The sequence below is a fragment of the Panthera pardus genome, unplaced genomic scaffold (genome assembly GCF_024362965.1).
Source record: "Panthera pardus isolate Hobbes unplaced genomic scaffold, ASM2436296v1 HiC_scaffold_15, whole genome shotgun sequence".
Taxonomy (NCBI): Eukaryota; Metazoa; Chordata; class Mammalia; order Carnivora; family Felidae; genus Panthera; species Panthera pardus.
The window spans coordinates 150,890-274,909 of record NW_026526710.1 but is presented as its reverse complement, the minus strand read 5'-3'; the positions used below and the strand labels follow the sequence as shown (position 1 = coordinate 274,909).

The 124,020-nt window shown below is 57.8% G+C and overlaps 1 protein-coding gene and 1 long non-coding RNA gene across 7 annotated transcripts; one reads left to right on the top strand and one right to left on the bottom strand.

Annotated features, from left to right (window-relative positions):
• Positions 1–35,215: 35,215 nt before the first annotated feature.
• Positions 35,216–117,151, bottom strand: SCARB1 (scavenger receptor class B member 1). 6 transcript variants are annotated; one of them, XM_019467700.2, is made up of 13 exons: positions 116,800–117,148; positions 83,111–83,268; positions 81,300–81,441; positions 78,901–79,104; positions 77,226–77,321; positions 75,663–75,778; positions 73,197–73,363; positions 67,871–67,989; positions 64,932–65,005; positions 61,817–61,868; positions 60,534–60,680; positions 57,728–57,856; positions 53,757–53,894 (listed from the first exon to the last, which is right to left on the bottom strand). In XM_019467700.2, the coding sequence occupies exons 1-12, from the start codon at positions 116,923–116,925 to the stop codon at positions 57,728–57,730; spliced, it is 1,530 nt and encodes a 509-aa protein (XP_019323245.2). In that variant the 5' UTR covers positions 116,926–117,148; the 3' UTR covers positions 53,757–53,894. The 6 variants fall into 6 exon arrangements, with proteins under 6 accessions (XP_053757898.1, XP_053757899.1, XP_019323245.2 ...); XM_053901921.1 differs by having other exon boundaries at positions 53,757–53,886; positions 57,732–57,856; XM_053901923.1 differs by lacking the exons at positions 53,757–53,894; positions 57,728–57,856 and adding an exon at positions 35,216–35,254 and having other exon boundaries at positions 116,800–117,147.
• Positions 111,630–113,284, top strand: LOC109277771 (uncharacterized). The gene is made up of 2 exons (XR_008422091.1): positions 111,630–112,150; positions 112,272–113,284. It is a non-coding gene; the product is annotated as an uncharacterized LOC109277771 (long non-coding RNA).
• Positions 117,152–124,020: the final 6,869 nt, after the last annotated feature.

Sequence of the window (124,020 nt, the reverse complement as noted above, 5' to 3'; positions counted from 1 at the left end):
TCCAAAAATATTTCCATCTGTCCCTTTACAGGAAAAGTTTGTCAGCCTCTGCTCTTAACTCGCTAAGTTACGCTGCCTTCTGGGCGGGGGGGGGGGGGTTGGAGCCTTCAAAGCCTCGCTCAGGAATCATTATTATTCTTTTCTGCTTTGACGACCTGAAGAGCCACGCTCTAATGTGGGGCTGCAAAACCACGTGCCTAGCCTGGACCCAGCAGGTGCCAGATCAGTCACTCAACAAAGATTACTGAGCGCTTGACTCTGTGTCAGGCACGGATCCAGGCTCCCCTCCTGGAGCTGACAGTCTCACGAGAGACACTGAGTGTCCAGCCACAGCGACGGGAGATCCACAGGGCACGGTGGGGGCTGCGGAGCACTGGAGGACTCAGGCTCTGGCTCCAGACTCCTGGGCCACAGAAAGTTCTTACCGTCTGAGGATGCCGGGAGGAGGGGGCAGGAGGGGCGCTGGCTGCTGGAGAAGCAACCCCCAGCCCGCTTCTGCTTACCTCTCACGAGCCGGAAGTGAGCCCCGCGGCCACGATTGCTGCCCGGAGGTCTGGAAAGGTGAACTTTTAGCTTTCCAGCTCTTGATAGGGGAAAGCAAGAGAGAGAGGATTGGAATGGGTTGTGCAAAGAGATAACAGCGGGCCGGTGTTGGAGATCTGTCCGGGAAAAATCTCCCGAGTCCCCAGCGCATCCTCCTGGCCACCCCCTGGGCACACCCCACTTTGGTAACCGGGGCTATAAGGGCTCCCAAAGCTCCAGAAAGTGACTCGGAGGCTGTCCCTGCCATATGCCTTCCCTGAGGCAAAAGGCTTAAATGAGAGTCTGATAGAGTAAGGAAGGGGGAGAAGACCAGAGGACTGTCCCCGGGACCCCACCAAACCAAGAGACAGCCGCCAGCTGGGACAGACGGCAGTCATTTCCAGCAGAGCTGCAGGGGAGGTGGGGGGGGTGGCCTGGGTGGCTCAGTCAGTTGAGCGTCCGACTTGGGCTCCGGTCACGATCTCTCGGTTTGTGAATCTGGGCCCCGTATCGTTGGGCTCGCTGCTGAGCCGGCTTCCGATTCCCTGTCCCCCTCTCGCTGTCCCTCCCCGGCTCACGCGTGCGCGCGCGCGCTCTCCGTCTCTCAAAAATACATATCGTTTGAAAAAGATAAATCAATAAATACATTTAATTAAATAAAAAACGAGGTTTCAAGGAGGCAGCAAAGCTCTTATGTGACACCGCTAAACGAAGAAACCAAATAAAACGCATAATACACCGTATGATTATAACCAGGCTAAAAAGAAACGTCTCAATTAGAGAGAGAAGTCTAGAAGGAAAAGTCCCCACGGGTTACCACATGTTAAGGGTACTGATTGCCTCTGGATGGTGAAACTTGGGGTAAAGCTTTTACATTTCCACGTTTCAATTTTCTCCTTTCTGTTTAATATAATGAATACCTACTATTGTGATGCAGGTGTAAAATAAAAAAATTTTTCTTTTGTTTCTATTGGATAATCCCTGGATCAGCTCCATCCGCCCGGGGTCACCGAGCAAAACCCAACCGAAGGACTTAGCAAAGAACCGTGTGGCGGGCAAGGCAGGGTCGCCACGATGGCACTCTGTGGCTACGGCCCCCAGGTCCTCACCTGAGCTCCAGGGGTGGAGGAAGCAGTGACAGGGCCTCGGGCCCGGACCTTTCCTCCACCCCCCACAGCCCCGTGGCAAAGACTTCTTGAGTTGTTCCCCCATACCTGATGGCCCCTGTTCCTCAGTAACAGAAACCCTGATTTTTAGCTGGGTACACAGCTGGCGAGAATGGGTGACATTTTCCAGGCTCCCTTGCAGACAGGTGTGGCCAAACCACGCGGCACTGGCCACTGTAAATGGAAGTCGTTTATTCCTCCTTTCTGCTGGTCGGAATGCAGATGAGATGGCCGGAGCCCCGGCAGCCTCTTAGACCACAAGATGAAAGCCAGGAGTCCCTCCTCACTTTGTTTACCTCTGAGAAGTCAACCTTTGGTTTTTTTAACCCCCATTACTGGGGTTCTCTGTCAAATATTTTCCTAACTCCTAACGGCAGTAAAGGGCCTGAGTAGTCACAGGTTTCCAAGGGAGGTTGGGAGAGCCTCCAGGTGGCCTTGTTTTGGTTGAGAGGAGGTGATCTTTTTTGACACTGTTCCCGAGGCCTTAGCGCTGGTCACAGAGGTGACAGACAGAGCCCACTACGCTTGTACGGTATATTTTGAACTCACGCGTACAGACGACGTGATTCAGACCCTTCTAACATGTCCAGCATGCCCCGCGGGGGGAAACATATTTCAAATAACAAACCAGACTCCCACGGTTATTACACCATCGCCGTTCCAAACTCACTTTCTCAATATCTCGAAAACCGCAAACGATTTCAAACAATCAAAGGGTAAAGTTAATAATGTAACAGATTGTGTATCCAACCGGCTCGGGTGACACACGTACTCACATTTTGCTAAATGTGCGTCAGATCTCTCTTTTTACAGAAATAAAAGGTGGCAGATCCAGCTAAAATCCTCCTTCTCCCACTGGTCCTCCCTCCCCTCTCAGCCTCCGAACCTTGGGGGGGGGGGGGAAGGGGAGGTTGGTGGTGAGTGTCTTAACACTTCTCTTACACAGAAGGTCTCCATAAACAAGACGCAGTCATAAAAACCACTTTCGTATTCTAACTAAATTCATTCCTCTGAATATTTGCTCGTGCGGAGCTGAAGCCATCACGCGACAAGAATTCATGTATGACTGCTGGACCCACGGGGAGTATGCAGGTCTCTGGGGACACTTTTTTCCCACCACGATTGCCCAAAGACATAGCTGCTATTTTATTTTTCCCGAGTACACATTACGATACACGTGTAACTATTCAAAAAAAAAAAAAAAAAATCTTTTTTTTTTTCAAAAAGCTGAACTGTGTCCCAGCCAAAATCGTGCTGTGTTTGCCTAAAGGTGTGCTACCAGTTGGGAACCCGCTCTGACACAGTCCCACGAGGACCGGGCTCTGTGACCCCCTGCTCTCCTCGAAGGCCCGCCAAACCACAGTGTTCCAGACGCTTCTGATCGTACCCCGTGACAACGAAAATAAGTTTTGAGCACCAGACCCCATGATGCGTTCCAGACGCTTCTGGAAGACAATAAAAATAAGTTTTGAGCACCAGACCCCATGATATGAATAGTTCCTAGCTTGTAAATTCTGCACATGCCCTTCCCTATTACTCAGCTGTCTTCTCGCGGCTCCCCCGCACTCATGTTACTAGAATTATCTTCCGCCTGCCATTTCTCTGCAGGAAGACTGTTAAGCCACTTGTCCGTTTGGTGAGGGTTCCTTCGGTTAATACCAAATGTCCTCATCCTTAAAACTGCAGGCCTGGGCTCACGCAGAATGCGCTCGTGAGACTGGGAGCACCAACCCCAGGTGCTCCTGAAAGAAATGCAAACAAGCATTTATTGAGCGTTTACTGAGCGCCCGGCAGCGCCCCAGAGTCAGGGGCTCCGCAGGTGCCTGCTCCTTCCGGCCCTGGTGTGGAAACCTTATTTGCTGGGCTGTCCAATCAGCGGGCTTCCACCCAGGGCCAGCCAATGGGAGGTGCCGGTTGGAACCCGAGGGTGGGAGGGAGGGAGCTCCCGGGGTATTTCCCCAGCTCTTTCTCCTGAGGTCTTTTCTCTGTGTCTCTGACTCTCCTGCATCTGCGGCTTCCGCTGAAACACTCTGCTGAGGCTCAGGGAACCCTCACCTCTCGTTCTGGTACCACGGCCTCCTCCATTTGTCCCTCCAGCCTAGCGGTGGCAGTGACTTCCTGCCTTTGCAGGTCACTGGGCTGACTCCTGGCTTCTCAGCTCCTCCCTCTCCTGTGCAACCAATTCCCTGCATTAAGTCCCTTTCGTTGGAACACCTACAGTGGCTTCTGTTTTCCTGATTGGACCCGGATGGATACACATTTTAACCGTGTTTCAGTACCATGTGACATCAAAAATATGTAATGGGGCGCCTGGGTGGCTCAGTCGGTTAAGCACCTGACCCTCGATCTCAGCTCAGGTTTTGATCTCAGGCTCGTGAGTTCAAGCCCCGCATTGGGCTCTGCGCTGGGCATGAAGCCTACTTAAAAATAAATAAAATGAAGTATAAAATAAAAAAATAAAATAAAATAAAATAAAAATAAAATAAAATAAAATAAAAATAAATAGATGGGCACAAGGGAAATCAGCACCAACTACGGAAACCGCAGAAGTAGGTCTGCCCCTCAGCCCCACTCGTTACGCGAGATGGCCTGGCCGTTGAAATTTCTCTCTCCAGCTGCACAGCAGAATTAGCAGGAACGAGCACACGTTGACGAGTCCGCTCCATAACGTAAAGGGACCAAGTGTCTCAGCAAGCACTGGGGAGTGTGGCAGCCCTGGATTCATGTCCCCGCTCTGCCCCCTTCATAAGCCTTGTGACCGTGGGGCATTCACTGCACATCCCCGGACTCAGTGTGCCCTTCTGTGAAATAGGTATAATCGCCGACTTAGGGCAAGAATTCTGGGAGATCGCGTGCAGAACGTGCACACTCCTGGGCTCCTGACACTCACTTTCTAGGGGGAGAGCCAGACAACAAGGTAGTGAGTGTGTTACTGCCGATATCAGGGTGGTGAGTCCTTGAGAGGCCAAAGAGGCAGATGAGGGGTGGGAGGTGCAGGGGACACCCTTGGCGCCCCATCCCCGGGTCCCGTTCCCGGCCGGGGCTCCCTTTCCCCGGCTGCCGTGAGCATTGTCTGTGAGGGGCTCAGCCGCGACCTTTTCCGGGGACTGGCCTTCACCCTGGCTGCTCACTCGGGTGTCCCCCGCCCTTCAGGGGCCCATAACTGACCGATGTGGTGGATGGGGGAGGGGGCAAAAGCCTGGGCCCCCTAACCCGGGACATGCACAGATACCTGCACGCCTCTGTTCATGGCACCACCATCCACAGCAGCCAAAAGGCTAGAGCAACCCGTGTCCATCAGGGGAACAACGGATGAACGAGACATGGCTTCTATATACAGTAGACTACTGTTTGGCCATAGAAAGGAGTGCAGGTGCTGTGAACCTAAAACTAAAAATTCAAGTCTATTTAAAATATATAGGAAGGGGGGCGCCTGGGAGGCTCAGTGGGTGAAGCACCCAACTCTCGGTTTCGGCTCAGGTCGTGAGCTCACGTTCATGAGTTCGAGCCCCGCGTAGGGCTCTGGGCTGACGGCTCGGAGCCTGGAGCTGCTTCGGATCCTGTGTCTCCCTCTCTCTCTGCCCCTCCCCCACTCATGCTCTGTCACTCTCTCCCTCTCTCTCTCTCAAGAAAAAACATTAAAAAAATACTAAACAAAAGATTTAAAAAAAAACATGGCTGAGTAAGCCAGACGCAAAAGGACAAATATGGTGTAATTCCAACATATGGGTTTTGCAGGGGAAACAGTCTACGGCATGTATATGTTACCACAATAAAAAATAAAGCAAAAAGCCCAGTATCGCACCCAGACACACACACACACACACACACACAAACACACACACACACACTGACCCATTGGTTGAAGACGGTGGGCCCCTGGTGTAGCATCTCCCTCCCGAGTCCAGGGCCTGTGTGTCCCCGGGCTGAGGCTGGTCATCAGCCGAGAGCACTGGCTTACTTGACTTTTCCTGGGCTCAATCCTGCCTCTTCTTCCCCAACAAATCATCCCTCTCAGGATCCCTGTCTCAGCCGCTGCTTCTGGGAAAGTTGATCTAAGTCAGGAGGGCTGCAATTAAAAAAAAAAAAAATGTTTTCAACGCTTATTTATTTTTGAGAGAGAGAGAAAATGGGGGAGGGGGAGACACAGAGTCGGAAGCAGGCTCCAGGCTCCCAGCTGCCAGCACAGGGCCCCACGCGGGGCTCGAACCCGCGACCCGTGAGATCACGACCTGAGCCGGAGTCGGACGCCCAACCGACTGGGCCACCCAGGCATCGCTGCGACTTGAAAATAAACTGATCGGAAGGCCTCGCTGCGAGGTGAGCCCTGGACGGGAGCCCGTGGGCACCAGCAGCTTTGACGAGCAGAGATCGTCAAAGATCTCTTCTTCAGAGAGACCTCTTCTTTCAGAGGAGCCGGAACTCGGTGCGCAAGGGCCGAGGTTACCCCCGAGGGAGGAGGGCACAGGGGGCCCCCACGGGGGGGCCCAGACCCACAGCTCGTGGCATCCTGCCTGGCCTAGCCGGCTAGGTGAGAGGTGAGGCTGCCAGCAGTGCTTCAGAAGCTTCTGGAAAATCTGGTTTGACAGCAATGGCCAGGAAACAGGAGGTGGCCCCTCACCTCCGGCCCAGCTCGCAGGAAGCCCGTGTCTCGCTGAATCCATCGTTATGCGTGCCTGACCCAGACTCTGACCTGCGAGCCCTGGAAGCCACCGGGCTCAGCCGGAAGCGGGACAGGAGCAAAGGGCCCGGCTTCGTGGGACCACTTCTCCGTGGCAAAGGCTGAGCAGACGCGGCCCAGGTTTCTTCTCCGCCCTCTGCTGAAACAGTCACTGTACACAAACGTGGACTACTGGGTCCCCGGACAGATTAATTGTGTCTTCAGGTGACAGGGAATTGCACGCAGATAATTATGGTTTTTGCGCGTGAGAGGGGAGGGGGGAGGGGGGCAGATCTCATTTGACTATTTACAGTACATAGCAGGAGCCAAGTCAGACGGGGAGAACATTCCAGATTTCCACATTTGGAGCCCCGTGGGGCTGTGGAGCGGCTTCCTCCCCTCCGGAGCCACGCTTCTTCACCCCGGGGACAGGAGGCTCTGCCATAGCAGGTTGTGAGAAGCGACAGGCCCCGTTTGGCCAAAGGCAGCCGTGGGGTGGCGGCTGGGTCCGGGGTGACCCGTCATGAGAGTCCGCCGTGGCCTGTGTGAAGGTTGCCGAGCCGACCCGATATGGGCCTCCGGGACCCACCACTGTTGCGAGGAAGAAGCAGGGAGAAGGGAACAGCATGCATGGAACACCCATAGGGAGAAGGGAACAGCATGCACGGAACACCCGCAGGAAGAAGGGAACAGCATGACCGAACACCTTCTGTGTGACAGACACGGCGCCGAGTGCTTTATTCCGATGCCTGTCATCTCTCTCTGGCTGTGTGTTCACTCAACCAATATTCATTCGTTGAGCACCTACTATAAGCTTCTTAACAAACAGCCACAGCAGCCCCGGGCGTCAAGGACAAGCTCCGCGTCAGCCCGTGTGTCTGCAAGGTGGCGGGACCAGCCGCGTGGGCTGGCTCGGCCGGCAGGCTCTGTGGACACCACCTGGCCGGGCCTGGGGAGCTGCAGCTTGGCTGGGGGGTGGGGGTGGCGGGGTGGGGGTGGCGGTGGGGGGGCCGCGGCTCGGCCTCACGCCTCCGTCTTCCTCCCTCTGGGACCAGCCGCAGCTCGGCGGCCCTCCTCGTGGCCGCGGACGAGCACCGAACCTCGAGCCGGGTCTCCGGGGACCACGGCAGGCCTGGCACCGGGTCAAAGCCCAAGTCGAAGGGCAGGGAAGCAGCCCCGCCCCCGCGAGTGGGGGGGAGCCGGGAAGGCGTGAAGACGGGGAGGGTGAAGGCCGGAGCTGATCTGGCGCTGCCGGCGCCAGACGGTGCTATTTGCTTCAAGAAGCCATTGTTTACTAGACAGCGAGTGTGGGCTGCTTGCTCGTACATTCCGCAAATATTTACTGAGTGCCTGCCAGCCGGCGCTGTGCAACCGCACAGTGCGCGCTGCAGAAACAATCGGGAACAAAGGCGGAGAAGTCGCCGCCCCCGTAGACGGCGCGGGGCGTGGAGGGTGGAGGGCGCGAAACGAGGCACTGCGCGCGAATGTCAGCCGTGATTCGTGTTCCAAGCCAGAGGCGCTTTGCTGCGGGGGTCCCCCCCCCAGTCATAAGGGAGCTGATCTAGCCTGGGGGGGGGGGGGGCGGTGAGGAAGGCTCCCCGCGGGCAAAGAATGTTGGAGCTGAAATGTGACGGATGGCAGTAATCGCGTCCTGGCGAAGAGGGAAGGGAAAAGCATCTTGGGAGGAGGGCTCAGCAGGTGCAAAGCCCTTACAACGAAGGTGGGGACTGCTTGCCCAAGGGGAGAGGCCTGGGGAGGCTGGCGGGGGAGGCACGGGGTCGGGGAGAGGCAGGGGGAGACGGAGGGGGGCCGGGCAGGCGGCTCGCGGGACCCCAGCCTCCGGGTCCGGGCCGCAGCGAGCCCCGCGGGCCTGGCCGTCAGCGCCTGCCGGCTGCAAGGGCCGGTGCCGACGTCTGAGGCCTTCAAAGCGGCCTGTGCTGCCTCCGAGGTAGAGAAGCCGGTGGTAAGAATCGAGGCGAAGAGCTGTCGACTTGGATCCCGGCAGAAGCCAAAAACGTACGGCCTGGTTAACCAGTCAACTGCCGCTCGGAGCGACTCTTAGGGGTTCCCGCTTTCACGCGTGACAACGGCGGGGACCGCTGCCTCCGGAAAGGTGGAGGGGATGCACCTCGCCTTCTTCCTCGCACCAGTTCAGCGGAACGAGGTGACGCTGAACGCTTACCTCCCCTCGACCAGGTGAGGAAACAGAGGCCCTGGTCACGTGGGTTAGAACACTGGGGACCCATCTGCCTTCTCCCGACTCCATCACTGGCCGGTGCGCACCAGGCTGCCTTTCGGCTGTGACCCCAGAGAGCCCACAGTAAATGCTGAACTGCCCTTTGGATGCACACACGCGGAAAAAGTTTAGTGAGCACCTACTATGTACCGGGAGCTCTTCTAGGTGGAAGGGATACAGCTGTGAGCCGGATGGAAGGAATCCCCTTCCTATAGATGCCCGCATTCGAGTAGCAGGGGGAGGCGGGCAATTTCAACAATATATCTATATACCTATATGTGACGGACGATCTATATCATTAGCACACCGGTAAGTGCTAAGGACAGAAAATAAACCAGGGCAGGGACACGGAATGCCAGGGGGTACAAGTTTCCAAAAGAGGCGAGAGTGGGGCGCCTGGGTGGCCCCGTCGGTTGAGCGTCCGACTTCGGCTCAGGTCACGATCTCACGGCTGGTGAGTTCGAGCCCCGCGTCGGGCTCTGGGCTGACGGCTCGGAGCCCGGAGCCTGCTTCGGACTCTGTGACCCCCCCCCTCTGCCCCTCCCCCACTCGTGCTCTGTCTCTCAAAAATAAATAAATGTAAAAAAAATTTTTTTTTTTTTAACTAAAAGAGGTGAGAGAGTGAGCCACAAGAATCCGAGGGAGGAGGGCACAGCCCGTGCCAAGGCCAGGAGGCTGGCTGGCATGTATCCGACGCATGTCAGGAACAGTAAGGAGGCCGGTGTGTCTGATGCTGAGTGAGCAGAGAGGGCGACCCTGGGAGGTGAGGGCAGAAAGGGAAGGGGGGTAGGGCACGCGGGCCCCTGGGGCCACAGTGAGGACTTTCGTTCTTATCCTGAGGGAAGTGGGAGCCATGAGAGGCTTTTGAGCACAGGAGTGGCCAGCCGTGACTAGGGTTTTCATAGGACCCCTCTGGCTGCCACGTGGGCATTAGACTCGGTGGGGCCGAGGTATCTGCCAGGATTCCGGGAAGGAGGCTACTGCACCAGTCCAAGCAAGAGAGGACGGTGGGCGGGGGCGGGGGGGGGGGGGTAGCGGTGGAGGCCATGAAAGTGATCAGACTCTGGATCTGTTTTGAAGATGGAAACAACACGGTGTCCCAGTGAAATGGCTATAGCGGCCGCGAGGACGAGAGGGGTCAGGGACGACTCCGAGGTTGCCGGGCTGGCGGCTAGCGTTCCCGGAGATGGGGAGATGGCTGGAGGGACAGGTCTGAGGTCGATTTTAAACGCGGTCGGCTCGGGATGTGCCCGTGAACCGTCTGCGGCCCCGCCAGGTTTTTCTCTAAGGACACAGCCGCAGGAAAATGTAACGCACTGTCTGGGTTGAGCTTCTGAAAATCTTCCCTTCTCAGGTTTGTTCCCCTCTGGGGATAAAACAAACCGACCAGATCCTTCTCTGCCGCCTCCCCTGAGCGCGGCGAGCCTCCAACTGGGTTGGCCTCAACTGGCGGGGAAGCTGGCGCCATAAATCACCGAGCGATGATACCGGGGCCCTCAGAGGATGTCTCCCCGTATGAGGCTCAGACAATAGACGGGGATTCGGATGAGCTCATACAGCGGCGGGCACATTAGATTTGCCATAAATTATTACAAAGTAACAGGAAATCGCAGTGATCTCAGCTGAGCTGCGGAGGGGAACAGGGGGACACTGGAAGGGCCCTCGCGCAGCCCGGCATGCTCCAAACCACCGCCCACAGCACAGCCTGTGTGTGTGTGTGTGTGTGTGTGTGTGTGTCCCCGAGTAGCCCCTGAGCAGACCTGGAATGAGTGAGAAATGTGGCGGTTTTATCAAGGCCACGGGATGATGTCCTTGCTCAGCTGCTTAAAGCTGTGTGTCCTTGAGCGAGTTGCCTCATGTCTCTGAGCCTCAATCTTCCCATCTGAAAAAGGGGGCTACAAATAACAGCTGTGGAGGGTGCAGGACAGTGATTAGCTGGCTCCCTAAGCCAGCGGCCGGCTTTCCGGTTCTGGCCCCGGGCACACAGTGGGGTTGCAGTTCCCACCCCCGTGGCACTCAGTGGAAGTGACATGTGTCCCTCTAAGAGCCCGTGCCTCACGCACCACCATTCGCTACATTTGCTTCCCTTCAAATGCTGACTGCTTCCCCAGGGTGCTGTTCTCTGCTCTGACCTACCGGGCGGCGGTCATGGTGAAGCTGGGATTTAGGGGTCATTTGTTACTGCTAGGACTCAAAAACGTTAAAAAAAATTAAAAAAAATAAAATAAAATAAAATAAAACTGGAGGTCCGGTCTTCTTGCAAACTGGGACGGTCAGCACCAGTCCGCGCGGGCTGTCGATCGTGACAAGTACCACAGACTAGGGAGGCTTAAGTAAACCGTAAACGTTATTTCTCCGTTCTGGAGGCTGAAGGTCCACGATCGAGGCGATGGCAGGGTTAGTTTGTCCCGGGGCCTCTCACCTTGGCGTGGAGACGGCCGTCTTCTCCTCTGTCCTCACGGGCCTTTCCTCTGTGCGTGTCTGTGTCCTGATCTCCTCTTCTTGTAGGGACACCCCGCCCTATGGGCTTAGCGCCCACCCTAGTGGCCTCATTTTAACCGAATCCCCTCTTCAAAGACCCCGTGTCCGATTCCAGTCCCCTTCCGTGGTATCGAGGGTTACGACTCGAACGTATGAATTTGGGGGGGGGGGGGGACGCAATCCTGCCCGTAAACTATTGGTTACGCTCTTCGGCAGGTTACAACGACCTGAATCGTGCCAAGGACCACGTGAGTGCGCGAGCAGACCCGTCCCCAGTCGGGCATCCAGATGAGCCAGCGCCCAGCCAAGCCACATCCACACTCCCGAGCCGCTGAAACCTGGTGTGTCAGTTTAGGCTGCTCATTTGGTGGTACTTTGTTGCACAACAACGGCTAACTGATCCGTCGAGTCGGCAGGCAGGCTTGTCCGACTCCGCGGCTTTCCAGCACAGAACGCTCTGTCCCCAAATTCTCTGGATGTTCTTCTAGAAGAGCTTCAAGTTCCCCTTCTGCTTCACCTGATGACTCATTCTGCACTAGGCGGTATAGAGTCTCGTCTTGGCAAAGTGTTTTCACGTGCTTCGTTAGCCGTGCCACTCGCTTGCTTGCTGAGTCTTTACCTTCCTTCCAGCCACACGAGACGGCTGTTCTCTCCTAACTGCAGCTTGAGGGTGAGGGTCAGAGAGGTGACGTAATGAGTGCAATAGACCCCATCCTGCGAATGCCTTCACGGCCCTCATCTTGAACCCAGAGTGAAGCAGACTCACTGAAGCACAGAGACGCCTCTGAGAAAGGGATTTCACGGAAAACTGCGTGTTCTCATCCCTGCTTAGAGAAGCACACTGGGCATATTAAAGCACTGATAAGTCCTGCATTGGGGGCAGGGGGCGGGGGATGGAGAAACCACCTTGCTGTCTCTTGAGGAACGTTGTTCTGATGCACACGCTAATGCTACAGGGTAAGTAAAATTATGTCCATTTTCCAGATGAGGATGTCGAGGCTTGTTCTCACGCCTTGCCAAGGACACCCAGTCTGACCCAGCCAGCCTGGGATTCAGACCAGGCTGGGGGACACCAAAGCCTGGAACGTCACTGACCCATATGACCTCTCAAACCCAGCGAGGAAGTGAGTGAGATTTTGTTGGGTCTCAAGGGGCCGGTTAATGTCGAGAAGTCGCTAGAACGAGGGCAGGGGCCGACACCGGGGGCCTCGTTGATGTCGTTCTGCTACAAACACGGGACATTCCAGCACCTCCTTTCTCCTTTGAGAACCACAGGTGCAGATACATTTTAATGTGCCGTTTTCTGTAAAATTATGGCACGAGGTGAAGGAACCGGCTGTCTGGGCCCCGGTGCCTCCTGGAACAGCATGAGCCCCGGCGTTTCTTCCCCTGAGATCTCGCTGGGGGTGGTGACACTGTTATTGAAAATGGCTCAGCGCCTTGCGTCCCTATGGACGCGCGGGGTGCACGCTGTGCTCAGCACGGCCTCGAGAAGCCTGGCGGGGGGCCCTGCTCACGCTCCACTCTGCCAGTGAGGAACCCGGGACAGTCACAGCTTGACCAGGTAACGCTGGGCCAGAAGCAGGAGCCAAATGGTCTTCAGATACGTCGGGAGGGATTCCGGGAGATGCTGTAGAGACTTGCCAAGCGTGTGAGAGGGGGATCACCGACAGTGCCAGCAGGAACACCAGGTTTTTGTGCGCCCTGCGCTCTCCCAACGGCTGCGTCTAAACGCGACCCGCTAGTCCCCGTGACCACTCTGAGATGCTGTCACCATCCCCGTTTTCTAGGCGAGAAAACTGAGGCACGGGAAGGTGCAGTGACGTGCCCAGGGCCCCGCGGCCAAGCGGTGGCGGAGCCGGGACTCGAGCCCGGAGCCCTGTGCTCCCACCCCCTGCCCTCCGCGCCTCTCCAGGCCTCCCGAGAGCCGGGCCCTGGCATCGGCCCCCCTCCTTCCCGCGTCAGCCCATGGTGCCGAGGCAGCCGCAGCCTCCGCAGGGCGCCGCGGGCCGCGCAGAAGAGCCGCACGGCTGACCCGCAGCCCGTGTTCTAACCACCAGGCGGCCCGCCCTGCCCCTGGGGCACCTGGCGCCAGGCGCCGGACGAACTGGGTCTTGCCTTCGGAGGGCCGCGCCCGGCTTGGCAGGGCAGGCCCCGACGGACCCCAGCCGCCACCCCCCGGGCCCGTGGCCGCCCCTACGCCGACGTAACGTTGGCCCGAGAGGCCGGGGGCAGAAGACGGCTTGGTGCTCTCCTCGTCTGCCGCTCGCTCCGCATTCTTGCTGAACTTTAACAAAATAAATAAAAATCCCAGAGAATGCCAGAACCAGAGCTTAGCTTGCTTAAAACGAAGAGAAGGAGGAGGGGGAGGGAGGAGGGAAGAAGAGGGAGGGGGAGGAGGAGGGAGGAGGGAGGAGGAGGGAGGAGGGAAGAGGAGGAGGGAGGAGGGGGGAGGAAGAGGGAGGGGGAGGAGGAGGGAGGAAGAGGGAGGGGGAGGAGGAGGGAGGAAGAGGGAGGAGGGGGGAGGGGGAGGAGGAGGGGAGGAGGAGGGAGGGGGGAGGAGGAGGGGGAGGAAGAGGGAGGAGGGGGGAGGGGGGAGGAGGAGGGAGGGGTGAGGATGAGGAGGGAGGAGGGGGGAGGAGGGGGAGGAAGGAGGGGGGAGGAAGGGGGAGGAGGGAGGAGGAGGGAGGGAGGGAGGGGGAGGGAGGGGGAGGAAGAGGGAGGAAGAGGGAGGGGGGAGGAGGAGGGAGGAAGAGGGAGGAGGGGGGAGGAGGGGGAAGGGGGAGGAGGGGGGAGGGGGAGGAGGAGGGAAGAGGGGGGAGGAGGAGGGAGGGGGAGGAGGAGGGAGGAGGGGGGAGGAGGAGGGAGGAGGGGGGAGAGGAGGAGGAGGGAGGGGGAGGGAGGAGGGGGGAGGGGGAGGGAGGAGGGGGGAGGGGGAGGGAGGAGGGGGAGGAAGGAGGGGGGGAGGAGGGGGGAGAAGGGAAGAGGAGGAGGAGGGAGGAGGAGGGAGGAGGAGGGAGGAGGAGGGAGAGGGAGGAGGAGGGAGGGGGAGGAGGAGGGAGGAAGAGGGAGGGGGGAGGAGGAGGAGGGAGGAGGAGGGAGGAGGAGGGAGGAGGAGAGAGGGGGAGGAGGAGGGAGGGGGAGGAGGAGGGAGGAGGAAGAGGAGGAGGAGAAAAAAAAAAGGGGGGAACAAAAGAAAACAAAACCGATGATGTCAGGAATCTTTCTTGCAAGCCAGTGCGAATCAAAGTGGCTTAAGCAAAAAGGGGATTTTTTAGCTCAAGTAACTAACATTCCGGGAGTAGTTCAGCTTCAGGCAAAGCTGGATCCAGGGGTTTAGGTAATGTCATCAGGCCTGAGTCTGTCCCTCCCCCTCTCTCTCTGGTCTGTTCTCTCCTCCACGTTGGTTTTATTCACAGAGGCCGCATGTTGGCAAGATGGCTGCCAGGGGTTTTCTGCCACATCCGTCGTTGTCCCTGGAGGTGACAGTGCGGCTACACCACACCGAGAAATGGAGCAGCCCTGTGTCCCAGCTCTTTCCGTTTGCCCACCTCTCTCCTTCCTGCCCCGGCCCTCTGCCCTGAGGCTGACCCACGCCATCCACAGCCTGCCACTGTCCACCTTCTGGACGGACTCCCCCCAAGGGGAGCCCCTGCAGGGCCCTGGAGGAGAGTGCGTCAAGGGGTCCCTGGGGCTGACTGTTTCCCTCCACCCCAGGGCACCCCTCCTCCTACATCCTCTCTCCTGCTGGGTTTCTGGAACTCTCCCTCCCCTCCCCTCTTCCAGCCCAGGGTGGGAACGTCTCCATTTCTAGCCCAGGATTTCCCCACACGCCTGCCCACGTCTTTGCAAATAGCCTCTTTATAAGGCCTCCTGGAATTACCCTTACGTGACCGATGTGACATTTCCCGAGGTCTTGCCCCCAGAGAGATGCGGAGAGGAAATCCAGTCCCGGGCTGAGACACTTGCCTTCTCCCATGACCCTCCGGGACCCGCCTTGCCCTTCCCCAAGTCTGAGAGCCCATGAGTGGGGGAAGGATGGTCGCACAGTAATGTGAATGTGCTTACTACCACTGACCTGTGCATTTAAAAATGATGTAAAGGGGGCGCCTGGGGGGGCTCAGTCGGCTAAGCGTCCGACCTTCGGCTCAGCTCATGACCTCGCGGTGCGTGGGTTCGAGCCCCGCGTTGGGCTCCGTGCTGACAGTTCAGAGCCTGGAACCTGCTTTGGATTCTGTGTCTCCCTCTCTCTCTGCGCCCCCCCCCCACCCCCACCTTGTGCTCTGTCTCAAAAATAAATAAACATTAAAAAAGGTTTTTAAAAAATACAAATGATGAAAAGGGTAAATTTTACGTTACGGTTTCTTTCTCACCATGATATTTTTTAATGTCGAAAAAAAAAAACCAAACCCAACAAGAGCCACTTTGCCCCAAAACCTCCTCCAAGCAGCGGCCCATCTCTGACCCCGCTCCACCCACCCCGGGGTCTGGACCCTGCAGCTCAGAGGCACTGGGTAAGGAAGGCGGGCTTCTCTGGATCAATGCCGTATTGATTCGTGTTTCGCGGGGAGAACAAGGCACAGGCTGATCTCCTTCCAGCACATCTGAACTTCAGATGCCCTCGGGCCTCGGATACATAATGATGCAAAACCATTCCCAGGCCGGCCGGGGGCGGGCGGGGGAGAAAGGCGCTTGGCACACTCATGACCTGGGCAAGAGCAGACGCCCAAGGTCCCCCTCCCGGGGCAGGAACTGAGTCATCCCGCCCGGGCCCTCCCGGCAACTGGCATACCTCCTGTGGGTGGGAATGCCCCGGTTCCGTGCACAGAAGCCCACGCTCAGCAGATCGAGGATGAGCCCTTCGGACCGGCCGGTCCGGGCGGGCCAGCTTCTAGGAGCCGTCGATGACGTGCGCCCCGAGCGGGGCTGTGTGCGGTCTACGCGGGCTTGGCCGAGCTGGCGGTCCCCATCAGCATTCCGGGTCAGCGCTGCTCCGGGGAGACACGAGTGAGCCGCGTGTGGAATTTTAAAATCTCCTCGGGACGCCCGGGTGGCTCGGTCGGCGAACATTCAACTCTCATTTTCGGCTAAGGTCCTGATCTCACGGTTTCGTGAGTTCGAGCCCTGCTCTGTGCTGGCAGCACGGAGCCTGCTTGGGATTCTCCGTCTCTCTCTCTCTCTCTCTCTCTCTCTGCCCTCCCCCACTCACACTGCCTCTGTTTCTCTCAAAGTAAATCCATAAGCTTAAATTTTTTTTTAATTTTTTTAACGTTTTATTTATTTTTGAGACAGAGAGAAACAGAGCATGAATGGGGGAGGGGCAGAGAGAGAGGGAGACACAGAATCCAAAACAGGCTCCAGGCTCTGAGTTGTGAGCACAGAGCCCGATGCGGGGCTCGAACTCACGGACCACGAGATCGTGACCTGAGCTGAAGTCGGACGCTCAACCGACTGAGCCACCCAGGTGCCCCTAAGCTTAATTTTTTTTTTAAATAAGTAAATAAATAGAATCTAGTAGCCACATTTAAAAAAAAAAAAAATGAAGGAAAAAGAAACAGATGAAATTAAGTGTCGTATTTTATTTAACCTACTCGGCCCAAAGCGTCATCGTTTCTAGCATCGTATCCACATGAAACACCATCAGTGAGATATTTACATTCTTTTTTTTGTTTTTTTTGCACACGCACGCCTCGCAATGCACTGTGCCTTTTACGCCTGCAACCCGTCCCACGGTGGCTGCTAAATTCCCATCGGAAACACTTGATCTGTACTTAGATTTCATGAAGCCGACGGCCGGAAAGGTAGGCTGGTCTGCCCGAGTCGTTCCACAGAGACCCAGTCTTCCGGGCGCTGAACATCAGAAACGCGTTTCCCTTTCATATTTGCATCCACACCTTCAAAGCCGCTTTGGTGTTTCATTTTAAATTTAAATTAAAGTAAAAATTGAAAATTCAGTTCCTCCGTCTCGCCGGCCACATTCCACACGTGGCTACTGGCTATCGTTCGGGACGGTGCAGGTCGGAACGCAGGCGAGAGGTGATCAAAATCTGTATGAATGAAATCATCTCACGTAAACGGGATCACGCGGGACGTCTCTTTCCTCTGACTTCTCTCATTTGAGCGTAATTATTCTGAGAGCCATCCACGTTGCTGTTCGTGTGTGTGTGCTTTGCCATTTTACCAGATGGAGGTAAGCACCGACGAGGAGGTCAAGCATAAGGCAAGACTGACGGGGGGGCCTGAGCCATGTTTAGGTCTGGGGGACCGCGTCCCAGGCAGAGGGAGCAGCCAGGGCAAAGGCCTGCTTGGGAACCTGCCTGGTAGGTTTGGGAAGCAGGGCAGAGGCCGGGGGTGGGGGGCTGGAGTGGATGGGGGAGAGGGAGAAAATCAGATCGGAGGGGCCAGATCTTGTGGGCCTCGTGGGACGTCGTAAGGACTCGGGCTTCTGCTCTCAAGTGACAAGCTCCTTCCTGGTCCCCAGCGCACCGTCCCCCCACCCCCACCCATCCTCAGCTGGCTGTTCCTGCCTGGCTTCTTCCACGGGGTGCATCCACACTTCACTCTCTGCTCCCGCCGAACGGGGTTCCGTCGTGTGGATAGACCGCCAGCCATTTATTTACCCATTCACCTGTTGGTGGACGGCTGGTCTCTTTCCAGCTTGTGGCTCTTACCAAGAAAGCCGCGATAGACACTTGTGGAGGAGAAAACGCAGGCTTTCGTCTCTTTCGGGTGAATACCCAGGAGGGGGGTGGCTGGGTCACAAGGTACGCGCGCGACTGACCTCTTTCCAAAGTGGTTGCACTAGGGGCGCCTGGGTGGCTCAGTCGGTTGAGCGTCCGACTTCGGCTCAGGTCACGATCTCACGGTCCGTGAGTTCGAGCCCCACGTCGGGCTCTGGGCTGATGGCTCAGAGCCTGGAGCCTGCTTCCGATTCTGTGTCTCCCTCTCTCTCTGCCCTGCCCCACTCATGCTCTGTCTCTCTCTGTCAAAAATAAACATTAAAAATTAAAAAAAAAAAAAAAAACAAAGTGGTTGCACCGTTTCGCACTCTCGGGAGAACCCCGGGGCCTCCACATCCTCACCCACGCCTGACACGGTCCGTCTCTTTCCGTCGTTCTCGTGGGTGCACAGTGGTATCCCGTCTTGATTTGGGACTGTGAGACCCTGAAGGTCCAGGATTCCCACTCCTGCGCTCAAAAATATTTGCCACGCGCCTGCCGAGCACCAGGCCCGACTCCAGGCACAGCTCTGAACAGAAACGAGCAGGCCTGTGGAGTGTGACGTGGTCCAGTTCCCGCAGGAGCCGGACATTTGTCAACTGCGAGGCTTTACAGGCAAGGAGGCCGGACGGGAGTGTGAACCAGGAAAGTGGGATCTACTCTTGGTGGGGAGGAAATCAGGGCAGGCTCCTCTGAGGAAGCGGCATGTGAGCGAGGCTCTGCAGAATGACTGAGTACTACCTAGCTGAGTGGGGAGGACGCAGGGAAAAGAAGTCCGCATACAAATGCCGACGAGTGAGTGAAGACTCTGTGGGCTGCGGGGTAACAGCCGTGCGGAAATTTATCTCATAAAATAAGAGGCCAGGAGAGCACCGATCTCCAGATGATCCGGGCTCCACAAACCTCGGAGCTCATTGACCTCCCGCTCCACCATCCTCAAAGGGTCAGCTGTGTTTTGCCTCATAGTCATAAAATGGTTGCTGTGTCTCCAGGCAACACTCCCTCACACAACAGTGAACCATGCGGAAAGGAAGGTGAGGCAGTAAGAGGGACTTTCGTCTCTCTCTTACTAAAAGGGGGAAATCGGCCCCCAGCACCTTCCCTGAGCATCTCATTGGCTAGAGCTGTATCTCAGGCAGGCTCACCTTGGGTCGACCCAAAATAGGATCTCCTTAGACCTATCTGATTAATCCCCCAGAACAAGGCAGCTCACCCTCCGAATAAAACCCAGGCTTTGCTGGAAAGAAAAGGGAGGGAACAGTGTCTGGCAAGGTGACCCCCAGGGCCTGCCCGGTGCACGGATTACTGTTTAACTGAATCGGCCACCATCTTGGGACTATCTAGCTGTGTCACCTGAGGTGACAGGGCAAAAGCCGAGCAGCAGTCTAGGGGGCCTCATCTCAAACTCCAAACCTTAGTTCTCAAATGTCCCTCTCCCTGCGAGAGGGCCCAGTGGAAGCCACAGCTGGGAACAAGGGACCAGCTTGGGGAGGCCCACCCCTGAGGCTTTCTGAGTGAGGGTCCCGGGCCCCCTCTCCCCACCCCTACTGAGACATCCGGACCAGAACTGGGGGCTGGTGACAGCCCCGATCCTCCCTGGCACCCGCCCCAGCCCAGCCGGCTGGCGTTCAACCAGCACCCCGCCCCCCCAACCCCTTCAAAGCCCTTTGTTTTTTTCCCTCCCCTGTGGGAAACATCTCAGCGATCCCAGAAGCAGCCCTGAAGAGGAAAGCCAGCCTGGAACAGGATTAATCCAATGCCGGCTCCACCCTGCCTGAGGCGGGAGCGTGGGCACAGCCGGGTTGGGGGGAGGGGTCAGTCTGCACCTGCGGCTGCGCCGCTCAGGGGTGTGCGAGTGGGTCTGTGTCCGGGGGCACGGACACCTGTGACAGGTGTGTGCCCTGTGCCTGCCCCCATTCACTGGGCCGGGATCGGAGAAGGACCCACCCACGCCTGGTGCCCCCTGAGGCCCCCAGCAGCTCCCCCATCTCTGGGCCTGAGCTCTGCAGGGGAGAGAGACAAGATACAGGGACAAACACAGGGGCCGATTGTAGATAACGCCCCGGGCTGGGACGAAAGCAAAGCCGGTGATGCGTGGATTCCTCTGCCCGAGCGAGCGGCGAGGGAAGGCCGTCCACACGGCCTCCATCGGAGCTGAAATCTGGGTAGGAAGGAGGCAGCTGGGCAGAGAGCTCGGGGAACCTGGTTCCAGATAGAAAGCGTGCAAAAGCCCGGAAGTGCGAGCCCACCAACCAGCGCAAGGGAAAAAGGGCAGGCTGCAGCCGAGACCGGCCTTTCTCGGCTCTGTCTCAGTCTGGATATTAAGTCTAGGCCCGGAAGGGTCTGTGGGCTTTGGTAGGGAAGTTTCACTTTTTTCTCCAGGTCGCGGAGCCAGATAGAGCAGTTAAGAATCCGTCTAAATGTCTAAACAGCAAAATGAATCTGAGATTCACCCACGTGGTCGTATGTAGCGGTAAGCTCGTTCTTATTTAATGCTGAATAATATTTCACTGCATGGATACGGATATATTTCGGTGTATTTATCCGGTCACCCATGGAATCTGCCCTTGCCCCTTCCCCTTCCCCCCACTTCCTGCCTACATGTGGACACGATGACAGGAGCTACAGCAGCCATGTTGTAACCAAGAGACAAAGTTAGAAGCCGCGATAAGAATGGTATTGGAAAAGAAAAGGAAGGGCCTGGGTCCTCTCGCCAGCACCCTCGGGATGTGGGGATCCGCAGGGATTCCTAGTGGCTGCGGCCTGTGAATAGAAAGCAAATCCAGCTGCCCACAAAAGGGTACCTCCATTTTACAGATGAAGAAAGTGGCATTCAGAGAGGTTCAGTGACTTGCCCAGGGTCACACAGCTAGTAAGAGGTGGGGCTGAGATTTGAACCCATTTGATTTGACTTTTGTCATCTGCCGCCAGTAAGGCCTGATTAAGATGCCATGGGACCGTGTGCACCCACTCTGAGTCATCCAGGGGATAAACTGGCCCCTTCCTTCTCAAAAAATGGGCTAAATCCCAGCCTTCCCCTGCCAGGAAGCCCTGCCCCTTGCTGTCACGGCTGCCACCGTGTCGGCAAGAGATACATGCACACAGGTCGGGAGCCCCAAGACCACCAAAGGAGCCACATTTCTTTCTCACACCCCACCCACAGAGCAGGGAGGATCTGCCCGGAAGTTCAATCTCCTTTGAAGTCTGAGTCACCAGCTGAAGATTCCATTTAGTGTCCTAATAAAGCAAAACCAGTGGGAAAAACTCAAGGACCCCTCCACCCCCACCCACCCTGGCGCGCGCGCGCGCACACACACACACACACGCCCACCATCCATGATCCCGGGGTTAGCTTGACCCTAACTCAGGAGTGACTCAAAGCTGGCCTGTCACTCAAGGAAGATCCCGGCCCCCCGGAAGTTGCAAGGCCATGGCCATTAGCCCCATTTTACAGGTGAGGACACAGAGGGCCGGAGAGGTAGCACCACGTGCCTGAAGTTCATGAGGCAGGAAATTGGGAATAACACCCAATCTCCCGATGCCCTTCAGCGCTCTTCCCTCCTTCCTTGGAGCTGAGGGAGGCTCCTCCCTCCTCTGCTGTACAGAACCGTGGCTATTTTTAGCTACATTGCATTCATTCCCGGCTGTAACCAGCTTAATCCTGGGATTTCCTCCACCTACCAAGACTCTCCACTGGGGAAGGTCAGGTGGGGCTCCACCCCCTCGAGGGGCGGAGCCCAGGTCTGGCCAATCATAGTGTTATTAGGACTTACGTAAGAGTTACCAGGGAGGAAAACAGCCCGTCTTTTCCACCAGTCTGAAACGGGCCTCTACTGCGCTAAAATCGGAGAGGTCAGCAGGGTCGTGTTCCTCCCAGCGGGTCAAGGGAGAATCCGCGCCTTGCCTTTCCCAGCCCCTTCTGGAGGCTGTCCCCATTCTGTGGCTCGTGTCCCCTTCCCCCTGTGGAGCCCTTCGGTCTCTACTTCTGTACTAACATCTCTCTCTGACCTGGAGTCTCCGGCCTGTCTCACTGCTGGGGAGCGCTGTGTTGCATTACCCTTGCAACGACCCAAGATACGCGCGCCATTTCAAGATCCTTAACTGAATCACAACTGCCAAGTCCCTTTTGCCATGGAAGGTCACAGATTCACGGGTCTGCTGGGATGGGGACATAGGCATCTTTGGGACCATTATTCAGACATCCATCCAGACCATGGAAAGCAGGTGCTGAGGTGGAGAAAAAGTAAATCCTGGTAAATGTTTTGAGCCCCTGAGTCAAACCGTACCTGAAGCGATCTGCTTAGCTTTTCGATTGCATGACGACAATTGCATGACCTTTTCTTGCCCCAGCTACTTTGAGGCTTTTGTTTTGTTTTATTTCTCGGAGAAAGAGGGCCTCATACAAGTCTCAACGAGTAAGGATGTCACAATGAATAATTACCAGCCTGCACGTCTCTGTCTCATGTGAAACCCTCTGAGAGCAGAGACAAGCCCTTATTTAACTCTGTGTCACCGGACCTAGCACAGCGCCTGGCCCATCGGAGGTGCTGAGCCAATGTGTGTTGATGGAGTAACAATTTGCTGGGTGAACAATCCAGTAGACGCCCTCCCACACGCCCTCCCTCAGCGGCCATCGCTGGAACAAGAGGGCGGAGAGGAGCCTCAGCAGAATTTTCCAAGGGTGAATTGCAGGCCAGTCGTTTCCTCTCCGGAGCTGGCCACTTCCTCAGAGAGAGGCCCCGAGAGTGACCCAGACAGGAGGCTCAGAGAAGGCCTGGCCTCCGCGGGCAGCCAGCAGCCCCGCCGTCCTGGGCCAGCACTCTCCCAAATTAACCCCAGGGTGGCAGCAGCAGGCTTCCGCCAACAAATCTCTCTGAGTCATTTGTGGTCAGGAAGCACCTCGCTCTTACATGAGAGTCACGGCAGGCCCCTCTGCACACCGGAAAAGACAGACTCCTCATTTTCTGCCGCTGCAAGGAGGGTTTCCGTGGAGGCAGGAGAGGCACTGAAGGCAAATCTCCCAGGAACACCTGCGCATCTTGGTCCCCAGACCTGAACTACCATTTTAATCAACAGGCTCCCCCGTGACTGTTGTCCGCACGCACCCGAGAAACGAGGCCCGAGGGAGGCTTCCTTCCCTCCCCGCTGCACCCACCCCAGACACGGCTGCCTGTTCCTTTCCCGCCTCACATGAAAGGGCCTGATTTGCGGGCGCCTGGGGGGCTCCGTCGGTTAAGCGTCCTACTTAGGGTCCGTGGGTTCGAGCCCCGCGTCGGGCTCTGTGCTGACAGCTCGGAGCCTGGAGCCTGCTTCTGATCTGTGTCTTTCTCTCTCTCTCTGCCCCGTATGTACCAGGCTCTGTTCTGTCTGCTCTAGATACGCATAAATTACTTAATCTTCACCCAAAGCCTAAAAAACTCGCACAACTGGCAAATGGCAGCCGGAGCCGTCCACAAGGGTGGTTGCTTAACCCCCGAGCGGTGCCGACTTGGGACTTAGGGTCCTCGGGGCAGGCTTCCTGGACCCCCGGATTTTAACCAAGTTCCTGCTGTGCCCCCCCCCGGCCCCTGGAAGCCCCTGTGCTCTGTGAGGATAGGGGTCGGGTGGGGTGGGGGCACCTCATTCACCTCCGACCCCCAGCACCATCGTGGAATGGATGCGTCAACGCCGCTGGGGGGCTGGGGGTGGATCTTCCAGGCATAAACCAGGTGCCCAGGGTGAGGAAGTTACTAGAACTGCTTGCAGATCTTGGAAGGCGGCTGCCAAGCCCAGAGAATACAGAAGGGAGCACCCTTGACTTCCCCACTCTGGGGGGGGACATTCTGAGGCCTGATCTCTGCTGGGCTCTGGCTTCTCCCCGGCCCGGACTCAGGCAGTGGCCCTGTGAGTGGCAAGGGGATGGCTCAGGATTTTAGAAGCCTGGCTGCTGGAATTTCCCGAGCCCAGGCTCCCTCCCCCAGAGATCTGGGCTCAGAGAAGACTTCTGAACCCACGTGTCTCTCCGGGTCTGCTTGACAAGCGTGAGATCCCGGGCTGACTCCCGGCCACAACCTCATCCTAAGAAACAAATCTGGATCTCGGGAAATCAGAGCCAGGAGTTCTCGAGGAGGCCGAGGCGTTGTGGGCGTCTTCTGGCAGAGGAGAGGCCTGCCTTTGGAGACAGGCATCCCATCTGCAAGCAGGCCCTGGCAGGCAGCTGGCGTCTTACCTCCAGGGACGGGGAGCTCACTCCTCCCCGAGTTCACGGTTCAGGATGGTGGATTGAGTGTGTGCAGAGAGGACCCTCCAGCAGCCACCTGCTTGCTCAGCTCTGCTCACACAGCAGGAAGCCAGCACCTCCGCCCTTGTCGGGTTCCCCACACCTTCTGGCCTGGCCCCGGTCACTGAAATCAGTCCCAAATTGCCAGGAACCCAGACCCTGAGCCTCCCAGGGCTTTCCTTCTTCATGGAGCCTATGTTCCATCCAGAACAAGGAGGCGGGGACCCCAAAATAATCAAAGAAATAAACCGTGTAGTTACAAATTGTGATAAGTGCCAGGGAGACAGGGGGCAGACCAAGGAGACAGGGGCTACTTGTAAATCTGAGTTTTTACACCAAAGTGTTAGAATTTCCAGAATATTTCCTGGGTTTTGGGGGAAGGAGGTTTTGTTGGAAGAAAAGAGAAGAAAAGAAAAGAAAGGAAAGGAAAGGAAAAGAGAAAAGGAAAGGAAAGGAAAGGAAAGAAAAGGAGAAAAGAAAAGAAAAGAAAAGAAAAGAAAAGAAAAGAAAAGAAAAGAAAAGAAGGAAGGAGGGAGGGAAGGAGGGAGAAAAGAGACCATAGGTTTCCATAACTATAATCTAATCCAGGAGTCGGCAAACTATGACCATGGGCCATATCCACTCCGTGGCCTGTTTTTGTGCAGCCTACGTATGATTTCTTGCATTTTTTTTAAACTTCTTACATTTTTAAAGGGCTGTAAGAAAAGAAAACAAACAAACAGAACAAAGAAGAATGTGTAACAGGGACCTTTACGGCCCACGACGCCTGACACGTTCACTATCTGGCCCTTTACGGAAAAAGTCGGCGGCCTCGGAATCTCACCAGGTTTCGCTCACCGACAGCTTTCCTGGCCTGGGCCGGCTGGGAAATGCAGCATGAAGGGACAGACCAGACAGCCGAGAATTTTCCATTTCTGCCCGCGAGGCTGAGCGCCATCCATCACAAACCTTTCAAAGCCAAGGCCCAGAAGGTTAAGCGATTTCTGCTCTGGCTCAGCGAGGCGAGGTCGGGGGCCACGGGAGGATGGATGTCCTCACACGCCAAAAAGAAAGGAGTGCTCGCGCGGCCTCTCTCGCTGTCCATTTCTCATCAGCTTTTTAGGGAGCAAGGGAATTAATTTTCCGTGTTCAGGTATGCCAGGATTAGTGGGATTTCTGTTCTATGAAATAAGTGGGGGAGGAAAGGCCTACTTACGAGTCAGGGCTCTTGGTTTCGAGTGACAGAATCCCAGTTCAAGGTGACTAAAGCAACAAAGACTTTTGAGTGGCTCGTGTTACTGAAAAGTCCAGAATTTGCACACCTTCAGGCATAGCTGGATCCAGGGGCTCAAAACGGCACCATCAGGACTCATTGCCTCTGTTTCTTCTGGGTTGGTTTCCTTCTCAGGGAGGCCCTCCCCTCATGAGGCAGGTGGCACCAGGGGCCCGCGTCTCCCCCGCGTGCCAGCCTCAGCGGAAAGATGTGGTGTCCTCGATAGTTCCCAAACTGAGTCTCATTGCACCCTTCCTGGATCACTGACCTCCCCTCTAACCAGCGACTGGGGCCAGGGGCTGAAAGGATCTCATTGGCCAGGCTTAGTCACGTGCTCTCCCAGGAGTGGGGTGGGAGGAGTCAGCCCCACCTGGTCTGCAGGTGCTGAGAGGAAGGAAGAGAACTTTTCTCCCCCAAGGAGATCAGGAGGCCACTGCCAGAAGGAGGAACAGACACTGAGCCATCAAAGGCAGCCGCTGCCCCCACAGAAAACGGATGACACTTCGCAGGCCCCTTTGCTAAGTCTCGTTACCGCCCATTTCACGGGCGAGTAAACTGAGACCCTGGAGGTAAAATCAGTCTCTCAAAGTTACAAACTTCGTTCATGATGGAGGCAGGGTTCCCGTCCTAAGTCGATTCATCCTCCTGCTACCCGCACTGACCCTCATGCATTTACTTCCAATCCTGTCCTCCAAGAGCCTAGCAACACCGCATGCAGTCGGTGGGCAATAAACGCCCCTCGAGTCAAACTGTTGTTGAGTGTCTGCCCCCCAGCGGACTGTAAGATGCCCGAGACCACGTCTGTCTTGTTCACCGCGGCATCCCGAACGCCTGACACGTGGTAGGTGTTCCACAGACACTTGGCAGGTGAATGCACATGGCCTTAGCATTTAGCACATAGTAGGCGCTCCGCAAATAGTTGGTAAATGAGCATGGCCGTAGTGTCCACACATAGTAGGTGCTTAACAAATAGCTGGTGAAGAAATGAATGAATCTCAAGCGGGAGCCAAAGCTGCCTGATGGATCGACATTTCCAGATCATTAACAAGATAGATGGAGAAGGGTGGGGGGGGGGGGGGGAGGCGCGATGAAGGAGCCTTGGTTCCTACGGAAGGTCCTAGAGAGGACCTACAGCGTCAGGGTTACTTGGAGGGGAGCACTCAGCTTTGGAAAGAGACGCTGGGTCTTTGTGAGCCGGGAGAGGGGGGAGGTGGGGCTGGCGGGCGGAAGCCAGGTCAGCCAGGGCCCAGCCAACTGGCTGTGCCAGGGACACTGTGCCCCGGGCAGGCCCTGCCCCGCCCCGCCTGCCCCTGACCTTGCCTCATCCGACAATAGAGCATCCATTGTAAGGGGGTAATTGGGTTCCGGCACATCCCCTCCCTGGAAGCAAAGGGAAACACAATCTGCTTTCTATTTGTTACTGCGGCCAAGACTCCACTCCCTCCTCTGCCCAGCCCCCCTCCCCATCCTGGCCCTGCTGAGCCGCTGTGACATTCCTTGGCCGGATTAGAGCTGCCGGCCCAGGCTGCATAACCTGGGAGAATCTGCATGACCGAAACCTAAAAACAGCGTAAAGGGCCTTGTGGCCAGGGTTCACATCCTCTCCTATGGGAGCCATAAATATGGCCCTAACTGGAGTCTCTCCGCCCACATCCGGGCTCTTCTGCAGCTGTGTGGCCTTGGACCAGTCTGTCACCCTCTCTGGGCCTCAGTTTCCTCACCTGTAAAACAGGGATGACAACAGATGAGAAAGGCTGTAGGCGGCTCAGGATCATTCATCCAGGCAGGGTTCTGGGCACGGACGCCATTCGAGTCATTGTTTGGGGAGTTAGAGCCTCCTGGTCTCAGCTGACTCTGCAGAGTTGGGTGTCTCGGCCCCAGACCGCTTTGAAGTGGGGAAGAAAAGGGGCACATACTCAGGGGGGCCTTCTCATGAGCCCCAGGGCTGTGCCTACTCTGCCCACTCACATCCAGCGGACCCACTGAAGGTCTGGTGTGTGCCCATCTTGTGTTGATGGGGGAGAAGCAGGGAGGTAAGGGAAGAGACATAAAAAACAGTGGAAGGTTTGGGCTCTGCCTGTGAGGGGCTGATCACCACCTGAGTTGTGTTAGAAGACAAACGGGCTCTGGGGATGTGTCCCTGAGCCCCCAAGTTCTGGAGGAGTTGAGGCAATGCAGCAGGCATGGCAGGCTTCCTGGAGGAGGTGAGGTAGGTGTGCATCCTTCCTCTGCTGGGGATCTTGGGTGATGTATTCACCTCTCTGGGCCTTGTGACCTCATCTTTTGGAGACTTCAAGAAAACAACAGCCCCAGCCAGCCAGGCCTGTAATGGAGAGGATTAGGGCCATTCACAGAGAAACCAAAACATCTTGAACTTGGCTTTTGTTGGAGTGAGACCTTGGCCTGGGTGTTCAGAGTGACCCTGCCCCAGGCCCTGAAGACCCAGGGAAAAGACAGACCTGCACCGAGGCTCCAGTTCCGAAAGCCGTTGGACACCCAGGCAAGTCAATGAATCTCTGAGACTTGGTTTCCCCATCTATAAAACGGGACACCATGAACTCCAGCGTGACTGTGTGTGCTTAAGCTAACAGCGACTTGGCACGCAGTAGCTGCTTAATAAACCGTAGCAACTACTCCTGATTTCTAGAGCCGAGATGGTCTGAAAAACTCACGGGGACCGGCCAGGCAGCAGAACCCAGGACTTACCCGTGGGGGCTGTTTGAGACCCCCACGCCCCCTTTCAGCAAACGAACTTGGACGCGGCGGTAGGGCCCAGCATTGGTTCTTCCAGGGCGTCAGGGGCACACGATCAGGTCCATTCTAATCTCATGACTCACTCCCACCATGGATGGGTGCCTGGTCTTATTTCACAGCTTTGTGTCTGTCTTTCTCTTTGTACTTTTTTTTTTTTTTTTTGGTACTTTTAAATTTCCTGTTCCATAATGTAACGGACACTCCTGACTGTCCTCCCCCCATTCCGGAACAAGAACACGACTCATGGAGGTACACGTGCGTCCCCCCACCCCCCAGAAGGGAGCACGATTCCTTGATTTACTGCATATTTATATTGTCCTCACTCTGGGCCGGGAACACGATCCTGAATGTGTATTCATCAGTCCCCTGCGTTTCTACATGCAGGTGTGTGTGTGTGTGTGTGTGTGCCTAACGTGGTTCTCACACGCGTGTGCTCAGAAACACTGGGAAGCCTGTGGGAACAGATTCCAGGCCCCACCCCCCCGGAGGGCCCGGGAATCTGCATTTCTAACACGTTCCCCCAGAGGATGCTGCTGCTTTGGGACCACACTTTGCGAACCATTGCCCTAAATACCGCGGCACCCGAGCTGTGATTGTGTTCAAATTCCTACCAAGGGTGTGGTGTCCTTTGTAGCCTTCCGTGACCAGATTTTCTCATCCTGCCCCGGTGATTCTCAAGCACGGGCGATTTTACCTCCCGGGGGGAACACTGGGCAATGTCTGGAGACGGTTTTGATGGTCACCAGTGGGGGGGGGGGGGGGCGATGTGCTCCTGGCACGTGGTGGGTGAGAGCCAGGGGTGCTGATGAACATCCTGCAGGACAGCCCCCCGCACCAGGGAACAAGAGTGAACTTGTCCCAGGAGAAATGGAAGCATATGTCCGCGCAAAACTCTGTATGCAAATATTCACAGTATAGCACTATTCGCGAAAGCCAAAAAATGGAAACAACCCCAGGGGCGCCTGGGTGGCTCAGTTGGTTCAGCGTCCGACTCCGGCTCAGGTCATGATCTCGCGGTTCGTGGGTTCGAGCCCCGCGTCGGGCTCTGTGCTGACAGCTCAGAGCCTGGAGCCTGCTTCCGACTCTTATCTCCCTCTCTCTCTCTGCCCCTCCCCAGCTCCCCTCCTCTGTCTCCCTCTCTCTCTCGAAAAACATGAAAAAAGAAAAAAAAAGCGGGAACAACCCAAACGCCCATCGACCGACGAGCACCTAAACAGACTGTGGCCTCTCCGTGCGGGTGGAAAACGGTGCGAGAGGGCTAGGCGCTCTGGGGGTTTCCTTTCAGGGTTTTGAAAATGTTCCACGAGTCATGGCAGGGCTCTGTGAAGAGAGTAAAACCCATCGAACTCTACGCTCTAGAAGGGTGAATTGTATCACACGCGAATTACGTCTCACTAAAGCTACTGGAAAAGGACAACGGGGAAAAAATAATACGTCAAAGTTTGGAAACTCCGCCCCACGCTCTGCCCTCGAGCGAGACGACGCGTGTTCATTTCCACTGCTGTGTAATGTTCCTGTGTGTGAACGAGCCACGAGTTGCTTACCCATTTTCTTTCCAGTGAGCGGAACGGTTGGTTCCAGATTTTGCCACGGTGAACAGGGCTGCCACACACCTCCTTGTACGCGTGGCCTGGGGCACACGCGCGAGTGTCACTTTGGCGTGTCCCTGAGAGAAGAGTCGCTGAGTCGGGTGGAACAGGAAGATTCGCTGTTGCGAGAAGATGCCAGCGTCACATCGAGTTTTTCTGTTTGCTCCAGGGCCCGGGGCTAAGTCCCCACCTGACTTCTCACTGAACTGTACCTGCAACCATGTCGTGGGGTCCATTTCAGAGATGAGGACACCGAGGCTCAGAGAGGTGAATTAACCGGCCTGGCCTAAAAGCGTTGGGTAATTCACAGCCTCTTCCCGCCCAGCCTGGGGTGGGGAGATGACAGGGGGTGACAACTTGTTCGGAAAACAGCCGTTACTTGTGGAGCCTCCGAGAGGCTTCCCGGGGGGGGCAGCCTGCTGAACTTTCTAGAACTCCCGGCAAACCTACGTCACACGTCACGGCCACCAGGCGCCCGGAATCCTCCCCCGCCCCGGTTTCTCCCTGCTGCCCTACACCCAAGCCCCAAGCGGTACTTGTACCCCGAGCGGGGCCGGAAGGTGCACGAATGGTGTGCGGGGGAGGGGTGCAAACCTCAGGCTCCGTTCCAAATCCCACCGTGATCATGGACGTGCTGTGCGACCAGGGGCCGGTGACTTGGCATCTCGGAGCAGATCTCATCACTCAGTGAAACAGGGACATCTGACTTTTATTTCCTTCCAATCAACATACTGCCCATTCCAAGCCCTCATTCTTCCAAGATGATAGAAAACTCCGTCTCCGCTGCAAGACTCGGGCTCCTCCACGCTGGGTGACATCAGACACCGAACGGCTGAGAGGTCCCTCCGCCGCTGCACCCCACCGAGGACCCTGAGACGCTTGGGATCCAGGACCATGCGGCCCCATCTGGTGTGGAACTCTTGTTGCGCGGGAGGAAGGGGCCTGTCTACACTGGGACCGCTTTGCTTAGGGCACCCCCTCCCCGGTGCATGATGCAACCTCTAGATCCTGTCGCCTCCCTGGGGCAGCCCCGCGGAATGAGGTCACAAGGACTGCCTCCCTCCTGCCCACCCCAGCCCCCAGCGTGTGGAAATCTCTCTCCCGCTCTCGCTCCCCCCTCCAGAAGCAGCTCAGGACGCCACCTGTCCCTCTGTGAGAAAACTTCCACGGGGCCATAGCCGCTGAGCCGGGGGCACCCCTCCCTGCCCCCCTTGCTCCACGGTGGAGTGGGGTGTGGGTAGAGGGGTAAGGGGTTAACGCACGCAGGGCAGACGGCTCAGGAGGCCTGGCACACGGCGAATCCCCAGTAAATGGCAGTGACCCGTGGGGACAGCAGCGCCGAGCACTGAGGATCCTGCCTCTGACCTTCTCCAGGGCACGTGATCGCTTCGTAATTGCAGCCAGTAATTACTGAGCGCCCATCGTGCACCAGGCACCGCTCCAGATTCTGCGGGTACGGTCAGAAGTCAATGCCTGGTCCCAGCCCGCTCTGGGCCAGAGTTGGGTCCCTGGAGAGTGGCCACCCCAGGGGCCCTTTGCCTGTGAGCCTGACCCGCTTTAAAATTTAGCAGTAGGCAGGGCGACTGCTGTTCACTGAAGTCTGTAGCAGAAGGGGCGAGGGGGCCGAGCGGGGGAGGGGGGACTAGAGGCAGAAATCAGCGTCTCCAGGAAGGAGAGAAAACGTCCTGACTTCTACGATGGCCCCGCAGAATCGCTCTCCCTGATAAACAATAACGCCTCTGGCTTCCCTGCCTATAGTCACACAGTAGGATTTTTCTGTCCTCCCAGCCCCGCCCCCAGAAGCGAGGCGAGGCCACGCGACTGGCCCGGACCAAGGAGACAGGAGTGGAAGTGAGTTCAGTTGGTCCCGAGAAGGCACTGTAAGAACCGGGGCGCAATTCGCCCCGTGCCCAGGAACGCTGCACGTCGTAGACGGGATGCTTGCTCCGTCAGCCTGGCCCCCCCCGGGTGAGGAAACGCGGAGCCCACAGCCGACCCCCGGAACACACGCAGCAGCAAGGAGAACTGGGTTGTGGCTGTGTCAAAAGCCACGAGAGTTGAAGGGGTGGGGGGTGGGGGGGGGCGCTTGTTACTACAACGTAACTGAGCTGGTGCCGACCAGTACGTGCCCATTTCACAGATGTGGAAACCGAGTCTGGGAGCGGCCACGCAGCCTGCCCAGAGTCAAACGTGGAGGCACGGCCAGGACTCACAGCCTGGTCTGCCCATCGCTTGCGACCTTTCTGGAGACGAGGTGGCTCCAGCCTGAACAAAGCCAGCCACACCCCTCTCTGCTAACCCCTTCAATTAAAGCCAATTTCAAGGTCTCCTGGTTTCTAAATGAACAGCCCTGATCGTGTTCGTTAAAGGCCCTGCCTGCTCGGGCTGTGCATTTTATCAGAAGCCGCCAACAAGATAAATGGCCCTGTAACTTATTGTTCCACTGCAAAGCACCTCACAGCGAGTGGCGGTACAGATGCCAGGAATAAATCACATCTGATCTTCCGAGAGCCGGGCAGAGCTCCCGTGAGGACGTCAGAGGCAGGGGGAGGCCTGGAGCAGCTGTGGCCCCGGGGGTGGGGGGGGGGCGGTCTTCTCTGAGGACCACAGACCCGCTGGGGGGGGGTCTTGATCGGGACCCCAGATGTCTGGCGTGAGCATTGCTTTCTTCTCTGCCCAGCATCTCCTTCCTCTCCTTAAGGGTGAACAGCACCCACTTTTTCTTTGGGAAAAAACCCCCCTCCTGGGCTCTCAGGCCATATGGTTCAGGTCAGGCCATCCCTTCCCCCAGCAACAGAGGGTGAACCCATGATCCGGCCTGGCCAGTTGGAGCCCCGCACCCCGGCCCGGCCGTGAGAGGTTCCGGGTGGGTATACGTACCACGTGATGGGGCTTATCAAGTCTCTACTTCTGTCGAAACCCTAAGACAAGAGTAGTCTTTTTTTTCAAAATGTTTATCTATTTTGAGAGAGAGAGAGAGAGAAACAGCTCAAGCGGGGCAGGGGCAGAGAGCGAGAGGGAGAGAGAGAATCCCAAGCAGGCTCCACACTGTCAGCGCAGAGCCCAGTGCGGGGCTTGAACTCATGACCCGTGAGATCATGACCTGAGCCGAAATCAAGAGTCGGACGCTCACCCGACTGGCCACCCAGGCGCCCCAGGAGAAGTTCTTCTAAACCAACGTTGCTTGCAGAAGGGATGTCCTTTTCACTGTGGTATCTCCAGCTCCCAAAACAATTATACACTCATAGTAGGTGCTCAATAAAAACGTGCTGAAGGAATGAGTAAGCCAGCTGGAGTCAAGGCAGCCGGGTTCTTGTCCGGGCTTGGACACGTGAACTATAATGTTGAGAGGCTCTTCTCCCCACTCTGGGCCTCAGCGTCCTCGTCTACAGAATGAGGTTAATAACAGCACTTAGCAATAGCAGGTTTCGGCAGCCAGCCATCGTCACCAGTCGGCTGCGTAACAAGCGGCCCCTCAACTCAGTGGCTTCAAACAACAATCACGCGGGGCACCTGGCTGGCTCAGTTGGTAGAGCGTGTGGCTCTTGTCTTGGGGTTCGAGCCCCACGTGGGGGGTAGAGATTACTTTAAAATACAATTGTAAAATAAACCATCACGCGTTATCAGTTACACCCCTGCCCGGGGCTGATCCAGGCCCGGCTTGGCTGGCCCACCTGTCTCTCAACCCCCGTGGATCAGTGTTTGTCCCACACGATGGCAAAGGTGCAGAAAAGGACAAGGTCCCTTGAGGGCCAGGCACAGCATCAGTGACACTTCATTCATTCGGCCAAAGCAGGTCAGAGCAGGGGACTTACGCTCTCGTGGGGAAGGGAGAAGAGCGGAGGCCAGCCGTGCGCCCTCCACGCGGGCGCGACGTGTTTCCTTGCTGCGCACCTGCCTTTTCCCCTAGAACGGAACCTCCCGGGGTGCACGGCCCTTTATCTGCTGTGCTCACTGCGGAAGCTCCAGCACCTGGAACAGGCCTGGGACAGAGTAGATGCTCAGCAAATACTTGTGCAAAGACTGAGCTCCCCGCACCGTCGTGAGGACAAACCCAGGTCAGGGACGTGAACGACGTGTCGAGAATTACAAGATCCCTCCGAGAGTTCGTCCCGATCCTGTACCCCATACCCTGGCCTGGAATCCGCTCCCCCTACTCGGGGATTGTCCCAGCTCAGGCCCCTGATAAACAACAGAGCCAATTGCGGGTGGGGGTGTCACATCTGGGGACCTGCCTCCTGACCTCGGCCAGTCTGTGCTCAGTTGTGTCTCTCGTTCTCGACCGGCCTGGGGATCCTGGGGGGGCCCCACCGTGGCGGCTCAAACCCATCCCCCTGGATCAGGAAGTTCAGGTTCGGCTGTGTGCTGAAGTCACAGGTCTCTCTGGGCTGAGGAGGAAGTGTCCCGAAGGGCCCCAGGACAGAGGGACAGCCTACCACGGCTGCGTGCTTGTCCGAGGGTCCCCGAGGCCACAGTGCTGCCCCGTGTGGTTTCCCCAGAGCGCTCTCTCCTATCTCTTGAAAACAGCAAAGTCGCAGAGCCCCCGGCCCCCTCCCTGTCTGCTCTTCCCCGAGGAAGCCTCCCCACACCCCCCCACGTCCATCTGGCCCTCAGCACAGCCCTCCCTCCTGGTGGCCCGGCCTCCCCCACGGCCGCCCAGCACGCAGGAAACCTCTCCAGTCTGCCCCCGCGCTCAGCACAAAAACCTTCCCCCTCTCCAGGCCCAGCCGAAAGAACCAAATGTTCCTCTATTATGCAAGCTCATTTCTCTCTTCCTGCCGGGCCGAAATTGCAATCTGCACAGGGGAGGAGGAGGCCTGGCTGGGGAGGCCTCTGAATCAGGAAGCTGAACATCTGTGAAGGCAGGAAACCTCCCTCCTGCCCTGCCCACGGCCACACTGTCACCAGCCCTCACCCTTCCCGCAGCCCGGCCACCAAACTCCAACCCAGCCCGTCCCTCGGGCTTCCCCGGGGCAGAAAAACTCAGGGTGTGTTCCTATAGAGCTTAAAGGCAGGTCAGCTACAACACATTCCCCCTCCCCACCCCCCACCCCGCCCCGGGGTCGGGGGAGAGGGGGGAGAGGTGTCACAGGCATGATCTTCAGACAAGAACTTTGCCTAAAACAACACGTGGGTTTTATCTGCTGAGCGTGGGCTCTGTGCCAGGCACTGCTCTCATTCTCCCTTCTCCCTTCATGGATCGATACTATTCTTAGCCCCATTTCACAGAGGAGAACCCTGAGGCTCAGCGCAGGCAACTCATGTGCAAAAACACAACTAAGAATCAGCAGAGCTGAGATCCAAACCAGGCCCCGGGACCCTGGAGCGTGCCCAGTTGACGCCTGTCAAACGTGTGATCACTGTTCTTGCCTCAGAGGCTTTCCCCGCCAGGCGACAACATACTACCTCTTGTCCGGCAGTCCTGCTTCTGGGCGTATACCCGGAAGGGTCGGGGCAGGATCTTGAAGAGGTATCTGTACGCTTTATGTTCGTGGCAGCGCGATTCGCGGTAGCTAAAACACGGGAGCCGTCCAAGTGCCCAGCTGCGGACGAATGGATAAGCAAAATGTGGTCTAGCCACACGATGGGGTATTATTCAGCCTTGAAAAAGGAGACCTGTTGAAAAAAAAAGGAAAGAAAAGGAAAGGAAAGGAAAGGAAAGGAAAGGAAAGGAAAGGAAAAGAGAAAGGAAAGGAAAAGAAAAAGGAAAGGAAAGGAAAGGAAAGGAAGGGAAAAGAAAAGAAAAAGGAAAGGAAAGGAAAAGAAAAGAAAAGAGAAAGGAAAGGAAAAGAAAAGAAAAAGGAAAGGAAAGGAAAGGAAAGGAAAAGAAAAGAAAAAGGAAAGGAAAGGAAAGGAAAGGAAAGGAAAGGAAAGGAAAGGAAAGGAAAGGAAAAGAGAAAGGAAAGGAAAAGAAAAGAAAAAGGAAAGGAAAGGAGAAGAGAAGAGAAGAGAAGAGAAGAGAAGAGAAGAGAAGAGAAGAAAAGGAGACCTGTTTCTGACCCCTGCTTCCCCATGGACGAGCCTGGAGGACACGATGCTGAGTGAACGAAGCCAGCCGCCGAAGGACGGATACGGCCTGACCGCACTTACACGAGGTGCCCAGAGGAGCCACGTTCATAGAGACAGAAAGTAGATGGTGGGCACCAGGGGGCGGGGAGGGGACCGGGGAGTCAGTGTTTCTCCGGGACAGAAGGTGGGTTTGACAGCTGAGAGTTCCGGAGACTCGTGTGACAATGATGCGAACATACCCAACGCCGCGAGACCGTTCGCGCACCGTGAGAGGTGTGCAGCCGGCTGGATGTCGTAAGAACTTGACTCAGTCTGTGCCAGATTGCCCTGAAGGTCCCAGTTCCACACCCCGACCCGTCTCCGTGCCCTTCACGGGCCTCGAGGCTGGTTCCAGCCAATGAGAGTAGGGGTGCGTTCCTGCCTGCCCTCCCACCCCTCTGCTGTCACCGAGGCTCTCGCCCCGGGCAAGCTGGCTGGAGGAGAGACCAGGGGACACAGAGCCCCTCCAGCAGCCACCGGCCGGCCACCCCGGGCACGTGCATATGCCCAGTTGAGACAGGAGACCTCCACCCTCGCCCAGCCTCAACTGCCGGCCCGCAGACTCATGGCTCGAATACATGCTTCCTGGTTGAGGTCACTGATATTCGGGGCCACTTGTTACGCGGCGTTATTCTGCCAGTAGGTAACTCATACGGACTCACATGAAAGGCCTCCAACCATCCAACTGTTCCAGCACATACCTATCGTTAAACACCTAAACTCTGTATCCAGGAACAGAGCTGCCTTCACGGCACCTGCAGTTGAGAAGGGGGGGGAGACAGACTCAGACCCAAGTACTCATGTTGGTATGATCCGGGGAAGGGCTGAAGCCTAGAGACCGCAGGGAAAGCACATGTCCCAGGTTGGGAAGTCAGGGAAGGCTTCCTGGAGGAGGAGGCGATGAAACGGAGGCCTGGAGAAGTGAGAGACAGCCAGGCTAGGGGTTGTGTGTAGGCAGGAGCGGGCAGGGGAGTCCCAGGCGGAAGGAAAGGGTGAAGGCCTGGGCCCGTGGGGGGACAGAGCCGGGCTGCTCAGACGGTAGGCAAGGACGTTGGGGAGGCTGTGCTGACATCCTCAGGGGGGCGAGACTGTCCCGTGGGCCCACGGGGAGTTCAGCCTCATGCTGCAGGATCGGCCGTGCACTTGGGAAAGATCCCTCGGGGCAGCCGTGGAGGCCGACTTCAGTTAGAGGTCCCCGTGGCAAAGTGTGGCGGGGCGGGTCCCCGATCGCCAGCGGCGGCCGGTGGCCGGCTGCCTTGGCTGCCCCTTGCCGCGCCGGGCCCCCTCGTGGGCAGCGATGGGGAGACGGAGGCCGCCCCGGGGTAGGCCTCTGCGTCATCGAGCCCACTCCCCAGGGACCGGCGTGGTGGCAGGAAGGAGGATCCCCGCCAAATGTCCGTCCTCTGCCTACCCAATGAGCAGGCCGCCGCCAGCAGCAGGAGACGCCCCTGCCCAATCGGGAGCCAGGTCCGCGCCCCGTGAGTTTGCGGATTCTGAGCAGCGGCTGGGGACAGCCAGCCAGCACCCTCCCGCCAGCTGCACCCGGCCAGGCAGCCGGCACCTCTGTCCCCAGCCAGCCTCCCCCCCCCCCCACCGGCAAGACCCTACATCCATCAGCCGGGACCGTCCCCTGGCATCCATCACTCCGGAAAAGAGAAATCAAGACATTGCCATATCGTTGTCCCGGGATTAATGTCCCTGCTGTGAAAACAAACGTCGCGTCTTCCCGCCAACATTTATTTTTGATAAATGCTGTGACTTTGCCTTGACATTTCGGAAGCAGCGGGAGACCATTACCCGGTGACAATGTTCTATTCCACTGACATTATCTCTTAATTATAATATGCAAGTAATGCTGAAAAAAATGGCCCATAAATAGCTCTTGGGAGTTGCCGCATTCTGCCCTGTCGGGAAATGCTGAAGGATTTCATTCAGGGCTTGCAAATGAGGGAGACAGATGGATATCTTGGGGCCCCGTATGCGTCCTGCCTCTTCAATGACAAAGCTCGAAGCTCGCAGGGTGGCAGGACGTGGCAGGGAGGCAGGACTCCAGGGCGGCAGCCGTCCCCCGAGCCCCCTCCCGCCGCCCCCCTCCCCCCAATCAGGGGGCCTCCACCCCCCCCCACACCCAGTGACACCCGCTAACTCCAGTCTTGCAAAAACGGTGTGTGGTTAGCACAGAGGAGACAGGCAGTGATTCCCCCCCCCCCGGAAATTAATTCCCTCCAGGGGCAGGGAGGTCGAGGGAAGGGCGTCTGGAGGAAATCCCCCCTTGCCGTTCCTCTGGGGCCTCAAGAACAGAAGAAACATTTGCCAGAGTTCCCGGGGAACGGGGTTCCGGGAGGGGTTCCAGGGGCTCTGGAACGGGCAGAGAAAGAGACAGCAGACACCGACGGAAAGGGCTTTCGGAGACTCGAGGGGCAACCAACCACAAGTGGGGCTCACGCGATGGACATTTCTGGGGACACTTTGGGGCGAGACGGGCCAAGTTGAGTCACATCTTGAAAAGCCTCCTCGCTCCAAACACAGTCAAAACTCAGTCAAACAGTCGAAACTCAAAAACAGTCAAAACTCAGACTCAAACCGATGGTTCCCGAGCAGGGGTGATTTTGCCCCCAGGGGACACCCGGCTCGGTGTGGTAGTGGCTCTTTTGGTTTTCACAGGCGAGGGTGGGGTGCTGCGGGCGTCTACTGGGCCGAGGCCACGAATGACACTGAGCGCGTGACAAGGCCCAGGACGGCCCAAAGGCCGAGAGCTGCCGGTTCCCAGAGGGAAGCGTTGATGGGCCGCCGGAGAACGTGAGGACACCAGGGGTCACCTCTGGGAAGAAAATAGCTACTTAGCTTCAACATCGAGGGGCAGCCTCGAAACTAATGAAACACAATCCATACTTTCTAGATGGGTGGAGGAAAGGGGGGGGGGCGGTAAATACAAAACCAGACCCTGTATCTGCAGCTGAGAAGGAGAAAAATCTTCCCATCCATCCTTTGGGGCAGTTACTACACTTCCTCTTTATTTTACAGGGGAGGAAACCCAGGGCTGGCCGGGAGGGGACATGCCCAGTCACAGCCGCAGCTAGGGAGACGGGGTGCAGGGCAGAGGGCGGCCTGGGCTCAGATCCTGGCCGTATCACTAGCCAGCTGGTCAGCTTGGGGGAGCAACTCAACCTCTCTGGGCCTTTTTCTGGCTCTGCTGTAAAATGGGCTCTTAAACCCACTCCACGGGGCGGCGTGTGGACCGGCCGCGGTGGCCCCCGAACATGGAGCCAGACGTGGAATCCGGGACCAGTGGTTGGAGAGGTTTTAATCAAGGGAACTATTGGCAGAGAGGCGGGCAGGGCCGGGCAGGGGCAGTGGGAGCCGGGAGGGCCCTGGAGGCTGCAGGGCCCTCCTCCTCCCACCGCCTCCCACCTCCACCAGTGCCGCCCATGGGCTGAACCCGGCCGGTAGCCCAAGGAGGGGCCGCCACCCGGTCACCCTCCAGGACAAGGGCAAAGTGGAGAGGGACGGGGTGGGACTGGAGGACGACTGAAAAATGCCCAGCACAGCAGGAAAAGCAGACCTGAAGCCCCACGGGCTGTGTGACCCGGGGCCAGTGGCTCGCCCTCTCTGAGCCTCACTTTCTCATCGCGTTGCCGGGACCGAACGACTTCGCGGAGAGAGGCACATACGCTAGGCCAGGGCGGGGACCCGTCGGAGCCACACGGCCCCGCGTCACCGTGTTCGTTTCCCGTCGCTGCCGCAGCCAGCGAGCACACGGTCAGCGGCTTCGAGCGGCCGCCCTTTGTTCTCTTACGGTTCCGGAGGCCAGACGTCAAAATCAGGACGTCGGCAGGACTGCGCTCCTTCGGGAGGCTCTGGGGGGGCGGAGTCTGGTCCTTGTCGCAGTTTCTCGAGATGCCCACACCCCTTGGCTCCCGTGCGTCCCAGCATCCTCTGCTTCCGTCCTCTCGGGCCTCCGTCTCAGACTCGGACCCTCCGGCCTCCCTCTTGGAAGGACCCTCGTGACCACAGAGGGCCACCCGCATGACCTGGGTTGAGCTACTTGCTTCATGATCCTTCCCTGAGCCGTGTCTGCGAAGCCACTTTGCCATGTGAGGTCACACGTTCTCAGGGTCTGCGGGTCAGGTCCTCGCCCCCCCCCACCCCAGGCTTCGGCGGGAGGGGGGACACAGTCGTCACCGTCACGATTTCCGTCTCCCCCTCTCCGTGCTCCTCCACATACAGCGCTGGGACTCGAGGGGTAACGTTCGAGCGGCAGCAGGGAGGAAACGAGGGGCTGCTGGGCCGTGGGACAGTCCGGGGTGGTCCACACACTGCTGATGTGTTTGCCGTGGCCAGGACAGCCCTCCGCCAGCTTCTAGAAGTCTGTTCCCAAGAGGTCAGGCTCGGTGCAGGGTCACAGCCTCCAATGCCACCAGGGCGTGGCAGCATCTCTGCAGCGAGGGCGGCCCGGCAGTGACACAGAATATTCGTCCTTTCTCAAAGCAGCAGTCGCCCAGGGCACCGCGGACAGGCAGGCGTGAGGCCCCCGGGTGCCCAGATCTTCTGATTTTGCAAAAGTAGCTGAAAAGTAGGTTTTGTACGAACTCCCTCGAGTTCGAAATTTTGGCTGCTAGTTTAGTTTTTGTCTCCCCCCTGCACACGGTGTAAGCCAAAGTCAACATGTCTGTGGGCCACTAGCTTGCACCCCCTGGTCTGGTCCAAGGCCATCCCTTCCCCCTGGGACACGACCTGGAGTTGCCCTAGAACTTGCACTGCCCTGGGGTCATGGCCAGAGACAACAAGCCACGGCAGGTCCCTGCCAATGGGCCCCCAGGGGACACGCACCTGAAGCTCGATGACCCTCCGCCTCCCGCTGACCCCGCTCTTTGCCTCCAGAGCCCTGTGTCGCATCAGTGCCACAGAACTGCCCTAGACCAGCTGGCCACCTGGCTACGCAGGTCACATCCACGAGCCTCGAGGGCTTCTCCTGTACAATGGGGATAAGGATAGTGTCCGTCACGGCCGTGGTGAGCGTGGGACGAGGGGACGCAGATAGGGTGTTTAGCGGGGCTGGGCACACAGTAGGTTCTCAGCCAACAGGGTGAAGACAATCAGACCCAGAAAGCACAAAGCTTGCCTTGGCCGGAAGTCGCCTTGAGAAGGGTAGGAAGCCCGGGACGGTGCTGTGTGTTTCTTCGTCTGGTTCCCAAGCGCGTCACGAGAGATCAGCACAGGGGACGCACACAGGATTTGGGGGAGAAGAGCTGCGTCGGAATCCCGGCTCCCGCGCTACCTTGCTGTGCAGCTTGGAGCGGCTCACTCAACCTCTCTGAGCCTCAACTTCCTCATCTGTAAAATGCAGGGAATTCTTCCTCCTAGGAGGAATCTGTAGGGACTCTCAGACATAAGGCAAGCACTACGCACGCAAAAAGGCATTTGGAAAACGGTGGTGGCCTTTCAGAAATGCCCGAGATCCCCCCTTTTCAGCGCAGTCTCTGATTTAGGTGCAGATGTGCTCCCCAGGCAAAGTCAATACTGGCCTCTGCCCAAGGCCTGGCGCCGTTACTGACGTCACCGCGGGCCGCCCAGGGTGACCTGGCCTGAAACGGTCACAATCTGCCTGCTGCCTCCTTCGGAGGGAGGGGCTCCCCCAGTCCCTGTCTGCCTGCCACCAATGGTATCTCCAGACCTGCTTTCCATCCCCCCGTGGGCCCAGAACAAAGCGAATGGCCCCATTTTCCTCGCGCACCCAGCCGAGGGAGGAGACAACGCCACGTCAGTAGCACGGGACCCCAGGGGGTCAGGAATCTGGGTCTGCTTTGCTCGCTACTCTGTCCCCCGTGCCTCGAACAGGACCCGGCAAGACGTGAGCACTCGACAAATATTTGTTGACTTAAGAGAGAAAACTCTACCAGTTCCCGCCTGGTCACTGTGTGCCAGGTGCTGTGTTAAGTCCCTCCGATCCATCATTTCGTTGAACCCCCCACGACATTCCCGGAGGCGGGTCGTGACAGTCGAGATGGTCTAGGTTATGGACGCCGCGGTTAACAGTCCCCCGGATCTTCGCAGCTTCCGACAACCGAAGTTTATTTTGTGCTCATTCTACACAAGTCAGCTCGGGGGCTGTGTCCTGGGGAAGTCCTCATCCTGGGACCCACGCTGATGGAAGCGTCAGCATCTCAGACGCCGCCCGCCGTCGGGGCAGAGGGAAAAGGAGTTCTGAAGGTTGTCACAGCAACAGTTAAATGCCACAGTCCACAGAGTGTTACAGATAACCGTCCGCTCTCGAGAGAATCTCACGACCCCATCCAACCACGAGGCTGCCAGCAAAGCAGCCTTCTCCGTGTGCCCGGAAGGTGACAGTTAGAAATCTGTGGTGGACACGCGACTCGGGGCTACGACACTGGGATTTTTATGGCCCCCGTTTTTACAGATGAGGATGTTGAGGTTCAGAGAGGTCAAGTGACTTGCCCAAGGTCACACAGCTAGCAACTCGCGGAGCCGGGATTCGTACCCGGTTCTGACTCCAAAAACCAGTGTCTCAGCTGTTACCACTTACAAACACCAGAGTATGATCTATTTTACCCGGTTTGTGCAGAAGATAAACGCATCCCATGACTTCAGCTGATGGAAGGCACCCACCTACACGCCTCCAGAAAGGGGTTTATAGCCACAGACACGCATGCCTAAATTATACAACTAACACACAAAGGCAAGTACTGCTCAGAAACCGACAGACTGAGTCTTGTCCAAGTTGTGTTTCGTTTGGCCCACGTAGTACTTTATTTAATTGGGATTCGTTGCCAGTAATTAAAAATCGGGAAATTTCACCTTCTTCAAAGCCATCTCCTTTTGAAAATTAAACCAAAAATTAGACGACTTGGCCACAATAGCCTGCATCCAGCCTAACAAGGCGGCGGCCGCGAGCGCGACTGAAGGCAAAGCCAGGTTTTCAGGTGACAGGAAGGCAGCCTGGGCCCGCGGGTGGAGGGAGGGGCGTCACTCGCCCAGAGCGCAGCCCGCGAAATACCGCTCTCTTGGAGCTCGGATCTGACACCTCAGCCGTCTTGCTTTCGTGAAACGTCATCCGTCTTCCAAATGGTGTCCCCTGTATCACTTCAGAAGTGTTAGGGGAGCCTGGCGACTCAGTCGGATAAGCGTCCAGCTCTCGGTCTTGGCTCGGGTCATGATCTCTCATGGTTCAGGAGTCCGAGCCCCGCATCGGGCTCTGGGCCGATGGTGCAGAGCCCGCTTGGGATTCTCTCTCTCCCCTCTCTCTCTGCCCCTCCCCTGCTTGCTCCCTCTCTTGAACATAAATAAGTAAATAAACTTGAAAAAAAATTTTGGGGGGGTGCCTGGGTGGCTCCATTGGTTGAACGTCCGACTTCGGCTCAGGTCATGATCTTGCGGTCTGTGGGTTCAAGCCCCGCGTGGGGCTCTGTGCTGACCGCTCGGAGCCTGGAGCCTGCTTGGGATTCTGTGTCTCCCTCTCTCTCTGACCCTCCCCCGTTCATGCTCTGTCTCTCTCTGTCTCAAAAATAAATAAAATTAAAAAAAATTTTTTAAGTGTTGTCAAAATGTTGCTTTGAGGGAGGCCAAGCATCCACTGCTGCGTGGTTCTGTGGGCATTTGAACTCACCCGCACTGACCTCCATCATCTAAAGAAGTCGGGTTTACACACAAAGCCCCCCAAAGACACAGCGGTGTGAGTATGCCCAGGGCGTGTTTGACAGTGACACCTCCTGGTGGCGCCCGGTATTACAGCTCAGCCCAGCGAGACCTGGCGCTCGTTAAGGTGAACTGCATTCTGGGTGCTAGGGTCGGTTCCCAGACTGCTTCGCGAACAGATGTCAAAGTCTTACGCTATTTGCAGCCCGAAGTGCGTAGAAGCTCCTTCTTTACAGCCCTCGTGAGGAGCTGCGAAATGAACGGGGGCAGGAGTTCTAATTCCTGTTGGCAGGGACACAGAGGGGTCCCGGCGACTTGCCCGAGGGACACGGTGAATCAGGCCTGTGCGGCAAACAGCTCCAAACCCTGCCGCCTGCCTGATCCCCAAGGCTGAGCTCATGGAAGAGATCGTGTCCCTCCGTCAGACGGCTGCCGTGGCCACCGCCTGAGACCACAGAGCCGAACGTACCACGAAGCAGGCCCAGACACGTGAGTGTCTCCTCAGAGAGCCTCCGTCCCCCAAAACGGGAGACATCCTGCAGCCCGGGGACAAGCAGACGGGGTGGGTCATGGAAACAGACAGAAGATCCCAGAGACCAGAAGAATGTTCCAGAGCTCTGGAAAACTGCCGTGGGCCCGGCCGCCACTTTTGTGCCTTCCACAGCAACGTGGTTCGAACCCATCTGCCGGAATGTTTTCCCAGGGGAGAGGAAGTCCTACTCCGTGATGGAAATTGAGGAGGTAAATGAGACCTAGTTTGCAGAAATGTGCCTCCTGGCCAGCGTTGTTCGGACATCTGTTCCTTAGAGCCGAATTCAAACGGCTCCCTCGCAAAGGCCCCGCCTTTCTCAGACTGGATCTTGTCAGGTCAGCCGTGCCTAAGGCTTTGTGGCTTTGTGGCCAAGGTGCCGTGAAATCTGGACGCGTCCGTGACTCCAGACTCCAAGATATTGCCACTTGGCCTTCACCCTCTGGGAGAAACACCAGGCCCGGAACCTTCTGGAGCTAGCTCCTGAACCACAGGGAGGGAGGTCTGCGACGTGGGACCCCAGCCGAAAACGAAACGGTGGACCTTATTCAAAAGTCCTGGGGTGCCTGGGTGGCTCAGTCGGTTGAGCGTCCGACTTCGGCTCGGGTCACGATCTCACGGTCCGTGAGTTCAAGCCCCGCGTCGGTCTCTGGGCTGACAGCTCAGACCCTGGAGCCTGCTTCAGATTCTGGGTCTCCCTCTCTCTCTCTCTCTCTCTCTCTCTCTGACCTTTCCCGCTCATGCTGTCTCTCAAAAATAAATAAACGCTTAAAAAAAAAAAAATTTTTTTTTTCAAAAGTCCCGGCTGCTTCCCCACCCCCCATCTGCTGCCCTCTCGTTCAAGTTTTGTTGTGGGGGTTGCAGACCACGCACTGTTTCTAGAAATGTTAACTCTTACTCCCCATCTTTCCCTTCCATCTTCAATTTCTTTTGGAAGGAGCCTGGATGTTCCCCCCCGGGGAGCCCTTCCACGGAGGCTCGGGCACGTCCGCGGCATACAGAGCCTCCTTCTAGACCGACTTGGGGTTGTCTCTGTGGGGAGTGCGCCTTGCCATCCGCCCCGCCCCCCGGCTTCTCAGAGTCTCCAGAACCAGGACCTGTGTGTCCCTTGGGTCGGAAACGAAGCCGGTTCCCCAGTGGGATTCCAGGAGGGATACGAGAGAGCGGTCTCTGGCTACAGGCACCGATATGAGTCCTGGTCAACCGGTCGACAAGGAGGCGTGCAGGGCAGCGGCCGAGCACGTAGGCCTTGGATCCAGCTGCCCGGGGTTCCAATCTGGGCTCTCTGAGGATTCCCAGCCGTAAGACCTTGGACATTGACTTCACCTCTCTGGGCTCAGTTTCCTCGTCGGTAAAAGCAGAGTGATGATGAGCGGGGCACCCACCTGGATCGTGAGGAAAATGAAGGGAGCTCACGCTGAGGGTTTAAAGTAACACACGGCACCCTCTGAACGCTCACCCACCGTTAGCAACAGGCAGAGCCCAGCTCTGGTCTGACATTTTATTTTGGTTATTTTATTTTTTTAATGTTTACTTATTTTTGAGAGAGACAGGGAGAGCAGGGGGAGGGGCAGAGAGAGAGGGAGACCCAGAATCCGAAGCAGGCTCCAGGCTCCGAGCTGTCAGCCCAGAGCCCGACGCCGGGCTCGAACCCACGGACTGTGAGATCGTGACCCGAGCCGGAGTCGGACGCTTAACCCAAGAGCCCCCAGTTTTTAATTTTTTTAAGTTTATTTGTTTTGAGAGAGAGACAGAGAGAGAGCATGTGTGCAGAACAGGGGCAGAGAGAGGGAGACAGAAAGAATCCCAAACAGGTTCTGCCTGTCAGCCCAGAGCCCCATGCAGCCCCACAAACCCTGAGATCATGACCTGAGCTGAAACCAAGAGCCAGAGGCTTAACCAGCTCAGCCACCCAGGCGCCCCTCTGGTCTGACACTTTGTATCTGCTGGGCATCCAAAGTTTTGATCTTGCTTCGGTCCATCCCTGGGGGACAAAGGGTGGCCGGATGGGGCTGGGCCCTGAGTTCACCAGAGTCCCACAGTCAGACTCAGGGGCCGCTGTGGAAGCCCGGTCCCGACACCCAGAGCCAAAGACTCATAATCATTTCCCGTTACCCAAACCTGCCTTCTGCCCACAGGACTAATTCCTATTTTCAGCCTCCCCCACTAAGTTCACACAGGTAGATTGCAGGGCATGTTTAGGTGTGGAAACGGTTGGCTTGTTCAACGTGAACGTACAGAGGGACACGGATTGTGCAGCCCCGGCCCGTCAACTTTTCATTTTTTACGTGTGATTTATCCAGAACCTCACAATACAGACGTGGCGGGGTGCCGCGGGCGGCCGGAGAGGCCCGGGTGCGGGAACCGGGGCCGCCAGGCGCACGGCGGTCCCGCAGCGCCCCCTGGTGGCCGCGGCCGGCACTCGCTCGCTCTCTCTCCGGCCACTAAGCCTCGGTCATTCCTTCCTTTACTCAGCCCAGACTCATTTGCACACACGCCTGACCAGGGGCTGCGGACGCAGCGGGGACCCCACAGACCCGGTGCCCACCCTCCCCTCGGGAGCGCGGAGTCTAAGGAAGGAGGTCCAGCGCTCTTCGTGAGAGTGAGGGCATGCACCCTCCCCTAGAGGAGTCACTTAGGAAGCTAGAGGGCAGGAGAGGCGTGGAACATGCCTCAGTTTCCTCTCCTGTAAAACCGGCCGAGTTCTCCTGCCCCAGACATCGCAGGGGTGCTTTGAGGGCCGCCGGGCACGAGCAGGGGGCAGGGGAGGTGTTACTGTATAGAGTGCCTCCTGCTGGATCCCTCTGCACCCACACCTGTCCCCACTGCGACTCCCACGCAGCAGAAACAGCAATCCTGTCGCTTCCAAACTTAAAACCCGCCAGTGGTTCCCATTGTGCTTAAAATCCAAACTACAGGGCCCCGCCTGGTTGAGTCCCTGCCTAACTCGCCATCTCATCTCCCTCCCCATCCCCCACCCGCACAGCTGACCAAGCTGCAGCCACAGCCCACTGGTCTCTGGTCTGCAGGTCGCTGCCTCAGGGCCTTTGCACATGCGGTCCCCAGTTCCTAAAGTGCTCTTTTCGCGAGTCCTTCAAATCCCTCGGGAATTAGCATCAATGGCACTTCTCAGGGGACACTTCTAAAACACTTCTCATCATGCCACCTTGTTTTTATGTCTTTCCTGGCATTCATCACTCTCTGGAGGTATCTTGCCTTTTCCTGTACTTGTTTGCTGCCCCCCCCCCCCCCACCAGAACGCGAGCCTGGGAGGGCAGGGACCGCTCCCGCTTTATTTGCCCCCACACTTCTGAGGCAGAGCACATCGGTGCTCTGACACATCCAATAGGTCCCTTTCGACTGCTTTTGTGCACCGCTGGAGTCCGTGTACTTCCACGCCCAAACCCTTGGGCTGCGAGAGCCCCCCTTTGTCCTCCTGGGACGCCCCGTGGCTCGGGACACCCCTTTGTCTCAGCCGCTCCAACCGAGGGACCCAACCAAAGACAACTCCCAGGAGACACATCGCTCCCAGGAATGGAGGACCCAGTGAACACGGTCCTCTCAGAGCCCGACTCCCTCTCGGTACCCAGCAAGCGCGCGGGGGGTTCCCAGACAGTCACGGAGCGGGAATCCGTACCTCCCCTTTCACGGGTGGGCAACCCAAGGCTCAGAGAGGCCACAGTTTTTCTCTAAGGCTGCCCCGCCGCTGGACCACGACAGAGGTTGGCACCCCCTGCAGTACGTACAAAGGAAAAGCAAACATCACGTGACTCCGGTTTTCGTTTTAGGGGTGACGCTCGCCTCCAACACCCCTGGAAAGGGTCAAGGCCCCGCTGAAAATCTGAAGAATATTAAGGAAAAGCTTCCTAGGAAAAAAAAAAAAAAGGCCCTTATTAATTAATTAATTAATAAGGGCCTTTTTAAATTAATTAATTAATTAATTAATTAAATTAATTTAATTAAATTAAATTTTAATTAATTAATTAATTTCATTTTTAAGGAATCTCCACACCCAATGTGGGGCTCAAACTCACAACCCCAAGGTCAGGAGTCGCATGCTCCATCAACTGAGCCAGCCAGGCGCCCCAAAATGCCCATTTTCATAAAATGCAACTTCTTGAGGTTACAAGTTTCTTTTCTTTGTTTTTTAATTTTTCTTATGTTTGTCTATTTTTGAGAGAGAGAGAGAGAGAGAGAGAGAGAGAGCGAGCAAGCGGGGGAGGGGCAGAGAGCGAGAGGGAGACACAGAATCCGAAGCAGGCACAGAGCCCGACGCGGGGCTCGAACCCACGAACCACGAGACGATAACCCGAGCTGAAGTCAGAGGTTTAACCGACCGAACCACCCAGGCGCCCCGAGGTTACAAGCTTCGGAAGCCAGGCTGTGGCCCCAGGGAACACTCCCCCAATTTAAGGAACACCCTGAGAACCGACCCGCAGCACCTCTTAGAGCCCTGGCCTCCGAACCACCTGTGTGCACAGCTCGCCCCCCAGTGGCAGATCCTGGAATTGCCCAGAAGCCGGCGCCACTGCAGGAGGAGAGAAGGGATTTTCCGGGCAGCCCCAGGAGGGGGCACTTGATCCTCAGTGTGGAGAACAGTCCAGGCTTAAGCAAGGGATGAACCTTCTGGTAGTTCACACCTCAGAAACACCTCTCGAGCCACTGCATGGAGAAAGGACCTCGCAGGACCTGCATGGGAGCCAGGACCCGGCCGGCCCAGCCTCCAGGTGGGGGACCCCGATGGCATCCGTCAGGCTGGCCCCAAAACAGTGGGCTTGAGTGCAGCGTCCCCAGCCCTGAGCCTTTCACGTGACGCCACCAACTCTTTTGAGATCCACACTTGACCCCGCAGGGCAAGTATTAAATTATCCCCATTTTTTTTTCAGATGAGGGAAGCCACCCTCGGGATTTTATTCACGAGAACATTGCGAGCACTCAATACACTGTGGTTGAAAGAAGGACCGTCTGAGCAAACAAAGGAATTGCAGAGGACTGCAGCCATCTCAGTTAAGAATATTCCAGTTCCTGCACGATTGTAGGGACTGGGGGTCACACCACAGCCTGTTGGCATTGGGATTTGGGGCTACAGCAAGTAGAATCGGGACTTCTACTGTTCTAGAACATTCTAGCATCATCTAGGGTACAGACACAGTGTCCCTGGAATTCCAAGGCAGGGGATAGCTGAGTGAGCAGAAGTGATCGGGGAGGCTTCCTAGAGGAGAGGGCCTGGCTGGAATGGAGCCTTGGGTGATGCCAGGAGTGAGTGAGACAGGAGGGAAAGCTTCCATACAAGGGTAACGTTTATTCCATGAGCAGAGTGGGCAGATGGGAGAATGCAGGACACAGTAAGGAACAGTAAGGAACAGTAAGGAACAGTGCAGAGTTCCCACATACGGCAGGTCTCGTGGTACCTGGAGGAACATCTTTCTTTTCTTTAATTTTTTTTAACGTTTATTTATTTTTGAGACAGAGAGAGACAGAGCATGAATGGGGGAGGGGCAGAGAGAGAGGGAGACACAGAATCGGAAGCAGAATCGGAGCCATCAGCCCAGAGCCTGACGCGGGGCTCAAACTCACGGACCGCGAGACCATGACCTGAGCCGAAGTCGGACGCTCGACCGACTGAGCCACCCAGGCGCCCCTGGAGGAACATCTTTAAACTTCAGTAGTTGTGTGATTTGTTTTCCTGGATCCTGGAAAACAGGTAACTTGCCCATTGGACCCGCAAGTTGAGATACAACCGCTTTTTTTTGTTTTCAAAAGAGAATTCGTTTTTAAAAGATGAGTCAAATTTTAGAAAAGCATGAAGTTAACAGGGTTACATGGTTACAGGGGGTTAGGGTGTCGAGTGCGCGCGTGAGGGAAAAGTCTGAGCCAGGGACGCTTTTGGGGATTCCTTAGACCAAGGCCACCCTGAAGGCTGGCAAAGGGTCAGGGGCATTTCGCTCGCGGAGCCCTGGATGAAGTCATCGGATGTGTTTGGGCTCCACGGCTGCACCCAAAAAACGAATCGGCCGAAACGTGACAAAGGCATTCAGAAGGAAGTTGTTCACACGATGAGCCACGTGGAGGGCAAATCTGCTTCTTCATCCCGTGTTCCCTTGGGACACACACACACACACACACACACACACACACACACACCGGAATGCCCTCTGGATGTTGCCTTTTTTTTTTCCTTTTTTATAAGCACGTAGAGCTCTGTGCACACGTGTAAAAAAACGCGTCTGTGTTGAGGCTCAGGCCCAAGTGTCCGGTCCTCAAAGGTCATCGCACTCCGGTTCGGGAGTCCTTGGGCTCCGCTTCCCAAGGAGAATAAATGTGGGTTTGAAGGGAACCGTCTCGGAAGCCTGGACTCCCCGTGAGCTTTCGGCCTGTAGGTCTACCCGAGAGCAGGCCCAGGCCGTGGAGAACATTCTCTCCGCCCCTTTGTGAGCGCCCCGCTCCCCACCACCCGCTCTGCGGCGGGCAGACAGAGTCCACCCGCTGCCCTCGGGTCCCCACCGGAGGGACACCGAATACTGGTTTACAGAACTAATCTAAAGGTTGAGCAATCCTGCTGCAAATGGGTGACCTCCACTTTGTTGCTTTCCACACATGTGCAGGAAGGTCGAATGGACCGGTCAGCTGACACATCAGCAAAAATACTTTTTGATGACAGACGGCTCTCTGACTTTTGCTCATTACTCACGACTATAAGAATTGAGTGACACCACCATCAGGACATTCCTTCTGCCCCCCGGCTGCTTATTCATGTAAACAGGGCTTCTCCGTCTTCCATCTCCGAAGATAAGAATGGAAATGATGACAAATGTGGTCTCCTGGCAAAAAGTTTTTGTCAGTCAAGGACACATGAATTCATGGGGGAGGACGCAGAAGCCTCATTCGCCTCCACAAGAGGTGTATTTCCGGGCAAGTAAGAACCACAAGGAGATTCCACTCCGAATGACTAAAAGGTTTTAAAATACTGAGGGGCTGGCCGTTACGCAGAGCAGGTGACACTCTCATGCCTTGCTGCTCCGAAAATTATCTGGCGGAAAGTCAAGAGGCTAACCCCAGAATTGCCGTACGGCCCCTGCCAACCCCACTCCTAGGTGTTGTTCCTAATCGCCAAAAACTGGAAACACTTTTTTTTTTTTTTAATGTTTCTTTATTTTTGAGAGAGACAGAGACAGAGTGCGAGCGGGTTGGGGCAGAGAGAGAGGGGGACAGAGGACCCGAAGCGGGCTCTGCGCTGACAGCAGAGAGCCCGACGCGGGGCTCGAACCCACAAACCGCAAGATCACGGCCCGAGCCCAAGTCGGGCGCTCAACTGACTGAGTCATCCAAGCCGCCCCAAAACTGGAAACACGTCTAAATGCCCTGCGAGTCCTGACTCGCCCAAATCCCCGCGGCATGTGCAAACAGCGGGATTCTGCTCCGCAGTGAAGAGAAACAGACGGCTGGTCGGTGCAAGGCTTTGCGTGAATCCCACGACGTTGTGCCAAGAGAAAGCAGCGATCTTAAAAGACCATATACTGTGCGATTCCATTTATAGGACATTCGCAAAAAGGCAAAACTACCTGGTTGCCAGAGGTTAGGCCTCAGGGGAAGGTTTTACCGCAGAGGAGAAGCAGGAGGGAATCGGGAGGGAAAATGAAGTTGTTCGTTAAGCGGGTTGGTGGTAGTCACTCACGTGTGTGTAGGCGTTACAATTTCTGGATCTGCACACACACGTCAATTCCACTCTGCACACTGAAAACATCGTAAAATACGTATAAAAAAGGAGATGCGTTCCAATAAAGGTTTATGGCTTTGTGATAGATAACAAACGTGACCCATCGATGTTGCTGGTCAGTTGTGTACCTACAATGGAATGGCGGTCCAGCCCCCAAAAATGTGAACCTTTGTGGTCACAAGAAGAAATCAGAACACCTGTTTGCATTTCCAGAGACACTTGGGTTGCAAAGAAGTACAAGAGAATGATTAAAGGCGTATATTATACAATGTTTCGCTGAATTTCTGGGGGAGGAGGAGATACACATTAAAAAGGCATCTGACAAGGAGACCTCGTTTGTGAATGTTTTTCAGGGGGAGTATCGTCTATAGATCCCATCCGGGGACACCTGGGTGGCTCAGTGGGTTCGGCAACCGATCCTTGGTTTCGGCTTAGGTCACGATCTCACAGTTCACGAGATCGAGCCCGAGTCGGGCTCTGCGTTAAGCATGGAGCCTCTCTTTCTCTGCCCCTCTCCCCTGCTTGCGATTGCTCTCTCTCTCTCTCTCTCTCTGTCTCTCTGTCTCTCAGATGGAAAAGTAAAAAGAGGAGCACCTGGGTGGCTCAGGGGGTTAAGCGTCCGAGTCTTGATTATGGCTCAGGTCATGAGGTCACCGTTAGTGGGGCCCGAGCCCCACATTGGGCTCTGGGCTGGCAGTGCAGAGCCTGCTTGGAGTTCTCTCTCTCCACTCCCCCCACCAAACATAAATAAACATTGAAAGAAAAGGAAGAAAGAAAGGAAGAGAGAGAAAGAGAGGAAAAGAGAAAATGAAAGGAAAGGAAAAAGGAAAGAAAGAAAGAAAGAAAGACAGAAAAGAGAAAAGGAAAGAAAGGAAGGAAGAAAAAGAAGAAAAGAAAGAAAAAAGAGAAGAAAAGAAAGAAGGAGGGAAGGAAGGAAGGAAGGGACAAAAGGAGAGAGAGAGAGAGGAAAAGAGAAAATGAAAGGAAAGGAAAGAAAAAAGGAAAGAAAGAAAGAAGAAAAAAGAAAAGGAAAGAAAGGAAGGAAAGAAGAAAAAGAAGAAAAGAAAGAAAAGAAAAGAAAAAAGAAAAGAAGGAGGGAAGGAAGGGAAAAAGGGAGAGAGAGAAAGAGGAAAAGAGAAAATGAAAGAAAAGAAAAAAGGAAAGAAAGAAATAAAGAAGAAAAAAGAAAAGGAAAGAAAGGAAGGAAGAAAAAGAAGAAAAGAAAAGAAAAGAGAAAAGGAAAGGAGGAGGGAAGGAAGGAAGGAAGGAAGGAAGGGAGAAAGAGAAAGAGGCAGGCAGGCAGCAGCCCAGCCCCTAGAGAACAGCTACCAGGAAGGGGCTATTGACCAGGAAGAGCCCAGAATTTTCCAGAAGCCCCTCACTCCCCCACAAACAGGCTGTCACCGACGCCCGCTTTAACGTTTACAAAAGGTTTATTACTTCAATAGTGAATTACTTTTAAAAGACGATAAAACTCATTTCTCTGGCAGTAGAAAAGAGGCAGAGGCCTGCCCCGGACCAGACGGGACACCCACACCGACCGGGCCGGGGCCCTCGTGCGGGGCGACTCGGGGCAGGGCCCCCCGCCACCCCCACCCGGGAGCGGCCGGCTCAGTACACAGGATGACGTCAGTTTAGGCGGGAGGAGGGGGCCCCGGGCGGCCCCCGCGGCAACTCTGGGCAGATCCGGGTCGGCCCGCGGAACCAGGACAGGCCGGTCGCGGTCACGCCGCTTGCTGGGGCCCGCGTGACGCCGCCCGGCCCGCAGCCCGGGGGGCCCGCGCGCGGCCAAAGCTCGGGGCGCCCCCCCCCCCCCCCCAGGCCCGCAGGGCTTTGGCACGAGAAGTCTGCCTTCCCGGGCTGGGTCTGGGGACAGTAGTGAAAGGCGTGTCCTGCAGGGACCGGGCGTCTGGGTCGTGGCTGGTGGAGGGGGCCCCGGGGGGGGAGGGGGGGAGGCGTGAGTCGTCAGGAGCCCGGGGCCCGGCTCAGTTGGGGGAGGGGACCCGGTGCCCGCGGCACTGTGGGTCACCCGGACAGAAGGTTCCAGATGACGATGCCCTGAGTCTCCTCAGCGGCGGCTCCATCCCTGAGTGTGTCTGCGCACGCCTGCGTACTCGCGTGTGGACACGTGCCGGGGGTGTGCAGCGCGCGGACACGCGTGTGGCAACTGGGGGGGCTCAGGCTTTGGGACTGGTGGGCGGTCCGCCGAGGGAGTCCTGAAGAAGCGGGGTGCAGGGGCTGGGGAGCCGGTCCGGCTCAGTGGCCACGCTGGGCTGGCTGGTGACGTCTCTGGGACCCGGTCTGGGACCCTGTGGAGAGAGAGCGGGGGGGCTGGGTCACCAAGCCCCGCCCACACCCCCGGCCCCGCCCCCACACCCTCCCGCACGGAAACAGCCCCCTCCGTGTCCCCCTCCGCAGCGCCCACTTATCAAGCCGGAGAGGAGAAAAGCCCGGAGTGACATACAGCGTCCCCCCCCCCCCCCCCGGAACGCGGTTACGAGGCCCCCCCCCCTCTCTCACTGGACACTGCCCTCGCCCCATTTCAGAGGTGGGACAACCGAGGCCCAAAGGGACTTGCCTAACACAGTGAGAAGGGCAAGGCCGGGAATCCAGGGCTTACATGCCATACTGTTACCCAGAAACTGGAAACCACCTAAATGTCCACCGACAGAAGAAACGCACTTTTAAAATACAGTCACAGGACGGCACTGAGCCCGGACAGCTTTCACAAACAGAAACCCGAGGAAAGGAAAGCCAGCGGCAGAGTGACCCATGTGCCATGACAGCAGGGGGACAACTTTGTTAGTCGTCTCTTGTTCGTGGATATATGTATACAGACTTAGAGGGGAAAAGCCCAGGCACCAATTTCCCGGCAATGGCTGCCTCTGGGGGAAAAGGCGAACAACCAGGACGAAATGTTAACAATGCTGTTGGGGCGCCTGCGTGGCTCAGTCAACCGCTTAAGCGTCTGACTCTTGATTTCCGCTCAGGTCACGGTCCTACGGTCGTGAGTTCGAGCCCCGAATCAGGTTCTGCGTTGACAGCATGGGGCCTACTTGGGATTCTCTCTCTCAATCTCTCTCCCTCTGCCCCTCCCCTGCTCATGCTCACCCTCTCTCTCAAAATAAATAAACTTAAAAAAAAAAGGAATTGTTTTCAAAAAGTTAATATTGTTGACTCCGGGTGAGAGGGAACATCACATACTATAATTTATCTACTTTTACGGTTTTAAAAGATTTCTCAACACATCTGTTAAAGACAGCGACGTTGAGGGGCGCCTCGGTGGCTCAGTCGGTTAAGCGTCCGACTTCAGCTCAGCTCAAAGCTCGCGGTTTGCGAGTTCGAGCCCCACGTCAGTCTCTCTGTGTCTCCCTCTCCCTCTGCCCCTCCCCTGCTCATGCTCTCTCAATAATAAATGGTAAAAAAAAAAAAAAAATTAATAAAATTAAAAAAAAAAAAAAAGACAGCAATGCTGAGGAGCGCTTGGGTGGCCCAGTCGCTTAAGCATCCGACTCCAGCTCAGGTCATGATCTCATGGTTCATGGGTTCGAGCCCGGCATCGGGCTCTGTGCTGACAGCTCGGAGCCTGGAGCCTGCTTCGGATTCTGGGTCTCCCTCTCTCTCCGCCCCTCCCCTGCTGGTGCTCTGTCTGTCTCTTTCTCTCTCCCTCAAAATAAATAAACATAAAAAAAAAAAAAGAGCAACGTTGATAGGAGGCTTATCATCCGTCTCAGCCCTGAAGAAGAGAGAGGCCTCGGGGCCCAGCAGTGTGGCCAGGACACCCTGAGGGCCTGTGGCCACTTGTGCCTCATTCCCAAACCCCAAGGGCTTGCTTCTCCAGGCAGTGAAGAAAATCAACCCCTTCCCGCCCTCCCGTGTCTACCACCCCCAGGTGGGCAGGACACAAGGAAGGCTTGGACCCCTGTCCCTCTCCCTCCCTCTGGGACGGATCTAAGGCTACCAGGGTTGAGCCACATTCAAGCCAGGGGCAGGAATAGGGGGAGGGGCGGGGAGGCCAGGCCAGAGTGAGACCAGCCTTGCACCCCTCCCTTCCACCACAGAGAGACCGCATGGGGACACCCAGGGGTGCCCAGAACCTCAGCAACGTGGCCCAAAGAGTCACAACTTAAGAAAGCCTTGCTCAGAAGTACAAAGGGAAACTAATCCCAGGCTGTGACAGGGGCCCTGGTCCATCCCAAGGAAGACACATGTAACAGATCCGCAAGGAACCAGAAGGTGAACCACATTCCTCCTCTTCCTATTTCCTTCCACTTTCATTTAGCTGAGGAATGAAGACTTAGAACAGGAGAGAAATCACTGAGAAGGTAGGACAGGTCCAGGAATATTTCCCTGAAGGGTTTCCATGTACGGTTGTCTAAGATGTTCACTGCACAAAGGCACGGCAAATGGGTTATCGTGTTCCGTTTGCCAAGCCCTCTGCCCTAGAGCTGGCCAGGTCTGCCCAAGAGTGGCCGTCTTCCTTCTCGACATGAGAACACCCCTCCGGGCTAGTGGAGGCCCCATGTCCTGCTCTCTCCCAGGCAAGGCCGCCCCTCAAGACCACTCCCATGCCCAGGTACGAGGCAAGGTGGGGGGCCTCCTCCAGGGACCCAGGCTGAGGCTCCGTGCAGGCTGGGGCCACCATGCCGGGGTTCCAGGTCTCCAGGACCATGGTCACTTCCCAGGTGCCCGGCCCCCAAACCAGAGCCTACAGGGCACTGCTTTCCCCAAGTACCCCACCAGGGGCAGAGGCAGCGTCATCTGGCCTGGAGGCCGAGCAGCCTTCTGCGAGGCAGGGCACTAGAATCTCTCTAAGTCAGAAACTTCCCTAACAACTTGGAAACTGGATTCTGGGGGCAAGATACAGAGGAGACCCCAGTTTTGTTTCTGTGTTATTGGGAAGAGGGTGGGGGGACACTGGAAGGAAAGGGGGACTAGTCTCCAAGCCCGGGGGCCGTGTTCTCAGGAGGACACCCCGTGTCCTGGGTGTCCAGCCCTGGGACACCCTGACGTGCTCAGGCCCCAGCCGGGGACACAGCTGCCCCTCCCTCCGCCTCCTCGCACCTGTCAACACAAACAGGCCTGCGCTCACGACTTCGCATTTTCTATTTTCTTTCCGCCTCCGGCCCTGGCAAACGACGCCGACTGGAGGCAGCCAACTGGCCCCAAAGAGCAGGGCGGCGGCCTCCCCCTCCTTCCGTGGCTCCCAAGAAGCCTACTTCAACCCGAGCCCGCGCAGCCCCAGAAGCTCGAGGGGGCGGTGCAGTTTTGAGAAGCCAAAGTGACAGCTGTTATCAGAGGTCCAAAACCCACGTGCGTCCCAGTGACGGCATGGGACACACCTACCCTAAACCCTAGTCACCGTTTACCGAACGTCCACCTCTCACGGGGACCCCTTCGTCCTTCTTGTTTCCTGTGGGGGCGGGGGGCGTGTTTGTGCGTCTGTTTTTGCTGCGTCTGGCCAAGCTACCCTCTCGGGCTGAATCCTGGGTACCCAGTCGGTGCCCACTTGGTGCTTACGTTCTTTCTTTCTCGGTCAGTTCTCCCAGATGTATTGAGACTCGTGTTTCTCAAATGTTGGATCGTCCGCATCAGAATCCCCTTGTCGTGGGGGTGGGGTGGGGGGCAGGGGGGGGTCCATGAAAACACAGATCCCGGGGCTCCATCCGTGTGACTCTATTCCAGGGCAGGGGGGCGGGGGGGGGGGGAGTTCTAGAAGGATGTGCAGGGGTCTCAATGTCTCAATTTTGAGCCAACCGCTTAAATTCCCAGAGGAGTCCACTGCACCAGAGGTCTGAGAAGCACCTGTGGCCTGAGCCCGGACCCTACGTTTCTAAGACAACCTGGGCAACGACCACGTCAGCCCGTGGAACGCGATCGCCCTCCACCGTCCCCTACCACGCCGGGGGCCAAAGAAACTGCCATGCACTGCTCCTCACGTCAGAAGGGCGGGTTCCCCACCCGCAAAATCTACAAGTACGAATTTACGGTCTGCAGACACCCCAGGAGAAGTTTAGGCTGAAGAAACGGGTGAGGCCCAAAGTGGGTCAAGCCGCCAGAGTTCTATTTGCTACGGGAGGGGAGGGGAGGGGAGGGGAGGGGAGGGGAGGGGGGGAGGGGCGAGGCGTTACCTGGTACCCACCTACAATCTTGCTTCTTGCAGCACAGAGCCCTTGGGTGCTGATGTCATCAGGGATTCAGAATAGGCCTGAATGGCCTCCTTATCCTTTGAGCCCTTTTTACTACTACTCCAAAATAAATAGCATTTCTCCTAGAAGATAACCAAGCTAATTTATAGTTGACTCCGCAGCCAAACGCAAAAGGTTCTTCAATCGCCGAAAAGCAAAGAGCGGGGTGTTAAGTCCAACAACCGTTAACGACCAGAGAGGCTGAGATTGGGGGTGGGGGGCGGGGAGTGGGTGCCCTTCACCAGAGACAGAAATGCGGGTATCTTCGGGAAACACGCCTGGTCGGACAGACTAGCCACGCAGGAACAGGGGCTGTCGGCCCGAACGTTCAGGCTTTGGACGGGAGCCAGGGTGGGGAGACGGGCCACGGTGGACAGGGCGTATTGGCCAAGAACCCGCGGGCTGAGCAGGTGGCGTTTTAAAGGGACCAGAAACAGCTTGGCTATTTGAAAAGAACAACTTGAGAAGAAAAATTTCTCGGCAATTAAAATGTGCTGAGTTCACCAGCATGTGATGATGATTATTTTCTTAAAATCAGGACAAATCACATAAAACCACGGAAGGCCTAGGGGCGCCTGGGTGGCTCAGTCGGTTAAGCGTCCGACTTCAACTCAGGTCATGATCTCAGAGTCTGTGAGTTCGAGCCCCGCGTCGGGCTCTGTGCGGACAGCTCAGAGCCTGGAGCCTGTTTCGGATTCCTTGTCTCCCTCTCTCTCTGCCCCTCCCCCGCTCATACTCTGTCTCTCTCTCCTTCGAAAATAAACATTAAAAAAATAAAAAAAACACGTAAGGCCTAATGCCTGCTAAGTTCCCCCGCAAAAAAAAATACATAATGGGATAAATTTCCATTATTTGGCCTCCAGTGACACCTGTAGGGACTGCGTCCCCAGTGAAAACAGACGTCCTTACTGGGTCCGAGGGCGGTGAGGCCTGGAGGCCTGGAGGGAAGGGGCCTGAGCCAGCGATTTCACACGTGCTTCCTCATTCTCCTTCCCCCTCTGGCTTCCGACGGACACTTAGGAGACAGAGAGGACAGATCTAGCCAGTCCACTGGGTCCCCTGGCTGTGACAGGACACCTTCACTGCTGGAAGCACCCAAGGAGGGATCCACAGGCTGGGAGCCTTGGCTTCTGGTCCCCTCCACCCTCCTCGCGGAAATCAGTCAAAAAACTATAGGGGGTTTCCTTGCGCTCCCTAGAGCACGAGGTCTGCTCAGCCCGGTCTCCCTGGGCCCCCAACAGGCTGCTTACACCCCTCGATCACCAGGGACTCAAACACCAGAGCACTGGCACGATGAGAGCTCCGGGGCCTTGGCACCCTGGCACCAGGGCCAACCTTTCCCCCTAAAGGATGGGGAATTTGGAAGGCACATCGGGTTAAGGGTCCGAAACCTATCTTAGGAGCCTGGGAAGGTTTATCGTTGCCCCCAGCGAGCAAGCAAGCGTGCAAGCCACCCCCCAAAAAGAGGAGAAAACAGAAGAGTTGTTTGCCAAAGCTGAAGCAAGAAGGCAGGTGCTGCGGGGGCCCAAGGCCCCTCCCACACGCCTTGCCCATCCCCGCCTCAGGGCCTTTGCACTGGCTGTTCCTGTGCTTGAAGCACTCCTTCTGTGACTCTGTGCTGACTGCCTCATTAGCATTCACATCTAAGCCTAAATTCTGCCTCTTCGGGGAAGGCTTTCCGGATGCTCTCTATAGCTGTCCCCAGCCCTCTTGAATACAATGCTCCCTGGTCCAGTAGCCACATAGGGCTGTTAGGTCTTTTAAGTGGGGTGAGTCTAGGGGCGCCCGAGTGGCACAGCCAGTTAAGTGTCCAAATCTTGATATCGGCTCAGATCACGGTCTCACTGTCAAGAGATCGAGCCCCGTGTCAGGCTCCATGCGCTGGGCACAGAGCCTACTTGGGATTCTCTCTCTCTCTCGCTCTCACCCTCTCCTATCCCTCCCCTGCTCTCTCTCTCTCAAAATAAATAAACATTTAAAAATAAATAAATAAATAAATAAATAAATAAATAAATAAATAAATAAGTAAATGGGGTGAGTCCGATTCAAGACCTGCCATAAGTGTTAAAACACACAGCAGATTTTAAAGACAACGTAAAAAAAAATAATGTAAAATACAGTTAAATTTGTATTTTTCATGTTGATTGCATGTTCATACGGCCATATTTCGGGCCTATCCGGATTAAACAAAATCTAGGATTAAATCGATTTTTTATTGGATGGGACGACTAAAAAATCTAAATTTCCAATCCCGGATGCGGCTCACGGATTTCTAGCGGACAGCGCTAACCTGTCACGTGTCCCGCCACCTTTATCATCGGCGGAGTGATCTTTTCTATTTACTTGGTCGTCTTCTGTCTCCCCAACAGGGAAGCCACGTGCCCCCAGGGCGGGACCGTGTCTGTCTCGTTCACGGCCGTGAACCTGGCACCCAGCAGGTGCTGACTTGACGAGCAAACCATTCAAGGACCAGGTCTCACGACCAGAGCCCACCCAAAGCCCCTCCAAGGGAGGGTCCCCAGGCCTCCCGGGACAGGCAGAAAAAAAGTGGTAAATGCGGGACGCGAGTGAGGCAGAGACGCAGGGCAGCTCCCCTGCCCCAGGCAGAGACATGGCACCGCTGCCCAAGGCGGGCTCCAAGCTGAGGGCGTCTGCGGGAGCGACTGGAGGAACGGCCGGGCGAGCCCATCCGAGTCCCGCTTACCCCGACAGGCGAGCAGGGGGCCGTTCGGCCCGGGCCTCCCTCCAGCCGCCACCTACCTGGCTCCGGATCTGGTGGATGATGGGGATGAACAGCAGGACGCAGCCCAGCCCGACGAGGACGTACTGGGCATAGTGTAGCACACTGGGCACCAACACCAGCTGGGTGTAGAAGGTCTGCAGGGGCTCACCTTCCATTGCCCCGCTCTGGGGATGGAGAACAACAGACTAACAGGCTGGGCCGCACTCGGCAGGCCCCGGGACACGGAGGCCACGCCACGCCCTCCAGGCCCCCCGCCCCTTACCCGTCTCACGGCCGCCCCCCTCCCAGAGCTTGTGATGGAGCCTGCGGGGGCCTCCGTTCCCTCGGGGCCCCACGCGGGACTACATTTCCCAGACTCCCTTGCAGCCGGACAGGGCCACGTGATCGTGTTCCGGCCAACAGGAGGCGGGCCCAGTATGCCGCGACTTCCGGCCCGGCCCATAGACACCTGCCCGCGGATTCTCTAGTTCTCTGTCCTAACTCCCTGAAGGTGACGGGCTCTGAGGCTCCCCGGGAGGGCGGGGCCATGAGGCAGAGCTCCGCCTCCCACAACCGGCCCAGCCTGTGAGGTGAGCTCTGCCTGATTGAAAACAAGCTGGCCATGGAAACCAATTTGACAATAAATTTCATAGATTGAAAAAAAAAAAAAAAAAAAAAAGAAAGAAAACAAGCTGGCCAGAAGGAACCCTGAAAAGCTGGGAGGAGAGAAAGTTCAAGGGAAAAGCTGATACCCTAGGGGGCGGCTGGGGGGCTCAGTTGGTTAAGCATCCAACTTCGGCTCTCTGGGCACGATCTCAAGGTTCGTGGGTTCGAGACCCGACGAGGGCTTAAACCCTGGCGCTTGCTTCGAATTCTGTGTCCCTGTCTCTCTGCTCCTCCCCCCCCCCCCCCCCCCCCCCCCCGTCCTCTCTCTCTCAAAAATAAACATTAAAAAGTTTTTTTAAAAAAAGAAAAGCTGACACGCTGAAAAGCAACTTCCTCCCTCTCCGGAGAAGTGGTCAAGTGCATTTACAAAATTACACCCTGGGCCAGATAGAGCTTCACATTTTCATGCAGCTTCTGTCTTCCTCACCTCAAGTGATCCTTTCAACTCCGTGGGATAATTGATACAAAGCGCTTGGACCTCAGGAAGCTTCTAACAGATGGTTTTATAGCCCCCCCCCCCCCTTCCAGCTCCCAGCCCAGCCTCCCCTCCTCCACAAACAGCCCCTCTCCTGCAAAGCCCACACCGGCCCCTCCCTGGGGTCCCAGACACCACGCCCAACGGTTCCCCCGCAGGCAACGTGAGACAGCCTCTCACCTCCTCAAACCACATCAACGGCAGGACTACTGGCTCGATCTTCCCTGTTTGTCTGGAAATAAGACCAAAACATTGTGAGTTTTGTCAGCATGTTTTTTATGTCAGGCAGCTTTGGACATGTGATCGTAGGGTCCAGATCAGCAGGGATTTGATTTTGCAAGGACTGGATTGGTGCCGGCTTGAGAGAGGGGTATTTCCTGGCAGGGAGCAACTCGGCGATCTGCTCACGTCTTTTTGAATTAAAAACTCACGTCACCTACAGGGTGGGGGGCCGGGGGGACTGCCAGCGACCTGGCTGATGCCCACCGGTGCCTTTTAGAAACAAAAGCCCACACTAATTCGGGATGGTAATGCACCCAGCACCTCCTGCTTTCCTTTGGAGAGTCTGGAGGCTGGGTCCACGCCAGAGGGTGTCTACGTGACCAGGCCCCAATAAATACCCTGGGCGCTGAGTGCCTAATGGACTTCCCTGGTAGAAGACACTTCGCATGCGTTGTCACAACTCAATGCTGGGGGAATTAAGGGCGTCCTATGTGACTGTCCCAGGAGAGGGTTCTGGAAGCTTCTGCCTGGCTCCCCCAGACTTCACCCCACGCACCTTTTCCTTCGCTGATTTTGCTTGACTCCTTCCTCCGTAATCAATCACAGCCACGAGTACAACTATGTTCGGGGTCCTGGGTGTCCCCCCACTGAATCATCGAACCGGACGGTGGTCTGTCTTGGGGTCCCCCCGACACAGCACTGACTAGCTGTGTGACCTTGGGCACGCGACCTACCCTCCCTGTGTCTCCTCCGCCAAGTGGGGACTGCACTGGCACTGAATGCGGCCCCGTGAAAAGTGCTCAGAAGAACACCCACCCTATAGAAACCACTCCAAGCTCGTTACTGTCGTCGCTGTTGTTCGTTACCAGCAAACAAACGGGCCAAAATATTCTTCAGCTTCACCGTTTTGGGGTCTGCTTAAAGAAGGCACAGCCGGACGGAGGGGAAAGGGGACCCACCAGGGGGACAGAACCAGAGTCGGCACGAATGGCCAAAATCCTTCAGTCACCACTCTCAGAACTCTCTCGGGCCGCCTGAGACACAGAGTGTCGTGCAGGGCAACGAGTTTATACGGCACCCGCCGCGGAGGCGACACACAGAAAACACTAGAGAAACACAACAGGAAGTCCACGCTGGCCCCTTCTTATTTGAGTTTGTAGGAACTGGTGTAAGTTCAGGGCAAAGAGCACGCAACCCAGCTGTCTGGATCTTGCGAGGATGGGGCGCCAGAGTCCCCCGGACGAGCCGCAGCGAAACAGCTCTCTGTGCGGGCAGCTGTGTCTCCGGCTTTTTCCCACGGCCAGTGGCCCTCGGGGCTGGCGGGAGGCACCGCTGTTAGACCGGTTCCCTCAAGGCCAGAAGGAGTGGGGGGGGGGGGGGTCAGACAGCTGTGTCACCCAGCACCCAGAGGCCCAGAGAGGTCAGGTCAGGGTAGAGGCCCGGGAGTCCCCACCACGCAGAATCCAGCGGCCCCTGGGGGTCCTGCTGACTTGAGCAACGTTGTCGGGGATTCAAATTCACTTCCCACAGGTGAAAGTTAAGAGAGTGCTGGTTAAAATCCAGATTTTGAGAAACGCCTTTGAAAATGCACCCGATGGGGCCCACAGCCGGCGCGAGTCCCCTGGTGCTGGGGAGGGGCGGGTCCTGGGCCCCATCCCCACCGGCCTGCCCGGCTTCTCCTAGTCACCTGCTGGCCCCCCCACGAAGTGATGCAGGCCCCAGAGCCGGAGCTCCGGGGTCAGGGGGAGGGCAGGCGCCTGGTGAACCCCCTGTGCCATTTCACCACCTAGCACACCCTCGGACAGCCCCCAAACACCCAGATAAAAAGCCAGGGCGGGAGCCTAAGAGAGGAGCATGTTCTTTCCAGCTGAAAGGCATTTTACAAAGCCGGCGAGATAGATGCTCACATTCCTGCAGCCCAGGAATCTTTGTAGGGGAAGCTTTTTTTAATGAAACTATTCCAAATATGCGTAAAGAAACAAAACAAAACAAAACACAGAAGCCAGACCCCACCACCACGACTAAACCGGCGCAGCCCCTCGCCCAGCCCCCTCGTTCCAACCGCAGCTGGCGAGGATCGTGGGGGCCCGACGGCTCCCACGCTGCCGGCGGGAAGGCCGACCGGGCAGCTGCCGTGCAAAACAGCAACTCCAACGCTGAACGCAGAGTTCCCGCGACGCCCGGCGAGGGATCCGCCCCCACGTGTCTGCCCCAGGGAATCGAAAGCGTGTGCACCCACCGGCAACATATACGGGCACGTTCGCTACTCACGACGGCCAAAAGCGACAGAGACCCAGATGCCCCTCAACTGAGCGAGAAAACACGCCGTGTGCGTCCAACGGAACAGGATTCGGCCATAAAACGGAAGACGCTCGGACACCTGCTACGCCTCGGATGAGCCCCGACGCCGGTGAGAGACGCCAGACGGCAAAGGCCACGGCTCCTACGCTTCCATTTATGGGACGTTTCCGGCACAGGCAAATCCAGAGGCACGGAAAGTAGGTCAGGGCCTGCCAGGGGCTGGGGGAGGCGGGGGGCGGCTGCTAACGGACACGGGGTATCTTTGGGGGTGACGGACTGCGACGGCCCTGCGCGACTCCACGGATCTGCCTCCAGTCACCGGGTTGTACGTTTGAAAAGGGTGAGCGTAACGGTATGTGAATTGTATCTCGGTAAGGCCACGATGCGACACGGAAATAAAGCGAAACAGAAAGGAATATCAGGGCTTAAAATATTCCTCCCACAAAGGGAAGAGTCACACTTTAAAATGCCTGTTGGGTGAGTTTCCATTTTCAAAGACTTGCTTTTGCCAGGATTTAATTTTTTTTTTTTCCCCAGTTTTCTGTTGAGTGGGAAACCGCTTGGACAGAAGAGTCTGCTGAATCTGGGGGACAGATGTTAAGACAGAAAAAGCGGGGGTTCCGGGGCGGGGACCAGCCGGCACATCCGGGAGGAGCGTCTCCCTCCCCACGTGCGGGGTCCCTGGGGACGTGTCCCCCCCCCCCCCCCCACCCCAGTCCCAAGTCCCGGCCCCCAAACAAGCCACGCGGCCCCTCCTCCCGGACCCACTCACCCGATGCCTTTGATGGCCTTGACGTACAGGCTCAGCTGTAGTTTCACAGAGCAGTTCATGGGGATCCCGGTGACCTGTAGGAACAGCACGGTGAGGGGCCCGGGTTCGCGCCCCGGGAAGCCCCCAAACCCGCGTCCCTGGTCCCGCTCAGAGCGCAGGCGTCAGGGCTGAACTGCCGGGGCACCGGGGCCTCCCCGCTGGCTCCAGGCCCTTTCGGGGGGTGGGGGGGGGGGGACACAAGCTTCCCCGAAGGCTCTTGTGCCCACGACGCTTCTCTGAGTGCACAGTGACGTTTGCCACTGGTTGCCCACCCCTCCCCCCTCCTCCAGACCAAACAACACAGATTTGCATGTGAATAAAGCCGCTCTCCATCACACAACTTGCCCTGACCGTCTCAAACCTAATGTTTTATCCTTGTGTTCACTTTTATGGCTGCCGCCTTCTTTTTTTCGAGAAATTTGTAATTTCCGACGCGAGGTGGTGACCGGAAACTTCCTCTGTGCCGAAACCTACCCTTTTCTTCTAAGAGAGGAGTTTTTAAAGCGGTAAGCAGACAGCAGGAGAAGCGACACACACATAGGCCCCAACTCAGGGAGGTGGCTCCCGAAGAGGAAAGGGACCGAGGTTGGAGGTCGGGAGGCCAGAACTGTCGCCTCTTAGCTGAGGCCTGGTTCTTCATCTGCAAAAGGGGCTCTTTCCCGCCACCTCACTGCAGGGCGAAATAAGGGATGGAAAACAGCCACACTCGGGGCCATAAACGCTTGCGTGACGATCACGCACATTGGGGGAAAGGGAAATATCTTCCATGAAAAGTAGGCCTTCCGGGCCCCGATGGCCCAGAGGGACAGCGCAAAGGCCGTGCTCCCAAGAAGAGCTTGGACCCAAGAACCGGCAGGCTGGGAGGGAGTCCACCCGCGGGTGGAAAAGTGATGAGGCAGCAGGCCGGAGGCTGTCCTCCTCAGAGAGGCCTGCTGGCCGGGCTGGTCGGCGGCTGGTGTCCGGGAACCTGGATTTCGGGAGCCCCCCCCCACTCCCTAACTGATGAGGGGGGCTCACTGTGCCTGGACTGTTTGTACAAACACTGTGATTTATGCCGACCATCAGTCTCCCCGCGGGAGTCTGGAAGTTCGGGAGGTACCAGGCAGAGGGTGCCGCTGGGAACAGTCCCCGGTGAACACCCAGGGCGCTGTCTCTAACGGGCTTCCCTGGGGGATGATTCACCGCACTGCTGGGGGAATTAAGTGTGTGCTGTGCGGCCCCCCTGGGAGACGGTACTCCGTGTCCTTTCTCTGCAACAAATCACAGCCGTGATTTCCACCATATGCTGAGTCTGGGAGTCCTGCTAGCAAATCGTCAGACTCGAAGGTGGTCTCGGAGACCCCGAAATGTTAAGACGATGTGGAAAAGCCTTAGCATTCCTTTCTTTTTTTTTTTTTTTACATTTTTTTAAATGTTTATTTTCGAGACAGAGAGAGACAGAACATGAGCGGGGAAGGGGCGGAGACAGAGGGAGACCCAGAATCCAAAGCAGGCTCCGGGCTCCGAGCGGTCCGCACGGGGCCCGACGCGGGGCTCGAACTCACGAACCGTGGGATCGTGACCTGAGCCGAAGTCGGATGCTTAACCGACTGAGCCACCCAGACACCCCGAGCCTTAACATTTCTAACAAGAAAGAACGAACTTCAATGGAACACATAATATATTAACATTAATTACTACCAATTTAATTAACGAATACCATTAAATTAACCTCATTAAAATTCACTAGATATTAGCACAGGACATGAGGTGGGGGCGTCAGAAGGCCTGTGTTTGGACTCAGCTTTGCCACTTACTTATGCCCACTTATCAAACCCGTACCTACTGAGTTCCTCTATGCGAACGGCTAGAAGTCAAGCGATGAACGGAACACAATGGATCTTTCCTCTGTGGAGCCAACGATCCCGTTTATTAGTTGTATCACGTGACCTACCTGGGCCACAGTTTCCCCATCTGTACAATGGGAGGAGCAGTGCTCCCTGCCCAGATAATTGTGCAAATTTACTGCGTTACTGCATGTGAAAGTATCCGGCTGGTGTCTGGACCATAATGAGTGTGCAAGCACTATTTGCTGGAGGTGAAGTACATGTAGTCACGGTTGACTTAACCAGCCTGGGTTCTTAGTGAAAAGAGAGAGACAGTTGACTTAACCAGCCTGGGTTCTTAGTGAAAAGAGAGGGGGGCGGGGCAGGGGGAGAAGGTGGAGTGCCAGGAGCTGGTGAACGGAGTCAGGAGCTCCGAAAATCCGAGGGGTACGCAGAGAAACGACGTGGAACGGTGTCAGGCAGAAGAGGTTTGAAAAAGGCCTGTCCGGAAGGCCACGAGTGTCCATGCAGGAGACAGAAACCCGCAGGATTTTTAATCAACAGTGAAGGCCGCCAGGTCCAAATGGGCACCTTTTACAGTGACAGCGATACTAGGAGATAAGGCAATCAGGTAAAGATAGGCCCACGGGAGGGCCACCTCTGTGGGCCTGCTACCCTCTTCTCTTGGTCCCCACCTGCAGACAGAATGTCACAGAGGACAAATTCCCCAGAACCCAACTTATCTACAAGATATTCCAGGCTCTTGTCGGGACCTAGACATCTTTATGACATATTGGCACAGTCAGAGGGCTCTTCTGGCTAACTCCTATGCTGATAATACTAACTGATTTACTGTCTTATGGTCCTTTCAGAAAGACAATTCCCTTGTGACGAAATAATGAATCCCTTGAACTATGGAGTCAGGGCAAAGTAGGGACTTCTGACAGCTTGACATTCCAGAAGCTATCAATGCCAAGGAAAGCCAGGCTTCCCATCACCCCCCTACCCCACCACCAGAATAGCTCTGTGCCTGGGGGGAGGGAAGGGGGAGAAGCTGGCATCCCGCCCCCCACAGGCTGACAGGCAAGGGCTCACCGGGTGGACGTCCAGGAATAAGGAATGTTCCTCTGGGTTGGGGTGGAGGCCAAGCACCGCCTCTGCCAGCATCGGGTCGGCGTTGTAGAAGTGAGGGTGGGAGAGAAACAAGGGTGCATCTAGAAGGCAGAGGGGCGGAGAGAAGGGGGGGCATCAGACAAGGGAGAGCGTCAGCACGTCCAAGGCTTGCTTTCGTGCCAGGCTCACGGGATGAAACAGAGCCGCTGCCTACAGAGCCCGCGGATGATGACAAAATGCAAACGACAATAACTAGACAGAGAGAATCCCTTCATCCGGCCTGTAAATGCCTGTCAAGTGCCCAAGAGATGCCAGGCACTGGGAAGAGACGAGCCCTGTGTCCCAGGGATGGGAACGGAGGAGCTGCTGACGTGGGTGAGGAGGTCACAGGAAGGAAAGGAGGATGGTTAAAATATGCCAGGCAGGGAAGGCCAGGGAAGGACATTTCAGGGGGAGGGTTTGGCAGAAGCAAAGGCGGGGAGGTGGGGAAATGCACATGGAGCAGACAGGGCGTGGAGGAGAATTACAGGAGTTGAGGAGAGAAAGGTAAGTCGAGGCCAGATCTGGACTTGGGTGGGGAAGGGGTATCCCGATCGCCAAGCCAAGCAGCCCAGGCTGTATTCTGCAGGCAACGCGGCAATCATCGGAGACGCTGAGGGGTGCACGCCTGCGGCCAGGTCTCCCTAACGTAATGGGAAGGAAGGAGACGCACCTGCTTCGTTTCTCCTCTCCCAGCAGCCGGTGTGAGGGACGGAAGCCAGCGAGTGTGAACAGGGACTGACTCGGGCCCCTCCGTGAGAGCAATTCACACCCAGAAACATGAGGCTGAACCTCCCCATCAACTGATCGAGCAAGGCAAACACCAACGCATCCTCGTATGCTCAGGACAACGTACAAAGGGCCTGACGGACAATGAGTTGACGAGGAAAAGAATGAGTCTCTCTCAAAAACCCACGAGGATCCAGAAGAGGCAAATCCTACAGACAGAATGCAGACTGAGCTCGCCAGGGGCCGGGGGAGGGGAGATGGAGAGTGGCTGGTAATGGGTATGGGTCTCTTTTCGGAAGGATGAGAACATTCTGGAACTAGACAGAGACGGTAGGTGCACAATATTGTAAATGTGCTAAATGCCACTGAACTGCATTTTTTTTTTTACATTTTTAAAAATGTTCATTAATTTGACAGAGGGGTGGGGACGGGCAGAGAGAGGGAGACAGAGGATCTCCGTGCTGATAGCAGACAGCCCGATGCGGGGCTCGAACTCACGAAACGTGAGGTCATGACCTGAACCGAAGTCGGACACTTAACCGACTGAGTCACCCAGGCAGCCCTGGACTGAACATTTTTAAATGGTTAATTTTAGGGGCTCCTGGGTGGCTGAGTTGGTGACGTGTCTGACTCTTGATTTTGGCTCTGGTCATGATCTCGTGGTTCGTGAGTCTGAGCCCCAAAGTGGGCTCCGTCCGGACAGGGCAGAGGCTGCTTGGGATTCTCTCTCCCCCTCTCTCTGCCCCTCCCCTGCTGGTGTACTCTCTCTCAATATAAATAAATAAACTTTTAAAAAATAAAAAAAATAAAAATCTTTTAAAAAGACAGATGGGCGAGGGGCGCCTGGGTGGCTCAGTCGGTTGAGCGTCGGACTTCGGCTCAGGTCATGATCTCACGGTTCGTGAGTTCGAGCGCAGCGTCGGGCTCTGTGCGGACAGCTCAGAGCCTGGAGCCTGCTTCACATTCTGTGTCTCCTTCTCTCTCTGCGCCTCCCTGACTTGTGCTCTGTCTCTCAAAAATAAATAAATGTAAAAAAAATAATAAATTAAAAAAAAAAAAAAAGATGGGCGCTGGAAAGGCCTCTTAGCACCGACAGAGACTCTGCTAGGGGTACCTGGAAGGAGGGTAAGGGACTGGGAAAGCACGAAGCCTCTCTCCCACGTCGGCCAATGTCACTTAAAGCCACCTCCTGGGACCTTCGAAGCTACCTTGAGCACCCCACCCCCAGAGACAACATCCCACAATTCGGAAAACCTCATTTCCCATTCTCCCATCTCTGCCGTGAAACGACCAGAGCAAACACGAGGACCCCATGTTTACAGACGGCAGAAGCGAGACCCTCAGTAAGGGGGGCAGTCACCTCGTCAGGCCCTTGAGGGTCGCAAATCTCAAACAAGCCCCCGCGTGCGTCCAAGCCTGGGGAAACCTAAAGTGGGTGAGACCAACGTGCCATCACTTGCTTCGGACGCTAAGCACGCTTGATTTTTCCTGGCAAGCACACATGCACGTGACCCTTTCTATTTGATTTCCAAACGGCACAGGCAATGAGTGGTCAGCCATTGACAGCTTTGTGGTGCCCCCAGCCAGACGGAAGCCCAGGATCGCCACAGATTAGGACTAAGAGGCTCTGCTGAGCAAGTCTGAGGACCTTACACAGCACGGAAGTCTGAGGAGCCGAGAGTCATGATCTGGGTGCCGGTTACACGGGTCCGTGCGCTTTGTGGAATTTCAAACTGCACGTGTTGCTTGGGGACCTCTCGGTACACGTGTTCATTTCAACACAAAAGGGAGAAATCTTATTTATACCTATGTTTTAATTCCCTTGCGCTTTTTTTTTAAGTTTATTTATTTATTTGGGGGGGGGGCGGAGGAAGAGAGAGAATTCCAAGCAGGCTCCACGTTGCCAGCACAGAGCCCCACCTGGGGCTCCGACCCACGAACTGGGAGATCATGACCTGAGCCCGTATCAAGACTGGGACACTCAGCCCACTGAGCCACCCGGATGCCCCTAAAATTCCCTTGCACTTTTGAGGTCGTTTGGGCAGATGTGCTAAGATGAGACCGTGCCAACCTCGTCCCTAGCCTTCCCGAGCGGATGGACATACGGTCTGCGCCTGCCGGGCACCCACTCTTTTTTCTGCAACCTAGACCCCAACCCTGGAACCAGCCCGCCCCTCACAGGCTAGGCGAGTGCTGGCCCCACCCACGGAATCAGGGGCTGAGCATGTGACACAGCCTGGCCAATCGGCATAACCCTTGGCCACGGTGATTGGGTCACAGCTGGCCGTGGATCCAAGGTGGACCAATCAGGGTGAACCCTGGGAGCTTTTGCAGGATGAGGAGGTCTTCTGTGGCCCCCTTTGTGCAGGACGCCCAGAGGGGAGCAGGGGAGCCTGGGGCCCGAGGGGAGAGCCCGCCTGGCAGCAAAGCCAGCCCGGAAGAAAACCGAGCTGGCACACGGGGCGGAAGGCAGCTTCCGACGACAGCTGATCTCTGGAGCCATGCCCACGGACCCCACTGAAGGAAGAATTCAACAGAGGGCAAGGCCAGGGGGGCTCACACAAGGCCACGACAGAGGGCATTTCCAGCCCCCAGCTCTAAACCCGTCACCTACCGAGCACCCCATTCTGCCTGAGCTTGGGGACGTCGTCCAACCCGCAGACAGTCCTTCCCTCCCACAAACCCTGCTGCAAACCACCCCTCTCGGATCCCCATCTCCAGCTGGAAATGCGGCTTCGGCCCCCCACAGGCCCCCAGGAGGCAAGACCCAGTCATGTGAGGAGTGGTTTCTCGTCCCACCAACCGTGTGACCTCGGGCATGTCCCAGCCCTGAGCCCCAGTGTCCTAAGTGCAGGATACACCCACACACCCGTACCTTCAAATGCTCCACACCAGCCACAGTTCTAGAAGCTGAGGACAGAGCCCTGCCGAGAACACTTACAGTCTAGTGAAGGACACAGACCGTAAATAAAACAAAACACGCAGTCAGGGATTTCAGGGAGTGCCGAGCACCAAGAACGCAATCAAGGGTGAAGTGACAGAGAGCGGCTGGCGGGGGCAACTTCAGCATGGAAATCAGGGCAGGCCACCTGGAGGAGGTGGCATCTGACCAGACCAAAAGGAAGGGGAGGGAATGATCCACGTAGATCCACGTGGATATCTAGGGAAAGGACTCTGCAGGCAGGGGGACAGCTGATGCAAAGGGCCTGAGGTAGGACCAAGCTTGACAGACTCTAGAAACAGGGAGAAGACGACGGGGCTGAAGACTAGTTGGTGGGGGAAGCAGAGGAAGAAACGATGTCAGAGAAGCTGGCACGGGCCACATCCCGCAGAGCACAGAGACCAGGGTCAGGGCTCCGGCATACGTCTCGGGGGAGCTGTTAGACATTCGAAGCAAAGGGCTGGCTGGCAATCCGTGTTTTGGAAAGGTCCCTCGGGCTGCTCTCTCGAACAGCATCCAACACACCTTTCCACAACGACGAACATGTCGTCCTTCTGTGCTGGCCGTCCTGTACGGAGGTCACCAGGCACACGCGGGTGGTAAACATCCGAAAGGCGGCCAGTGCGACTAAGGCACCACCTTTTCAACCCGGTTGCGTTCAAACCCGTTTCGATTTACGTAGCCCCGTGGGGCCAGTGGGGAGCGACCGCACCGGGCAGACTGGGGAACAGTTGGTACGTGGGGTGACGGCAGTGCGACGTGGCGGGGGCCAAAGGGAGGGGCCCGGACCGCGGGGAGGCGGGGTCCCGGGAGGGAGGACGGACCCCCTTCACTGCTCCATCCACAAGCAGAGGCTTCCTCTCCTCCCAACACGGGACAAAGGGCCCTTCCCACGAGGCCGCGTCCTCAAGGCACGTCTCCTGGTGTGGCAGGCACAACGAGGCCCTCCCCAAACACGTCCGTGGAGCCCGTGAAAACGTTAGCCTCCCACGGCCAAGGGGACCAAAGGACGCAGGTGGAATTAAGGCTGCTAATCGGCTAGCCTTTAACTCAGGGCGTGTGGCCCGGATTACCCCCCGGGGGGCCCGGGATGGTCTCCGGGGTCTTCAAACTGGAAGAGGGAAGCAGGAGAGATGTGGGATCAGAGATGATCGTGGATGTGGGGCCAGAGACACGTGGTGTCGCTGGCGGTGAGGCTGGAGACGGGGGCCAGGAACCAAGGGATCCCGGGGGCCTCCCAAGGGCACAGCGGCCCGTGGCTCCCCCCTCGAGCGTCCAGCCAGGAAGCTGTCAGCCCGCGGGCATCTGGGCCCTCGCCTGGGGAGGCCTGCGTCGCACCGTCAGAGGCGATAAATTCGCTGTCGCTCTCGGCCCCTAAGGTTGTGGGAATTCGTGCCGACAGCCACTAATCTACGCGGCGTATTGCTTTTTCAGATTATCTGTCCGCTGCCCTCCTTATCTCCGGCCAATTAATGGAATTATCAAGAGTAAAGAGGCCAGAGATTAGACAGACGGCGGGGGCCCGTAGGGACAGAGAGATGCCTGGCGGCGTCGGGCTACACCCTCCCGCCCACCCTCCCGGGGACGAGAGGCACGTACTGAACCTGCAGGTGCTGATGTTCTGAATCCCAGACTCCAGGCAGGGGCAGAAGCCCTCGTTGGGCGGGTAGATGGAGCCGTTGGCAAACAAGGTGCTGGGGGCCACGAAGCGATAGGTGGGGATGCCTTCGAACACCCCTGTCTCCTTGTAGACCAGGTTCATGGACCTGTGGGGGACAGACGGGGTACAGGATGACGTCCCGCACGTCGCGGCTAGACCGGTCCCGCTGAAGGCGGCCCCAGCTGAGCCCCTCCTCACTGCACTGTCTCCACCTGCACTGCCACCCCCCCCCCCCCCACCGCCCCCAGGTCCCAGCAGCTGCCTCCGTCTCTCAGCCGGGGGCTTGCCAATCGCTCCCCCTGCCTCCCCGCCCACACCCATCTGGTCTCCACAAGCAGATGGCAGTTTAAAATAAGAACACAGTCACGTCCCCACGTGAAGTCACAATGGCTTCCCGGGGCGCCCGGGGGGCTCAGTCGGTTGAGCGTCCGACTTCCGGCTCAGGTCGCGATCTCGCGGTTCGTGGGTCCGAGCCCCGCGTGGGGCCCTGTGCTGACAGCTCGGAGCCTGGAGCCTGTTTCGGATTCTGTGTCTCCCCCTCTCTCTGCCCCTCCCCCTCTCACACTCTCTCTCAAAAATAAATAATAAACATTTTAAAAAGTGCAATTGCTTCCAGTATTTTTTTTTTCTAACTTTTTTTAACACTTATTTATTTTTGAGAGACAGAGCATGAGCGGGGGAGGGGCAGAGAGAGAGGAAGACACAGAATCCGAAACCGGCTCCAGGCTCCGAGCTGTCAGCACAGAGCCCGACGTGGGGCTCGAACCCACGGACAGTGAGATCGTGACCTGAGCCGAAGCCGGACGCTTAACCGACTGAGCCACCCAGGCGCCCCTTTAATGTTTATTTTTAAGAGAGACAGTGTGTGAGCAGGGGAGGGGCAGAGAGAGAGGGAGACACAGAATCCAAAGCAGGCTCCAGGCTCCGAGCCATCAGCATAGAGCCCGACTCGGGACCTGAACCCACAGACCACGAGACCATGACCTGAGCTGAAATCAGACATTAAACCACCTGAGCCGCCCAGGCGCCCCATCAATTGCTTCCAGTCTTATCTAGAATACGATCTGCTGTCCTCACCACGGTCCAAAGGCCTCTTTGGGGTCCAGCCCCTTTACAGCACCCCACGGGCCCCCTGGCTGTGGCTCAGACGTGCTCCCTCCTGCCCCTGGTCCTTTTCCTCCATCCGGCCTCCCCGGGCTGATCACACATCAGCTTCAGTTCTGCACACACGTGGTGACTGAGCCGCCACGGCCTCAGCCAGCGGCACCGTGTCCCCCACCCTGTTCTCCCTGCCGTGTTTCTCGAAGGCACTTCTGAACTTGAATATGGACTCTGGATTACAACCATGCTGTCCACGGAGGCCATCTGTCGCACACGCCCCTCGGATGGGGCGAGTCTGGGTGTGGCCCGCCGTAAGCATAAAACACATTCCACATTTCTACAGCTTGTTACAAAAAAATTTTTTTAAAAAAACAGTAACACATCTCAGTAACATTTGATGTTGCTTACAGGCCAATGTGGTAACGTTTTGGGTACAGTTGGGTCAAATAAAACCTATCGTTAAAATTAACTTCGTGTCCGTCTTGCTACTTTTTTTTAACGCAGCCACTAGAAAATCTAAAATTGCAGACAGGACTCGCGTTCCTAGGGGACAGCAGCGGCCCAGACAACAGTGTTAAGGTGGACGCTAGATTTCTTCATTTTCATGACGGTAATGTGGTCGCGCAAGAAAACGTCCTTGTTTTTAGAAAACGCTCCCTGAGGTACTGAGGCGTCCAACTTACTCTCGGACGGTCCCGGGGGGCTGAGCAGTGACGAGAGAGAGCGGATGGGGCAGGAGAGAAATGACCGCCAAAACTGAGGGAAATGGCACCTGCTTGCGGCTTTTCTCTGGGTTGAAATTTCTCGTTTTAAAAAGTAAACAGAGGCACAGCAAAGGCGGCTCCAGCAGAGGGGTCTCTCAGAGGAGAGCTCTGTCTATTCTCACCCTCACTGGGGCCCCCAGAATCCACCGGGCCTCCAAGGCCACACTCTGGAGCCCAAAGAGGCTGTCGGACGCGCGTCTAGCGATCTGAGCATCCAAATGGACAACAGGGCAGCTGGACGGATGCCGCAGGGAGCCGGTGCTCACCCCATTCCCAGCCCTCGGGACCTGATGGCTTCCTGCCCCTTACCAGCATGCCGACCCCTGCCCGCAGCCTCTCGGGGTGCAGGAGGGGTGTGGCCCTTCACGGTGTAACCAAAGAGGGTTCCGGACCGTGCCAAGGGCCCAGGAACACACAAAGAGCCAAACGTGCTTCCCAAGCACACGCGAAAAGCCACTCGGTTAGGCCGTGAGCGTCCACAAAGCCAACTTCCGCTGCCCGGGGAAGGCCCAGGATGACCCAGGGTGTCCCAGCAATTACCGGCAGGCCTCGGGGCTGTAGAATTCCAGTGAGGTCTCAGGAGTCATGAACGGCGCCCACATCTGTCCAGACGTCCCATTGATCATGTTGCACTGGTCAGAATGCCAGTATTTGACCTGCGGGGAAGCGTTCGGACGCGCCCATTGAGCTCCGCGATGACCACACCCGACCTGGGGCGGCGACCGCACGGGGCCCCGGGGAGAAGGGCACCCACCACTCCATTCCAGAAGCCGGTCCCCTCGGGGAGGCGAGCGGGCGGCCGCACGGACAGCCAGAGAGCGTCGGCTGTGGCTCCCCGCTCGCTAACACGGACCCTCGAACGGGCACCTTTGCCCCGGGGACTCGGTGACTTTATCTGTAAAATCACCCCCATCTCCAAGGGGCACAGTAAGCAGGAGAGGGGGGAGGTGAGAGGCGAGAGTCTGGCATCCTCACCATTCAGAGAGGACGTCACCAGAACACAGATAAGGGAGGGGGTAAGTAAAATATTTACCGTATTTACTGTGAAACATCTACGGTAAGCAAAATATTTAAAATCATAATGGTGCCCCCGTCCCCCAGGGGGCGATCTCAACCCAGCAGCCGCCTCTGGGAAGTGAGGCCTGGAAAGAACAAAACAGACCCCTCCCCTTCTGGCCCTCTGTTGTGTGCACGCGCGTATCTGTGCGTTGAAAACACAAGCCAGAGAAGGCGGAGAGCCTCCGCTGCGAAGGGTTGTTACCGGCTGCAAATGGTGATCTGGCCGCTCCGGGCATGGACCAGGGGGGTGGGGGGGGGGGGGTGGGGATCGCTGGGGCCCCCAGGTCACGGTGAGCGCTTGGCAGGTGTGAACAACATTTGCATCCGTAACAAGAAAAGGCAAGTAAGGTGGAAAACAGCAAGTTGCGGGCCAACGCATTTCGTCACGTTTGAAGGCGGGTGTGGAAGGGACAGAGGAGGACAGGAAGACCCCATACTGCACACCGTGGACTCCCCGCTGTGCCCCAGTGCAGGGGGGCCGGCGTGTGGAGCGGTGCAAGGGGCACTTAATCTGTCTCTACTGGTTTGTCGTTTCTCGGTTTTAATTTTTATAGCCGGCTCCCAGCTGTCAGCCCAGAGCCCGACGCGGGGCTCGAACTCACAAACCGTGAGATCCTGACCGGAGCCGAAGTCGGACTCTTAACCGACCGAGCCACCCAGGCGCCCCTCTGTTGTCTTATCTTTTTAATGTGAGCGTCTTCCCGTGTTCCTAGTGTAATTATATCTTTTAATGCGATGGGTGGTTATAGGATCAGCGTAGTCTCTTTGGAGTGGTTTTGTAAATTCGACAAAAGGAAAGAAAGAACTCCCTTCCTGGTATACACTAGGTGCTACATAAATAAAGCTTCTATTCCCCACCCGCCCGTTCAGAACCAAGAGCTACTTGAACCCCGACCACAGGCAAAATCCCCGACTTCGAGAACGGTCTCCACTCCAGAGGGGAACACGCTCTGGAGTTCCAAGAGAAACAGGGAGGCCAGCACAGGTGGCCTCTGTGGCTCCCGCCCGGCCCCCGAGCAGGAGGGCACCGCCCCTTGCCCTCACCTTGCTAAGTCCGTTCCACTTGTCCACGAGGTGGATCCTGCTGAAGTCTTTGACCCCCGTGAACACGGTGAAGAGCCCGGAATTGGAGTTGTTCAGCTGTGGACAAGGACAGAGAACAGCGTCTTTAAGCCTCGCGACAGGGGCAGAGGCCCCGGGGCCCGGCCCTCGAGCACACCTGTTTATTTAGAGGCCGTTCCCCGCTTCACCCAGGGGACAGGGGCCTCGATATCTTGTTCACTGCTGCCTCCCGGTGCCTGGGTCCCTGAAGTGGCCAAAAACAGCAGACGGCCCCCTGGTCACCCACACTGGACACAGCATACAAGCCAGGAGCGAACTTAACTGTTTCGAGCCTCTGAGGTTCTGGGGCTGCTTATTACACAGCATAACCTGGTCTATCCTAACGGACACAGGACCTAATGTTTGTTATCGAGCAGGTTCTGGACAGAAAGCCCCAGGCTCTGGCACTCTGAGGAGATTTCCTAGAAACAGATTTCTAATTCACACGCAAAGCACACAAAGAAATGAGTGACCGTGGGGTGAAATCTAGAAGCCTCCCCTTCCTCCTTCGTAACAAAACCCAAACCTTACTCAGGGCATCAGCGCAGCAGCTGCGGCCTTTAGCCTTTTCGGCTGCGTTTCCCCACTTGCCTTGCAGTTAGGCGCGGCCACTTGACGAAGTTCTGGCCAAGGGAAAGCAAGTGGAAATCGGTTTCCTCCCTCCCAAAGAAGGAGACAGCTGGGTCATGTTGCTTCGTCCTCAACTCCCTTGCCTGCCTCTCCATCCCCAACCGCTCTTTCCTTCCCATTCTGCTTCCTGGAGGGTGGGTGCGACCGCGGGCGCTCCGGCAGCCACACGGGACCATGTGGTAAGCTGGAGTACGAAAACCACACCGTAAGGATGGGAGAGCAGAGTAGTAGGAAAACACTCTGGATCCCTGAAGGCTATGAAGACACCACACCAACACTGAACAGTCACTGCTGGGATGTTATTTCGGCGTTTCTGTCATACGCAAACATAGATTACGTGGCTGCTACTCGCTTCGCAATAATTCTCACTTGTTTACGAGTCTATAAGACGCTTTGAAAGGAATCATGTCACTTAACCCCAAACTTGCCAGCTTACCCACCCACTCAGGACCTGCCAAAACGTAGTGAGTGTCTATCACGTGCCAGGGGTGGAATCCCAGCCTGCCTCCCCCGCGCCCCCCACCACAGAGCAGCAGCGCCCAAAGGGGAGGCTGAGGCTGGAGCCACTCGGAGGGCTCGCTGAAACCTGCGGCTGAGGGAGCCAAGGTCAGGCTGTCCGTCGGCCCAGGGCTCAGGAGCCCAATCCCTACCAGACTATCAGGGGTCGAGATCAAGAGGAAAGCGGGCAGCCCGGGGGAGCGTCGGGGTCAACACTCGTGACCCGCCTGCCCGGCCGCCGGTCTCCGTTCGTCCACCGGCAGCCACAAGCGTCCAGCCGCACCTGAGCACAGGCCTGGAGTTTCCAGTCTGATGGGCCAGCAAACTCTCTGCTTGTCCTCAGCCACTTTGAGTTAGGTTTTCTGCCCTTGACAACCCAATGCCCCCAGGTCCCCGGCCAGCCCGAAAAGCAGGCCGCTGACCCATCTTCCAGGCCGTGGCAACGAGGACACGACCCAGGCCCCCGAACTGCAGGCCAAGCCGCACTTACCTCCGCAAAGAGCCCAAACTTGCCCTTGAAGGGAAACATGTTTGGCAGGTACTTGTTGACGAGGTGCACCAGAGGGTCCTCGTAGCCCCACATGATCTCGCCCACGGTGCGGTTCATGAAGGCACGCTCTCCGAGGGTGCTGAACGCCAAGGTCATGATCAGCTTCAGGCTCATGGGCTTGTTCTCCATCATCATCGCCGCACCCTGCAGAGCCCGGGGACACCACAGGCTAGATGCCACGGGTCCATCCACCCTGGACGTCACGCCGGGCCCAGGCCAGCCCTCCACCTGTTCCCGTACGGTCTGAGAGCCAAGAACATTTTTGTATATTTTTCACGTTTACTCATTTTTGAGAGAAAGACCGCAGGGCAGGGGCAGAGAGAGAGAGAGAGAGAGAGAGAGAGAGGGAGAGGGAGACAGAGACTCCGAAGCAGGCTCTGTGCTGACCGCAGGGAGCCCGGCGCGGGGCTCGAACTCACAAACCGCGAGACCACGGCCCGAGCTGGAGTCGGGAGACTTGACCAGCGGAGCCACCCGGACGCCCCATAATTTTACGTTTTCAAACGGTTGAAGAAAAGAGTTTTCAAAACAATGAACATGATAGGAAACGCACATTCAGTGTCCATATGAAACAAAGTTTCATTGGAACGTAGCCACGTCTACCCATTTGTGTTGTCTTTGGCTGTTTGTGCATTGGCAGGCAGAGCTGAACGGTTGCAACACAGACTACGTGGCCCTCGGAGCCTAAAATATTTACTATCTGGCCCGTTACAGAAGTTTGCTCCCCTGTTCAAAACACGTAAAAGCACACGTGTGTAAGTGGGGTGTGCATGCAAGGCCCGCTCCTTTATAAATGGTGATAGCCTGCTGCTTGTGCTCTGTACCCGCCTTTCTCCCCCTTGGATACTCCTTAGGGACTGCTCTGAGCCACCACCTACGGCCCCGCCCCCTGCCCCCGGGTCCCGGGTCCCGTCCCCGCCCACCGCCCGCATCCCCGCCCCCTGCTGCCGGGCCAGGTCCTAGCACCGCCTGGCTGCAATAAACCACCGCAACGAAACCGCACACGATGGAACAATATTTAGGTTGTTTCTGGAATCTGCTCTGACGAGGTTGCCAAAATGAATATCCGCGGGTACAAACATCTTCTGTGTGTGTTAGGCTATCAGGAGGACACATTCCTACCCGTGGAGCTTCTGAGGTGGGAAGCAAGGTGCAATTTCTATTTAAAGTCACTACCCTCCGACGGCCCCTCCCAGTTCCTCCCGGCAGGACGTGAGCGTGTCCGTTTCCACGAATGCTCACGAACCCTGGGAGTTACCGGGAGGGCTGTGCCCACCTGATCGGTGGGGCAAAGCGTCTCCGCTGCCAAAGCTTAAGGATCTAACTCTGGGGGAGGCAGCTGTGAAGCTTCGGGATGCATTCATTCCCCTGTCCCGTCCGTCCAACGGACTTGGCAGGTGAGCTCGCCTCGGATCCAGGGCCCAGCCGAGGGCCGGCCCCCGGATCACCGACAAGTAGACAAGGTAACGTGTGTAAGGCCCATCAACACTAACGTGTTAGCAGAGCATTAACACGACAGGCGTGAGCCCCCTCTCTCTAGAAAGGCCTGCTGGCAAAACTGGCCCTTGGCCGCCATCTGGGAACTCGGGTTTGCAGGGGTTCCCACCCCTCTCTGACTGATAAGGGGTGGGGGTGGGGGGCTCTCTGTGCCTGGTCTCCTTGTACAAACAGTATGATTTACGCCGACCAGTGCTTTCCTTCCGGGGATCTGGATTTCGGTGGGTGCCAGGCAGAAGGTGCCTCCGTGACCAGCCCCCGATAAAAGCCCTGGGGACGGAGTGTCTACAGGTCTCCCGGGGGATAAGCCTTCATTCACGTGCGCTGTCACAGCCCGTTGCCGGGGGACGTGGGGGAGTCCTGGACTCCACCCCACCCGCCTTTTTCCCTTTGCTGATTTTGTGCCGCACCCTCCCTCCGTAACAGATCACAGTGGGCTCCCGCGAGCCCTCCCAGGGAGTCGGCGAGCCTGGAGGCGGGCTCGGGGACCCCAGCCCACGGGCACACAGTCAGCAAGCCCAGCGACGACTGTGGCCCAGCTGCAGGGGGCGGAGGCCCCGCCTGGAAACGCTGCAGACAGTGACACGACCTGGGGGCGCCCGAGGAAGTCCCCCACCAGCACCTCCGTTTATGTTAGATTTGCAGACGAAAGGACACACAAGGACTTGGGCCGGGCCCCCCAAGCCAGAGAAAGGACGCACCTAGGAAACTCAATGGGCTGAGAGCCGGGCCCCACGCAGGACGGCCCTGCGCGGGGGCAGGCGAGAAGAGAGACGGAGACCCGCAGGGACGGGGAGGAGGGCCGGCGGCGGGGGCGGGGGGCGCGGCCGGGGCAGCCTTACCAAGACCAGGATGTTGGGCATGACGATGTAGTCACTCTCCAGGCCGTGGGACCTGTCAGGCTGGAACTGGAAACTGCGGTACTCGAGGAATGACACGGTGTCATTGTCATTGAAGGTGATGTTGCTCTTGTGCCTGAACTCCCTGTGGGCGGGGAAGTCGGGGTCAGCGGGTCCCGGCCGCACGGGGACGCAGCACCCGCCGGGAGCCACAGGGCCCCCGGCCCGCCTTCCCTGAGCCCACCGTGAGAACGGGCGCCCAAGCCTCCGCGGGGCTCCTCGGGGCCACCCCCAAGAGCACCCGGATCCCAACACACCCCCCCCACCGGCCTGGCCGAGTGCCACCTCCTTCACAGCCTCCCCCCACCGCCCCCGGCAGGCGGCTGCTTCTCCGAGGGACGCAGTGTGGCGCGGTGGTTGGGAATGTGCACTCTGGGGACACAGGGCCCAGGCTCGAACCCTGCCTCTGTCACTTACTACCGGGGCCTCGGTTTTCCCGTCTATAAAATGGGAGCGATGACAAGACCCGCTTCGTAGGGCTGTGTGAGGGCTGAGTGGGTGGGTGCCCGTCAACCCACCCGACAGCGGCCCAAAGCACAGGAGACGCTACGTAAGTCTCAGCCGCTTCGATCCGTTATTGTCCCGTTTAACCCATTCTCTACAAGGCACCCGGACAAAGTCTGAAAAGTGGAAACTCTCTCCCCAACAAGCCTTCTTTGCGGACAAGGTAAAATCAAGCCCCTAGTGTGGCCCCCGAGGTCCCCGACACCCAACCCCATCCAATGCTCTGGCCTTGTCTCTGCCACTCTCCCCCTGTCACTCACACCAGACCAGCGACACAGGCCTTCTCCTTCCCGGACTACCAGACTCTGCCTGCCTCAGGGCCTTTGCACCTGCCGCCGCCTCTGCTTGGGGCCCTCCTCCCCCCAGATCTTCAGATAGCGGCACCCCCTTCTCACCACCCAGGCCTCGGGAAGCGCTCCACTGGTAGAGGTCCCCCCCGTGACCCTCCAGTTAGGCCAACCCCGCCCACACCCATCCCTCCAGCACTTCTCCAGGCTTCCCCTGCGTGGCTCTCACCACACTTACGGCCTCCTGATTGGCCCGCATGTTTACTCTCGTTGGACGTCAGCTCTGCGAGGCAGGGGCTTGGGTCTGCCTCTCACAGCGACTGGCACGGTGCCCAGCACGCAGGGGCTGCTCAATAAATGCTTCCGGAGGGAAGAAATCAGTAGGAACTTTGGCAAAGCGGGCTCGGCCCCGAAGCCTTTCACGGACCAGCCCGGTCGGCAGTTCTGCGACGTGACTCGTCCCAGAAGGCAGAACGGGCAGGAGCCGGGAACCGGGTCTCACGCTGGAACAGCCCTCCCTCGTCTCTCAGAAAACCGCTCGGGCCGATTCAACGAGCCGCGCTCTCCCAAAGACCATGACCCATCGAAGAGGGTCACGCAGCAACCGTAATAATACGCCAGCAGCTAACGTTTACTGGGCAGACGCCGTCCGAAGGGCCCCCCCGCGATCTCGTCCGGTCCTCAAAACCTCACAGCCACCCCAGGGTGGATACGGTTACCGTCAACTTACAGACGGCAAAACTGAGGCACAAGGAAAGACCGCCCCGTCCTGCAATCAGAAAGCCAGTTTTTAAACCCGGGAGGTGTCTCCCCAGAGTGCACGGTCCCAACCACTAGGGCACTGGACTGGAGAAAGCCAGACCGACCTTAAGCAAGCCTCTCCGCTCCCGGGGGCCTCGGTTTCCTCAACTGTCAAATGGGGTGACGACCTGGACCCCCCCCCCCAGTCCCCTCCGTCCTCACCTGTACACGTAGGGCCCGCGCTCCCGCACCTGCGGCTTCTCGCCCAAGAGGACGGCGCTGGGGTTGACCACGTCGAAGAAGTAGACGGACAGGTAGAAGGGGACGGGGATCTCCTTCCACATGTTGAAGGACAGGCTGCTGGGGTCGATGCGCACATTCTGGGGGGGCAAAACGAACACGTCCGTGAGGAGCGTGACCCGGGTCCCCACAGGTGCCCACCCCACCGGGCGGCTAGAACAGCGGCCCGGAGCCAGGCTGCACCCACCGCCGGGCCGCACCCGGGCACCACCGCTCTGGAGTGTTCGTTCATCGGCGAGATACTCCTACTATTGTTTTTGCCTTTTTTAAAGATTTTTTTTTTAACGTTTACTTATTTGTTTTTGAGAGAGAGAAAGAGCAAGCACAAGCGGGGGAAGGGCAGAGCGAGCGAGCGAGAGAGAGACACACACACACAGAATCCGAAGCAGGCTCCAGGCTCCGAGCTGTCCGCACAGAGCCCGACGCGGGGCTCGAACCCATGAACCGTTAAGATCGTGACCTGAGCCGAAGTCGGAGGCTTAACCGACTGAGCCCCCCAGGAAGCCCCTGCTGGTATTTTCCATGTGTGTTTTAGTAACAGGCCAGGAGGGGCCCGCTGCTGGACTGCAGACTCGTGGGCTCCATGTGGCCAAAGGCATCATTCATTCATTCAACAAACTTTTCCTGAGCACCTGCTACATACCAGCCACTCTTCTAAGAGCTGGGGATACCAGAGAGAACAAGACAGACCCCAATGCCCAGCGTCGTGGCCTCTTTGACCTAGCCGGGGAAAGGCAGGTATTGCGCACGAAGGTAAAAGGCGGGCCGTGTGAGAGGCGGCGATAGGGAGGGGGACTGCAACTTTAAACGGAGTAGACAGGTGAAACGCCAGCAAAAATAGAACAAAAACAAACACAGAATAAAAACAAAGGGCAGCGAGGGGAACGCGTGGATTTGGTGGGAGGAGGACGGCACACAGATGCAATGTCCAGTGCAAAGGCCCTGAGGCAGGGAGGTGCTGAGACAGAGCCGAAGAAAACAGGTCTGCAGTCTGTCTGTCAGATGCACTGGCCTCTAATCCCTGCCTCCCTCCTCAGCTCTGCAAGCCCTGCTCTAGTGTCACAGGGAGGTCCCCCCGGGACCACCCAACCCACCCCCCAACGTGGCCCGGCCACATCACGGGCCCCTGAAGGCTCAGAGCCTGGGTCTGTCACAGGGAGCCAGCCCATGAGACAGATGCCCAATGTCACAAAGTTAGGTACCACACGGCATGTGTCACCTTCCACGTTCCTTTGAACACGGCCTTCCAGAACAAGGACAGCCACCCCCCATCTGTGCCCAAACAGCCAGAACCAACAGGCAGAGGCTACAGCCGCACGTTCGGGTCCAGGAGGCAGAAGGCGGGAGTTGGCCTGCCAGGCCCCGCCCTCTGTCCCCAACAGGCAGACTCGGGAGAGGAGCGGATTTGAAGGCAGCCGGATCCCAGGACCACGCGGGCAAGACGGTCATCTCTGAGCCTCGGTTTTCCCATCTGTACAATGGGCGCCAGTGACTCAGCTGTGTCTTGTTTGACCGACATGGCAATGAAATGAAGACGGGTTGAATTCATTGCCAAGAATAAAAAACCGGAAGACTGACCACAAAATCTGGATTTCAGGGTGTCGTAATCACCCGTTGACAAACACATCTTCCCTACCAGCCACGGAAGCCACAGGGACCATGTTTATGACGCGACCTGTGATACACGCAAATAGAGCTGACTCACAAATGTGATCTGAGCGAAGGATTCCGTGGCATCTCCGAACTGCTTCCATAGCGACAATTTCTTTTTCAAAATCAAACGCTCCTGGGAGCCAAATCACACACCTCGGGCCACCGCTGGCTCCCGGGCCACCCCTGTGCCACGCCCGCCGGGGCACCGTCTGGAGGAGGGCGGCCCCACAGCTCCTGTGGGCGCGGGCTGGGCGAGAGGCTGCTGGGGGGGAGCGGGGGGTCGCCCAGCGTGGAAATCCTCAAATCTGCAACAGGCCCACAGGGAGGGAGTCCCGACGCGGCCGTCTCAGCCATCGCCTCCCCCAACGGAAAAGACACGCACGGGGCTAGTGACCAGGGGTCCCTGCCTGTCCTGGCTTCCGCCGGGAGAGAACGCGACGTCGGTCCCAGCTCCTTCCTCCTGTGTGTGTGTGATAAAAACACGTAACAGCAGATCTGCCCTCTTAGCAAATATTTAAGGAGAGGACGCAGTCCTCTTAACTGGAAACACTGTGGCGTGTGGGAGATCGCCGGGCTTGCTGGGCTTGCGAAACGAAAACAGCAGCAAAGTTGTGGAGGGGGGGTCTTTCCACACACAGCGCGGCGACGGGCTGGAGGGCGAACACTTCCCGCAAACTCGAGTTGTACGCGCTGAATACGTACAGCTCTTTAGAACGTCAATCATACCTCAAGCGAGGGGTTTTAAAAAACGAAGAGTGTTTCCGGTTCCTGCCTCCCCTCCCTCCCCAGCCCTGTTTCTCAGCCGGACCCGGAGAAGCCCTGGGAACTCCAGCATCCCAGAAGCCCACCCCACGTTCCTCGTCCGCTGTCCAGCTCACCCTGCCCTGGGGACAAATCACGACCCAAGAAATGAACCTCCAGGCAAAGCCACGTGTCCCTCCCTCTCTGTCTCCAGCAGAAGGGGCTTCTAGTTCTGGGGTTCCACCCCATTCACCCGCTCACTCACAGGGAACGTTCGATGACCGAGCTCTGCCTTCTGGCTGGGTGACGGTGGGTAAGTCATTGCTCCTCTGCGAACCCTCAACCTCCACATCCATACAATGGGCACGAGGGTAGGGTCCACCTCGCAGAGCTGGGGTGAGGCTTACGTGCGTCTGTAGAGGTAGAGTGCTCAGAACAGGGTATGGCAGAGCCCGGGGCATCCGGAAGGTCACCCAAGCAGTCACCCGGCATGAAGTGACCGACCCTTCTTCCTCCCCGGCACTGTCGCTGCCCCACCCCCCACCCTCAGGAGGGGGCAGACTTTGCACTGGTTTTGATCGGCATCGGGACAGAGGCATCTGGACAGCAGCGCTAGCCAAGCTCACGGCCTTTTGCCTGATATGACAGAGTCTGGCCCCCTCCCCCTCCCCCTCCCCCCAAGGTCAAAGATCACAGCCCGGAACACAAAGACTTGGGAGAAGGGCCAAGGTGAGCCCTTGCCAGGCACCACCGCCGCTCACCGAACCAGACCCGCCAGGAGCCCATTCCTGGACGGTCAGAGAGGCCGCCCGGAACAGGGGACACGTGAGCCCAGTACCGAAAGAGTGAGCTGGGCTTTGCCGGGAAAGGAAGACGGGAGAGGGCATTCCCAGCAGAGGACGCAGCCCGTGAACAGGCAGGACGCCTTGAGGACCACGGCTTACCTGAACGTCCATCGACAGCGAATATGTTTTTAAAACGTATTTTTCTTTAATTTTTTTAATGTTTGCTTATCTTTGAGAGACAGAGCACGAACAGATCGACTTGGGAAAAAAAGACGAGCCGCAGAAAGATACAGTCGGTTGGGACCTTTTCACAGCGATTTGTCAAATGTACAACATACTGTGTAAGCTTTTATTTCTTGAAAATACAATGAACATAAAAGCTGTCGTCTTCACCCCAGCCGGCAAGTCCCTCCACCTGGTCTGGCCCCTGTGGCCTCTCCAGGACTCACGTCCTGTCCTGTCCCTGTCATTTACTCAACCCTGTCATGCTGGCCGGCTGGCAGACACTTCTGCCCCAGGGCCTTTGCACTGGTTATTCTGCCTCTAATGTTCTTCCTAAGGTGACCACATAGTCAGATCTCTCACCTGATCTCCCTGAAACTGTGTTTCCCATGGCCCTTGTCGCCTTCCAGCATACTCTATGTCCACTGTTCTTTCTCTGTCTCCCCTGCTAGGTCATGAACTCACAAGGACAGGATCCTCATCTGCTTTGTTCATGGATTCACTGACGTATCCCCAGGGCCTAGGACAGTGCTTGGGAAAGTTTATTTATTTATTTTGAAGGAGAGGGGGGCATAGAGAGAGGGAGAGAGAAAATCCCAAGCAGGCTCTGAGCTGTCAGCACACAGCCCGAGGCGCGGCTCGATCCCACGAAGCGTGAGATCACGACCAGAGCCGAAATCAAGAGTCAGATCCTTAACGGACTGAGCCAGCCAGGCGCCCCTCCTTTGTATATATTTCAAATAGCTCCTACTTAAGCGAGATTTTTTTTTTTTAAAGTACACAGCATGGCCTCCTCGGGGCCCAGCTTGGGCCGGGACAGCGGCCCAGGGGACGCGGGATGGCAAAAATGAACGTTTCGTTCACGCTAACTTTCGGCTATCGGTCTCTGTTTCGGTGAAGTCAATCTGTAAAATCAGAGTCGTGATCGCATTCTGAGGCTTAGCCAGCCGCCACCTCACGGGCCAGGCCGCAGCGCCGGGACCGAGGCCGATGGAGGTCACACATGGATGTCACAGACCGCGAGGGTGGTCTCCACGGGCTCCTCCATTGGCCCCCATCGCCTCCCCAGGCCAGGAGGGGAGGTGCTTCAGACGCTGCCCAGGGAGGGACAGTCGGGCGGGGGATGGGCTGGGGGGTCCTGGGCCAGCCCCGCATTTCACAGAGAGGCCTGGGAGGTGGGGGGTCCTGGGCCAGCCCCGGGCATCACCAGAGGGGCCTGGGAGGTGGGGGGTCCTGGGCCAGCCCCGCGCTTCACCAGAGGGGCCTGGGAGGTGGGGGGTCCTGGGCCAGCCCCGGGCATCACCAGAGGGGCCTGGGAGGTGGGGGGTCCTGGGCCAGCCCCGGGCATCACCAGAGGGGCCTGGGAGGTGGGGGGTCCTGGGCCAGCCCCGGGCATCACCAGAGGGGCTGGGGGGGTCCTGGGCCAGCCCTGGGCATCACCAGAGAGGCCTGGGAGGTGGGGGGCCCTGGGCCAGCCCCGGGCATCACCAGAGGGGCCTGGGAGGTGGGGGGTCCTGGGCCAGCCCCGCGCTTCACCAGAGAGGCTTGGGAGGTGGGGGGCCCTGGGCCAGCCCCGAGCATCACCAGAGAGGCCTGGGAGGTGGGGGGCCCTGGGCCAGCCCTGCGCTTCACCAGAGAGGCTTGGGAGGTGGGGGGCCCTGGGCCAGCCCCGAGCATCACCAGAGGGGCCTGGGAGGTGGGGGGTCCTGGGCCAGCCCCGTGCTTCACCAGAGGGGCCTGGGAGGTAGGGGGTCCTGGGCCAGCCCCGCGCTTCACCAGAGAGGCCTGGGAGGTGGGGGGTCCTGGGCCAGCCCCGAGCATCACCAGAGGGGCCTGGGAGGTGGGGGGTCCTGGGCCAGCCCCGCGCTTCACCGGAGGCCCAAGGAAGGCAGGAAGAGGCCAGGGGCCGCATGGCTGTTGTTCCAGGGCCTCAGACCTCCAGCCTGGCCTCGAGCGCGCGGCCGGGATGAGCTCTGAGCTGAGGAGTGGGCAGAGGCCGAGAGGGCCCCACGGCTCCCGGGGACTTCACCGTCACCCTTGGCCGGCGGTGGCGAAAGCTCGGGACCTCAGTCCAGGGGCCGGAAAAGCATCGCTCGCCAGATCCCAAGAGCCAGGGAATCCAAGACCCCAGGCGAAACCACACTCCGGAAGCCTCAGCTGGCCCCTCTCCCCCCCCCCGCCGACCCGGCTGCTCGGACGAAGTCACTCCTGGGGCGGGAGGGGGACTTGAAGCAACACACATTTGTTCTCTCACAGGTGGAGGGGGGTGGCCAAAGTCTGACCCCAAGGTGGGGGCAGGGCCATGCTGCCCCTGATCGCTCTGGAATCTGGAAGGGGGGTCCCGACTTGCTCCCCGGCCGCCGGCGGCCGCGATCCTCCAAACTCTGCCTCCGTTGTCGCCTCGCTTTCCTGTGTGCCCTCTCCTCTTAAAAAAAAAAAGCTCGCGTTGGATTTAGGGCCCATCTGGTCCTTACCTTAATTTCATCAGCAAAAATCCTATTTTCAAATAAGGTCACATTCACAGGTAACTGGGGTTAGAACTCACACGTCTTTGGTGGGGGGGCGGGGGTGGTGGACACTTACGGAGCCCAATACAGGGGCCAAGGCCAAGCTAAGTGACCAGAGTGTCACCGGAACCCACACCCAGCCAGGATGGCATCCTGGCCCAAAGCTCACGTCCTCGGTCCCCTGGCACCAGGGAGAACGGGGACAGCATCCGGCAGGGAGGCTGTGGGCCCACCTCCGCGCCCCTCGGCACACCCACCGGACCCCACGGCGCTCCTCAGGCTCGACGTCGGGGCTCCCGGACGATCGTGGAAAGATGCACCACGCGCCCCAACCATTCACCAGCACCCCCCAAAACTCCCGGGGCACCTGCGGGGGCCCCTCGGCATCCTGAGCGCAGAGAATAAGCCAGCAAGGTCCCCGCACTGGTGGAGGTGATGGCCCCGGGGCAGAGGCCACTGGTGAGCACCAGACAAACAAATCCTTGCAGGAAATGCTTCAGGCCCTGACGCTTACTGGGGAAAAATAAAGCCAGGTGGAGAGTGACAGGGCCGTCGCGTCAAACAGGGCAGGCCAGGAAGGCCTCTCGGAGGAGGCCATATTCTCCTTCCTCTGAAGGAGAAATTACAGTCTCCAGAAGCACCTGATGTGTTAAGAAAAAAAAATTTTTTTTAATGTTTATTTATCTTTGAAAGAGAGAGAGAGATCGAGCACGAGCAGGGGAGGGGCAGAGAGAGAGGGAGACACAGAATCAGAAGCAGGCTCCAGGTTCTAAACTGTCAGCACAGAGCCCGACGCGGGGCTCGAACCCACCGACCGTGAGATCATGACCTGGGCCGAAGTCGGACGCTTCACCGACTGAGCCACCCAGGCGCCCCAGGTGGCTCTTTTTTAACGTGGCTCCTAGAAAATTTCAAATCACACAGGGCGTTCACATTCATGATTTGCGCTTTTTACAGGCAGCGCTGGTGTGGACGGACCTCGCTGGACCCCACGTCCGTCGCTTCCTAGCCGTGCGGCCTCCAGCGACATCTCGGTGCCTCGGCTCGCTCAGCTGTCCAATGGGAACAGTTAACAGCCCCTCCTGGGCAGAGCCGCGGATGAGATTTAGACACGGCAAGCGCATACAGGAGGCGCTCAGCGTGAGCGTGACCGTCGCTGGGTTCCCGACCACCTTCAGATACGAATTCCTGCCCTTGGCACTCGAGGCCTCGCCGTGTTCTCCCACACACGAGTGCACTCCGGGAAGGCAGATCAGCTCACCGCCTCCCACGGCCCTTGCCCCGGTGCCCAGGATGCCCTTGCCACCCAAGTCCAAAACCCCGCTCCCTAGGTGCCACCTGTGCACAACCGCCCACCCCGCGCTGCCCCCGAGGAGGCGGGGGACAAGCGGAGAGCAGGCGAATCGTATCGACCCTCCCCGTACGGCCCCATCCGGGTAACAACGGCCTTCTGCCTGCTTCACCTCGTTACGTTCTCGAAGGCTCACTTAACACACACAGACACCGAGGCGGGGAGGCCGAGCGCGTCCCCGAAGTCCCAGGGAGCGGGGGAGACCCATCGGCCGCGGGGCCCTTAATCACATCCCCGCGGCACCCTTACACCTTCTCACCCACTGGGCTCCGGGCAGCCCTGCAGAATAACCATTAACCTGACCTGGCCCCCGAGTTGCAAAACCGAATCCCTCCCCCGGCGAGAAGAGAGGAGGAAACAGGCTCCAGAGGAAACACACCTCCGAGCCCAGTCCCGCGACGGGACCGGCCCCTGCACGCCCCGGATCGGCCGGCGGGCCTCTTGCCACCTTCTGCACCCCGGGCTCGCAGGCGCGCCCTGCCCCAGGCGGCCCGGGGGCTCGGGGAGGACCCCGGCGCAGGCTGAGTCAGCGCGGAACCTGGGAACGCCGCGCCCTTGGCTCGGGTTCCGACCTCCGTTGCTTCTCAAGGTGCTTTTCGTAGGAAAGCCGAGCGGTTTGCTAAGACCGCGGACGGGTTTCTTCGGCCGGGAAGTCGAGCCATCTCTGGCCGACGCCTCCGCTTCCCTCCCACCCAACGCCCCGGCGCCAGCGTATCTCGGCCGCGCTCGCCCCGCGACGCGCGCCCCCCCCCCCCCCCGGAGACCCTCCGCTTCTCCCCAACACCACCCCGCGCCCGGCACGGACCGTCGGGACGGGCGCACTCACTTGGTCAGCGGCTCTCCTGCCTCAGCTCTTGCCGCTGCTCGGCTCTCCCCACGGGCTCAGAGTTCGGCTCCTAAAAGACAGGTCGGCTGCGGCACTCCCCTGCTCAAACGCCTCCAAGTGGCCTCCGGTTTACCCCGGAACAAGAACCCTGACCCTAACCTACGAGATCTCGAGCAACCGGGCTCCCCGCAGCTATCCCTTTATCAACTCCCTCCAGCCACACTGGCCTCGCTGCTCCTCGGCCGACCGGGCAAGCTTCTGCCACAGGGCCTTTGCACAGACTGCTTGCTCCTTCCCTTCCACGGCTTCCCTGGTGACCCCCTCGCTTCTTAGGTCTAAACTCACGCTCTCCGTGCAACCTTCCCTGAGGGCTCTACATCCCCTCAACAATATTTACTGAGCTCCCCCACCACAGGTCAGGTTCTGTTCTAAGTCTGGGGACTATATAGCAGTGAACGAAAAGGAGAAGAAGGCCATCCTTTCTAACATAGTCACATTCTATCCATCACCCCGTTTTGCCTTCCTGGCGTTATCGACGTCAGAAGTTCCCCTGTATTTGGTGACAAGTCCCCCTGCTGCCTGGACTGCAGTCGTGAGGGATGGAGCCAGAGCAGCCACCTTGGATCGTGAGGCTGCCCTGAGGATGGAAGCCGCAAACAAAGGACAGCGGGGCGGAAAGATGGGAGACTAGATCCCCACGACTTCATGGAGGCACCCCACCAGTCCCGGGCAGCCTGGTCATCAGAGAAGGTATCCATTAGCCTCACGGTGAGGTCCGACAGCCTCCCCCAGAACGGCTAACACAAAAAAGACGGCAATAACAACGCTGATGAGGACCGGAGCACCCAGAACACTCACACCCCGCTGGGGGAAGTCTAACAGGCACGGCCAACCGTCGCTGGGACACGGGTGGCATCATCTGCTAACGCGGAACAGACTCTTACCCCCCGATACAGCGACCCACTCTAGAGCTTTCCCCCAGAGAAACGAAAACCTACGTCCGTCCGCACACGAATGAGCATCGGCAAGCGCTCACAGCAGCGTCTCTCAGAAAAGCCCCAAACTGGAAACACAGACGTCCGCAAACGAGGCAAAGGATGACAAGAGGGGGCAGGTTCACACAGTGGGATGCCACCCGCCGGGGAAAAGGAGCGGACGCTGGGTGCCCGCGACGACACAGATGAACCACAAACACAGCGCCGACCGGCAGAAGCTCAACACGCAGGAGGAGTGCCCTGGGAGCCCGCGTCGGCGACGTTCTGGCGGACGTGCAACGCTGAGCTCCGGTGACAGAGGCGGGGGCACCGCGGGGAGGGGGGGTGTGGACACAGAGGGTGCAGGAGAACCTCCCGCGGGTGCTGGGCGAGCTCGGCAAGTGTGCAGACCCGAGTAAAAATTCACCCACAGCGGCTCCGTCGGTGGAGCGTGCGACTCTTGATTTCCGCTCAGGTCACGATCTCACGGTCCGTGGGTTCGAGCCCCGCGTCGGGCTCTGTGCTGTGTCTCCCTCTCTCTCTCTGCCCCTCCCTTGCTCACACTCTGTGTCTCTGCGTCTCTCAAAAACTAAACATGAAAAAACTTCGTTAATAAATAAAATAAGTAAAAAAAAGTTAAAATCGCCCCAAATGTCCTAACTGCCCTCTCCCACCCCCTCCCCACCCCCAAAACACCCCACAGCCTGGCCCCACAGCTGTCTTCCCGAAGCCAGCTGTCCACCCACGGGCCAGCTTCGGCCAGAGGCTGCCTTTCGGATCATCACGTGGGATTTCAAAACGTGTGAATGTGTCAACAGTGTTTTTTGAATGGCAAGGTAAGTTCTGGACTTCCGGCACCTTCTGACAACCTGGGAGATGGGCCAGCACGGCGCCTGTATCCCTACGAGGCGGCGGCCCGTCGGGACGGAACTCCTCAGACGGGTTTGCGCTCCCGTGGCCACAGGCCCTCGGCTCCCAAATCAGTTCACGCCAGGCTGTCCCCGCCCCCCCCCCCCCGCCCCACCCCTGCCTCTGGTACCTGCAGGGCTCCCGTGGGGATCTGAATCTACCCACAATCCCCGTCCTATACACAGCAGCAGCGGATGACAAAACAGCCTTCGTTCGTTCATTCATTCGTTCGCTCGCTCCGACCCCGTCTGAGCGTCTCACGTGCTCAAAGCTGGTGCTTAGTTATGGGGGGGGAACGTTCATCAATCAGGAGCCGAGCACAAAGTGAGAGAGAAGGTCTGTCAATCAGAAAGGGCTCAGGCAGTCAGTCCGAGGAGCTCAGGGTCCTCGAACGTCGCTCCCTACGCGTCAGGCTCCGTGCTGCCAGCTCAGAGCCTGGCGCCTGCTTCCGATTGTGTCTCGCCCTCTCTCTGCCCCAGCTCGTGCTCTCGCTCTCAAAAATAAACATTAAAACGTTAAAATGAAAAAAAACAAAAAACAGGGAAGAAAAGAAGCCAGCGGGCAGGATTGTCTGCTGGGTGATTTCATTCTGATAAAGTACAAAACCAATCGACGCTCTAAGAAATCAGGGTGGTGGTCACGCTTGGGGTGGGTGGCGACTAGAGGGGAAACACGGGGGGATTCTGGGTGCTGCTGTTGCTTGATCTGGGTGCTGGGCCATGTGCTAAATAAGAGCGTGTTACTGCTCACCCAAAGCCCACCTCTCTCCCCTCCCTCAACTAAGAGAACTCTGACTTGCTTCCCGTTTGGGGTACACGGCCCTGAATTTCAGGAAGGTGGGTCCAGCTCTGGTCCGGGCCCATGACCTTATGCTAGTCAATGAGAAAGAAAGGGGGCCTTCTGGGGAAAAAATCCCACTCCCAATAAAAGAACAGAACCCTGCCACTGCCCCATCCCTCCTTCTGGCTGAGTGACGTAGGTACCTGCGTGATGTATGGTGTTGTGGCAGCCATTGTGAGACCATGAGGTCAACATTTAAGAAATCACACAGACACTGACCTAGTGCCCTGACATTACTGAACTGCCAAACACATCTAGAAACACCTACCATCTCTAGTCTCATACGAAGCACAATAACAAACATCTGTATTACACCGGCCACTCGGAAGCAGGTTCGATGTTGCTACAGGCCAGGGCATCCCATCTGAATCAACACTCTTTCATTTAAACCTGACAACTGGTCTGTGAGGTAGATACCATTACATGTTCTGACTTATGAATGAGGAAACTGGGGCACAGTAAGATTTTTTTTTTAAGCTACTTAGTTGCCCAAGGGCACAAACCCAGCAGCGGCAAGGGGTCTTGAACTCCAGTCCGCCTGAAAGCCTGTGGTCTGACCACTACACCCACTGCCCTCAGGGCAGGCTCCCCCCCTCCAGGTGTGGGGGAGTAAGGATCACAGCTGAGTGGGGACACTGCTGGGAGGCACACACCGTCCTGACCCCCGTCCCCGGGGTGGGGGGGGGGCGGAGATCGAGCCCAATCCCACTTCCCAGGACCTCATCCGGGCCCCCTAATTCCGCCGCCATGATGGAATCTGGCAGTCCCATCCACACTCTTTCTGGCAGGCACAGACCAGCCCAGGGCCCCCCTTTTCCACCGAGTCAGGCAGAGGACAACCATTCCTTCCATTGCTTAACTTCACTCCCATAACAAAGCAGGGTGTTTTCAAGTAAACTGCGGCCCAAGAGCCAAATCTGTCCCGATGCCTCCTTCCACGCATCCCAGGAGCTAACGATGCTTTTACATTTCCTAATAATGTTTGGGTGTTTGGAGGAGGAAAGAAAGAAAGAAAGAAAGAAAGAAAGAAAGAGAGAGAGAGAGAGAGAGAGAGAAAGGAAGGAAGGAAGGAAGGAAGGAAGGAAGGAAGGAAGGAAGGAAGGAAGGAAGGAAGAAAAGAAGCAGAAAGAACCCTGTTTCAGGACGCATGAAATTTACGTAAAATCCCCATCTCAGGCCCGCAAATAAAGCTTCATGCACGCGGCGGCCTCACCCGCTCAGGGGCGGGCCATCCCTGGTGGCGGCTTCTGAGCCCCAGTGGCAGGCCGGGGGTTGACACAGAACCTGTTTGGCCTGCCGAGCCCCGTCCTCCCCACCCCGGCCCCCTCCCCGGCCACAGGGATCCCTCCTCCCGCTTCCTTGGAGCTGGCAGTGTGCAGAGAGAATAAAGTGACCCGGGACGTGCTCTGGAGAAGGCAGCCGGGTGTGAACGCGTCCCAAGGACTATTACTAAATGAGCCTTCCTTCGGCCCGCCTTGGCCGCGATTCAAGCACACATGGTGAGACTTGCCAAGGCCTCATCAAATGGGGTAACAGTGGTTTGAGTCTGCAGGAATCAGGAGCTCAGGGCTGCCTCCTTCAAAGGCTCCAGCTGTTGCAAGAGGCTCAGCATGTTGTAATCTGACCACGGCCGGTGGGCTGGGCGATCTGGCCACAGCTACAAACCCGCTCCCCCTCGGGTTAAACCCCACCACGAATTTTTGCATGAACAGCATAAAATTTACCATTTCAGCCACGTTGAAGGGTACGAGTCTCGGTGACGTGAAGCACATTCACGTCGTTGCGTAACCAGGCCCACCGTCGACCTCCAGGGCTTTCTCATCCTCCTGATCGGAGACTCCGTGGCCCTGAAACACTGACCCCCCGGTCCCCTCCCCCAGCCCCTGGGGCCCACCACCCCCCCCTGCCGTCTCTGCGGACGCGACTCCCCCGGGCGCCTCACACACGTGGGATCATCCCGTATCTGTCCTTGGGCGGCCGGCGCCTTTCATCACGCAGCACACACGTCCTCGAGTTGCATCCCGGGCGTAGCGGGGTCGGCGCTGCCCTTGTTTTGAAGGCCGAATCATCTCCCACTGCACGTTGGTCCTTCCTCTGTCGACGGACGCTCGGAGCGTTCCCACCCCTTGGCTCTCGATGCCGTGGACACGGGTGGGCGAGGGTCTCTCCTCTCCAAGCCCCAGCTCTCAGTTCCTCGGGGGATAGGCCCACAGGCAGAGGTGCTGGGTCACAGGGCAATGCCGTCTTCAGTTCTCTCAGGGGCCTCCGCACCGTTTTCCACGGCAGCTGCACCATTTCACGTCCCCACCAACAGGGCACAGGGTTCCGATTTCCCCGCATCCTCGTCATCACTGGCTATTCTCTGCTTTTTTGGTGGCACGTCCCGATGGGCGGGAGGTGGGATCTCTGTGGTTTTGACGTGCATTCCCCTAGGGATCAGTGATGCCGAGCTTTTGGTCATTTGTACGCTTTTTCCGGAGAAATCTCTATTAAGTCCTTGGCCCATTTTATTTGATTTTTGTTCCACCAGGAACTTGAGGCCGGATTGAAGGCCGACGCTCTCCATCTGGTCTTGGTTGCCCCGACCCCCCCAACCCAGTCTTTCCGTTTTGGAAGACAGCCCCGCACTCACAGTCCCTCCCACAGAAAAGTCTGAGAGCTATCCTGGACTCCTCCCCTCACACGCCTAGAACAGCCCGTCGGCACAACCCAGTGGCTCTCCCTGCAGAAGAAATCTCCAATCTGTTTCTGTCTTCCAAAGGCATCGCAATGAACTGAGAACCAAATCTAAACCCCTCACCATGTCCTACAAAGCCCCAGCCTGCCTCATCACCGCCCCCTTCCCCCTCCCCCCACCGTGCCCCAGCCCCACTGGCCTGTTTGCTGTCCCACCACTAAGGAAGCAACTTCCCATCTCTGGGCCTTTGCACGTGCCGTGCCCTCTGCCTGGGAAGCCACTCCAGCACCCGACTCCTTCCTCCTCGGAAAAGCCCGCCCGACCACCCGGGCAGTCTCCGACGTCAACTCCCCCACCTTGCTCCCTTTGGACGCCTTTCGTGAGCGTCTCTGTTTGCTTACTCACGGGCCACCCCTCCCGCCACGACGTCAGACGTTGAGAGTGGGGCCCGGTCAGCTCCATCCACAACCGCAGCCCCCACACCGCACAGCACCCCGCACACGGTGCACGCTGAAGGAACGAGCAACCTTCCTGGCCACCCGGGAGCCCGGCCCCCTCCCGTCGGTACCCGCTCCCTCGGGCCGGGCTGCCCGGAGCCGATTCTCCACCCGCCTGTCCCACGTGCCCACGGGGACTGCAACCACCCGAATCCTTCGGGGTGTCTAAGGAAGCAGCCGGTGATGAATTGCAAAGCATCCCCCACCCCCGGCTGGAGGAGGGGGCCCTCTGCCGCTCCTGACCACGTGGCAGAGACACCCGGAACTTTCCCAGCCTGCCCCGCGGCGGGTCAACCAGACCACAGGTGTGGGAGCTCCCCGAAAAGTCAGAGATGCTGCAGAAACGCAAAGCTGCTTGGTGTCACGTCCAAAACCATCGAGAGGGTTCAAGAGGCCCCTCCCGGCACTGACCCCCAGGGTTGAAGGACGCCTCGGGCCTCAGCTGGACTCTGTCCCAGACCCCGGCCTTCCTTCCTTTCCGACCGGGACACAAGTGGCCGTGATGGCCGACAGCCCCACCACACTTATCTCCGCTCCCCGGCCACAAGGGAGCGTGGAGGTCAGCAATGTCAGTCCTTGCGTCTTGCGGGAGAGGCTGCTGAGGGCCAGGCTGCCCCCCCAAGGACAGCCTCCCGGCCCCCCGCCCCCGCCCCTCCGCTCCCACCCCCCGGGGCCGTGTGGACACGCCCTGCATCGCCCGCCTCTCCCATCACCATCCCCGGGCTCCCGCCAGGGGCACTTTGCTCCCCGCCTCTCCGACCTCACGACAGCGCACATCCCCATCCCACCTCACAGCTGGGGAAACTGAGGCTCGAGGAGGATCTGAGGTCACTGCCCACAGACGGCCAGGAATCGGGGCCACCTTCTGAATCCCCCCAACTTGCCCAGGGAGACAGAAAGGTGCTGTCCCAGATGAGGAAACTGAGGCAGGGGGCTCACGCCTAAGACCTCAGGCGGCATCAGAACCCCCAGCGGCTGCCGATGGCCCGGATGTCCTCTGGGCACCCTTGCATCACCCGGGACCCCGGTGGCCTCTGAATTTATTCCAGAAAGAGCCTGGGAATTGATCACAACGATGCCAGCCTGATGCAGCCACTGCTCAGGTGCACACGCACGGGGCAGGGCAAACCCGCGCCCTATTTACCAACCTGTTTATCCCTCGAAGCAACACCTGCGTGGCCAGGCCTACTGCTAGCCCCATTTTACGGATGAGGAAACCGAGGCCCAGAGAAGCCAAGTCACTCGCCCGCGGCCACACGGCCGGAAAGCATCGTCCTGGCGAGGTGAGGTTGCTTCTAGAACAGACGTCAACTAACTACCACGAGTGTCCAGAAACCTAGATTTCCGTATAAACCTGCCCGTCTTTAAATGCTGACGACCAATTTATTTAAATAATTGTTTTTTAACTGCCGTGTGGGCCCCATAAAACACCTCTCCAGCCGGGTCCGGGTCCGTGAGCGGCTGGGCTACGACCTGGGACAAAAGTAGACGGCCCATTCCCACCACCAGCTGTGTGACCTCAGGCAGGTCCAGCAACCTCTCTGAGCCCCTGTGCCTCCACCTGGAAAACACGCATCACCGCACCCCTGAGGGGTCGTGAGGATGTGACAAGCTGTTGTGCGGCTTTGGAGCCAGGCTCACAGGGGACACCCCATCGACGCCGCTGCCGTTAACGTCGGGCTCCCTGCAGCCACTTGAACGGGGGCCCCTCCGAAGACCTGTCCACCTGGAACCTTAACGTGACCCTATTTGGAAGAAAAGGTCTTTGCGGAGGCAATCACGGATCTTAAAATGAGATTACCCTGGGTCACGCGGGTGGGTCCTAAATCCAATGGCGAGCGTCCTTATCACAGAAGAGAAGTTACAAAAAAGGGCCGTGTGGAAAGGTAGCCAAAGAGTGGAGTGATATGGCCACCAGCCAAGGGCCACCCAGAGCCACCAGAAGAAAGAGGCAGGCTCCTCCCCGAGAGCCTCGGGATGGAAGGCGGTCCAGCCAACACGCTGGTTTCAGGCTTCCGGCCTCCAGAGCTGTGAGAGAATGTATTTCTGTTGCTTTATTTTTTTTAACGTTTATTTACTTTTGAGAGAGAGACAGAGACAGAGCACGAGCAGGGGAGGGGCAGAGAGAGAGGAGGGAGGATGTGCCGGTCCCTGGGGACACAAACATTGTTTTTCAGGAAGCAACTACTGGCCCGAGTCAGCAAGGACCCGCGGCAGCGAGGACCCACCGTCGGCCCTGGGAGCGGCGGCTTGCACGTTGTGCCTTCGTTTTGAGGCTGTGCCGGTGTTTTGTACGCTTTCGCTTCGTTTTTAATCGTCCCCTTGTTTTTAAATTCGCTTCTTTCTCTACCTTCTTTCCGATGCCAGCAGGGGCTTTCTGGGCAAGCGTGGGCCCTGCAGGGCACGGCCAGTCCAGCTGTCGCGAGGAACATGACCGTCGGGGGCCACGCGAGCTGACAAAATCACCCCCACCGCACGGGTGGAAAGTGGCTTTCAGGGGAAAATCGAGTTCCCAGAGAACCCGAGACCCAGGGGCTGGCTGTGAACTGGGCATCTGCAGGTCTGGGGCATCGGGCACACACACACTGCGGTGGGGTAAATAGTGTTCCCCCCCGCCCCCCGCATTCACGTCCGTCCGGAACCCCAGAACGTGACCTTCTTTGGAAACAGCATCTTTGCAGGTGGAATCAGGTTGAGGGTCTGGAGATGAGGTCGTCCTGGACTGGGGGGGGGGGCCCTAAATCCAATGACAGGTGCCCTTGAAAGAAGAGGAAAGGACACAGACACACGGAGGGTATGGCCGTGTAGGAACAAAGGTGCTAGAAAATAAATACACTCATACACAGGTGCACAGCATTGTCAGCAGGCAAGGAACGCCCAAGCTGGTTTGGGGAGGCGGCGGGGGGGGGGGGGGGATGGGGGGGTAAGGGGGGGTCACCCACATTCTCTCCCCGTCCTGGATACACGCCGACCTCGCACTCAGGGCTCCCACCGGAGAAGAACCTCACGTTCTCTGCCACTCCAGGGTTAGCTGCCCTTACTCATCAGGGGCCCGAGACTCTTTTGTTGTTGTTGTTGATTTATTTTGACAGGGACAGAGAGCGCGCAAGCAGGGGAGGGGCAGAGAGAGAGGGAGAATCACCAGCAGGCTCCTCGCTGTCAGCGCAGAGCCCGACGCGGGGCTCGAACTCACGAAAACGCGAGGTCACGACCCGAGCCGAAACCCAGAGTCAGGCGCTTAACCCAGCGAGCCACCCGGGCGCCCCCAGGGGCCCCAGACTTGTGATTAAACCGAGCCCGAGCCCCAGTTTGCTGCGTGACCCCCCTCCCCAACAGGCCCCTCAAACTCTGAGCCTCGGACTCTGCACGCCCACTGACGCACAAAAGCAAGGCAAGTCAACCTTACAAGTCACGGATGCGAATCAAAGCAGGAGCCATTACAACCACGGCCACCGGGGAAGGCCTGAAGGGATGCGGCGCTGGCGTGGCCGCGGGAGGGACCGCGAGGCACAGCTAAGGAAGCTGGCTCCCGTCGCCCCACGACCCCGCACGTCCCGGCAGAGGCCCCGAGAACCGGAGGCAGAGCCAGGATTTGAACCCACGCCTCCTGCCTGGCTCCAGAAGCGTGCTCCTGACCCCTGCCGTGCGTGCGGACGCCCAGCGCGACGCGTGACTGTGTAGGGGCTGGGGGGGAGAGAATGGGGAATGACGGCCCAGGGGGAGCAGGCTTCACTTTGGAGGGACGGAAATGTTCTAGAAGCCGACAGAGGTCATGGCCGCACAACTCCGTGAAGGTACTAAATGCCACCGAATGGATCACTTTAAAGCGACTAATCAGGGGCGTCTGGGTGGCTCAGTCGCTTGAACGTCTGACTCTTGATTGCTGCTCACGATCCCAGGGTCATGGGATCCCAGGGTCATGATCCCAGGGTCGTGGGATTCAGCCCCGGGTCCGGCCCTGCACTAAGCACGTAGCCTGCTTGGAATGCTCTCTCTCTCCCTCTGCACCTCTCTTCCTGTGCACATGCTCGCTCTCTCCCTCTCTCTGTCTCTCAAATTAAAAAAAAATTTTTTAATAAATGAAGTGACTAATTATATGTTATGTGAATTTCGCCTCCATAAATTATTAAGTAAAAAATTAACGAGGGGGCGAGAGCTGGTGCAATCGCTCCGGAAACGAGCGCGGCACGTCCGGGCAAAACTGAGGCTGCACGCACCTGGACCCTCAGCGACCTCGGTGTGTACAGCCTGGGGGCGGGGGCCGCGAGCGTGCACGACCCAGCACCGCAGGGACTCACGGCCGTCATGAGTAGACCGACACCCCGGGATGGCCCGTGGAATATTACACGGCCGCAAAAAAGGAGGTGTGGCTTCTTGCAACCACAAGGGCATATCCCGGGGCACCGGGGGGTTCAGCCCGTTGAGCGTCCGACTTCGGCCCAGGTCACGCTCTCACGGCTCGTGAGTTCGAGCCCCGCGTCGGGCTGTGCGCTGACGGCTCGGAGCCTGGAGCCTGCTTCGGAGTCTGTGTCTCCCTCTCTCTCACTGCTCCTCCCCCGCTCATGCTCTGTCTCTCTGTCTCGAGAATAAATAAAAAATTTTTTAAAAAAAGAAAAAAAAAAAAAAAGGCCAGATCTCACAAACATAATGAGAAGAAAAACAGACCAAAAAAAAAAAAAAAAAAAAATACCTATGTGTGTCTCAGTCCGCCTGGGCGAGGCTGCTGTCACAAAACGCCACAGCCAGGGTGGCTTATGAACAACAGACACTCGCTTCTCAGAGCTGGGAGCCTGGAAGTCTGAGGGCGTCACTGTGGTCGGGGAAGAGCCCCCCTCTGAAGCGGCAGGGAGCTCCCTGGGGTCTCCCATCCGTGGCGCCTCATGGCTCTGCCCTCGTGATCAAATCACCTCCAGCACCGTCACCCTGGGCATCAGGTTTTCTTTTTTTTTTTTTTTTTTTTTTTTTTTTCAACGTTTTTAATTTATTTTTGGGACAGAGAGAGACAGAGCATGAACGGGGGGAGGGGCAGAGAGAGAGGGAGACACAGAATCGGAAACAGGCTCCAGGCTCCGAGCCGTCAGCCCAGAGCCTGACGCGGGGCTCAAACTCACGGACCGCGAGATCGTGACCTGGCTGAAGTCGGACGCTTAACCGACCGAGCCAGCCAGGCGCCCCTGGGCATCAGGTTTTCAATGCAGGAATTTGGCAGGGGAGGGGGGCGGGGGGAGGGGGGCCACAAACATGCCGACCACAGCATTGCCACCCTGGCCCCCCCTTCTACGCCCTTCTCACGTGGCATCCGCCCACCAGTCTGAGCCCAAAGCCCCATCTAAGTATCTGAATCAGGGGGGCGCCTGGGTGGTTCAGTCGGTTGAGCGTCCGACTCTTGATTTCGACCCAGGTCACAATCTCACGGTTGTGGGATCGAGCCCCACGTCCGGCTCTGTGCTGGGTGTGGAGCCTGCTTGGGGTTCTCCCTCTTCCTCTCTCTCTCTCTCTCTCTCTCTCTCCTTCCCCTGCTCTCTCTCTCTCTCTCTCAAAAAAATAATTAAAAATTTAAAAACAATTACCTATCGAAATCAGGCATGAGTGAGACTCCAGCTGTGCGCCTGTGAAATCACAACCGTCTAGGGCTTGTGACATCCCATGTGACACTCCCGTTCCGAAAGGGGGAAAAGGGGGAACAGGTCGAAGGGGAACCCAAAACCCAACGCGGCAAAGAACCCTGAGCCCCGAGCCTCAAGAAGAGGCCCCCTCGGCCGCCGTCCTGCCTCCCCGACCCACCGTGGCTGGGGTCGGGGTCCCCCCACGCTCGCCGGGCACGGCCCACTCGGCGGTTCTCCCGGGTCGGGACGCGCGCCCCTGGCTCCACCCGCCTGGGGTCCGGGGCTGCCCCGTCCCCACGGCTCTGCCGGGCGTCACCCCAACAGGGCGTGGGCGGCCGCCTCGCCTGGCGGCCGCCCTCTGCCCAAGGTGCGCGCCCACAGCTCCTGGGGCAGAAGCCAGCCGGGCCTGCTGAAACCCAGGTGGCGCCCCGCCCCGAGGAGGGAGCCCCGAGGACCTCCGGTCCTCCCTGGGGTCCTTCCCTTGTCCGAAGGATCGACGCGCGTGCCCCCGCAGGGCCCTAAAACCTAAGGGTGCCGGCCGCCTTCCCCCACTGCCCCGTCCTTCCCTTTCGGGTCGGGCTGGCTGCCTTCCCACGGGGCGAACAAACTGGGGTTCACACCCACACGTATTTCCTTATCAAACGGTCACTGGCCACACCCGTGGCCTTCTCCTCCTCGGCTCTCTCGTTTCCAGTACGGGGAGGCTGAGACGTTTCCAAATGTTTACCTTCTACTTCCCTTTGAGGAACAGTCCCTGTGTCATTCCTCTGTGCTCGCTCCCCTGCAAGGGCTCACACAAGCCACGCCTTGCACGCTGCGCTTACAGAGCCCCCCCCCCCCGCCCCGGCCCCCCCAGGTACCCGGTTTCCTCGCCCGCCAGCTCCACCTTCCACACGACACGAGGACGCAAACACAACGCAGCTGCTTTAGACCAAGGATCGCCCTTCCTCCAGCTTCGAACCAGGTCCCCGTTTCGGCCCGCGACCACACTCCGCTGGCGACCATGGGCGGCGGGGGAGCTGGGCAAAAAGATGGGGGCTCCCTCCCCTCTTCTCCTTCTGAGCCCTCACCAGCACCGACCGCAACCGTCCGTTCGTGGCAGTGGGGGCTCCCTCCGGCGTGCACCCCAAACTCTCCCGGACTCTGCTCGCCACCCAGTTCCAAAGCCGCTTCCCCGGTCGTAGGCGTGTTTATACAGCAGCAACCCACTCCGGGTACCGTTTCTGCCTTAGTCCATCCGGGCTGCGAGGACTCAACGCCCCAGCCGACGAACGACGGACACGCGTCTCTCACCGTCTGGAGGCTGCAAGTCTGAGATCCGGGTGCCGGCGTGGGCAGGCGAGAGCCCTCCCCTGGGTCGTGGGCTTTCTGCTGTGTCCTCGCGTGGCCGAAGTGGCGAGTGAGCTCTCTGGGGACTCTTTGACAAGGGCACTAACACTTTCCTAAGGGCCCCACCCTCACCTCCGGTCACCTCCCAGAGGCCCCCGCTCCCACCAGCATTCTGGGCGCGGGGTTTGCGACCCAGGAGTTTGGGGAAAACAGACATTCAGACCTCGGCAGTATGACTGATTTCAAGTAGAGTTCGGAATCAGAGGAAACCGAGCGTCGTGCTCAGGGGAGCAGAATAAAAAGCACGGCAGGCCGGGAACGAGCCCAGTTTCGTCCGCCGGGGGCTTCTGGAAGGCGTCCGAGGTCCCGCTTTTCCGTCTGGGGGTGATCACACAGGTGTTCGTCTTCGGTGTCTACTTAACCGCGTGTGTCTCCGGCAGTTTCCTTGAAGTGCACGATATTTCACAGCAGAAAGAAATCAAAGTCTCCGGGGCTGACACGAGGAAGCAGGAGGCTCTGATGGGTGGAATCCACGAAGGCTGGGAACGCGCAGTCGAAGGAAGTCCCGGGGACCGGAGAGGCTCTCGAAGCTGCCAAGGGATTCCGGCTGCAGTCGGCTCTCTGCCGAGTAACGCCCATGACCTCCACCGCCGGCCAACAGGCCAGATGGGGCCGGGCTGACGGGGCACGAGATTCCTGCAGGACTCAGAGGGCTGGGGGAGGGGGGGCTCCAGAACAGAGGGGAGCCCCCATCCGCCACCCCAGCGTCCAGCTCTCCAGCCCAGAACAGGAGGAGGCGACCATCCGGCCGTCCCGCGGGCAGTCACCCGTCCGCAGTACTGGGGTTAATCCGGAGGTGGGGGGGGGGGGGGGGGTCGAGACACCCATCCCAACTCGGCCAGAAGAGCCCTACTCCCATCTGATTCACACAAGGCCGCTTTTGTGTTGCTACACGACAAAATCTGTCGGAAGAGAATGCACGCTCATGAGGAAACGATCAGACAAATCCAAACCGAGGGGCAAGCTGTCAAAAATGCTGGCCTGGTCCCCTCGCGGACAAACTGTAAGCCTCCAGGGGAGCTGGGGACAGGGCTCAGGCCCGTCGCCCGCACGGTCCTGGCAGTTTCTCCAAGCAAAACCTCGGTCGGGAACAGGGCGCACGGACCGCGGTGTGGTTGTTTCACGAGGCCGAACGGCCCCTTTGTGGGGCCCGCTGGGACGTCCACGCTCCAGAACCTTCCCAGTCCGCCAGACAGACCGGCGAGAGCGACCCAGGTGAGCCGGGGAGGTTTGGAAAAGAGAGCGACGACGGGGTGAGAACAGCAAGACGCAGGAAAACGGCACGGCCCCACTCAGGGGAAATGAAGGCAGCCTGATCCTCTAGGCACGTGTCTATGAGGTTTAGAGGGAGGCAAGAGCAAACACTTATGTAACACTTGCTAAGCTGTTATCCTAAGTGCTCCTCCAGTGTTGAAGAGCCCCAGAGAGAAGATACTTTAGACTCCGCTTCACAGAGGAGGAAGTAGGGCACAGAGCGGTCGAGTCACTTGCCCAAAGGCACACAGCTGGGGGAAAGGCAGGATCTGAACCCGGACCGTCTGGCTCCAGACTCCACGCTCTTGGGTCCACCTAAGCTCCTGGACGCCAAAACCCTGGCCAAGGGCTGGGCATTTGAGAACTGACCTTGACTGACCTTGGCGGCCCGGGTACCACCTCCCAGCCCCCACACCGCACTCGGCCTCTCACCCAGATGGAAGGTGACCGTGTGGGCACGCAGGGCACTCCGTCAGAGATGCTCCCGGAGGCCCCCCGGGCCTGGCCGCCCAGGCAGGCCCCTCCCACGCACACCCCCACACTGTCCTGGCTCAAGAAGGCTGTGCCCCTGGATGCTGCTGCTGACAGATGTGCTCGGCCACACTGCGGAATGTACCTGCCGGCTACACGGCTTTCACCCCAACCACCCCTCTGACGGACGCGGGCAGACGGTGATACAGGCCACAGGGTCCCGGGCTCATCCCTCGCTCGCCAGGCTCCATCTGCCGCACGCCCGGGGAGTCACCCGCCCGTGGGGCAGCCCATCTGAACTTCGGCACATTCCAGCTCTGACGTCTCTCCCAGTTTATAAGGCCTTGCTCCTGCAACCGTCCGGCCTCCCCCGGCCCAGCTGGCCTCCACCCAGCATCCCCCTCCTCTGCTCACCGGGGGCCATCGGCCCCGCCGGCAGCCCTCGCTGCCACTTTGCTCCGTGGCTTTACGTAAATCCGTGCTTCCTCTGGATTTGCTTTTCCCCGAAGGAGAAATAAAAAAAAGTGCAATTGAGTAAAACCCAAGTTCCAGATCTAACGATCCGGGAGATTATGAAACCTTCCCCGATACAAACAATTAGCTGATAAGCTACCGCCTCCTCAAGAGGTCTTAGGTGGAGCCAAACAAAATAATCTCTAACACTGTAACGGCCAATGTCACTGAGGCAACGAGATGAAGCGGGGACAGGGGGGGCTATTCTGGGGCAAAGGGCCCTTCAACCATTTCTTGCTGCCTGTCTCCTCTTCCTCCTTCTGCTAGCGCGTCCCCATCTTCCATGCCCCCTACTCCCTACCCAGCCTCCTTTTCATTTAGGGCACCACCTGCCCACCCCACTCCCTGCGGTTTGGGGAAAAAGGAAACTCCTTCCCCGGCTCCAGGGATACACATGTGATCCAGGCCACCGGGCAAATTCTCTAGTTACCCTTAAAGGTCCCTCCACAAGGTTCCCTTGGGGGACCTCTGCAAAGTAGCCGCTCTCCCCCACTCCAGCCCCCCCCCCCATAGTGCAGGAGACCAATCCCGAGCCCCAGACAAAGCTGCTGGTGACTGATAGGGATTCACACGGCAAAGACATCCACCTTGAACTCTGGGACTGCGTGCAGCCTACCAGGTGCTGCATTGTGGGACCCGCAGGAAGAAGGGTAGGGCCAGCAAAGCTTCCCTCCCTGCCCTCTCCCTGCGCCCTCAGGTGGCTCACCGGGTGCAGGCACGTGACTTTGTACGACAGTGACAGTGCCCGTGAGCCGCGCCTCCGGTCCCTTCAGAGTAAAATGAGCAGCAGAACGGGCCTGCTGCTTCCCCTCCCGCCTCACACAGTTTCTGCGGGTGAGGACCCGAGACGACACACAAATGGTTCCACTTTAACGCTCAACTTCTGCTTAAATGCAGCAGGAAGGGAGCCCCCTCCCCCCAAGCGAGCCGCCCGCTGGGGCCACGATGCCGGGACAGGTGCCGCGTGGTTACCCGCGGCTCACAGACGGCCCTGAGGACCTCTTTGTAAATCTGTGTCCCTCCTGGCCACTCCGTCGTCGTGTTGGGACGGAGAAGGGGTCAATCAGAAGACATCGGCCAAGGGAAACACCCAGTCACTGGAATGGGAGAGAAGTCCCAGGGCCCCCGCCTGAATCCACGAACGCATCTCAGAGACCAGGCTCCCGGTGGCTCCTCGGGGCTCCTCTGTGCCAGGCACTGCGCTAATACGGGCTCTTCCACAGCACTGTCTGTGGCACGGCCCTCAGAGGCGGGCCTGGGGAAAGTGAGGGACCGCAAGGTTAAGTCACTCGCCACGGTCGCGCAGAAAGGAGTGGAGGAGAAGGTACCGGAATCTAAGGAGTCAGGCTCCAAAGCCCAGGCTTTTGAGGATCCCCAGTAGGATCCCTTCCCTGACTCAGCCCAAAGTCCCATGCCAGCCAGGTCCCCGCCCTGGACCAGGGTCCCCAACCGTGGGATACGGTCAAGAACAAGACAGACGAGGTCCCTGCCTCACGGAACCTCAAGCAAACGAACGCCGTAACTTGGGAGAATGGCAGAGGCCCGGAAGGGAATGACACGGGTGGCTCTAACGCAGACGGGGGACACGGTGGGAGTGGGGCTCACGGGGAGGGCTGGTGGTCAGGGGGTATCTTCTTCGAGAGGTCACATTCGAGCTGAAACACAAAAGCACATGCAAAGGCCCAGGGGCAGGAAAGAACACAGTGCCCTGCAGGAAAAGCAAAGCCTGTGGGGCTAGAGCAAGGGCAAGAAATCTGAGAGTCGGAGCAGGCAGGGGCCCTGAAGAAGCGCCACCGTGGGGACAGACAGGCTTCCTACCACCCCGGGGAAGTTTTGTTTTTAATCAGGGCAGTGAAATGATCCAACTTGCATTTTCCGAAGAGCATTCTGGCCGCAGCAGAAAGAGCTGCCCGCAGGGTGGACAGACAGGCAGGGGCGGGCGGCGCGGTGAGGAGGCAGGGGCAGCTCGGGCTACAGCAGGGGCCGTGCAGGGGGGAAGGGCAGCCGACCCCACGTCCCCGCCCGGGAGCACCACCCGCCACTGGTCGCAAACCTCCCTGTGAACCACCCTTGTCTTCTAAACCCCCATTCAGTAAATACTTGAGAACCTGTGATTACGTGCTAGGCATCATTCCAGGTGCTGGGGACACAGCAAAAAACAAAACCAAGGTCCCTGCCCTCACGGGCCCCACGGTTTCCTGGGGAGACACAGACAATAAACACCACACAGGACACACACAGGTGAGAGATGCGGCATCTCACGGGGTGACAGGGCTCCAGAAGTGACCGCAGGGGAAGGAGGGATGGGAGCACAGGGGATGGGGAGGGGGCTGGCAAATTCAAACAAGGGAGGTGGGGGGGGGGGGATGAGCCAGGCCCCCTGCGGGGGGGGGCGGTTTGGAACAGAGAATGGTGGTCCGGCTGCAGATTTCAGAGGCTCCGTGTGGCCGCTGCGTGGACCAAACCCGGCCGGGGAGCAAAGCCAGAGACAGGGAGACGCGATGCAGCCTTGGACCGGGGCGGTGGCCACAGGCATGGCGAGAAGCGGTGGGATCCCGGACGTACTGTGAAGATGAAAACTATAACCGTCCCGCTGGTTCAATGTAGGAAGTAAGAGAGAGAAGGGGGAAGCCAGGCTGGGGCTCAGGCTCTCGGCCTGGACGGCCGTGGGAGAGAAAAACCACCGACAGAGACGGGGGTACGGCCGGAGGCCTGAGGCAGGGGGGGTGGTGGGGGCAGCGATGAGGGGTCGGGCACCCCCCCACCGGGATAGTGCAAGCAACCTCTGGCCACCCGAACTGAGATCCGCGGTTGGCCCCTGGCTGCCGGAGGCTGGAATTCGGGAGAAAGGTCTGGGCGTGGGATATCAGCGGCCAGGACAAAGACGCCCCTCACTGCTTGAGACTGGCCGAGGCCCCAACACATAAGACAAAGGGGCAGCTGGCCAGGAGGTAAGGGAACAGATATTTCAAGTGTCTTAAGAGTCCTTCTGGGAGCTTCCAGAAAAGGTGGAAGGAACTTCGCCCAAAATGCCAGGAAGCAAACAAGGGTCGGGCCACTCCTGTTCCTTCCCCCTCCCCAGCAGGGACAGGAAGACATGGGGCGGGGGAGGGGAAGGGGCAAGAGACTGACAGCCAGGCCTCGGACCACCAGGGTCCCGGACCTCTGGGTTCAGGGAGGTTCCGGGCAGACCGAGCAGCTTCACGTCAGGACCAGAAGCATCCGGGACGCCCCGTGATCGCCAGCTGCTGAGCCCTGTAAAGCTCCAAAGCCAAGAACGGACTGTTTTGTTCCTCTTTGCGTTTCTGCCCCTGCCAGCCATTCCCAGGGCCAGTGGAGGCCAAGGTCACGTTTGACAAGGGAAAACGAGGTACGGGAAAGAACTCCTTTTGTTTCTCGGGTGTTGTTTTTTTTTTTTTTTTTTTTATTTTGGCCCTAACCGTACAACTGAATTCTCTGCACCATAAACATGTTTACGGGGCCAAAGCCACTAGATCTTTGTGGCAAAGGACAGGGGCACCAACTCCTCCACGACTGGGAACCCGAAGCCTGTCCGCGGCAGCCTCGTGCCGGAAACCAGCCCTGGGGGTGGCCGAAAAGCCAGGGGCCTCTCTGCCGCTGACCCAGGACACCGGGTCGACCCACAGACTTTGATGGAGCAGACGTGCTCGTGCGGGGTCTCCAGGGCGACCAGCACGTGCCCCAGGGAGACGTGACGGAGCACGCCTTCGACGCCCACTCGGGACTGGCCTCTGCCTCGTTTGCTGTGCCCGACGAAGGCCGGCACAAGGCGGTTCCAGGTAACTGCACGTAACCACGTTCTGGCTAATCACACTGACTCACTGGGTGCAGGTATTGGCAGGTGTCAGTCATTCCAGGAAGGGACGGGGAACATTTCACGGAACGGGAAGAGCGAGGCCCGCGGAACATGCCCCTGGTGCCAGGCCGAGGGGAGGCCGGACTGCGGCGGCACGCGCGGCCACACGCGGACGCGTGCACCCAGCACGCGCGGACACGCGTTAACATGCGTGCGCGAGGGTGTCCGCACGCGTCGCGATACGCACGACGCGACCGCGACGACGTGCGCACGTGCGGATGCGTGAGGGCCGCGCGTGCCACGCCTCCCCATGCGCGCACACGTCAACACACGCGCGCACCTCTACGCCAACACGGGACACCGCGATCCCTGTTGACCCACGTGCTCCGGGACGGGCTGCACATGCCAACGCGTGTTCGCGCATCACCAGTCACGCGTGTGCCATCAGCGCACGCACACGCACACACACACACACACACACATACACACACACACACACACACACACACACCCTCGTGAAGCCAGAGCCGAAAACAAAAATAAACCAGACTCCGGGAGACTCAAAATTGCCCCCGGTCTCCAGCTGTCACCATGGAGTAAGAAGGTCTCTCGTGCGCAGGGAGAGAAACCGAGTTCCGCTGCGGGAAAGAGGAAGCAAAACAGGACAGACCCAGCGCGCACCTGCGATCCCAGCCACCCCGGGGCGGGGGGGGGGGGGGGGGGGGGGCGCCCGCCATCGGCCACCACAGATCAATTCCACCGCTTTGCCGCACGCGGCCAGGTGCACAGGGGGGCCTGCAGAAAACAGCCCAGGAGCGATCAGCCTGTGACACCACGATGCCCTCCAAGATTGACCGGCGGCCCTCCCGGAGCTCCGGAGGGGGCGCTGGCCGGCGGGCGGGGCTGGCCCAGCAGACCCCGGGGCAGAGGCACGAGCCCACCCTGAGGGTTGCTGCGACGACGGCCCGAGACGGGCCGCCCTCCCCAGCTGGCCTGGGCATCTGTGATTCTAGAACACAGCCCGCTCCATCAGACCGGCCCGCCAGCGAGATAGCCACGAGGCGCGCTGTACCGACAGTTCGTGGGAGGTGCCGATAAGGAGGAAAGGCCGGAGCGGACCCCGCTGCCCCACCGGCCGCGCAGGCAAAGGCGAGGTCGACCCACGCGGGGAATCCGGGAGGGGCCTGCCCTACCGCGAAAGATTGACAGCAGTCAATACAGACAGCAGGGAGGCTGGGCCTCGGGGCCGGAGGCCCTCTGGACTGAAATCCTGGTTCTGCCATGTCAGCCGTGTGACCTGGGGCAAGGGACTTCACGGCCCTGTGCTTCTCTTTCCCTCAGGAAAGAGAGGCAACAGTCGCTGTTCGCGACGCGAAACGAAATGATTTAATACGTGCACGACACTTCAAACGGCATCTGCCGAATACACTCACTGCCCGTCATCTCCGCCCCCACCTTTTAACTGATGGGCAGAGGACATTTGCCAAAGGCACAAGGCCACCCAGGGGCAGGGCACGGCGTTCCTGAGGCTCTCCGGGTGGCTCTCGCTGAGGGCAGAAGGAGCAAACTAGAGTCTGGGTCCAAGTCCCGGGCGAGGGGAGAGGGCGAGGAAACACCCCAACCTCACGGCCCTGACCACCTCTCCGTCACCCACCGTACCACGAACCCCCCGCTGCTCTGGCCCCCGGGGACGCTGCCGTGGGAGTGACAACGCGGACCCCTGCCCCAGCAGACGTCCACGCTCATGAGGGCGAAAGAGGACACACAAATAAACATACAGCATAACGGAGGCTACCTTCAGGGACGTGCGGGGCGAGCTACACAGATATCTCAGAGTGAGCCTTCCGGACAGAGAGGAGCGCGAGCCAGAGGCTCTGTGGTGGCACCAGGCTCGGCAGGCTCGAGGACATCCAGGAGATGTGCATGGCAGGTGAGCTGCGGGGCCAAGAGCGGGTGAGGTGAGAGAGGGAAGGAGGGGCCAGACTGCAGGGGCCTCTGGGCCACCGAGAGGACCTCGGTCTTCACTCAGAGTAACACAGGGAACCTTGCAGGGTTGTCAGCGAGGGGACGTATGGTCTGCTGAGTGTTTCATCAGGATCCCTCTGGCTGTCTACGGAGACCAGAGAGAAGACTACTGCACCAGTCCAAGCAGCGGTTGGAGAAGGCTTTCGGGGTGATGTTGAGGAGTTGAAACACAGCCAGGTTTTGAAGATAAAGCCAATAGCATCTGCTGATAGACCATATCGGGCATGACCCAAGATCTTCAGCTCTGCGCTCGGGGAGATGGAGGCGTCATTTCCCGAGATGGAAATACACACGGGGAAGCCTTCAGCCTCAGCTGGAAAAATTCGTGCACAAAGCACCTGAGACTGATCCCAACCAGAAAACCAACTTAAAGACAGCAGAGGGGACTCAGCTCCCCTCTGGGATGTGAAGAAGGCTAAGGGGCCCAGCAACACACACGGTGGCCCAGCAGACGAGCCCTTCCCACTGCTGGGCCTTCGCCGTTGGACCAGAGACACCCGGAAATGTACCCTTAGGGACCTTGACCGTGCATTCCTCACCCATTCAAACTTGGGACGACCGCGCATGCCAGGATCAGTTCTAGGCAGTGGATACAAGTGTCCCCATTCTCCTGGAGTTTTCTTCCAGAACATTTTCACACGCGTGCATGCGCACGCACGCACACACACACACACACACACACACCAGGCAAGGTCAGCTGGGGCAAATTACTCTCCGAAGCTTGTTTCCCTAACTGTTGGTGATGAGAACGAGAAGTGTCACAGAATTCCCCAGGACCAAACAAGAGGACATTTACAAAGATGGCCTGAGTACTGCCCGGCACTTGGTAATTCACGATCACGCCGTCCGGCCGAACGCCTCTTGTCCACTCCTGCCTGCCGCGGGGAAGAAGGGACGAGTCTCGCTTCCTTCCCTGGACCTCTCCCAGCGACCTCAATCCACAGGGCTCCTCTGCCATTTGTGTCTAATTCATTGGGCCATTCTCTGGGGAAAGTTGTGGGTTCGTTACTAATGTTTAATTAAACACATAATACACGAATATTCTCTTTGTTTAAAAAAAAGAAAAAGTTGGGGCGCCTGGAGGCTCAGTCGGCTGAGTGTCCGACTTCGGCTCAGGTCACGATCTCACGGTTCGTGAGTTCGAGCCCCGCATCGGATGGGATGGAGGGCTCCCACTCGATGTCCTATGCCCCTCCAGAAGTGGATACCCCAACTCGGGGCTGGGGTGCCGGCCCACCACGGCCACAAGCCGTGTAAACCCCGGCAAGTTGCCGATCTTTGCTGTGCCTCCGTTTCCTTATCTGTGGGAACAAAAGCACGGTCTCAGCCTGTTTCTCAAGGCAGTGGTCAGATTCAAGTAAGAAACCAGGCACATCCAGGGTATTTCCACACACATGTAATCACCTTTGCGCTTTGTGATCGTGCCAGGAGGCAAACTACATCTGACCCCTGACTCAGAGGTGAAGTAACACGCGAGGTCCCCAGCCAGCAAATGGCAGAGCCCGGGTCTACAACCCCCGGGCTCCGGAAACCGTCACAGGTTTCAAAATGCATCGCATCGCGAACTCAACCCTATCGGCAGCCTGAGACTTGTAAATCAAACCCATCAGATTAACAACAACAAAACACGACAATCAATTGGCATGGATGTGGGGGGAGTGGGCACTGTCATGCTGTTGGTGGCTGTGTGAATGCTAGAGCTTTTCAGAAAGGCAATTCGGCGGTAACTGTCAAAACTCAAGCTGAACGGACTTTGCGGTCTAGAGGCTTCTATCCTGAAAATCCACCCGGCGGAGGCGTTGGTGCCTGGACGCCGAGAGGCACGTGCCAGGACATTCACTGTTCGGTTACTCCGCGACAGAGAAAATCAGCCGTCAATAGAGAAACAGGGAAATAATGAAGTGCAAAGCCACTGGAAGGAAAGCCACGCAGCAGTGAAACCAACAGCAAAGACCGGAGAGATCTATCTGTTCTGATATGGAAACGTTTTCCAAGAGGTACGCAGGAACTGAAAAGCAAACGGCAGAATATTTACACATAGCTTAGCTCACTATACGTAACAAGTATGTACCAACGTGTACAAATACGTGCTCACGATGCGTGCACTGATGAAAGTCTAGAAAGACACAGGCCAATGACGGTGGTATTATCTGAGGAAGGGAATAAAGTGGAGGGAACTTTTTGCCTCCATTTGAATGGGTTTTGGTTTTTGGGGTTTTTTTTTGTGCAAGCAAGGGCTCATGCCTTTGACGTGCGGACTTCTTCAGTGAACCAAAAAGCATAAAAAAATGGAAATCAAAAGCACAAGGCCCGCCATTCAAGCTGTCCAGGGGCCTGTGCAGCCAAAGAAAACACTGGCGGGCAGGAAGTTCCTCCCTCTCCTGGGGTCCCACCCGCCAGGTCCCCTGAACACAGACAGTCTTCTTCCACGGGAGGCACTTGGCCAGGGCTCAGCCGGGGCTGCCCAAGAAGTGGCTCTCACGGGCCAGGCGTTGCCTTCCTGCCCTCACGCCACTCAGTCCCAAACCAATCGCCTTTGGGAGAGTCACATAGGGTGCTGGGTGGCTCTCGCTCAACTTTGAGCCCGGAAATTCTAGCTGCGGGACAAGGGAGGACGATGTCACTCTCCGCTTCGGAAGCCTAGCGTTCGAGTCGGGAATTAGGAGGCACACGCGTGTGAGCTGGTACACATGGAACCGACGTCCCGAACCTGACCAACGTCCACAGACGGAAATCACCCCGAAGTCCGGTCCGAGAAGGACGGGGCCGGTGAGGTTCTTCATCAGCTCTAAACCCCACCCGCCCTCACACTCCCCCCCTCCACCACCCGGGGTGACAGCGTCTCCAGGATGCACACCGTACGGGAACCGTAACATCGGCGGGCGTCTACGGAAGGCTCGCGCTGAGATAAAGCTCTCACGGCTACTCTGGAAAGCGTAGCCCCTTGGCCACTGCGGGAGAGAACAAAGCAATTTTAATGCTTCGAGGGGAGCTTCTCCTGCCATCCCCAGAGGCCAAAAAACACGAAAAGGAACTCGGTGTTCAGTGCCACCGTCAGCCAGGATCTCCTTGGAATCAGGCTACGGGGCTTAAGGGGAAAAGATCTGAAAACTAAAGAAAACAAAAACAAAAAACACAGTGTGGCCAGTATAACTCAGACAACTACTTCCCCAGAGACCGTGGTAAAAGCCAAACGTTGCAGCATGTTTGAAGATGGCCAGGTCCCAAGAAGGGACAGGCAGGGGTAGGCGGATTGTAGCCTTCATTCATCCACAGATTCATTCATTCCCAGGCATCCTGTGCTGGGCATGGGGCACACACACACGAAATGTAGACAAGTCTCATTCTTTTTTTTTTTTTTATTTTTGAGAGAGACAGAGTGCAAGCGGGGGAGGGCCAGAGAGAAAGGGAGACACAGACTCTGAAGCAGGCTCCAGGCTCTGAGCTGTCAGCACAGAGCCCGACTCGGGGCTTGAACTCGTGGACCACGAGGCCATGACCTGAGCCCAAGCGGGACACTTAACCCACTGAGCCACCCAGCTGCCCTAAGGACAAGTCTCATTCTTAAGAAACCCACTTAAAGTAGCCAGCGAAGGGGGAGAAGAGAAATCAACGAGCCAGTGACATTATCCACATCTGTATCCCCGCTCAGTGTCTGGGCAAAGCAAGCCTCAGTCTCCCCTCCCCACACTGCAGGTGCTGTCTCTGGCCTCGAAGCCCTGAAACACTTTTAGCTCAGCTGCGATCCTCTCTGCAGTGTCCCTGGCCTTCCTTAACTCCAGCTCATTCAAACAGGCTGTCCAGACGCCCAGGGCAGAGTCTAGTCCCAGGCCAGCTCATTTGTCTCCACGGTTGAAAGGGCAATCGTACCTAAGGTTATGAACAGAAGAAAACCCTCTGCGTCTGCAGCCTTGGGCTTGTGGCTGCCTCTGTGTCAATCTGGGGAGAAAGCGGCTTATCGCTTCCAATCCGCATCGGGAAGGCAATGCTGGCGGAGGACAGAGCATTCGGCCCCTGAGAAGGCCTTTCTGTGTGGATTCTGGACAGCAGAGAATGCTCTACTGAGCACCGTGACGGGAGACCGGGGCGCCCATGTGAGTGTCACTGCGGCACATGAATGGAGGGTTCCTGTCCTCTTGGGCGCACAGGAAACAGGCAGAGTGCGGCCCTAATTTTAGTAGACGCGGCCTCAGGCTGCTGTAGTAAAGAGGCGGGAGGGTAGCACCATAATGTGGCCAGACTCCAGGCCCGTCCTGGGCCCCCGACCCCCTTAGGGTGAGGTCAGGCTCCGGGGGGTCTCTCATTGTGGCCTTCCGGACCCTGGCCCGCGCCTCCGGGAAAGTCCCTGGAAGCCTCCTTTGCCCCGCACCTCGGCCTGGGTCGCGGAGGGTACTGGGGAGGCGGCCAGCTGCCCCTGGCGATGTGCTCTGGGCTCCGCCGTGCTCGGGGGCCCGGAACCAGGGCGCCGATCCCGGCCGCAGCTCGCCGGGCCTCCGGCTGCGCGCCCTCCAGCCCCCGACCCGGCGCGGGCCCCGGCCGGCGCCCCTCACCCACCTTGAGCACCTGCTGCTTGATGAGCGTGGGCACCATCACGATCATGACGGCGCCCAGCACGGCGCACAGCAGCCCGAGGAAGCCCAGCATCGCGGCCGCCCGGCGCGCTCTGGCGCGGCTGCCCATGTCTGCGCGCCCTGGCGCCCGCCCGGAGCCCGCGCTGCTCCGCGCCTGGGTGGGGACGGGGACCGAGGCGACAGAGGCGCCGACTCCGGGGACGCGGCCCGCAGCGGCACGGCGGGGCCCGGAGCGCGGCGCGCGGAGGAGCGGCCCGGCAGGTGGCCCGCGGTCTTATGAGCCATCGCCGGCGCCGCTGGACCGCCCCCCGGGCCGCCCGGGGCACCGGGATTCGGGCGCGCGCCCACGGGCGGGGGCGGAGGGGCGGGGCCCGCGCGGCCAGGGGGGCGGGGCCGGGGCGGGGCGCGGATCGGACGGTCTGGAGGACACGCCCCGCCGTGGGGTGGGGGGAGTCTCGCGCCCCACGCCCTCGCTTCCGTTTCCGCGGGTGGCGGCGGGGGAGTTCCGCCGTCCGCGTGCAGGGGCGTCGGCGCTGCCCGGCTCCCCCCGCTCGCTCCCCTTCCCCTCTCCGCCCCGCACCTCCCTTTCCCGGCTCCTGCTCCCCCCTTGACCTGCTCCTTCTCCTCCTCTGTCTCCCCCACCTCCCCCTGCTGCTCCTTCCCCCATCCCGCGCCCCTGCCCGTCCTCCTCTCCCACTTCCTCTGTCACGGCCCACGTCTTTGGTCACATTGGGTAGGAGTTTCCCAACTCACCAGAAACACCAGAACCCACCGCCACCCCCGCCTCTGTCCCCGAGTCCCCCCCCCCCCCCCCCCCCCCGTCCCACCCCCCAAGTCCCCACCACGCACACCTTCTATTTTAGCCTCGCTCTTCCCGGAACCAGCCTCGCAGACTCCCGCCTCAGTGCTCAGTGCCCGGCACAGCGCCCCACCCCCCCTCGCTTGGCATTTCTGTTCGGCTCCTTCCTTCACGACTGCCCCGCCACCTTATCAGAAAGGCCTTCCCCCGCCACCTTGTGCAAAATGAAATAGCGCCGGCTCTCCCGGGCCGCGCTCCCCCTTATCGCGGAGCACCACCTGGCCTGCAACACGTTCATTTGTTCTTTGCGTTCTGAGCCCCCCCACACACACACCCCCCCACCCCCCTGCGCCCCAACTGGGATGCTGTGGGGTGGACGCTTTGTCTCTCTGCCCCGTCCTGCCCCACTGCCTGGCAGGTGATGGTTGCTCTCAGCAAGCACTTGAGAATGAACGGAGGCTGGGTGCTGTGCTAAGGGCCTGACACACGGGGCTCCATTTCCCAGATCGGAAAGGCGCGCGGAGAGGTCAAGTCAACAGATCCACGTTCGTGCTTTCTAACGAAGAGGGAGACAGATGATGAGCGACTGAACGATGGATAAGCGCAGGTAACGAGTTGGAGGAAATGAACAGGTGGCCATGGGCTCCCCGCAGTCCTCCGCAGCCCCCCACCCGGCCTGGCCTGCCTCCGGGTGCCTGCGACCCCCAGCCCCCACCTCACGCTGGGTTCCGGAGCCCTGACGTAGGCCGAGCCCCTCGTTCCCCGACTGGGCTGCTGAGAGGGCAAGGGCGGGCAGGGGTTACACGGGATGGGAGGCAGTGTCCTCAGCACCCGGCTAAGGCAAGCCAGCCCCTGATGGCTCAGAAAGGGGCCTTCTGAAACCCCATTGACCCTGGAGGGAAGCGGCCTTATCCCCGGCCCATCCTGAAGCAGCGTGGCCTGGCCTGAGCCCGTATTTATTGGGCACCCACTGCATACCGGCCAGACAGCCTTGCCTGGAGACCTGCCCTTGTCCAGGGTGCGTGCAGGAGGGGTGCCAGGGCAAGGCTGTGTTGTCCCATGGGAGCAGGTCCAGGGAAACCCGTAACCCGTGCTCCGGGGTTCCCCACGGGCAGAGTCCTGGGGGCAAGTGGCTTGGCCCTCTCTGGGCCTCAGTTTGCTCGTTTGTCACATGGGATAAGAGCCTCTCTCCAAGGGCTGTTGTGAGGATTCAGTGATTTGGAAAACTGGTGGCACTTCATGCCAGCTCCCAGGAGGCGTGAACACAGCTATAAGCCCTGTGCCGTCCCTCGGTCTGCCCCACCTGGCTCCCGTCCGCGTTTCTGTCCCCATCTCCCAGCCTCTCCCCATGTTCACAGCTACTACCCCAGCCTCCTGGGCTTGCTTTCTGTTCCTTGAACGGCCCCAGCTTTCTTCTGCCACAGGGCCTTTGCACCTGCTGTACCTCAGGCCTACAACACTCTTCCCTCAGATCCTTCTGGGGCTCACTCCTCCTCCAGGCTTCAGCTCAAAGTCCACTCCTCGGAGGGGCCTTTACTGTTAAATATCCAAAATGGGAACACCAAGCCACCAGTCGCTCTACCAAGTCACCCCGTTTTATCTGAAATTGTTGTCTTCGTTTTTCTATTTCCTTTGTCTCCCCCAGCTCTAGAGCAGAAGCCCTTCTGTTCTTGCTAACGGATGCACCCCCAGCACTGGGACAGTGTCCCGCACGTACTTCATAGGCACTAAAGACGAAGTAATCAACTCGCTCGCTGCAGCATTAAGTAATTAATCAAGTCTCTCATGGAGGAATGAATATACTTCGACGAATTCCCAAAGGTCTTCAACAGCCATCAGCTTCGGGGACTGTCTTATTTCTATTGACTTTGTGGTTCTTGGCAACTGACCGGTTAACTAAAACCTGGGGTCTGCCCTGGCCGGATGCCCCCACCCACTTCCTTGACACCCCTCCTCCCTCAAAGAGGCTCATTCGCCTTGACCGTCTCACCCGATCTAACTTGCATTTATTACGAACTCCTCAAGGTCCAAATGTGCGTGATGCTTACCCAAGACAGGCCCAAGGACATGGCGGGAGTGACCTTGCGTCACGGCTGGCTGTCACCTGACCAGAGGCAGAGGAGATGAAAGGCTGTCTGAGACCCGTGACCCGTGATCTCGTGATCTCGCCGGAGGGGAGTCACTTCCGGTGGGGGGGTGGGGTGGCCGGGGGGCAGGTTTGTGGGGGTGACTTAAGGCGACCTAAGAAGCAGGAGAAAAAGCTTCATCGCACTTGAGAGAAAGACCTTGCCAGGATGAAGAAAGGCAGCAAAAACGCAGAAGAGAAAGAAAGATGAAAAGGAGTAAAATGTTTTCACCGTGGATGCCGGAGGGATCCCGTGAAAAACCAAGTCAGATGACGTTCGTGCTCCGCTCCACAGTCTCCCGTGACCGAAAGACGGAGAGTGAGAGTTGGCAAAGAGGCGGGGACGCTGGTGGCCTCAGACACTGCTGGGGGAGGGGGGTGTAACATGGTTCGGCCCCCGGGGAAGCCATCCCTCAGAAGGCTGGACACAGACTCACCTAAGACCCGGCTGGTCCAGTCTGGGGCACACACGAGAGAAAATGAGATCCGCGTCCACACAAACACCCGTGCCCCAGTGGCCCTTACAGCGCTGCCCGCGACAGCCCCAAGGTGGAGGTGGCCCCCGCGTCCCTCAGCTGACGAATAGGTAAACGAGAGGGGCGGGTATCACCCCCACGGGACGTTATTTGGCACGAAAAGGAAAACAGTGCTGCTACGGGCCGCAGTGCGGGGTGAACTTTGAAAACACAGATGCCAAGTGAAAGAAGCGTGTGTTAACAAAACACCACATAGTGTTGGGTTCCGTTCACAGGAAATGTCCAGAAGGGGCAACTCCACCAGGCAGAAAGCAGATTCGTGGTGGGTCTGGGATCGGGGGGGGGGGGGGGGGGGTGGGGAGGGGATGATGATATCTTTGGGATGATGACAATGTCCTAAAATTGACTGTGGTGGTGTTTGCACGACCCCGTGCAATAGACTAAAATCTGGTGGGTTGTGCCATCAAATGAGTGCATTGTATGCTACATGAGCTAACTGTCATTAAAAAAAATCAAACATTTCCCGCTGGCCCCCCACCTCAGTCAGATTAAAAGCCAAAGTCCTGGGGCGCCTGGGTGGGCGCAGTCGGTTTAAGCGTCCGACTTCGGCTCAGGTCATGATCTCGCGGTCCGTGAGTTCGAGCCCCGCGTCAGGCTCTGGGCTGATGGCTCGGAGCCTGGAGCCTGTTTCCGATTCTGTGTCTCCCTCTCTCTCTGCCCCCTCCCCTGTTCATGCTCTGTCTCTCTCTGTCCCAAAAATAAATAAACATTAAGAAAAATAAAAATAAAAGCCGAAGTTCACATGACAGCCCACAAGGTCACCATCATCTCCCTGACCTCGTGTTCCCCCTCCCCTACCCCCACCCCCGGCCCACCTGCTGGACCTCCCGGTGTTCCTCAAACCTGCCACCTTGCTTCTGCCTCAGGGCCTTTGCACTTACCGGTCCCTTTCCTGGATTGCTCTTCTCTCAAACCCCCACAGAGCTCACCCTCTCTCCCTTCGAGTTCTTGCTCAAATGTCATCACTGCAAGCACTTCCTTCCTATCCACTCTCTTTAAATTACAAACCACACCCCACAATGCTCCCTATCTCCCTTCCCTGCTTTACTTCTGCACTTATCATCTCCAACACACTACATAATGCAGACTTCATAAGGGGCAGGAATCTGTCTGTTCTGCCCGTGACCGTGTCTCCAACTCCTACAACAGCGCCTGGCCCACAGTCGGTGGCTCAGTCGGTTAAGCGTCCGACTTCGGCTCAGGTCATGATCTCGCGGTTCGTGGGTTCGAGCCCCGCGTCGGGCTCTGTGCGGACAGCTCGGAGCCTGGAGCCTGCTTTGGATTCTGCGTCTCCCTCTCTCTCCGCCCCTCCCCTGCTCGCGCTCGGTTTCTCAATAATAAACGTTAAAAAAAAATTTTTTTCAATCAATATGTGTCGATGAACACTAGCTACCAGAGGCCCGGTGGTTCAAAATCCACGGGTGCAGCCAGGCTGCGTAGCTGGGTGGCCTCGGGCAAGCCGTCGATCCTCGCTGCACCCTGGCCCCCTTACCTGTGCGATAGCGATGAGCTCAACCGCGCGCCCACCTCCGGGGGGTGGTCATGAGCTTGAAATGAGTTCATCCTGATTACACACTCAGCAAGGTGCCCGCGTCAGATGGAATCATCGCTCTGTGCAAGCAGCCACATGCCGTCTGCCCCCACCCCAGCCCGGGAAGTCTCGGCGTTCTCCTCAAGAGCTCTAACCGGATCGCGTGGAAAGAAAGGCCTTGGTTTCAAAGAGTCCTGGTTTTCCAGTGGAGCAGGGGCTGAACCAGAGGGCACTCGCCTCCCGAGCCCCCGAGGGATGCATAACGGACGAGACTCTTAGCCGAGGGAGAGGAACACGCGGAGGAAGGGAAAAGAGAGGCAGCCGGCCGGAGAGAAGACAGGGGTGAGGGCAAGGGCGGGAGAAAAGGAAAAAATCTCCTGAGGAAGGGGGAAGCAGTCGTGTTTGGCCACAGCTGCCAGGCGAGGGCGAGGGCGAGGGCGGAACCAGAGATCACATCTGCTTTTCTCCCTGCTGACTGGGCACCTGCTCTGTGCTGGGCGCTCTGCTGGGCGCCGGGGGACCCAGCAGCGTACGTGACAAAGCTCGCCGGCCTTGCACAACTCCTATTCCAGCAGACAAGCAAGACTGATAAACGAGGGGCGCCTCGGGGTGGCTCAGTCGGTTGGGCGTCCGACTTGGCTCAGGTCACGATCTCGCGGTTCGTGAGTTCGAGCCCCGCGTCGGGCTCTGTGCTGACAGCTCGGAGCCCGGAGCCTGTTTCGGATTCTGTGTCTCCCTCTCTTCTCTGACCCTCCCCTGCTCATGCTCTGTCTCTCTCCGTCTCAAAAATAAATAAATGTTAAAAAAAAAAATTTAAAAAAAAAGACTGATAAACGATAAACATAAATCATTGGTAAATTGTATAACGCGTCAGAGCAGTGCGGTCCCCTACGGTAGCCGCTGGCCACATGGGCTCCCGGGCGCCCGAGACGGGCTCAGCCCAAGCGAGATGTGTCATAAACATGCCGGGTTGCAAAGACTCGGTAGAAGGAGAGAACATAAACTATCTCAATGTCTTTATATTGACACGTTGCAATGAAAACATTCAGATACGTTGGGTTAAATAAAATACACAATTAAAACGAATGTCACCTGTTTCTTTTTGTTCTTTATTGTATTTTCTGACAGAGAGAAGAGGCAGAGTGTGAGCAGGGGAGGGGGGAGACACAGAATCCGAAGCAGGCTCCGAGCTGTCCGCACAGGGCCCGACGTGGGGCTCGAACCCACAAACCATGAGGTCATGACCGCAGCCGAAGTCAGACGCTTAACCGACTGAACCACCCGGGTGGGCCTCTTTTCACCTTTTAAAATATAGGCAGGGGCACCTGGCCGGCTCAGTCAGAGGAGTGTGCAACTCTTGATCTCAGGGTTGGGAGTTCGAGCCCCACATTGACTGTAGAGACTATTTAAAAATAAAATCTTTAAAAGAAACAAAAGCAGCTACTAAAAACTTTGAAATTGCAGATTTGTCTCCCATTGCATTTCTGTTGAACAGCACTGTGTTAATGAACGATCTGTGCTTGGGGGTGGGGGGGTGGGTAAGAGAGCAGCGTAAGTGCCCCCAGTAAGGAGGGGGCAATGCATTTAAATGGGGTGATTGGGAGGGCGTCTGTGAGAAGGTGGCACTTGAGCGAAGACTTAAAGGAGGTACAGGAAGGAGCCATGCAGATTTCTAAGGAAGGGCTTCCCAGAGGGAAGAGCCAGTGCAAAGGCCCTGAGGCAGAAGGGTTCCTGGATAGATTTTAATGAAAATGCCAATTTCTCATACTGATGCAAATGACTTCTGAAGAGCTGTTTCTCGTCAATGGGCAAAAATGCCCCTACAATCTTGTAAATATTCGTGGAGGTCCCCAGAACGCCCAGTCCTCCCCTTGGAGACTTAGCCCAGCCCCAAGCAATCCCGGCTTCCTGCAGAATCACTCAACACTTTGCCAGTCTCCAGCCACCTTCCTTCTCTAAAAGCTGGCAGCTGAATAGTACCTTTTCCCCTGGTTCTCAGGACTTGAGATAGTGCCTCTCTGACAAGGGCTAATTCTCCAACACAAAACCACTTTCCAGGACAAAGGTGGAAGGAAGCGCGTGGGGAGAACCGGGCCAGCAGCCGTGAGCTAAGAACTCTGCTCCATTTCTGCCAGCGCACAAGGGGACAGAAGCCTCCCGTAGTTTGCTGCCTGCCGCAGACAAGAGGATGGCCCCTGACCAGGACAAGGCTC

What these genes read in the sequence shown, in the direction of transcription:
- SCARB1 (XM_053901921.1), bottom strand. Translation starts at nt 116,925, where the DNA reads ATGGGCAGCCGCGCCAGAGCGCGCCGGGCGGCCGCGATGCTGGGCTTC. An exon ending in AGTGGAACGGACTTAGCAAG is followed by an intron (nt 75,779 to 77,225) that starts GTGAGGGCAAGG and finishes GCTTCCCCGCAG; the next exon opens with GTCAAATACTGGCATTCTGA. An exon ending in AAGGCCATCAAAGGCATCGG is followed by an intron (nt 61,869 to 64,931) that starts GTGAGTGGGTCC and finishes TCTTATTTCCAG; the next exon opens with ACAAACAGGGAAGATCGAGC.